This window comes from Barbus barbus (genome assembly GCF_936440315.1).
Source record: "Barbus barbus genome assembly, chromosome: 47".
Classification (NCBI taxonomy): domain Eukaryota; kingdom Metazoa; phylum Chordata; class Actinopteri; order Cypriniformes; family Cyprinidae; genus Barbus; species Barbus barbus.
The window spans coordinates 13,619,696-13,763,874 of record NC_136725.1 but is presented as its reverse complement, the minus strand read 5'-3'; the positions used below and the strand labels follow the sequence as shown (position 1 = coordinate 13,763,874).

The 144,179-nt window shown below is 38.5% G+C and overlaps 1 protein-coding gene across 1 annotated transcript; it reads right to left on the bottom strand.

Annotated features, from left to right (window-relative positions):
• Positions 1 to 37,597: 37,597 nt before the first annotated feature.
• On the bottom strand, positions 37,598 to 115,199 carry pcdh1a (protocadherin 1a; the record flags this gene model as incomplete). Its single annotated transcript, XM_079410772.1, has 4 exons — positions 37,598 to 37,971; positions 63,628 to 63,847; positions 111,583 to 113,769; positions 114,408 to 115,199. 4 exons carry the CDS (start codon positions 115,197 to 115,199, stop codon positions 37,598 to 37,600), a joined length of 3,573 nt encoding a protein of 1,190 aa, XP_079266898.1.
• Between the last annotated feature and the right edge of the window lie 28,980 nt (positions 115,200 to 144,179).

Genomic DNA, 144,179 nt, shown 5'->3' with positions numbered 1-144,179 from the left:
TCGCGTTCTTTCTGGTGCTGTATTTTAATTTTTTTTACTTCTAAAGGGCACATGAACTATCTGGTGTTGATTACTTAACAGGCTTCATAGAATTAATGAGATAAACTACTCAATAGAAATATTGCATTTGCAAAATATTCAGGAGGAACTCTTGTGTTAAAATGGATATTTTACCCACAAAATACATTTGTTATCATTTACTCATTCTCAAGTCGTTCCAAACCTGTATTTTCGTTCTTTTGTGGAACACCAAAGAAGATATTCTGAAGAATGTGTGTAACCGAACAGTTGACGGTAGCCATTGACTGCCATAGTACACCCCCCCCCCCCCCCAAAAAAACTGTGCAATTCAATGGATACCGTCAATTGCATGGTTACCATCCTTTAAAAAAAAAAAAATGTATTCCACTAAGAAAAAAAGCCCATATAGGTTTGTAACAACTTGTAAATGATGACAGATTTTCTTTTTTTATTAACCACCAGCATTTTTTTAATTTTACCAGCCAACTCTGTAATTTTTTATCATTTTCACAAACGTTCATGGCCCCCAGAATATTTTGTTGTATGATTATCTGAACATGCAATATGTCAAAAGAAAGAATAGATCCTCTGCTTTAAAAATAAAATTTGATCTATTCTAGCGTATTCTAGCTTCATGTATTATTTGCATTATTTTTTTTAATCAACATTTGAATGTGGGTTTCATAAAAAAGCAACATTTTGAAAAAGCTGAGAAAATGGTGGTTTGTCAAAGACTACGACTGTATGGGATTCAGAATGATGATCAAAGATGGAGTAGATCGCTTCCATCAAACCCCCCAAAGCTCACAACAGACCTATACCACTTCCTGGTTTGAAATTTCATTCTGTAAAGTTAGGCAGTTTTGCTGAGTTTATGCTGCTGAAAGGGATAGTTCACCCAAGACCTTCATTCATCTTTGGAACACAAATTAAGATATTTTGAATGAAATCCAAGAACTTTCTGACCTTCCATAGACAGCAATGCAGCAACCACATTCAAGGCCCAGAAAGGCAGTAAGGACATCCTATGAATACTTTTTGACCACAAAGAAAAAAATGTCTTCTCTGCCGTGGACATGAGGGTGAGTAATTAATGACAGCAAAATTATTTTTGGGGTAAACTATCCCTTTAATGTTTAATGATCATATTATTTTACATATGTATTTGTTTACATTTGCGAATTTTGTACTGTTTCAGAAAATGTGTAATTGCACCTCCTACCGTGAAAACATGGAAACCCGGAAAATTCTGTTAATGGTTGGGAAATGTTGTCTCATAAATGAAGGAAAATGGGGGGGGTTAAAGTAACATCCTTTTTGTTACTTTTTGTTAAAGTAACAAAAAGAATACATAAACAGTCATGTATAAAAATCAAACAGTGCTCTAACAAGCTTCCCATGTGTTAGCATGATTATTATTTATCTTTCTGGAAAATTGGACTTATTGACAGATCCTGATGAGATGTTAACATTACGGTATGATGGCAATCAGGCTCTTTACAGTGCGTGTTTCAAGTAGAATGCATTTCTGGAGGAGGAATTACGGGATCGATACCAAGCAGCCTCATTCATAAAACCAACGCCATGGAGTGCTATATAGACGGCTGTCCGCTGTCTCTCTGATCCATCTGCAAATGCAATTAGTAATGCACAAAGCAACTAGAGGTCTGCTACAATCAATAGCATACTTCCTTTTGTGAAATACTCCAAGCTACAGCACTCAGAGAAGACGGTGTAAACACAGTCCTGACATTGAAAACGAAAATGGCCTGTAAGAAATGCTACTATAAAGTGTGCTGTGTTCAGCACTTCATGGTTGTGAAATTAATGGCTGAGTGGACCAAACCTTTCTTTATTAGAAACATCTTTACAGTCCTAATGGAGTCAAACATCCTGAAATGTAACAAACAGTATGATGTAATACATACAGTGGTGTGAAAAAGTGTTGGCCCCTTCCTGATTTTTTATTTTTTTGCATGATTGTCACACTTTAATGTTTCAGATCATCAAAATAATTCAAATATTAATAAAAGATAACACAAATAAACACAACATGCAATTTTTAAATGAAGGGTTTTTTTATGAAGGGAAAACAAAATCCAAACCCACATGGCCCTATGTGAAAAAGTGTTTGCCCCCCCCCCCCCCCCCCCCCCCCCCCATTAAAACATAACTGTGGTTCATCACACCTGAGTTCAGTTTCTCTAGCCACACCCAGGCCTGATTACTGTCACACCTGTTCGCAATCAAGAAATCACTTAAATAGGACCTGCCTGACAAAGTGAAGTAGACCAAAAGATCCTCAAAAGCTACACATCATGTTGAGGTCCAAAAAATTCAGGAACAAATGAGAAAGAAAGTAATTGAGATCTATCAGTCTGGAAAAGGTTATAAAGCCATTTCTAAAGCTTTGGGACTTCAGTGAACCACAGTGAGAGCCTTTATCCACAAATGGCGAAAACATGGAACAGCGGTGAACCTTCCCAGGAGTGGCCGGTCGACCAAAATTACCCCAAGAGCACAGCGACGACTCATCCAAGAGGTCACAAAAGATCCCACAACAACATCTAAAGAACTGCAGGCCTCACTTGCCTCAGTTAAGGTCAGTGTTGATGACTCCACCATAAGAAAGAGACTAGGCAAAAATGGCCTGCATGGCAGAGTTCCAAGACTAAAACCGCTGCAGAGCAAAAAGAACATAAAGGCTCATCTCAGATTTGCCAGAAAACATTTTGATGATCCCCAAGACTTTTGGAAAAATTATCTGTGGACTGACGAGACAAAAGTTTAACATTTTGGAAGGTGTGTGTCCCATTACATCTGGCATAAAAGTAACACAGCATTTCAGAAAAATAACATCATACTAACAGTCAAATATGATGGTGGCAGTGTGATGGTCTGGGGCTGTTTGGCTGCTTCAGGACCTGGAAGACTTGCTGTGATAAATGGAACCATGAATTCAGTTGACTACCAAAAAATCCTGAAGGACAATGTCCGGCCATCTGTTCGTGACCTCAAGCTGAAGCGAACTTGGGTTCTGCAGCAGGACAATGATCCAAAACACACCAGCAAATCCACCTCTGAATGGCTGAAGAAAAACAAAATGAAGACTTTGGAGTGGTCTAGTCAAAGTCCTGACCTGAATCCTATTGAGATGCTGTGGCATGACCTTAAAAAGGCGGTTCATGCTCGAAAACCCTCCAATGTGGCTGAATTACAACAATTCTGCCAGAATTACAACAATTCTGACAAATTTTTTTTGTCAGAAAAAAAAAAAATCCTCCACAGTGCTGTAACAGACTCATTGCAAGTTATCGCAAACGCTTGATTGCAGTTGTTGCTGCTAAGGGTGGCCCAACCAGTTATTAGGTTTAGGGGGCAAGCACTTTTTCACATAGGGCCATGTGGGTTTGGATTTTGTTTTCCTTTCATAATACAAAACTTAATTCAAAAACTGCATGTTGTGTTTACTTGTGTTATCTTTGATTACTATTTAAATTTGTTTGATGATCTGAAACATTAAAGTGTGACAAACATGCAAAAAAAAAAAAAAAAAAATCAGGAAGGGGGGCCAACACTTTTTCACACCACTGTATACTACCCCAAAAGTGATTTTTTTTAAAAATTATTTTCCCCTTCTTAGTTAATCATATCTATATTACAATATGCCTTCTGACTGCCACCCATCTGACTGTCTATCTGTTTTACCTGTCGTGTCTATCCATAGATCTATCTATATCTCTCTCTCTCCCTATTTATCTATCTCACCTGTCTGTCTTTCTGACCATTCTTCTATCTGCTTGTCAATCTGGCTCTCTATGTATTTTACCTGTCTACATACATCTATCTACCTGTCTGTCTATATACCCGTCTCTGGTTTTCTGTCCATCCATAAATCTCTCTGCCAATCCATTTATTCATCCATCCATCTGTTTTTGTCTGTCTTTCTAAACTGTCCATCCATCCATTTTTCTATCTATCCACCAATCTACCTGTTTTTCTTTTCTTTCTAAACTATCCATCCATCCATCCATCCATCCTTTCATCAACTTGTTTTTCTTTTCTTTCTAATCTATCCATCCATCCATTTGTCTTTTCTGACTGTCTAAACCATCCATCCATCCATTTTTCTATCTATCCACCAATTTATCTGTTTTTCTTTTCTGTCTATCTTTCTAAACTGTCCATCCATCCATCCATCCATCCATCCATCCATCCATCCATCCATCCATCCATCCATCCATCCATCCATCCATCCATCCATCCATCCATCCATCCATCCATCCATCCATCCATCCATCCATCCATCCATCCATCCATCCATCCATCCATCCATCCATCCATCCATCCATCCTTTATCTTGCCTGTCTAACTATCCATCTATCATCTGTCTGTCTACCTTCCTAGCTACATATTCTTCAGTCTGAACTGCATGTCTGTCTGTCTATCTATTTTTTTTATTTATTTGTCTATCCATGCATTCACCTGTATGCTCATCCACTCACTCACTCACTGTAGAAATAAACCAAAGATAACTTACAAAAGTCTTCAGTTCAACAAAGTTCAACAAAACTCTGGAAAAAAAAGCCCCATGAATCATTTGAACTGGGGCAAAAATAACTGCATAAAATGTATGAAAACATAAAAAGCACATTCTTGAGGAAAGATTGAAATGTGGTTGTGTGGTGTGTGTGTGAGGGCCAGATGAATATTTCAAGTGCAAATGCTTTAGTTATGCTGCTGTTCTGCGAGTGCTAGAGAGTTCAAACATGCAGAGTGCTGGTCCAGCGGGGACTGGCCTGAGAGCAGTGAGCAGCTCTGAGCACTTCGGCTGTGGTGTGGTGGTGCTGGGTGATCAAGAGGAAAGGAGTGGCTCGGGTCCAGCTGAGATAATGGAATTGGTGTGTTCTCCCAGGGCGGTGCTCCCAGGTGGAGTTAATTTTGTTAATAGCAACCGACTCTAGCATCTCCCTTTGGTCCCCTCTCTTTGGCAGAGGCTGCATGCGGGGGGTACTGGAGAGCGTGGTGTAAACGGCCAGCTGTGGATGTATAATGAATGAAGCGAGGCTGAAGGCTACAGCTTATAATTGCTCTTTGTGCTGCTAATGTGTCATCACAAAAGAATCGCACCCGCACACTTCACTCTTAATGGTCAGCCATTGAAAGCAAATCAGAGGGGCACGGTGACCAGCATCACCTTACCCAGCAACCTGCCACTTCAAAATCACCATGTCACCATGCTGACATTTATTCGCTTGACTTGCCCTGGTTTTATTGTAAGCAATATGTAATTTAAAAACATTTGCTTTAGTACATGTTCACAGAGCCTCAGAACGAAAAAAAAAAAAAAAAGACTTGCGGGCCATTGGCTCCTAAAATGAATAATTTAATGCTTAAACGCTACTGATCAGATTTTTTTTATTGTTTATTTTCTGTTTACATTTTTTTTATTTTTTTTATTATAGTAATAATAATAATAATAATTTGTTACATTTATATAGCGCTTTTCTAGGCACTCAAAGCGCTTTACATAGTAAGGGGGGTATCTCCTCGTCCACCACCAATGTGCAGCATCCACCTGGATGATGCGACGGCAGCCATAGTGCGCCAGAACGCCCACCACACACCAGCTTATTGGTGGAGAGGAGACAGTGATGAAGCCAATCAGTAGATATGGGGATGGTTAGGAGACCATGATGGTCAGAGGCCAATGGGCAAATTTGGTATAGTAATATTAGTAATACCTATTGTGATTATGTATCTTTAATTATGCATTGACATATGAACAATCAGCCAGTAATAAGAATGATGTAAGTGTTACTAAAGTATATGTAAATAACAATACTGGCTCACAGTTTTTATTTAATCACTTGTGAACTCAGTAACACTGAATGATTTACTGACTGACACTGAGTCTGATTTTTGTGAATTTTTTGGAGTGACTGATGGAAAAAAATGTATTCACGATTCAGACATCACGGCTCGCTCTGTGTTTATTGCTATGTGCAGGAAATTACATCTTACAAATACACATATCAAATAACTATTAAACTACTGAAACTAATGAACTAGAACATTAAACCATTAACAAACATTTGTAGTTTTTGTCGCATTCATGAGCATTTTCATTACTGTACTCCAAACTTTTACATCCTTGCTAAACTTGAACAACCGAATCCACAATTCGACAGGCAAAGAAAAGGATCAGGACACAGGCAGAACACGATGATCTTGGCTGATTTACACTCTGTCAGCTCTGTGAATTGAACTGACAATCCTCAGGCCAGCGGCACCCATGAATAGGCAGAGAGAAGTTATAAAGAATGATGAGATTAAGGATCATTATGGACTATATTCTAGTCAACAGGGATTGAAGCATGATAGAGACTTGAGTGGAAAATAAAATTACATTTGTTACCAGCAATAACGAGATCGTCTCCATTTTTATAGGCATCCAAGTTCATATTTCCCCGCTTTAGAAGAAAATGAATAAACACATTTATTATGAAAAATGACAGAAGCCGTGTCCCACAGTGCTGTCGCCCTAGAGGAAGGAAGCTGCACTTTGGAACAATGACACTACACATATCGTAGGACAAGTCACCTCTGGGATGAATCTTCCACTCAGTTTATAAGAACAAAAAGAGGATTTTCTCCTTTTCACCCCCGACCCCCCCACCAACAAAGTTTCAATAAAATATGTGTTTATGGCAGAGTGTTGCTGGTATTCAGTAACCAACCGTTGGATCTCCTCTGCTCCTGAAGAACTGCGCGTCTCGTGGGAAAACAGCAGGCTCACTCTGCGACCGCCTCTCTGTGCATTCTGTTCCTCTGGACATCATCACAGACCAGCCGCCCTGCTTTCTCATGGCACTCTGGGGGATAATTTGTGCCTGCAGTATTTCTTGCCACACGTCTATGCTTTACTGTTTTAAAATCAGTTCAATACGGCACGATTGCTTGAGCAATAACTGCAGATGACCGAAGGGAATATTATTCTGGCTCTGCAGGCAGCATGTGGGGGAGCTCTTGAGCTTTGCAGCACTTCTGCAACGGCAGCCTCGCTGGGAGCAAGTTTCACCACGCTCATCTCCTCTACCTCCAACCTGTTGCTGGTAATTAAATGATAAATGTCTGCCATAGAAATAGAAATCATATTGTTCCTGCCTCCAATGCGTACAAATGGGGATGCCAAGCTGATGGCTGCTACGCTGCAAATATTGACAGGAAATGCCAGCTGGATAGATTAGTATGCGCTCCTGTCTCTGGTCAATCCCATTCTTCTTCAGAGTGGGAAGATGCTATAAATGCAGCTCATTGTTTCTGCAGCTTAGTGCAGCGTTTGAATTCTGTGTGATTCACTCGTCAAAGAATCAGCCGTAATCTTCACCCCCAGTTAATTAAAAAGCCACCAAACAGAATGTTCCAGAAAACAGACTGAGGCTTTATACTAGCTGTGTACTGAGGGATCAGTAAGCTGGAGTCCCTTCTCAGTTCAATTGATTTCAAATGTAAACAATCTTTTCCACACAACAGGCATTTTGCTCCGTAATCAGATTTGTCCTGTCTTTCATACGATCCTACTGGAAGCATATGCATCTGCAAATGACATCCATTACTTCTACTGAAGATCTAATAAGCTCCCTCTCGCTCTCCAGCTTGAGCGCTTTACAAGTTTGCTAGGCTTATTTTGCATTATTGGCAAAGTGGCCTTAATGTTTTCACTGCATATTTCATCAAAGCAGCAAATCAAGGATGATAAACTCCTGTCTGAGTTTATAACCCACACTATTTTGAGTCATTAACATTAACTGTACCAGCTTACATCCAGCTTATTTGTATTAGGTAAATCAGCATGAAAGGCAAGTCGAAATAATCTTTTCTTCCATATTGTAATGCGTATCTGAGTGAAACGACTTGATTTTGTCCATTGGGAATTGAATGGATCATTGTCCTTTGCTAACTGCTGTGTGTGAGAGAGAGAAGCAATTATTCTCCTGATTATTGTCTCATCAGAAAATGTTTTTTGGTGAAGCATTATAAGGGCATATGAATAAAAATAAATAATGATATATAAATAATTTATTTTAAACACTGCAATATTCCATTAAAAACAACAACATAAAACATCATACTTTCCTTTCAGTTTGGTGACGGAATTGATTTTAGCAGAGGAGCAAAAATAAAGGCGAGGATTCTGCATCGAGTCCTCAGTCAGGCCGTTCTTTCCCCGCATTAGTTTTAGAGCTATTGCCATCAGCATTTCCGTGAGGCTAAATGCGACTCTCGGGTCCATCTCCGCATCATCCGTAAAGGTTCAGGGCTGCAGGAGCTCATTGGATTGGCAGACTGTAATAGAGCAAACAGGATACATTAAACGGTACTGCCAGTGACACCCCGCAGCAAGAGTCTGGCGATCACTGCAGTCATTACTCTTTAAAACTGCTGACCAAAGCCATCACAGCACCCGGGATGTCAGACAATACACAACTCCTACCTGCCAGGAACAGACAGGCAGCGGGAAACTGAAAGATAAAAAGAAAGAGAAATCAAATGAGGTGTGTAACAGGAACCATGGCATAGAGGAGCTCAATCATGATTCTAGTTCAAGGAGAAAAAATGAAGGAGAATGAATGAGATTAACAGGAGCGATGCATGAAATTGCAATTTTATGGGGCCAGGTTCTGTTTTTATGAACACAACCATGACAGATTCAGGTTAATTTCACAGAACTTAGTTAACAGAGTGCCATTTGCCCTTGGGGGGCAGTTAGTTCACCTTTCGGGACACTAATAAAAAAAAAATGTTTTTTTATTGTTTCACCCCATTAACATTTCATGCAAATTATACCCATAATGCACATTAATACTTTAAGAATGGTAGCTTAGAGTGCCATCAAATAGACTGCATTGTATTTTTAATGTCCGTCATAATTCATTTGGCAATTGCACCCGACAGAGGTCCGACTTTTATTTTAAATATTGCAAATAATACAAATAACAATCAACTTGAATCATTATATATGTATTTTTTTAATTAAATACATCTGATTCTTACTGGATGCAGGAAATCCATTAAAGCCCCATCTTTCTATCACACCCCTCTCTTATGTCATCCTGGGGACACATTCAGAAAAGCATCCATAATTAATTAATATTCATAAAAGTCATTAAATATGAATGCAGACAGTTGCTTTCAAAAGTGGCTCCGATGACCCAAAGTTAAACCTCAGCAATATTTTGGATATGGCACTATCTTTTTTAAAGGCAAACTGTTCGTAAGGCGTCAGAAAACACAAGCAGAAGCCAAGTGCAAATGATGAAGCTTTATCCTGCTTGTTTCTAAATCGCATAAAGATTTATTATGTACATGCTCATCATGCGCCGTCAGTATCTCCACAGTATTAGTGCAGCTTGCGTTCATTAGGCAGCTATCCCAAAATGATGAATGCTATTTGACACAAACAGCTCATTAATTTGACCCTGTCAAACATAAGTTTTGCATAAAGTCACAAGGAGACCGTTTTGAAATGCTTTTTTGCACTGCATATATTAATAGGTCCCACACAACACATTGTAACGGTCTCCTTAGCATCCTGCACCCTCACCTAGAGAAAAAAGGTGTATTGGTGTCGAAACACCTTTGTTAACTTAGTTGTTTTTGTGTGTTTATGTGAGAGGGGGGTTGATGCTTATTTTTGTCATGTGGCGGATCAGCAGTTGACTGATGTACAATCAAAGGAAAATGCCTTTCATTTGCTGCACTTGAGCTGCAATGTTGAGTAATATTTTGACCTACTCTATTCTGTGCGTGGAGAGAAAATGTATTATTTTAACTTCACCTCTACAATAGTGAAATGGCTGGACTGAAGTAAAGACCATGGCAAACACAGGTGCAATCAACCGTTTGAAGTGAATTTTACACATTATGAAAAATTTTGTTTTTGTCAAGAATGAAATGGTCCACACTCCCATAGGATAAAGACTGTGACTGTACTCATAAAAGTTTTCTATAAGAGTGTTTAAAAAGTGTTTTAGTCATGTATGGTGTGTGCTCTGCATTTAACCCATCCAATTGTACACACACAGCAGTGAGCAGTGAACGAACAAGCAAACACACACACACACACACACACACACACACAGAGCAGCCATTAATGCTGCGGCACCCGGGGAGCAGTTGGGGGTTTGGTGCCTTGCTCAAGTGTCTCACCTCAGTCATGATATTGAGGGTGGACAGCGCTGGACATTGACTCCCCCCACCTACAATACCTACAGGACCTGAGACTCAAACCCGCGACCTTTGGGTTATACAGTTTTTTACAACCATTTTTGCACTAATAACAGAACCTTCATGACATTTTTCAAAACTCTAGACACAAAACTCAAAACAGTCATTATTTGTAACACAGGCTGTCCAATGTTCAAAACTTTGCATATCGCCTTCATATCTTTAAAGAAGCCCTGAATTTGCAGAAGCATTGCTTCAAAATATTCATTTATTATGAAATATCATAGGAATATTACTTTAGATCACCTACACACAAGATACCCATAGTTTCACTGTTTAGTTGTTAGTACAATCATTAAATATAGTTGTTCAAAACATATGATGCAGCTTTACATATATCATTGTAATAGACTAGAGAGAAATGCACAGACACTGGAATCATTGAACAACATTTGAAAATTATTCATAAAATAATCAACTCGCAAGAGGTTTAAAAAAAAGAAAAAAAAGAAAAAAAAAAACTACATTAGGCCTACAGTAAAATGTCAGCTGGAGTGTTCCTCACTGCACTTCTATGTTTTTATCAACCCCGTCTTGTGGATTATTGGATGTTTTCATTTGCTAAAGATCTTGGAAAAAATCTTCTGGTATGGCAAAAACAGGCCTGACATTGGTCTCCTTCTGTCATTACACACATCATCTATGGCCTGGAGAAGTGTGACTTGTTTGTGAGGGGGTCTATTGAAAACCTTCCACCTCCATGTGGAGAAAAACTCTTCAGTCGGGTAACAGTAAGAAAAGGAGAGTATATGGGGGTAAATACAAGGTGATAAACTGTGGATGAGCCTGAAACCATGATTGCACTCAGTTCTGTTGCTAGGAATTCTGGGCCCATTGCACTGATTTTGCTATGGGACCCCTCAAAATCACATTCAATGGAGGAGTGGTCAGGCCCCCAAGAGAACATTGTTCTGGGCCCCACTTTCATAATGTTGTTCAAAATTTTCATTAAACTATGCTTTAAGAGCAATGCAACAGTTACGTAGTATTTTGAGCAGTTGTATCAATTGATAGTTAGATCATTGTAATGAAATGAATAGACACTGAATTCAGATGTAATGCGTGAGTTGCATTTTGAAATAGCAATACTTTGATGTTAAGTTCTGTCATTTTGAACCAGTAATTTCAGATCAATGAACAAAAGATCTTTAGCTCATGTGTATTGTATCCAAGCATTTGGAAAAAGTGTTAAGTGTTTCGCATTTTGATCTTTAGTTGTGAATTATGTGTCTAGAGTTTTAAAAAATGACATGAAGGTTCTGATATTAGTGCAAAAATGATTGTAAAAAACTGTAAGTCCGACTCTCTATCCATTAGGCCACGACTGCCCCCCGTGAAAGAATTCTTGCAGTCATTGGCTGCCGCCTCTGTAGATGTGCTAGTAGCATAATATTGTCTAGTGATGTGAAGATGAAAATGAGATGAAAATTAGAATCCCATTTTATCGTATATTTTATATTTTATCTATTGATTAAGACAATGGAAGAATCAATACCTGTATGGTTGAAGAAGCAGAAAAGGTCTGTTGACAGAAGAAAGAGGACAAAAAACAAGTGTATCAGTACAGCAAAGACAAGGTGGAAAGATTTATTGACAAAAAATCCTGATTAGGGATTCCCAAATTGCTACTTTAAGATAATTATTGTGTAATTTATGTGAAAACTCAAGAGACAATATTTGCTGAACCATGTCAATAGATGGCAGTGCAGCATCTAACACCACTATGGTATCGGCACTCAAAGTACACAAGGAACAGTGATGCTAAAGCTAGCTAAAGGACTATTAAAATATGCACAAACCATCAACAACATCAACTAGTTGATGTGTACAATGAACATATACATCATGTTGAGTTAATTGTTCTCAATGGAAGATTCCAGATACTGATTCAATGACTATTGATTTGCTCTCTTTGTGAAGCACGGACATTGAGACAACAGTCTTTCTGATGGATGGATCGATGGACTAGTTAGTTAGATGGATCGATGAAAAGATGGTTGACTGATAGACCTATTAAAGACATTACAAGACAAGGATTCGTTAGGTCAGTAATGAAAATTCTGTGATTATCCTCATGTTGTCCCGAACCTGCACTTACAGTACTTTTTTCCTTCCAACACAAAATGAGACCTTTTTTTTCCATCCAATTACAATGAATAGTGACTGGACCTTTCAAACTGAAAATACCTCCCCACAAAAGCATAAAAGAATAAATAAAGCAAACCAAATGACTCATACATTATATTCCAAGTCATACAGTTTTGTATCATAAACAGAGCAATTTTGAAGTTGTTAGTCACTTATAATCTTTCCCATCAGTGAGCTGTTAACCGCTGTGATTAGATTAACAGATTCATTTGAACTAATCATTGAGTCATTTGAGTGAACTGAATTTGAAAACCCAATCAATCTGATTTACGAACAAATCATTCAGATCATTTGTTTTTTTTTTTGGGAACTGGATAACTGATTCAGAATTCAAGAATTGGACCTCATTACTTTGCACCAAAGAGAGCTAGTCAAGATTTTGTCAATATTTTTTTGTTAATAATGACTTGAAAGCCTGATCCTTACAAAAAAATGTCTATATTTCCCACTTTTTGTTCATTTTTCTTTATTCACTTTCATTATATTCAAAAGAGTGACCAGAATATATTTTTTAAAATTAACTTTTTTGTGTTCCACTGAAAAAACAGTCATGCAGGTTTGGAACAATATATGATATAGTTTCGTATTTGGGTGAACTTGCTGTAGGTTCACCGGTCAAACTAAACTTATTTGTTTCTAAAAAAAATAAAATAATAAAAACTGCAGGATTGACAGTCAGTCAGTCAGTCACTGAAAAGAAGTCCAGTAAAGTCAAGTTTTATTTGTACACACTTCACAATACATTTTGTTTCAAATCACCTTTACTGAAAATAGGACCTTACAAATTCCCCATTGAGCAAACCAAGGGCAACTGTGGCAAGGGGAAAAAAAAATTCTGAAAGAAATGTACTACTTCATGTTCTCTGGCACAGACAGGCCTTTACTTTTTTCCTCTACTAGAAGAATAGTGAATTTGTGGTCCCATCTTCCAGTCAAGAGCATTTCTGTGTGCAGAGACGTGTCCTGTGACAAACTGTCTGATGTGCGAGCACTGGCTGCCCGTAAGTTCCATCACTCTCCTTCCGTCTTTGCCTCAGTGCACACTGGGAAATATTTCATGAGCTCTAAGTGACTGAAATAGTGTGTAAGCATTTTTATCAGCTGGCCATTTTAATTAAATAAGGTTGGGAGAGTTTGGAGTTTTAAAGAGGGCCTTTTAGCACTGCGCTTAGGCATTTATAATGTACGTCTTCATGTCCATTTAGGTCTTATCAGCACTGACCCATTACAGCTCTGTCACTGTGGTCATAAATAAAGGATCTTTAAATATGTTATCAGCACTGACCCAGACTTGATCATGGACAGGAGGGAATTTGCAGACTGTATTTCTGCTTTCCCGCAGTGGTACAAGAGTATGGATGTAAACACACACACAAAACCAGCTCAGCTAGGTGATGGACCTCTCTGTGTCCATTTCGTGATCAATCTTGAGACAGTTCAGCTGTCCCATTTTCCACTGGAGATTTGTGTAAGCAGGACTCATCGATTTCCCTCCCAAAAGAGACACCTTGTGTGCTTATTCTACCACATATTAACAGAATAACTTCTTGCTCTCTGCCCCCGGCAGCAGGGTGTGACTGCATAAGGAGATGTCGTGCACCAAAAGATGAGTCATTGCAGACTGAAGATCGGCACAGATCCACTTCACACTTCCTCTTATCCGGTACAGGAAAGAATCATGAAATGGCTTTCTCATGGAGCTCATATACTGTATGTACCTCATGAAGGATAGTCTGAAGGTAAAAGGGCCCACAAATGAGGTTCTTTGAGGGCCTCAGAGAGTCTTCTCTCCTCCGTTGGGAGCTGTCACCTCCGTCTTTTTGGCACTTCAATTACCAGGAACTCATAGCCCACAAGAATGAATCATGTATGGAAACAGGCGTGCTGAATGTTAGCGCGATGATAAGATGTTATCTGAGAGTAACATTTGCACCTGCACAATCTTGCACTTCTTTAATTGGTGAACGACGGAAGCTCTTTGTTTTTGCAGATTCATTAGAACAGCTCGCTAGTTTTATTCAATCGAGAGAACTGTGATGGTTGAGGATCCTCAGCAAAGTAAACTTGCTGTAGGCGCATGCATTATTTAGAGGTACAGTGGCCCTAAAAAGTATCTGGATGCTTAAGCTGCACTTAAAAATGCATGAATGTCATTGCATTATATAACGAAATATCAAACCAAGATGCATTCATTTTAAAGAAAGATAAGACAAGAACACTTTACAACAGGGCTGCACAATTAATTGAAATTGGGTGAAATCACTATTAAATTGTCTGGTTTAGTGCAGTTATGAAATCTGTTTGGGATTAGCTGTTATGCACAGCTTGTCAGTGAAGTACAGCTCTGTGATCAGTGGTAAATGCTGCTCCATCTGAAAGCACGGCTAGTTTGAGTCGCTTATAACATGCATTTGAAAAAGCAACACGCGTCAAGCATCTTTCCAAACATGAGAAGCATTCATGAACCACTTGTCCAACAAAAGACAACATTTAATAACATGTTTTTACTCCAAATTCACTTCATAACATCAGTTGAGTGTTTGAAATAAAATCTTTCTGTGAGAGGATGTGGTTTCTTATACAGAATAAGGCATACAATGTATTATTTAATAGTTTGTGATACAGTGATGAAAGCTATGTCAATTAGCATTGCATTAAAAATATACTTTATTATAATGCAGGGCATATTTGGAGTTTTAGCGCGAGAGCGCCCTCTGGCTTTCGGATGGAGCAGTATTTACTTCTGATTACAGAACCGTGCTCCACTGACAAGCTGCATTTGAGGAAATCATCACAGACTTCACATTATCCAGCATGACCCGTTTGGTGGTGGGTCAGTAATGGACCGGGGAGAAAAATCTTTGGAGGGTTTCAAAGCCAACGGTACCTTTGCTGCTATTAGGTACTGGGATGAAATCCTCTAAGCCATTGTCAGAACTTACATTGGTGCAGTGGGCCCTGGGTTCCTCCTGGTGCATGATAAAGCCCAGCCTCATGTGGCCAGAGGGTGTAGACAGTTTCTGGATAATGAAGGCACTGATGCCAATGACTGGCCCTCACGTTCCCCAAACCTGAATCCGATTGAGAACTTCTGGGATGTTATCAAGTTTATTTGTATAGCGCTTTTTACAATACAAATCGTTGCAAAGCAGCTCTACAGGAAATTAAGTTTCCACAATATATTTATATATTGCAGAACCTTATATGTTATGTATGGAAGCATCTGAAGCCATCAAGTAACACCAGACTATCCAGGAGCTCACTGATACCACGATCCAAGTCTGGCAGGAGATCCCTCAGGACACCATCTGCGATCTCATCAGAAGCATGCCTAGATGTGTTCAGGAGTGCACACAGACATGTGGGGGCTACACACTACTGATTTATGAGATGCTTTAATAAGCAAGTTGGATTAGCCTGTAATCTGATTTTCAGGGTGGTGATTTTTGGTTTTCATTGACCATTTCACACCACATTTTGTTCGCAATGAATTACACAATGTAATTCATTGAGAGATGAAGTTGTAACAAAGTTGTAACAAAAAAAAACTGTGAGACTGTGAGAAAAAAAGCCTCTTTGTGACGCGATTATGTGGCCGTGAGATATAAAGCAGCAACTGCACAATAAAATGATATAATGTGAGATCTAAAAATCACACTGTGAGATCTAATGTCACCATGTGAAATAAAAAGTTACATAGAGATACAATAACAAATAGAAGATAAAAAGTTGCATTTATCAGAATTGAAGTTACAATTTCTTTCTTTTTTTGTTTGTTTGTGAAAATCTATTTAGATGTTTCTGGTTATTAAACATGTCAGTTAATGTGATCTTGGGACCAGCTGTTTAAAGTAATTGGCCCAGAAATATTATAGTTCTGGAAAATGTCTGGCACAATTTGTTTGCAGATGCCACTTGGTTTGACATTTTGTTAACTTATGTAATGAAATTCATGCATTTTACACAAGACTTAACTGTCCAAATACAGGCCACTGCTATATTCATGCTATGAGAACATGAAGCAACACAAACACTTGCAAACCAATTAAGTATTATTTTTATATTCATCCTTCTGCTTCATCCAAAAATATTTATATAATCAGGAGAACTATCCAAAAAACTCTGCAAATGTAGCCAATAATCTATGAAATTATCATAGGAAGGTTCTGTAAACTGGAACAGTTTTCAAACCTGCTCCTGGAGGACCACCAACACATGTTGGATCTCTCTCTTATCTAACACCTGATTCTTCTCATTAGCTGAAGAGTCTCAGTTACCTCAATAGCAGAACATCCAAAATGTCCGGGAACACTGAACTATGAAAGTGAGAAAAAAAGCTTCTAAGCGGTGAGAAGAATCCTTTCAGTCATGCACATCTGTTACTATGGTGACAGAGGGCCTGCTGTGCTCTTCAATACATGCAACATGTGTTTGACACACTGACATGAGCACAATAAACTAAATTTACATGCAGAGATGCTTAGTTGAAATGGGTATAGTTTATGTGAATGTATTTATTTGTGTTCATGCAAATATCTATCCACTGTCCAATCAAAAAAAAAAAAAGTGTATATATATATATATATATATATATATATATATATATATATGTATGTGTGTGTGTGTGTGTGTGTGTGTGTGTATATACATACACACACACACACACACACACACAGTGGTGGCCAACGCTATTAGAACACTTGGCATATTTAAGAGGTTTCCGTTGTTTTTGGCTATTACAATACCCATAAAACAAACTATTGCCGGAACTACTTGGGATGGAAGGAATCTGCTGGAGCACTGAAAATTATGGACTGGCACCCTCAAAGTCCGGACCAGCATATTTGGGGCAACTTAGAATATAAACTGTATCTAAAAAGAAAATGAACTAAAGAACTATTGTACATTGAAAAAAAAGCCTTTGGTGTGAGTTGCAGAAGGCATGTGATAACATTAGTGTTGAAGTTTTCATGAAATATATTGACAATATGCCAGAGAAATGTGCTGCTGTAATTGCTGCAAAAGGTGGACATTCCAAATATTAAAGTTAAAAGTGGATAAAAACAGTATGATATATATATATTCGGTTACACTTTACTTGGTGTGCATAAGACTGACATGACACCTTCATAATCATGCCATGTGTCAATATGAAGTTTTTTATGCATGTTTATGACAACTTTCATTAAGTGTCATTCGCTCAGTTATGTAATTTTGAATGCAAAGATGACATGTTAGAGATGTCTTTGTTATGGGCTAGGGTTAGGGGTAAGGGTAGCGGTAGGGTTAGGTCAAATAATGTCATCTTTGCATTAAAAATTACATAACTGAGCGAATGACACTTAATGACAGTTGTCATAAACATGCATAAAACCTCCTTCATACTCATGATTATGAAGGTGTCATGTCAGTCATGCACATCCCTTCAAGTAAAGTGTTACCATATATTCTAGTGATCTAGAAATCAAAACTAAGTACTATGCTCTCAATAATGTTCTCATAAACTCATATTAATGTTCATAGTAATGTAACATTCTAAGCAATTTAATGGACCTAGTTACTGTACCATCAAGAAAATGTAAAATACAAGAAATATAGTTGTTGTTGTTGTTATTATTACTAATAAATATTAATAAGTAGTGAGGCATTTAAAAAAAAAAATAGTAAAAGTTTATAAAATTGTCAAAAATGGTGAAACTACTATATATTATAAATTATAAAAACAATATTACATGTGCATTAATAACAGTAATGGCATGATCTTTATTATATAATATACTGTTATATAATTCTATTATTATAAGTATTTTATTGTTATACAATAATTATGCCCCACAAAAACGTCTCAAAATTAATTTTAATTCAAAAATTAAAACGTGATAAGCATAATAGAAGTGTATTCATTATCATAATCATTAAAAAGTATGATAATATTAATAATGATCTACCTGTTGTGATTTGATTTCAGTTACTACACATGTATTTGTGCAAACTCAAGTTTGTGTGCCTGAATGCATTGCTGAATACAGAAGTGTGTGTGTGTGTGTGTGTTGCGGCAGAAGTGGCTTTGACGTGCTCATCCATCAGCACAGCGAGCTGAGGTCTCCGTCAGAGCGGCAGGGATACAGTGGGCCGCAGGGAGGGGAGGTGTCACTCTTAAACAGGATATATGGCCTCTCACTGAGACACAAATTACAGAGTAAATACATTATGGTGCTGCAGGACTTCCCCACTGCAACGTCTCTTTACTAGCTGAGGCCCGGCGAATGCAAGCAGTCCTGCATTAGATGGCTTCACACCGCATACACAATCATATTAGAACGGCCTGCCAACACACCATACAGTCACATTACACAGCGTTGGGAACTGTCACGCAATCACCGGCGGCATAAAATGAACTTGCTGGATCTAAATGTTGATCGACCCACCACACAGAGAGCAAATTTAAGCACCGCATTCAGCTCCCACAGCATACCAGATTCAAGATAGTCTCCAACTAGAATATACCCCAATGATGGCGTTTCAAGGATACAGCCTGATCCATCATAAGCCACCCGGCCTGTGCACTTTGAGAGAAAATTGCTGCTGTCTTTTCCTCCTTCCAACATCCACCCCCCCCCCCCCCCCCCCCCCCCGCCAAATTAAGCTCAGTTGACAGTACTTGTGGCATAATTCTGATTAACTAATACAATTTCCATTTACTTAAGAAAAGTAAAAATCTGTTATTATACGCTGCAGCACTTAAATTAGAAGTGAATTGGGAAAATCCAAAATATTCTGTTTCAGAAGTCACAGGACATAAACAGTATGTGTTAACTTGACTTAGTGTGAAAAAAATCACTCGCCAAGATACTTTTCTGTATCTTGTTTCTCAACACTGTTGCCATGACAACTCCGGCCTCCTCTTCCTCAGATTCGAGGCTCATGCAGGTTGCCAGATTGAGGACACGCAACGGGAATATCCATGTAAAATGATGCATTTATCCATGTTTTACTATACCACTGGTCATAGAGATTTTAAAAGGATGCAGAGGCTTTTTAGTTTGGTTGAATCTGCAATTTTTGATGCAGTTTGTTTGCTGGGTTCCATGGGTGCAGTACGCTGTGTTTTCTGACAACTGGCAACCCGGAGTGTCAAAGTACTACTGAGTAAATTGGCAGTAGGCAGAATCACACAAACAAAAACAAACATTCCAACACGGAACACACATTTCAAAGTAGAATAACTGGCTGTAGCATTGTTTTTCAGAGAAAAAGGTATGTTTCCTCAATATCTGCAAACATATTATGGCATTTTTATGCTTTAGTACAGTCAAAAAATTACATATAGCACCTTTAAACAACAACAAAAATGGAAAATTATCAGTCTGCTGGCCACCAACGTAAATGAACCACCAAGGCGGTCAGTGCATCCATGGATGAAAAGCCCACAAGTGCTTCATGGTTTCACCATCTATGTCCCACATGAGGCTCTGGATCCTTAAAAGCAAAAAAGAAAATGGTATCTCTACCATATCATTTGCTGATTTTCAAAACAGAGCATCTTCCTCAACAATCAGTATACAATTCTCCATCTATAAATTATGATTTTTTAACATAGGTGGCAGTTTGACATGAATTATGCCCCGTTTGTTTGAAGCACAACTATAATTTTCATAACTACACCCACTGATAATAAAGTGCCACGGGTGGCTGTCTGTCACCTTGCCGGCATTCTGTGACAGATGACATCCTGCTTGGTTTATTCCCAACTCTCTGCTCTCGTCTCATGCCCTCAGCGAATCACAGCAGTGTCCCGCAAAAGCACAAACATGCTCGACGTGAAATTAAGCTTTTTTTTTGCCGGCGCTGTCAGATAATGCGGCAAGGATGACGGTGACTTGTTTTACGACCTCATTTCTCGTTTTCAAACCTGCAGCTTCACTCTGTATTTTCCTTCCTTCCTTTGTGACTTCGCCTATGAGAACAGACAGGGCAGGGTGTGCAGAACTTAGACAAATAGCCTCTCACTTTCATGTTTATAGCTAGCGGAGAGAAACAAAAATGACCAATGAGCAAGAGGGGAATAGGTCAAACCAAATCTTTAATTTGAGAAGCAAAGGTATTAATTTAAACTAGCACAAACAATCATCATATATTATTTGGAATTACCACCGACAGGCCACTGTTTTATGCGCAGGTTTCTCTGAGGCAAGGAGCACAGTCCAGGGTGAGAGGACAATTAGATCCACATAGGCTGATCTGTGCAGAGTTTTCCTCCAATTATCTCTGGTGTAAACCACAAGGAGGGGGTGGGATGAACCTAGCCCTTAGCGAATAATCATGTACAAATGAGTGGAGGCAGAGGAGGGGGTAGAAATGAGCGAAGAGTCTACGGCAGCTCCGTGTGAGGCCTGTGGGAACCGTCTGTATAGGAAGGAAAAGAACTCTTCCATCTCAACGGTTTCTCATAGACAGTTACACATTAAATAGAGAACAAATGGAGACTTTTGCTGACATGCCTCTGATGTGTTTTCAGAGAGATATAGAGAAATATAGAGAGAAAACCCCTCAACAAACTGTGTTCAGATTTGCCAAGATACAAAAATCACAGATATCCATATGAACTCAAAGATTTCTCTTTAAAAATGTACCTGGCATAGTTATTGAAATAAAACTGACGACTACATACTTTTCAAAAGTTGTCAAAAGGAAATTATGATTTTTAAACGTTTTAATGAAGCCTCTTATTATACTCACCAAGGATGCATTTATTTGATCAAAAATACAGTTAAAATTACAGTGGCCGAGAGAGCTCAACGTGCTGCAAATAGAAAAAAAACACCTGCAAATTAAGAAAACAACTTCGTTGTTTTCATGATTTGCTGGTGCTTTTTCTATTTGCATGTGTTTTCTGAAGTTGCAGCACATTGAGCTCTCTCAGCCACCTTATAAAACAACAATATTATGAAATATTTGTACAATTTGAAAAACCCATTTTCTATTTGAATCTTTAATTTATTGCTGTGATGCAAAGCTGAATTTCCAGCACCATTACTCCCATTATAGCTACTCTCGTCTTCGTGAAACATAATCCTTCTTAATCTTGATCACGTGGCACGCCTTTCTCAAAATTACTTTGATATATAATTCAATATATACCTTATAATGAAATAAATGCTAATATTTAATGTAAAAATGGCAAAACGGCAGGTTTTCGTGTAGTGTTTTGACACTGTTGGATGTTTTCCTGAGGCATGTCGTTCGATGCAGAACTTCTTTTTCCTTCAATGCTGAACTATAGGACACACTGGTTTCAATGAGTTGTAGTATAAATATCCACTTAATGCGCTTCATAAGAGAATAGTTCTGCTTTCATGTCATTTCAAATATAAAAGCTTCTCAAAGTCAAATTTCAAATTAAATATTTTGTATTCACATATTTCTCACACGACCAACCCCAAGTGTGTTTGTTTCAAATTGGGAAACCTTTCCAAATGATCCAGCGCATACTGTCTGGTTCATTCAGACAGAATCACGAACCGATTTGACCGATTCGCTAGAGATTCATAAGAGAACCGACTCTATCAAGGTATTCATTCGCGAATTAGGCTGGTTCTGAGCCCAAACGCCTGACAGTCAGACAAGGAGACATGTGGTTGTTGAAATATTGTGAAGGATGTTTCTCAGATTGGTTTCTTAGGTCCTCTCACTTTCTGAGGAATTAATAGCCTAAGTTTATTTTTTCTTAATAGTTTGCCAACCGTGACTAAATTGAAAGAAGAAGAATACAGTCTGCTTGATGGAAGACGTGAGCATTTAAAAGTCGTCTTTGATTATTGTTAATGTATCTTTGGAACTGATTTTTTTTTTTTTTCAAAAAAAAATGAAAGAACAATGTCTTATAATATCAAAAGAAATTATGGACATAATTAACAGAACTATATGCATTTTCATTCATACATGGCTGCAACACAATTATTTAGATATAATTATTTAAAACGGTTCATTAACTTTTTCTTCAACGTTCAGCTGTTATACTTTCAAATGACATGCCTTGTTAATGTTTCATCTTAAAATCCTTTTAAAAATCGTGTCTTATTGATAAACTGATTTAAAATATGTAGCATGTTTCCTGGTCATTTAAACATCCTCAACTGCACTGAAGTGGAAAGATGGCGCCCTAGACGACAGGCCTGGATTTATGTTTGCTTAAACTAGCTTTTTTAGCAACAACAGGTTAAATGTTTAGATAAGAATGCTTTATTATATCAATGTAGAACTTATTTTCTTTTTTAAAATTATATTTCGTAAAAGAATCATGGACATATATTAAAATGATGGTCATTGGGTGATTGAAGTTTGGTATATGCAGTATGGAGAGTAATAGACTCCGTTCATAATTCATTTTTAGGTTTGAATTTTATGGGTGAAAATAGATGAAGCAGGTTATCTCACAGAAAGCCTTTCATTTATGCAGGCCTATAAAATGATGAATTCATCTCATCCCCAAACCTGAAGCTTAAGTGGTTTTTTTTCCCTCAAGATCACCTCTTTGTAAAGCCGCTGGGAGAGGCTTAGCATTGGACCATTTTCTCTCTGCGCTGTAAGGTAAGAGAGTGTTCGTTCATGATATGAATCTCATTTGAAGCAGCCGGAAACATTGCTTTGCATGAGTGGTCCTATCGCACGACTGACGCAAGGAACGCAACGATTTGTCACCCGCTTTCCGCGCTTCTGCAATGAGCTCGCGAGTAAACGCTCCGTAACCGCCACAAAATAGCCCAAACCACAACAGGCCATTAAAGTTACCTCACCATGAAGAGAGATTACACCACCTTCTGAGGGAAAAAAGGTGAGAAAGACTTCTGGCTTACAAAACTGAAACCTTTCAGTAATATGGCCTTATTCAGGGCAGACACCATATTTAATCATTTTCTACTGTCTCAAGGTACTGTGTTATATATCTCATTCTTACAACATGGATTTTTCACACATTGTGTCAACTGAATGATCAAGATTTGTTGTACTTGCTCGGTCAGGCAGACATTAAGTGTTCTTTACAAATAAAATCTGCAATAATAGCTGGAAATGATTCAGTTATTATAATTACACTCTGGCTAGCAGGTCATCCTTATTGCTAAGCCCTGAGACAACCTGAAATAAAATTAGGTATGTTAATTTTCCCACTGTCTCAATTCTGAATGTCTAGAGAACAACGTAAGTGAAAATGGGCTTATTTTACTCAACTCTCTCTACTTAAAATGATCTGGACAGCCTACTTTTTGTAAGATGCATAGAGTCTGTAACCTTTTTGACAGCTAGAGCAGTGGCGTTTGGTTTTGTAGTCAATGCTTTCAAGAGGCTTGGTGAAATCATTTGTGGTCACACAAGTACAGGGCAATAATGTCACCGGAATAGAATTATTCATAATTCTGCATTGCCGAACACAATTCTTGCATATGGTCACTTATTGTTTACAATACAAATTTGGTTTGGACAATAGGCCAGTGCCCAACTCAACCTTCATCCTGGTTCTTTTTTATAGCAAGTCCAACCCTGATTGACATGAACAGACTGTACATCTATCCTTCATGGTATCGTTTTCATTTGGTCAAATGAAATATGATGTCTCTCCTTAATAAGGTACATTGCTACTCATGTATTGTCTTGTTCTCTGTCAAAGCCTCTGATTTTTTCTTACAGAATTATACCAACGCAAACAACAGATCTGGAATAATTGACTTGGATATATCTGCTTTATTCATTTTAATTTTCTGACTATGTCTGAGAAACCTGACCACACTCGTCAGTTCTACTTCAGACACATTCAATGAGAAAGAGAGAGAGTAGAGCTCCGCTGGCATCCTCCATCTCACAAGAACAAAAAGGAAATACAAGTTTAGTCAAGTGTGAAGGGAGTACTCATTATAAAAGTGAAACATGTCAGTTTTGGTGTAAGAAATACATTTAAAATGCATTTGACTTCCTGTGTCTCTCCTACAATAGAGCACTTTTACATTACATGATTAGTGTTGTTCGGAAAAAAGGGCTCATTTTCACACTTTAAAACTCTTTATGAAGGCAACACATCCTCTGGAGAATATTCTCCATTCCATCATGAAATCTTTGAGAGTTCAGCCGAGAGGTTATCAAGTCTCACTTTTCCCCCATTTTCCTCCCCAGAACAAAAGACTTTCTGTCTCCTGGCAACAAAAGAACAAATTTATAGAGAGTGGAAGAGAAGAAATGTGACAGCATGTGGCACCCAAAACATATGCTTTATTTTTTTTTACTGAGACTATTCAAAGTCCATCAACCGTTTCTTCAAAAACACATCATGCGCTGAATAATGGCTTTGAGACTCGCCATTATCTTGAATTCAATGTATTGTTGTTTTGAGGCACAATCTGCACTATCGTAATTGGACAGCCAGGCCTGGTGAGTGTAGTTCTTGTCTGAAAACACAGTAAGTCAGGTCTGCAAGTTAGTGAACTGGGAGAGATATTTCTCCTGGGAGATACGGGTCCGGTGCCGAGGGCAGTGGAAGAAAATAGCTGAAAAAAGTGACTCTGCACTCTGGGTTCAAGATGGAACCTCCAATTACACATGGTTTTAGAAGATCCAGTTTGGGAAGCAACAAAGTGGATGGGCTGAAACTGGCTGGATGCCGAGGGAGAGAGGTGTATTGTTAGAGAGGCTACGGCGAAGCCTCGCTGCCTGAGGAGGGAGACAATGATCTTCAATTACCAACAACTCTCAGTCCAATTTACTGCGGACATGAGAGGAGGAACGACGAAAGAATTGTCTTCAGAGGAGAGCTTCGGGTTGTAGAGGCTGAAACTTTCCAGAGCGATCTGCGAACAGAGAAAAAGGTGAGTTTTTTTATGTGAAGCGGATCGACATATAGAAAAGTGAATGGGAGCCTTTTAATTAGATGACGGACGCAAAGAAAGGGTGGTTTTAATTAGAAGGGAATCGATTCCGAAAGGAAGAAAGTTTTATTCACAAGGGAGAGGGCTAGGAAAAAATGTGATCTTTAATGAGACTACAAGATCAGAGTTTTAGCAAAAGGTAGGCACTTTCTTTTTTTTCTTTTTTTATTCGAGGTAGATGGCAAGCCACACTGGGAAGTGCCTGTTATTCATGGCTGTGCCTGTCATTAAAGCCGGAATGTATTTTACTTCTCTTTCACTATAGGCCAAAGCGCACATGCCTACCATGAGTTGTGGCGTATCGGAGAAAAAAAAAGAGTGTGCTTCACAAACAAAACTTTTCAAGGCTACATCGGTGGAGTAGATCAAAAACGTTTTGCATTATTCACCGAAACGCACTTGCTTTTCTCCCTAATCACGTGCATCCAACCTCAGCCATCGGCAAACAGGTGAGACCGTTCCCCAATGCCTAAGATATAACTGCAGACTTAGTCCAACAGCATGGCAATTATACTTTGATACAGAAGAATTGAAAGAGCAGAAATTGAGCGTGTGGGGTTGATCAGAGTCTCCCACAGCTGAGATCAGCTGATGCCACTCAGCCGCCCAGGTGTGTGCTTAATCAGGAGTGCTTCTCCTTTAGATTTCGCGTTGGACAGAAGGAGCAGGTCCGCCGGGAGACCGCCTGTCAGTATTCATCTTCTAAATGAGAGCCCCCTTCCCTACTCCATCATGTAGCCTGTCTCTTCTTCTCTGGGAACTGCCAGTTCTGCTCTCCCCAGCAGCTACAACATTTCTCAACAAAACGTTGTGCTTTCCAACTGTACCCTGACTGTCTTTACAAAGCCATCAAGCAAGTGCAGGAGAGCCGCCTCTGCACCCTTAGAGGCAGAGGAAGTACTATAGCTCACCATGCCTGTAGGGTTCATTCAGGTGCGTAACAATATCCGACAAACCTCTAGAATAAATACAAACAATGTTGCTACACAAAACGGCATCGAAATAATCCGGCCCTACTCGCACAAGATAAATATGTAAAAGCAGCTCTGATTAGGCTCTCGACTGATCTCCCTCCAAAATAAACTGCTTCTCTCCACCATTAGCGGCAGCGTGTTTTGTAGTAACTCCGTAAGGCCTTCAATAAAATCGTTCAGAGCAGCTGTACACATGATGTTTAATTGCACCCCCTGTGTTTACAACAAAAGATGCATCTTTCCTTGCTCTCTATTTTCTTGCCTTTACACTCTACCTCTTGAGCATCTGCTTCTATCCACTTTGTCTAGGGTTGCTAAGTGAGTTTCTCATGGGAGAATGTTCTCGTTGAGTTATTGAATCTTCTCTTGATTTAAGAAGTTTTTATTTTCTCTAACTTTCCTTTTAAGCTTCTGTTGCATACTGAAAAAAATAAACTTTTTTGCCTGACTGGACCTCTTTTCCCATAGGACTGGAAAAAAAATACAGCCGCTGCCCTCAAGTGTAGATGTAACCGAAGAGTCACTGATGGAACAATACATGTGTTAGTAGAACTGAAAGGTATTATCAAATACAAAATATTGATTTCTTAAATAAAAGGATGCATCCTTTGAGATTGGAGTTTGTTGCCTTATCCTTTGGATTACAAACTGTAAAAGAATCTCAAACAAAAAAAGGAATATTCAACAAAAATGGCTAAAATAGAGGAGGGTAATGATGTAAGAAGATAACTGATAAATTGAAAAAAAAAAAAAAAAAAACAGTTTGCAAAGAAGACAAAGGTGTCCATTTTGATCCATTAATTAACATTAACATCTGTAAGCAAAGAACAACCTTATTTTTTTGCTCCGCTTAATGTGATGTGTCACAACATGTGTGATGCATTTAACATTAACAGAAAACAGCTATCACATTTGCTAACCTGTATAAATGGCAAGATAATTAAAATGTGCTTATTTGCATAGTACAGTGTGCTTTTACAGCATGCCATGGTTTTTAAACACTAACCAGACCTATGAGAACAAAACAAGCATCATACTACTACATTATGGTCTAAATCATGATGAGGGCTGGAGTGGAATAATTAGTATTGGCTACATTGTGAGGTGATTGAAAGTGCCATGATATTTTTCAGGGTGCTTAATGGAGAAAAACGCAGCCTCATTGTGTAATTACAACATCTACCAGCAGGGGTTAATGAGCCATGCTAACCAGCCAACCCTTGACCCTTTAGTAAAATACCTCATTTCCAAAAGATTGTTGGATATCTGGGCTTGCGTAGATTTCCATTATTATCGGTAAATCAAGACGAGAACAGAATTTGACACAGATTATAGTAGTTCACAGACTCAGACATCATACCTTCCATTGACCCCTTTGCCCCCAGCTGGTGTCAGTAGATTTGAATCTCTTTGAGGCTCATAATGCCTGAAGATAATCCCAGTGACAAATACATTACCAGTACCCAGTCTCATCCAAGTCTCTGACATTATTTACTCACCCTCATGTCGTTCCAAACCCGTACGACCATTCATCTTTGGAACACAAATTAAGATATTTTTTTTATGAAATCTGAGAGCGTTCTGACCCTCAATAGACAGCAATGGAACTGCTTCATTCAAGGCCTAGAAAGGTGGTAAGGGCATCGTTAAAATAGTCAATGTGACATCAGTTGATCAACTTTAATTTTATGAAGCTACGAGAATAATTTTGTGCCCATAGAAAACAAAAATCATGACTTTATTCAACAATATCTTCTCTTTCATGTCAGTCTTCAAGGCACATTCACTGACGCAGGAGTCAGCAGTCTGACATAGAACACTGATGCGTTGCACCTTGTTTACAAGCAGAAGACTGCGCAGGCATGCATCGTGGTACTCTTGCGAATGCATATCGAAGACTGACATGAAAAAGAAGAAATTGTTGAATTAATTTTTGTTCAAAAATTTGTTCAGTCATTTTTGTTCAAGAAATTGTTCAAAGTAATTTTTGTTTTCCCTGTGCAGAAAAAGTATTTAAAATTTAAATTACTGAATAATGTAAAAACTAATCTTGTCACTTTATAATAATGTTCATTATCAGTAACAAACATATAATGCGTTTTAAAAGGTACCTGTTCTGTAATGTCATGATAATTTCAAATGAGAATTTGCAAGGTGAAAAATTAGAGTTTGATAAGTGTAATTTTTTAAGACATCCGTAACTTTGAACAAAGACCTAGATAATACATACATATAAATCCAAACCTTAAAGGAATAGATCACCCAAAATTAAAATTGTATAATTTACTCATGTTGTTCCAAACCTGTATGAATTTTTTTATTTTGAAAAATGCTGGTCACGGTGTGTCTGTGCAGGTAGCACACAGGAGGCACAAAATAGCTCAACCCAAAACCCTGACATTACCCCCCATTCCGAAAGGCGCATCCCGCGCTGTAACATATCCACTGGGGAGGGGGGGTGGGCCCTCTGTAGGCTGGTACCAGACGGAGACATGGGAGGCCTCCAGGGTGGATCAGGGAGCTATGGCGGGACAGGCAGTCCAAGTAGCCATGGCGCAGCTGGAAGCTCGGGAGGCCATGGCGGAGCAGGGAGTTCGGGAGGCCATAGCGGAGCAGAAAGTTCTGTCTGCCATGGTGGAACGAGCAGTCCAGGAGGCCATGGCAGAGCAGTCTTCATGGCCGTGGCCTCGGCCTCTATGACCGGAGCCCTATAACTCCCCCCAAAAAAATCCTTGGGGGAAATTACGGGCTTTGAGGCACCCTCTGGGCTTGATGTGGGGATAGAGGCCCACTCGGGGACTGGAGCCCTCTCTGGGCTTAACTGGGGATCAGGAGCCCTCCCTGGGCTTAGCGCGAAAACAGGATGACACTCTGGAGGAGCGGACACTTGAGGGTACTCTGGGGCTGGAGAGGACACTGGATGGCGCTCTGGGGCTGGAGCCGACGCTGGAGCAGGCTCTGGGGCTGGAGCCGACATTGGAGTGAACTCTGGGGCTGGTTTGATCAAAGATCTGATTTGTTACGAGCATTAGTGACAGAATCATCAGCCAATCAAATTTTGACTTTCAATGACAGCCCGCACTCTGGGTCCAGCTATGTGCCCAGTGCTACCCCTAGCGTTAGACCGCCCCTTTAATCAGGGATTTCTAAGGTACGAACATAAAAGTAAATGAAAAGAAAATGACAGCTGCAGTCATCGGCGCCTACACCAGATCTTGTTACCGATCTACTAAAATCGTCCTTTTCAAGGTGCTCTTTTGCAGACAAAAGAGAATAACTGAGAAAGGAAGACCTACATCCAAAGTGAATTCGCTAACAAAGGCCAGCGAAGGTTTTATGCGCCATTTCAACGATTGCAACTATGAGTTACAGCTAGCACCGAGCACAAGTTATTTTGGTGGCTGTGTTTACTTTTAAATCCGAGTAAAGTGGCATGGAAAGACAGACCCATGGACTTTACAAGTGACAGGTGAGTGCTTTATTATTTGATGAGTATTGTATCATGCACATTGTTATGGAGGTGTAGGTGGTGTGTTGATAATACTGTGGTGTGGTGTGTGGATGTCCAGAGTTTGTACAGGTTGCTGCTTTGGGCGTGTTGTCATTTTAGAGTGACATTAATGTGCATAGTGACCCGTGTATTGGCGGATTACTTTTACTGACCATGTAGGGAAATTTACTTTGCATTTAACCCACCCCAATCTAGCCTACTATTAAAATAGTTGATCAGCCGTCATTGTTTGTTAAGAGCCTGTGTGCAGCATAATATGTGCATTATATGCATATAGCTGCGTTAGCTGTAACAGAGATGTGTAAGATGTTTACAGTTGAAGTTGAAGTTGAGCTTTATTGTCATTCCGCTATATGTGGGGACATACAGTGGAATGAAATGTCGTGCCTCGCAGGACCATGGTGCTACATAAATACAGACATACAACAACGAAGTAAAAAAAAAACTATAAACCTATACACTATAAACCTTGCTTACGGAAGGCCCTGACTAAAACCCCACGGTATGCCACTGCTACTAGGTACTTATACTATATTGACTGGGTTAAATAGAATTACTAAAAAGAGACTAAAATGCAATTTCCATTGACTAAAACTAGACTAAATGTCATCAGTTTTTGTCGACTAAAACTAGACGAAAATAGTCATGGATAATTCTGACTAAAATAAGACTAAAATGCTCAGACTTTTAGTTGACTGAAACTTGACTAGACTAAAAAGAGTATGAACGTGACTAAAACTAATAAAAACTAAAATGACAGCTTCACACAAAGACTAGACTAAAACTAAAATTAAAACAGGCCGCCAAAAACAACACTAGTCTCTTGAGCCGCAGCCGGTGGGCTTGACATCGGAGTGGCCAGCGAACTTGAGTGGGCAGCAGCCGGTGGGCTTGAGTGATGAATGATGGCCAGCTGATTTGACTTAGAAGCAGCCTGCATTTCTGGACTGAGGACGATTGTGGAGCTTTGGAGGATTCGGGGGTGTTTGGGCCGTTGGTGTGGTATGTGGGGGTTCCTGGTGTGGGGTGAGCTGGAGAAACGCGGCATGCCTCAGCGGGACTAGACAACGAGACTGAAACTTTTCCTTTAATTCTTCAACTTCATAATTTGAATCGTTCAAATAAAGAACAAGATTAATCAGCTCGATCAGCCTGCCGCAAACCCCAGAGCTCAGCTCTGTCCTCAGCTGTCATCTTATATTCTGGTCGGGTCTTCTGTCACGATGTGTCTGTGCAGGTAACACGCAGGAGGCACGAAATAGCTCAAACAGTCTTTAATGACAAAACACAGGGGATAATCCAACATAGGAAATGAACAAACACAACGAGATAGCAACAAGTAGACCCGACAAAGGAAGACAGAACAAACAGGAACTTAAATGCAAGGGATAATGATTAAACTAAACGATGAATATTCAATTAACTTAACAAGAAAAGGAACATGACCAAATAAGGAAACAGGAACAGAAACAGGGGCAAAACAAGGTAAAACGGGTCCAAAACCCTGACACAAACAGTTGATGGTTCCCATTGATTTCCATAGTATTTATTTCTCTACTATGCAAGTCAGTGTGGACCAACAGCTGTTTGGTTCTTCAAAATATATATTTTTTGTGTTCAACATAAGAAAGAAATGTATACATGTTTGGAACTAGATGCGGGTGAATCAATTTTCATTTTTGGGTAAACTATTCCTTTAAGGTACAGAATATAAATATTCACATATAAATACATACAGCAGGTGACTCAGACATGGCTGAATGCATGTACACCAGTGGTTTGAAAAGCTATTTTAATTCCATTTGGACAGAGACTTGCAGTAAATTAGATTAATGTTAAAGTGTCATGTTTCTAGGATTAGAAGATGAATTCAAAAGAGTCTCTAGGTATGTGATGGTGCTCAGCAGGTGGGAAGGGAAGTGATGAGCTACCTCTCTCTTTAAGGCAACATTGATTCGGAGCTCTCTGCCATGTCTGCAATTTCAATAATCCCGTTTTAACAACTCGACAAACACACACAGTGCGGGTCAATAAAATATGACTTTTAATAGTACTTTCTGTTATAGTGTACTATAAGAGTCACATCTGTGGAGTACTCTAACTCTCTCTTTCTGCCAGTCATGAGCTATCGGCCATTTTTATCGAGCAGAATGCCACAGACGAGGCAGTGAACGAATGTGAAAAGGACAAGTAGTTATTCAAAAAGTGATTTTCCACTTGAACATACAGGAGAAGCCTCCCGAGGCCTAAGCGACTGTGGAAAGGGGGGTGTTTATGCCCAATGAACGGGTGAGGAGGCACTACCGTGAGGTGTGGCGTATGGCTGCTGTGTTTGTTAGGGCTGATGGATGACTCTAGGCTGTTTCGGGATCATAGATGATTGGAAGACTGAGTTCAGGTGGGACGTAATTGGGTGTTAAATGAGACAAAGAGACGTTTTATTGACACTATTGGGTAGTGGAGGAGTGTATACACAGTACCTAGCTGGCGTGAAAAAAAAAATTGACGTGATTGCACATACAGTGTGACCCAAAATGAGTTTTCATGTGCGATGTTGCATGTGCCTGTGGTTCCGAACCTTCTCCGCTGTGCTTATTGACTTTGCACATAAACCTTTTTAATGATGATGCTGTTTAAATTGCGCCATTGATTTTAATGCACCAATTACGTCTATAGTGTATGAGAGTCGATATGTAGGACAGCGGTACAAATAGCTGAATATGAGAGGGCTTTAGTCCAGCAATTTTCTATGAGTCTTAAGTGCCCACGATCTGTGAAACACCTCACTTTCTTGAAAAATGTGCAATCAATACTGTGGAGAAAACCTTTTTAGGGCTTGCAGCTACATGCATTTTCTGCTGAATGAAAGAATAATCAAGTTTTTAACGCCTTGTGACTACAGGAAAAGCATGCCGCCTTTAGTATCATTACAGATTCTGCCGGAAAAGGTTGCAATTCGTGCACGCATCGATCTCTGTGTCTGTTTGTTTAGGTGCGGTTTTAACTATCCTTCTTTTAGAGGCACAAATGTGTCGTGTAATAGGAGGGGACGGCGGGAGGTGGCGGTTTTGAGATACGCCATTATTTGACAGTGTTTAATTGGAGAGTACATTTGAGAGGCAGCCGTCCCCGCCGCTGGCTTTGCTTCTAATTGCCAGCAGCACCACGCTTAACGAAGCGAGCGAGAAGGAGCGTGGGTGAGGGAGGAACAGAAAGAGAGAGGGGCCAGGTTTCTATGGCGACAGCACATCAACAGTAGGCAGTAGCTGAGGGGGTAGTTTCATCTTGAAGAAAAGACCCTCTCTGCTGAGGCTCTCTCCGAAACAAGAAACAAATGCCCTAGCCGCACGTAAACAAAACACCAGCGAAATGGCTCTTTTTAAAGCTCAGCCTGCAGAGTGCGAGGTGAAGTGAAAACCTATCCATTAGAAGGAGATTAATGAAAAAAACTCAGTGGGTCCTCCCATAGCAGCCTCGGTTAAATAAGCCGCTACAAGCATCCCTGTCTGCGAAATGTGCTTCTATGTGGTCCAGAAACCACTATCATCCTGATCTCAATTATTATTCATGCAGCTTCACTCGTTTCATCCGCCGTCCTCGGGAACACGTACGCTGTGGGTGATGTCAACAACAAACTGAAGAACACCAGCAAAAAGGGAGGCTATCTGATTCATTAATCCTGACTGTTGAGTATCAGGTATTAACGCTAATCCTTTGCCTTTTTGGGGAGTTATAGTTCTCCTGACGACCGTTAGAGGGCAGTTTGGCCTTCTAAACTTTCTATTCATGCTCTTGACAGCGTAATGTGCATTTCTCACACTCGTCTGTTTACTCACATACTTGCTCCAAGTATTTACCTCACTTTCCATCTTGTACGTTTGATATTCTTTTTAACTTGTTTATGGCTCTCGCTTTTCACAGCGTTTGTTCGCTAGCTCACATCCATTTATTTTTATCTGTGAAAGCTATCATTTCAGAGGTACGCGAATTATGTTGTGGCATATCTATAAAGACAGCACACCAAATGAAAGCTGGATTGATTTATTGTCTTTCATCTCGGCGTTATCATCTTTATGGCTTCATCTTTATTGTGCCGTCGAGTACTGGGAGGTCTTGGGTGTAATGGTTTAACTCCTTGTAGAGAAGAGAATTAGATTTCTGAGACTGAGAAAATTCGGCGGTCTTGTGTTTTTTGATCATTAATATTGATGGACAGCTTTTGTGAAGTGCGAGCTTCACATTACTAGATCTCACATTTGCTATTCTGTTCTATTAAGTTCCTGTCAGTCTGGCGAAACCGTAACCTTTTCCTCTTTCTCTGTTTACACTGGCAAAGAGACCCAGAATGGGAGAGAGAGAGAAAAAAATTGAGTCTTAACTCTTTGTCAGATCAATTTGCTTTATTAATGAAAAAGCTTTATGGAGAGATCACAGTCCCTAGATTCATTCTTAAACAATGACTCACCAAGCAAATGCATTTCTTTGTTTTTTTTTCTTCACTCATTTTATTACAAACTTTGCAAGGACTTATTACAAGGGGTTTGTTTTCAACATGCGGAAACGGAACAAAACAAAACACATGGGAATCAAACAAACAAGTCGGATCGGACAATCCACTGTTCACAATAAACATAAAATCTGATAAAGCCCTCGGTGACAGGAGCCAGTGAATGACTACGGTGCAGGCATACGACGGCCACATTCACACTGACTCGGCAAAAAAGATCAATCCATCCAAGGCAAGATGTGCACATCTCAATAAACACTTTACGATTTTTATATGCCATCGGCTTTTGTTGTAAGATTTAAAAAGCTTCACTTGCATGTACATAAAACTGTACAAAAACAGATCATCACAAGCATTTTTAGTCCTATATAAATATAACCAACAATTAAGGATAACAAGTTTTGAACTCTCCTGCAAAAGACATACTTTCAAGGCAGCTGTCTTCAGTTTGGGGTGAACGGTGAAGATGAGTTTTGTGCAGTGAACGTTGCTTTTGTTCTCGAAAAGGTTTCTGAACCGGCACTAACATTTCAGCAAGAACAGTAAACGGTTTCTACCAATTATCTTTGGAATTCATGCTCAACTTGTCGTCTGCTTGACACCACGCACGGGGAATGTGGAGAGCTATGTACAGAACACTTTTTAAGAGATGTTTACCACAAACACCAGTTTTTGTTAGTCTATGAAGAAAAGTCTCGCTCTAAGGACGAAGAAAAGACTCCCTCGTTCGTTACGGTCGTCTCATCACATCCAAACATCTAACAGCGAAAGAGCACACATCTAAACACCAGTTTAAAAAACAACCACGAGAAGTGGACACTCCTCCATCCATCCTCCAGCATTTTGGGCCGAAGGACTCTAGGAGTCTAGCTTTAGAATTACTAGGAATAAAACAGCCGAGATGAAGCCAGAGGAGTCAAAACCTGCAATTCAGACTATCTAACTCAGGCCGGCATCAGAGTGGAGGAAGGTCAGAACCTGCTTCACTCAGAGTTTGAATAGATGGAAGCCTTTAAGTGGTGGTAGAGTTTTGTGGTCATCTCTATCTTTTAGCCGTGTTAAGTCCAGGTCAGCGATCTCACACGCTCGCCTGGGAAGAGCGCCACTGCAGCACGAAGGAGGAAAAGCGAGCTGGGCTAATTACGCTGGATCATGACTCTCGCTGGATTTTTATTTTTTTCCCTATCAGAGTCACTAAATGGCTTTGAAAACAGCATAATGTGCTTTCTTTCTTTAGGGCGGGATAATCATTCGCCTTATTTAATCATGGCTATGTCCAGTAATTTCCATACGTTTCAGCCTTAATTATTTGGCGAGAGGTGCTGAAGGCAGTAGCGATGAGGTAAGTGCAGTGAAAAATGCGACTCACTAAACAATTGAAGCTTTTGGACTGGGATCTTTTTCTGTGATCTGTGCTTCCTTTGGGGGCTGGAGTGTTCGCATATGCCAACTGCACCACACTCATTACTCACCCTAATTAAGGAAATGCCCATCGTCAGCCCCCTTGCAGACAAAGCACGCTCGCCCAAGCGCCAGGATCTGGGCAGGTACTGTGCTGCAGTAGGTGCAGAAAAAGTAGAGATATTGAGGCGATGCACCGTGATGCAATATTAATGATAATTTCCATCAGATATATGGTTCTTAAGCACACTAGATAGTCATTGTCAAAATGGCCCCCCAGAGATTTTCTGAAACTTGAAGGGAGACACAGCTTTAGAGCAGGTTAGTCAGCACAGTGTCAAAGAAAAAAAAACTAACCCGAAGAAATACCCAACTGATGGAGGACAGAACATTTATGTAAAAAAGAAGTGTCTGAAAATAGGCAAATGGTGATGTGATAATTTGTAACATTTGTCATTTTTCGATTGTGGAAAAAAAAACATGCACAATTGACATGCAAAAGACAAGACAGGATTATCAGTCTAATTTGTCCATTGTGATTGTTATATACAACTGTTTTAAGGCATTAATACATTTGTTCTTCAAACAAAGTCTAAATAGGACACAAAGATTTCATTTCAAACTGTAAAAACTATGTAAACAACTAAAACAGGACTGTGGATATGACTGTGGCAAAAATGGACCCATTTGATGGAGACTTGGTGTGTTTGTGGACTTAATACACCGTCAAGTTAACAAAAGCCTACTGTTAATTTGAGGGAAGGCAGGTGGTCTCCTCCTCACTGAGGCTGTGCTGTGTGAGCCGTAGGCGTCTTTGTGAGTGCCAGGCAGCGTTTGTACTACATCGTGGGAGTTCAAGAGAGATTCACAGTGCCAAAAAACACAAGTTCTGCCGCATGACACAAAAGTATGCATGCACATTCTCATCTGTTGAATAGCGTGTTAATGTGCCAGAAGCCACGTGTTACTTTTCGTGACAGTAGGTCCCCTGACACACGAACGCACACACCGGCATATGTTAAGGTCTGTCATAGTGAGTTAATCGCCGTTAAACCCACTGCCCGCCCTCATTGAACACACAACTATACACCGTGTTGCAGCGTGCATATGGACATACAGCACAGCAGGTGAGGATGTGGGTCCTAGATGGGCACAATGAGGGTCATGGAGCACCATCAGGACGTTTTTCCCTCCACCCCAGCTCATCTATTCATGTTCCCGTAAGGCCATTGCAAACGTTCAGACCATCGAAAGCAGTGGTACCGACACACACTTCAGGTGTTCAGGCTGATTTAGATGTAACATTTGTCACTATTTTTCAACTTGAGCCTGATAGTAATATTCATATATACACCATACAAATGTATTTACAGCGTTTTACATTTATAAAGACAGCTTTCCTCTGAGGACAGGATGAAGTTAAGAGTGTTAGACACTCTGGATGTGGCTCAAGACCCTTTTACAGCAGTATCTCCTGTCCACTTCAGCACTTGGTAATCTAGTTGAAGAAACCATGAACATTCTGTACGCTAGTGAAGCTAAAAGTCAGTTAGTCATGTAAAAGTATGCATTGGTTGTTTTTGATGGTATGCAAAAACAGTACAAACAGTTGAAAGGAACAGTAAAACATGTTAAAAGTGATAATAAATAGATAAATGAATGAATGAATAAATAAATAAATAAAATCAATCTACTCGGACATTATGACAATAGCGTGTTTTTCCACTATCCAATTGATATCCTGTCGCAAAATTTGATGTTCTATTTTTGCAACCGTGTCTCTGTAATTTTTTCTGATGTGCGTCAATCAAAGATGGTGGGTGTGGTTATCTCACAGGTATATCTCTCTTTTCGAGGCGTGATTGGAGGCGGGGTTGGTAGGCGGGAACTCTGATGTCACGCTCAGAGGTACCTCCTCCAGTGGGGCGTGGTCACTGGGGGTGTGGTCACTACTGGAGTAGGCACTACGGGAAGGTGGGAGGCGTGGCCTGTTCTCCTCTCCTCCCAGCCTCACGCTCCCATTGGCCAGGCGTCCCAGGCTCCCCCTCTCCTGATAAGGCACAAACGTGGACAGTTTAGGGGGGTTGCGGGTCTTGCGGACCGGCGAAGGCTGACCAGGCATCCAACAGGCATCTGAGTGACCCAGCTCGCTGCACTCCTGACTGCAGTTTCCCGTCATGGCAACATCAGGCAGTGAGCGAATATCTGCGAGAAGAAGGCACACAAAAAAGCAGTCTTTAATGATGAGTAAATTATATCAAAGAACAGCAAATCAAAACTTGTTTTGATACGCTCGAGTTCATTTCTACCGGGTGAGTCACAGAGACACTGCAGTTCACCTAGCGTCAAATGCAAGCAACTAACAGCGAATACACAAAGAGCTGCCAGTGGTTGCTATGCACTGTGGTGTGGTTGCTATATGAGAGGCAGTTGTTGCTATGCACAGTGCTGTTGTTGTGCACTGCATACTGGGATTTCTTCAGTGGCTACTGTGGGTCAGATTGTTCTGGTTTGATTCCTTCAAGTCATTTGAATTGAAACGCTTTCTTCATAGTGTAGATATGTAACTGACGGTTGCAAGGTGCATTCGAATGTCTGCATGCACAGATACATACTGGACGTTTGGTGGCAAAAGGGCGAAAGTGCAATTCACTTTTCACTGCATTTGTCCCTTGGGCTGCAATCCCTCGATGTACATGTCTTGAATATTTATGTACATATACATATACAGGCACGCTCGCATTCAGTATCCTACATTCAACACTAAATGAGACCCACCAAGGCCCCTGAAGGAAAATTCAGCGCTAAGGCTTATTGATTGGCAGGTCTGAAATTAGTGAGCCTCTGATTGCTATCCATTTTCCATTCCACTGTTCCCTAATTAATTAAATAGGGCCGAGACCCAGTGACCTCATTCTGAAAGAGCCACACAGAGAGCTACATTAACACACACTCCCTGTAATCCGCCAACCACATGCACTCTTTCTCAGGATCTGTTCCACTCTGTGGACCACATTCCTCACTCTTGTGCATTCACACCAGAGGTTTTCAACCTCTCGGTCACAAACCTATGTGGGGTTACTGGAAATGCGGAAGGGGTTGTGGTCTTTTTATTCATCATATTTTTTAGCAGAATCTTTATAGTTATAGGTAGACAGAGCCTTGAAAAAATCAATAAAAAACAGTAAAATAACAAAATGACTTAATTCTATGACAAGGATAAGAATTTCAAGTAGTTTTGCGAATTGAGGACCAAATGAAGGCATGTGCATACACTGGTATTTATGACGCAATGTGATGCTGTTGTGATCAGTGCGCCAAGAGTGTGCACATCAATAATAACAGACTCTCGCATGGCTAATATATCACTGCTTTTAAGTCATTATAATCGTCTTCACCTTGATTACAAATGTCATCCATCAAAACTTTACTAGTGTGACACTGGTTTGCTTTATCCAGCTGAGAGAATAGTTTGTGTATCCTATGCTCATGGGTGTTTTGAGCTGCTGTTCAGTCCATATTTCACAGTGAGAAAGGGCTTGGGCAGCTCTGAAACAATCACAGAAAACAAGAGAGGTTGTGGTTTGAAGCCATGTACATGCTGAAATTAATAATTTACTGAAATCCGTACGCAGATATATTCATTCCACCATCTCATATTTTATCAGCCAGGTTTTCACAGCATTTGCGCTGTTTTCAACTGACTGCTTAAAAGCATTTGCCTATGCATTTTTGGACTTTTTGTTCTCCATTAGTTTGCTGGTTTAAAATGATCTGATGGCAAACTTTATATATATATATATATATATATATATATATATATATATATATATATATATATATATATATATATATATAAAATTGTAATGTATTGAATGGAAGAGTTAATCATGAATTAATAATTTTTTTCTGACCACTCTGCAAGCCTACTTTGATATGCTCTGGTGCCCCTGTGGAGGCTTGTACCACACTTTGAAAACCCCTGTTTTAATATGATGGTTTCATTATAAGTGTGATGATTATTATAAGCTGAACACCCAAATTAATAAATGATTTGAATCTAACCATGTCATCTCAACAAATAAAAAAAAAAGTCAGTTATTTATTATCATGCTAATTACTGTGCATTTAGACCCAACAGCAAAGGTGCTTTTTATGCCAAATATCATACTTTTACATATTTTCTAGTTATTGAAAAACAACAAGGTTATCCTAGAAGTAAGTGAATTGTGAAACAGTGTGTGTCCATGATAAAAATGGTGACATAGGTCAATTATTGAATTGCATTAATCACCTCCAAAAATGAAAAATCATTTAAGTCTGTATTCATCATTGAAATTAGCTCATCATTTGGCAAATAGTTTTTCTTCAAATATGTATTGTTTAAGGAACCAGAATCCTTAAGAGCAATTTGAATCCCTAAATTATTTATGATTCCCATCTCTAGTCAGAAGTATTTTTGATCCTAAGGAATGGTTTGCGGACCACAGAACGTTAAGAACCTCTGATCTGCACACTCTGCCTGGCATGATACCTTTCTCTCCACTTTTGATTCTTGCCACAGTTCCAAACTACTTCATCTTCCAGAGACAGAGAAAATGAAGAGAAAAGTAGTGGAGACCCTTAAATGTGCAAGAGATCTACAGATGGCAGCCCTGAGGCAGATGCCGGGGCCCAGGGGACATACCTCCACTGGCCTTGAACATCCATGCAGCTTTAATGCACTCATTAAAAAGAGCTCTGTGAGGCTCCACCGGCACAACATAACTGACAGTTCTCTCCACACGAAAACACCACACTGACCCCACCGCACAAACGTACGTATGCTTCAAAAAAATCCCAATAAGCAGGAGCCGACATGGTCAATACATCAAAGAGGTCTGGAATAGCGTAAAAGGGGGCGTTTACTGGAGGAGGAAAGAGGCTTTATATCTCACCAAGCGGAATAGATCAACTCGCCCCTCTGGAACAAACACATTAGAGTTCTACAGTCCTGTTTGTGTGTGTGAGAGAGCGAGGGCTAGAATGTGTGGGAGATAAAAGTGTGTGGTGAACTTGGAATATAATTAAGTGTGTGCGTTAGAGGCGCAACCTATGTGTGCATGTGTGAGGGATAGGGTGTGCGTAGGAAAAGGAGCATGTGTGTTAGATGACGCTACAGTCTATGTGTTTGTGAAGTAATAGTGTGTGCACACGTGTTTCTGCAAGAATGATGTGTGCTACAGATGGTGTTTGAACGGTAAGGTGTTGGAAGTGCAGAAAAGTGTGTGTTTGTGATATTCTTGTGGCTCTATGTAGGCAGGTGTGAAAACAGTTTCTTACATTTATTATCCATTACTGGATCTCATTTCTTCCACTATATTTTATTTAAACTGTAGAATAATAGCCAATCAAATGCAGATCTATTTACAGGGATTTTGAAGTTGGTTTAGGTGAACTGAAAGAAAGCATGTACTGTATTTAGATGCGAGTAAAGAAAAAATGGAATCAAAACCCTACTTTCCTAAATGTATCTAATCATGCATGATTGACAAGTACGCAGTAGGCCTATTTACAAAAAAATAAAAAAATAAAAATCTCATAGTATTTCATGAAAACAACATAACAGTTTTGTCCTGACGGAATGGCTGACGGAACCAAAGGGTACATGTAGGCAGGGAAAAATAACCAATTAGTATTACAGTCTAAAATGTCATGATCTAATCATACTCAAATATATAAAAGTCCAGTCTCTCTTGGTTTCATTTGGAAAATGCCATAATAAAGAAGTAGTGTTTATAAAACAGTTACTGTAATTCTGATACGGTGTGCCACATTTGAAATAACTTTAAAATGCTTCTATGCAACCAACAGTTCAGGTACAATTTTATTAAAAAACAAACTATTTTTTCACTATTGGTGTCTTTTATCATATTTCAGTTGCTTACCATACATCTTATCTTTGATACAATCTGTAAGTGTGTTAACATGCAGCTTCACAAGTTTTTTTTTTCAATTTTATTCAGTTCATCTTTTTAAAATGTCAAGTACACTGTTACACATAGTTAATAAACTAAAGATAACTGGAGCACGTTCTACAAGAAAAAAACTTAATTATTTCTGCCTCAAAATTTCATGTTTAATTCAAAGTGTTACTTGTCATTTCTTTGTAAATATTTTCTTAGTGAAAATGCTTTCAAAGCACTGAATTAATTTTTTGTGAAGTCTAACACACAGACCCAGATAATGCGACTGTAGCTCGGCTTTGTCCAGCATAGACATTAATTGGTTGTAGAAGACTGTAGCTTGATTATAACTGCCCTTCAAAGCTTTGAGTAGCTTACTGCATTCATAAATATCATTTCACATATTAAAGGTGTTTTGGCATTTACTGTGATTGCCATTGAGTATGGGGTTTGGACTACACTTTGGTGTTTTCTCTGTACAACAAAAGCTTGAAACCATCTAGGTTTACAGCCTTAATCACAGCACACAACCTGGTAGAGACCAAAGGGACGTCAGAAAAAGGAAAGATGAAAGAGCACAAAAAAAGGTAAACTGCACGCTACAAGCGTTTTGCCGTGACCATCTTAGCATGCAAAACTTGCCCGTCCTTCATTTTAAGACACATGTAAGGGTGGGTTTGCAGTGTTCTTGCATCAGGGAACCAGTGGGATGACTGGTCTCGTGGATCTGTGGCAGGTTTCCTTTCTGTCTGATCTCCAGCCGAGGGGTAGTGGGGAGGGGAAATGGGCATGTTACTCTTCCTGAGATTTCACAGAACACCTCCTGTTTGATCCGGCGTGCACACTTTCTAACGTACCCTCAGCCTTTTGCCCTCTCTCTGTCTCTCTGATCCTCTTTTTTAAGGTGCTTTTTCCGAATGACTCACTCTACCTTGCTTTTCTGCTTTTGTCCCCCCCCCCCCCCCCCCCTCTTTTACTTTCTCTCCAATCTGCCACTTTTTCTCTCCCTTCGTTACCCTCCTCCATCTCTTTCTTTCTACCTGCTGCTTCTGAGTGCGCCGCTGTGCTCTAATCAGCTGGAAATTACAGTCCAGTTCACGGAAAAGCACACCAGATGAAAAGAATCTGTCTGACTCCACAATTGTCCACAGTTTTAATCAAATTTGCAAAATGCTCATGTAATTATAAAAATCTATTATCAAAATTCAGGTGCCCTGTGGTTAACCACGAAAAAACAATGATGTCTATATTTCAGTAATAATTTGTGGCAGCCGTCTTCTTGCGGAGGGAAAATGACACAGCTTGGTTTTGCCTGACATGCTGAGGTTATTATCAGACTCAGAAGCTCCTCTAACAAGCTGGCACTGCTGAGTACATCATGTTCCTCTCTAGAGCAACCAGGAAAGACAAAGAAAATGAGAGAAATCAGCTGAGAAAATAACACAAAATAAGACAGATCTATCCTTCACATAATGGTAATATTTAAGAAGTTTTCAGGTGCTGAAGAATTGTGGACATCTATTATGCCGTGTTGTTTCTATGACAAGGAAATTTCTGGAAGCAGGTAATTTCTCGGTTACAAAACTCTTCATATTTGGAGTGAGAGCGGCCTTTGAGGGTACAACAAGTAGCATTTAAACCAACTGATCATGTCTACCCATCCTACAATCTCTACCAACTTTTGTTAAGATAATCTCAGCCTCTAAATTTTTCACTCCAGAAAGTGCAAAAAAGGTTTCAAGGAAGATTTGATTCATTATTGAACACAGTACTACTCTATTTTTGTACTTGTGAGAGTGTTGATTGCAGCTTGGAGCATTTGGGTTGCTGCAGTTGTCTTTGGTCTCCATTTTCCTCCTCCAGTGTTTGGCGTGCTGTGCCATGCCTTTCCATTTGAGAACGAACAAAATTGATGAGAAGCTTCTTCTAGAAGATCTAAAGATCCTCCAAGTATAGGTCTGCACGGGATTGATTTTTCAGCCTCATTTCTACAAGATTATGTCCCTTTGGAAAATATCCAACCCTGCACTTGTAAACATTTTCTACCTTAAAACAAATTTTAGTAATTTTTATTTTTAGATATTTATATTCTGTGTGAGTCCCACAAGTGACTTCTTTCTCCTGCTTCCTGCACACACATCATTATCTTCCCTCTTGCACTCAGAGATTCAGAACTTTTCCCATGCTGCACTCAGTTGCGTCAAATGCAGACCTCTACCTTCAAAAGAGGAGAGGGAGAGAGGTTGGGAGGTGGTACGGCCATTTTCATGAACTGATTAGCCACTCACTTCTGCCAGGTCCTCCTGATGGGCAGCGATTTTTGGGCTAGGGATCATTTTCCTCTTGGCGCCAGAGTGGTGCTGCTTGGCTGTAGCATGTCCTGGGTTTTATTATGGTGATTGCTGGCGCTTGTATGGTCGAATCTGGCTTTGATGCAACACACTTTGGCACTATCTGTTTGCTGTTGGATTATGGGGCAACAATTAAAATCTGGCTTTCTGGTGTGTGACTGTATAATCACAAAGCATTAGAGCATGGAGCGAATGGGCAATGGTGTGTATGGCCACATCAATACGTGCGAGGGAACGTGACTGTGTTGTGTCTGCAGATTTACAGCGTATGTTTGACTACACGGACCGTGTTGCCTTTGGCTTGCTAGTGAAGATGGAGAGTGGCCGCAGTGGACTTGCTCTTCTTAGCACTGCTGAAAATAAGGAAGCACATGTCAGAGCCACACAGCTCAGCTCCCTCTAGTGCCATCCATCATGGCAGGCCAGTTCAGTAGTTAGAGAGCGCTTCGCTGGCTCTCCATGTATGCGTGTGTGTGTGAGATGGAGGTATGAGCCCCAGGGCATTTCTTTGCTTGTATGAGCAGCCCAACTGGGGTGGAAGTGGATTTGGCTGCAAGCCAGTACCCTCTCAAAAGTGCCCTTTGCTCTACCTTCTCTAAGAGAGCTTTTCTGGGCAAGTCATTGCAGTGCAGAGGTGGCGTACAGATTTTGGTTGCGCATAACCCCTCCTTGATCATCTGATGGACCTTTTCACATTTCCAGGGTTTTCAGAGGCAGAAATCATCAAATTTGGGTAATTTTGTGAATGTGAAAATAGTGAATGGAAACTATGATAAATAAAATGTATCTTCCTATTTGTGTCAACAAGCAAAATAAAAATAAAATTCACAATAGCATTTCTGACTTTACATTGGTCAGAAAAGAGAAAGATTTCAAATTTGCCATCAGTCCCTCCCTCCTCCCGCCATTGAATGAGAAAAAAACACTCAAAAATTACCCAAAAATCTGTCATCATTTACTCAACCTCATTTTGTTCAAAACCCCTACACTGTAAAAAAATTATTTTGAAAAATTGTGGAAACTGACAAATAAATATTGTCTCAAAAACTTGCTTCCCAATAATTGCCCCCAAACAAAAAAAAAACATTGTAGTAATTTTAGCTGAAGGTCTGAAGTTAAAATAAAAAAAATTACATTCACCAAACATATTAAATTGAGCCAATCTATCAAGCAGAAGTGAAAAATCTGTGTTGGCTTTGTAGCAAAAAATGCGTGTACACATGTGCCTGAGAGAAACCGTTGCTGTAGTGAATTCAAATTCCTGTGCGCGGGAGAGCGAGAGAGCGGAGCCGATGCTGAAGGACGACAGAACATAATTTACAGATGGATTTTCTATCATTAAAGTTATGGTGTTCCACATTAAAGTCCAAGTGGATGCTGCACACTGGTGGTGGTTGAGGAGAGACCCCCACATAATTGTAAAGCGCTTTGGGTGTACGGCAATACACAATAAAAGCGCTATATAAATGCATCATTCATTCATAGTGAGTATACTGAGTGTTGTATTTATTAAGTCATGTTTCACGTACTACATTGTATTTTGCAGAATAACATTGGTGTTGGTGTTGGTGTTGGCGTTTATAACCTAGTTTAGCCCGTACTGGTAGGACTCGGTAGGGGTGTGTGATATATATCGTCTGTGATGATATTTTAATTGTTGTTTTAACGATGTGGGATTTGACATTATCATGTATATCGCAAAAACCAAACAAAACACGCCTAACTTACAGAGTGCACAAATACATTAATGTTACGTGATGAAGATTAGACTAGTGCGCGTGCGCATTTACAGTGCATTTTCTCTGCATTATTCAGTCTTTAACGGTTATATAAATAAGTTAATATTAAAGGGACTTGTGTTTTAGACACATTATAGCCGGTTTTGCTCTATATCGCCAACAAAATCATTCATATCAAAAACTTTAGGAGCCGGCTGTCCACGGTAGTCCTTAAGATACCAGCAGAATGACACACTCAGCAAAATATTGTCCAATTATCATTATCGATAAAATCCCAGAAAATATTAAGATAATTTTCGTCAATATCGCACACCCCTGTCTCTCAGTTACCTAAAGTTATTTAACTAAATTATTTTTATCTCACTTTATGATGAATATATGAAATGTATGAAACACAAGGAATACGTTTGTGCTATAACTTTATTTTTTTGTTCCCATTAGTGTAACCCACCATGCTAGGTCTGAGCTCACGAGGCACCATTTGTTGTAGAAAAGGAACCACTACGGAATTTCACTGTGATTATTTAACAGTAGGTCTTATTGGATATATGTTTATTCCATATTAGTGTCAAATACAATTAGCTCTTTGATGTAATTTGTGAGAAGTTGCTTTATTGAGAGCTGCCATCGAGACATGGCTTGGTGTAATGTAGGCTGCTAATTCTAATGTAGACTTAGTGCTGACTTTGCTAGTTTATCCTTTTTTTTTTTTTTTTTTTTACAGAGTACAGAGCCATTGGAGAACCACACAACTATAATGAAAATGGGAATTCTTGAAATAGTAAGCAGCAGCAGTCGCACTTCAAGGGCCCGGTCAAGTGTGCTGAATGTCTCTGCTGTCCTGGAAGGGGAGCTGGTGCTTGACAATTTTAAGCACATTTATTGTACTTTTTTGGATTTTATTGTATGCACTCATCCTGGAGCACAACAAGGACTTAACAGGATAGTTTACCCAAAAATTAAAATTCTGTCATTAACTACTTACTCTCATGTCGTTCCAAACCCGTAAGACCTTTGTTCATTTTCAGAAGACAAATTAAGATATTTTTGATGAAAATAGTTTGATGAAATATTTGATGATACAACAGTCTTATTGATGTGGAACGACGTGAGGGTAATTAATGACAGAATATTAACCTCAAAGTACCTCTTATGAGTTTTTTTTTGGCAAACATTTGAAGTGTAAGATGCAGTTTTATGAGCTCAAAGTACCTCTTGTGAGAATGGTAGAGTTCATGTGAAATTACTCTAAACACTGGGTGAAGTAACCTCCCCATTACTTAAATTTGATGGTGTTTTTGACATTTTTAATATGTGAATGTATTTTGATGTTTAATGTTTAAATAGTTAAGATGCAGTTTCATGACCTCAGAGTACCTTTTGTGAGAATGGTAATATTCAGTGACATTAACCTAAACACTGGTTGAAGTAACCAGTTTATGGTGTTTGATATTTTTTGCATGTTTATGAATGTATCGATGTATAAGGTGCAATTCATCAGCTTTGTATATCTTATGAGAATTAAAATACATGATTTTGTAAGGTATACGTGTAGAAAATTTCAATGTATTTATAATTTTAAGGTATTTTCTCAATATTGTTGTATATTCCATTAAAAGTATTAAAATGTGGCAGTGTTTCATGTGTATCATCATTTAATATTTTTTTTCCTTTTCTTTTGGGACAACAGGGAATAAACAATTCAGTAAGGTTGCTTTAGCACCATACATTTACCAATATACATTTTTAAATTAGGTAAAACAAAAAATATATGCTACTACTATTTAAAATATTTAATTGGGCCAATAACATGGTTTGGTAGACTTCTTTTTTCCCAGTTGGCTCAACATATTATTTCTAATTGAGCCAATGTTAACAGACTGTTGCCACAATTGATGAAATTCAGTTAGCAGAAATCCAATTGGACCAATGGAAAAATTTAGAATTTGTCACTAGAAAATTTTTGGGGAGTTGGGGAGGTCTGAAATTTTTTACAATGCAAGACTTAGAAGTTTGGGCTTTTAAGGAGGAGCGTAAACGTACCGCTTCAAAGGGGCGAAATTTGGCATAATAATCATTTTATCTCAAATCGAAACTCAATTTCAATTAATCACATAGCCCTAATGAAAATGTAGTATAACATTTATGATGTTCATAATTGTGAAAACGTGTCATTACAGTCACAATTCAACAGGCCAAACATGGTCCATTGGCATGTGGTGTGTCTAATTTGCTCAGGAACCCCCTTACAGAGACTGTGAAGCTCCAGCTTGAGCTCAGATGTTGTTCTTTCCTCTTTGTTTTGAGCTAATCCTAACTCTGTCCGGCTTCGCCTCATCACATCCCATCAGCCACTGTTCTGCAACGTCAGTCCGCAGCAACCATGCATACAAACACCGTGGAGTATTTTTATGTACTTTTTAAAATGATCCCCCACGTCTCTATAATGTCTAACTGTTCCCCTAATACTCTTCTAACTTAAGTCTATAATGTCAACTTCCCCAACTTTGCGAGTTATTTATTGGGTTATGTTGTGCTATGTGTATTGTAATGTTCTCCATCTGTCAGACAATCAAAGGTGTTTATTGTGTGAGCAATCCACATGGCAGTATAAAAGGGTTTGCTTCTGATTAGCATACAGGCACGCACACTCACGGAAAGCATGCTCAAATTGACTGCTCACAAAAAGAATACTGAATCTATTGAAAAAAAGCTTTAAAAAAAAGCTTTACTGGTGTTTATGAATTAACTAATATCTCATGCCCATTAAATTAATAATAATGGAATGATATATTATTAACTTTCACACTGGATTAACTGACTTCAGGTTGGACCAGATGAGCAGATCGGGATGAAACTTGGATCAGAGATTAATTATATGGGGCACGAAGATGAGAAATCTCACTGCAGCAAAGGCATGCTATAGTTCAATATACAGCATCCATCCAGAATTGTCAGTCCACATGATGTAACTTAAAGACAACTGGGCGTTATTTGCTGGAAAATGAGCGAGGAGCAGGAGAGAGGTTTGAAAGGGATTATTTGTGCTATATTGTAATGTGACATGATGAGGATATAATCAGTTTCATTGAGGCACAAATCGAAAGCTGATGTTGACGTTCCGCAGAGGCGATAATCATCTAATTTTTATCGATGATCAGCTCACATTGCCGAGACCCCATCAAGCCCTGAACCCACTGCTGTATTTTGAGTGATCCACTTTGTCCTAATGACAGATGTTATCTCCATCACTTGGGCCAGTTCGTCTCGCGGTCATTACAGACAATCCTGGGTAAACATCAGAGTGATACGTGAAGCGAGAGCTGAAAATGGGCAATTGGAGAAAAGGTGCACCTGCACTCACAAAGACACACAACAAAAAATATCATATCCTTACTGTTTATTTTAGAAAATAAAGAGCTAAATAATATAAAAAAAATAAAATAAATGACTTTGCTGAGGTCATTTATAGTGCCGCTCACTGATATTGGCACCCTTGGTAAATATGAGCAAAGGTGGCTGTGAAAATAATAATTACAAAAATTTATAACCTTTCATTAAAGTAAATCAATGGAAAGTAGGAGGAAATTCCCATTATGAAATAAATTATTGGGGGGTTATTTGCACCCAATTATTGCAATGTCCTTTTCCTAAGATAACAGTTCTGAGTTCTTCTTCAGGAACTCGAGCTGCGTCCACTAAGACGCTTTGGGGAACGTCTCCAGCGTGAGCGGCTATGAATCGTGTGTAATCAGTCCAAATGATGGGCGATACGTCACAGGCAGGGTGATGTAATGACCAGCTGGTATAAAAGCACGTGCGATGCAGCCGGCATCAGCTTTTTGTCATTCAGCAAAAGCGCTCTGTGTGTGTTGTCCATTGTTTGTGAGTCTTATTTAGTGTTGTCTGTCCTGCCACTTTATAAGCTCCACATAAGGTCGATTTTATCTTTTTGCATACACAAAAAGAAAGCAGTATGTCAAAGAGATATTTAATCGATTGCACTAAGAAAGAGGGCAAGAGAAGCTCACGTTTTAGATCATGTGTTCCTCCTTGTGGACGCTACATGGTCCCAGGTGATACACATGATTTGTGCGTGGTCTGCTTGGGAGCGGTGCATGCATGGTCAGTTCTCGAGGGAGCCGACTGTGTGCATTGTGAGCTTCTACCGATGCATTTGCTCTGCTCCCGGAAGGCTCTTTTTGACACCGAAGGAGCCTTCACCAGCGTTTGCCGTGGAGCTGGTCGAAGGAATGAGACGCTGCGTCTCGGTGCCTCACCTCTGGCATCCCTGCCAGCGTTTTTGCTTCATTCCTTGAAGCTGATGCCGGCTGCATCGCACGTGCTTTTATACCAGCTGGTCATTACGTCACCCTGCCCGTGACATCTCGCCCATCATTTGGACTGATTACACACGATATTCAGAGCTGCTCACGCTGGAGACGTTCCCCAATCTCGTTCTAGAATTAGCATCTCGTTCCCTCGAGGAACCAGGGTTACATATGTAACCTGAGGTGTTTTCTCCTATAATGCCTGATGAGTTTGGAGAACACCTGACAAGAGATCAGAGGCCATTCCTTCATCCAGAATCTCTCCAGATCCTTCAGATTCACAGCTCCATGTTGATGCTGCTTCTCTTCAGTTCACCCTACTCTTTTTCTACAGAGTTCAGGTCAGAGGACTGGGACGGCCATGGCAGAAGCTTCATTTGGTGCTCAGTGAACCATTTTTGTGTTGATTTTGATGTTTGTTTTGGATTATTGTCCTGATGGAAGCTTTGCACCAAACACATCTGGTGGGTTTGCTGCCTAAAAGCTCTTTTTTTCAGTTTCACCTGACCATAGAAACCAGTGCCATTTATAGTTCCAGTCCTGTCTGACAACTGAATATGCTGGAGTTTATTTCTGGATGAGCCAGGAGTTTTTTTCTTGAAACCCATTTGAACAACATGTGGCAAAGTGGGGGCTGTTTGATATATATATATATATATATATATATATATATATATATATATATATATATATATATATATATATATATATACAGTACATATATTTATTTAGGCTTTCTGACTGCTTTCTGACTGCTAATCTGCTGTGATCCTCGGGAGAGTCTTTGGCCACTCAAACTCTCCTCCTCAACATGCATTCAGGCAGATTTGTAAGATCTTTAGTTGATTGGAGCCTCTTAAGTATTGCCCTGATGGTGGAAATGGGGATTTTCAATGCTTTAGCTATTATCTTACAGCCACTTTCTATTTTGTGAAGCTCAACAATCTTGTTCTGTACATCAGAACTATATTCTTTGGTTTTACTCCTTGTGATGGACGATTAAGGGAATTTGGCCTTTGTCTTCCTCATATTTATAGTCCAGTGGAATAAGAAGTCATGGCTAGACAATTTCATGTTCATAATCACCCTGGTGTGCTAAAAAAATGTAAATATGAATAGGAATATACTTCAGAGATATTTTTCTCATAAGAATTTCTAGGGGTGCCAATAAAGGTAGCCAACATGCATTGGAGAAAAACATTTATTTCATAATGCGAGTTTCCCCCCACTTTCAATTGTTTTACTTCAATGAAAATTTAGAATTTTGTGGATGAAATAATTTTTGAATGAAAGATCAAAAAGATAAATGATGCAGCTTTATTTTCACAGCAAGCTGATAATTTTCAACTTGATGCAGAAATTCGCATTACACATTGGCGTACAATCCAATCAGCGAAGATAGGGCTGCACAATTAATCGAATTTCTAATCGCAATTACAATTACGAATGTCACAATTACGTAATTGTTCAAAGCAGCAATTAATTATTCAGTTAAGTTTTTCAGTTAGAGTGTTTTCAGCTTGTTTATTTTCATCTAAAAATATGGCATGCAGTTACTGCAAACAATGGTATAAACATCATTTTTGTCATAATCGTGCATCCCTAAACAAAGAGATTATTGACATGTCCGATTTGACACAGTCCAGGTGCAATTCCTGGAGAAGACGGTCAAATTCACCAAGTTGTGTGCACCTCTGGATGGTGCTGTGAACCCAGACATGTTTGTGTTTAGTTTTCTGGTGTATTTAGGACTTCCACAACAGGTACAGAACAGCAGTTATCGCCAACATAGATGATGACGGAAAAAATGGCAGAATGAAATGTTGTTGTGGTTTTTGATTATGTGCGTGAAGACACTCCTCATGGTGCAATGTTTTTATTTGCGCGAATGATGCAAAAACATCCCTAATCTAAAGCGAGTAACACGATGTGAATATTCGCTTTGCGTGGTTGAGCTGGAAGATGCATTTTTATTTTTTAATGCATTGAGCTTTCAGAATAAAGCTTTTAAGAAAAGGAAAACTGATTAAATGAAGCAAACACTTCAAAATGTTACTATAGTTAGCATTATTGTTGAGAACTGGCATTTAGTGCAAGGATACTATAAAAAAACGACACAATCTTATATAAAAAAATAACCATATCTGGTTAGAACTATCCCAAATTGTTTTTTTTTTGTTTTTTTCATTTGTCCATTCTTCTTGTTCATAGCCTCATTCACTTTCATTATATGTGCCTTAAAAATAAATATGGGACAGCTGAAATTATTTTCTGAACCAGAACACTCTTTTAGACCAGGCTGTGACCCACTCTCTCGATGTCTTCGCACTCTGCAACACAGATACATCTGAGCCCTAGTTGGTTATTTTTTCCTGCCACTGCACTGTAACTGTAAACGGTGCAGTACAGAACAATAAAGGCAGTAAAAAAATGAACGATAGAACAATGAGCACAATAGCTGTCCTGGCATTAAGGCCAGAGAGCCACTGACAGATCACCTCTTGAGGGTAAACAGAACCAGGACACATTGTTTCACTCCTCCTCCCTCCACCTGAAACAACCACCAGGGGAAAAAAATACTGTCCGAAAAATCCAGAGCATCACATGCGCCTCTCTCTTGTGGGGAAGGTTGAGCAGAGAGCAGAGAGCAGAGAGGCTGGCTCGGGCTTCTGCAATCAATTCTACTAACAGGCAGGGACTCTGACAAGGCCCAACGCCATCTGTCTGAACAGAACCGTGCCCCGCGTCGTCACGCCACGCTGGCACCCGGGCAACAGCCCAAGCTGGCACCCACAAGACAAACAAGCCCCCTCAGACTAACACTCTGTTCTTCAGTCTGTCCCTCTCACTTCCTCTCTTTCAACACATGCATTGTCACATACAGAACAAACAAAGGCACGTCATCTTTGCTTCACCCAACAAACTAATGAACGATCACACACAAACACGAATCACTCAGAAAAATAATACTGACTGCCAAAGCGGCACAATTTCTGAACGTGTGTGATTGAACAAGCTCGGGATACAATGTATTAACACCCAGAGCTTGAAACTAAGAGAGAAGCTGTCAACAGAGGAAGTGCTACAAAAATGTATTTTTTAAATTTTTAAATAAAACAAAGATTAATATAGTACATTTTACAGAAAAATACTATTTCAGTCTTTATACTTCACACTTACTTCAATGTGTTACTTGCTGTTGTAATTATTTGTGAAATTTACTAGTAATTTCTGAGTGAAAATTCAAATGAGAATGATTTAAAATTCAAAGAGACAAGATATACATGACGTTTACGTTTCTATGGCAATCAGTCACTCAGTTTGTGACGTCACGACATGCCCAGGCTCGCGCCCGCGGTCCCGTGCTGTATCCATCATTCATTAGAGGTTGAGATGAGTTCAAAGCGGCAAGAAACTCTTCACTCCTTTTTTACGAAGAAGTCAAGCAGCGTAAGTTGTCATGTGGGATCCGAATAGTGTTGCACAATGTTGAGTGACTCTGCCTATTGCTCTTGTTGAATAATTAGCAAGTTTTGATGTTCATTATATGGAGAAAAAAACTCCAAACATGCATGGACAAACATGCACTTATTTATTTTCAGTCTATTTTTCCGTAACTCTTTTGTGACGTCTTTTATTTTAACACGTATGTATGTTATCAGAACCCTTCAAATAAGAATAAGGATCATGTTGAACTGAGATTTTACAGCGTTTGCAGCATTGTGACATGATATATTTCAATCAAGTATGCAAGCACTGACGATCTTAATTTAGGGGTGCTCTGTCATTATTGCACTAATTTGACGTGTTTATGTGTTGTCAAGAATGACCAAGAAACAGTCAGCCTAGGTTTTTTAGAGCAGAATCAGGACGAGACACAAGAAAAACACACTTCACGGCTGAGAAGAACTGATAGAGTGGCTTTTAACACCTGGCTGTTTTTACAGATTATTAGCTTGCATATTGGTTGTTTATTAGTACTTAAGCACATATTAATTCTGTATTCTTCATGACCATATTCTGCATCCCATAATCCTAAACTTAACAACTACAACGACTACCTTACAAGCTATTAATAAGCACTAAATGAAGAGTTTATTGAAGTAAAAGTCATAGTTAATAGTGAATATGTGTTTATCATTCTAAAGTGTTAAAAAATAATTTAGGATACAAATGATTGGTAATTGTCCAGCAGTGTATTTAATGTGTTATTTTCTTTTGTATGTCACTATTCCCTGTATGTAGATGTTTCAAACACTGCTTTATTTGCTGTAGACAGAGGCAGAAGTGAATTCAGAGTTGAGAGTGAATGAGTTTCAGTGAGGCTTCAGAGGTAAAGATTATTTACAGCATTGTCTATGATAAGATATGTCTTTTAACATACACTAATCAGACTAATGTATAATAGAACAGAACAGAATAAAGTAGTATAGAATGTGCAAGTATCCATTACTGTGTGCCATGTACTGTACATACAACACTCACAAAATACAATCTGAAATATGTAAATAATAGTACCCTTATAAAGACATCTTTGTAACTTATACTCAAAAAGGTGCACATATAGAGTACCAATATGTACCGTAATGTACAACTATGAAACTTTTTGGGGTAAATAAGGTACAAAGATGTCCTTTTAATGGTACTGTCCCAGTGACAAGCTGTTGTATTTCTTTCTTTCTTTTTCTTTTTCTTTTTCTCTCTTTCTTTCCTTCTGTTTTATAATCATATATAATAATATAATCATAAAGCATATTAATCAAAAAGGTATGATTAAAAATAAAACCTGTCAATTAGACAAGGGTTAACTGAAAAAAAAAAACAGGTATAACACTAGACATTCCGTCCCCCCCACTTTTGAGATGATGGCTACGCCCCTGAACCAAAGTATAGTGAGATTTGAACGTTTGAAACTAAAAGAAAAGCTGTCAGCATAAAGACATGCTACAAATAAAAAAAAAGATTGTACTTGAAACAAATATTATTGTAGTACATAGTACTATTCCAGTCTTTCCAAAATTTCACCTTTAATTTGTATTACTTACTGTTTCTTTGTTGCTATTAAAATATTACAAAAATATTACTATCAATTTCTGAGTGAAAATCCTTCAAAGTAAATCCTAAACCAGTGTACTCTCAAGTGACTCTTTAAAATGTTAAAAGTACACTTGTTTACAACGCACTTCTGGATATATACCAGTTTTGAAGTTCTTTTGCATCGCCATACACGTACGCATTGTCAGACACTCAACTTTGGTACGCCCAAAAACTAGCAAACTATCACACGCAAACACAAACAACTCACAAACAAGACCAATCACTAAAGCAGCATGAGATCTGAATGCGACGTGTGACTGAACAAGCTCAGGACATAATGAAAAATTATTTCATTAAATCCCAGAGCTTGAAACTAAGAGAGAAGCTGTCAGCAGAGTTCAAAAGACATGCTACATTATTAGGACTTCATAAGGCACCCGAAACATCACAGGAACGAAGAAGAAAGAAAGAAAAAAAAAAATCACACGGCATTACTAAAGTTCTTCATCATTATGCAAATGCCATTTTATTCCATTTTATCTCTGTCTCTTTTTCCACTCTGGCCATATGTGCAGTGGCTCATGTTGGGGCTTCAAAAGGAGGCTCAGCCAGGCCACATGCAAATACCCCCATCTGGGGATCAAACAGCCCAAGCTGATCACCACACACAGGACACGCTGCGGCTACCGAGATGTGGTCAAACGTCACCGCTGACCTGTGTAAAACTCCCAGCGAGCTCTCAGGGAGGAATCCTGTGCACTTGCCTCTCCCTGTGGGACAGGCAAGTGCCTGTCTTAAAGAGTACAAAAGCAATCTAACACAAGTAGGACCCAATATCGGTGCCTTAGAGACCAAGCGTTTCGACAGTCGTGTCTAATGAGCCTTTAAAAGCGTTTCTGAGAGTGAAATTATTCCAGACGCACGCAAGACTGGATTGTCGTTAGAAAACTGAGATGTTCGATACAAAAAAACATGCTTGATAGTTCCTTCATAAATCAAAATTAGCAGCCCTAATCAGAGTCAAACAACCACTTATCAGGAAGGAATGATTCATCAGCGTCAATCCCTCCTCTTTTTCCTTCTCTCTCGAGTGGAGGAAGCCGCAATAAAGAGAAAATCAGCATTTGCGAGCATGTCATTGTTCGCTGGCTGTCACTCAGATTGCCTACATAAATGAGTTCTGTACACCTGGCTCGTCCAATCAAACGAGTCCAATTAAGAGAGAAGATTAAAACTCCGAACCTGTTATGGCAGACATTCTCACCGCTAGCACTGCCTGTCTTAAAAAATCATAATCAAAACCAGGTGCGCCTGTACGCATTAGTACAGAAATCTCTATTTTGGGTGGCCACTGTGTTGCCGTAATTTTAATACAAAACAGCACCTAGAGTGAAGCGCAAGCTGTTGTAGTACACTGAAATTGTGTTGTCTCAACTGTAGCAATGTTTCTATCTACAGGCAGGTTCATTTGTAATACATTTACTGTAACTCAAGCAGATGGGGCCACATACGAACACACTAACCACTCAAAACAATCACTGATGAGATCAGCGAAATAAGTACTGTACACTTGATTTCATGTTCATTTTTCATCGTAATGCTAATATGATACTAATAAGCATTAGCCAGCACTTAAACTAATGATGCTCATCAATTCTAATAATGTCCACGATGATGACAGATTTATTGAAAGATTGCATTCAATACAGCTAAAAAGATTGACAATCATTCAGTCCATGGGAAGCGATTACTTTTTCCTGTTTATTAACTATAGAGTCTAAAATGATTTCTAATTAACATTAATCTAATTATTATACAGTAACTGTATCATTTATCTGCCTACATATGGTGATATAGTGATGCGAATTACTTATCACTGCATAAATATGTATGGCTGCTTGGGCAAATGTTCATTTAACAAAATCAATGATTTTCTACAAAGTTGATTTATGGGAAGTCTTTAGCCAAGCTGTGAACCAGGGGGATGGAGAAGAAGAAGAGAAAAAAACTAAAAAACATGGAAGCTTTTTTAGCATCCAATTCACTGACTAGAGGAATTATGCAAATATAAAATGGCTGAAAATTTTTCCACTGCATTTCATTATTTTCTTGATTGTGGAGGATACAGCGGACTACTGTAATTTGGCATGTTTTACTGGAACCATAAAGTAGGTTTTGCTTTCTACTTCAAAATTGAATGCTTAATTCAATGTTTTACCTGCCATTTCTTTGTGAAATTTACAAGCAATTTCCGAGTGAAAAAAAGTCCTACATCAAAGTTTTCTCAGTATATTGTACTTCACTTCAAGTCTTGAAAGTGCACTTCTGTATATATGACGGTTATACTGTTACACTCTTCTCCGTAATTTGATGTACAAACTGTTTCAGTGATCAATTTTAAATATATGCAAACATCTCATGTAGTTTTATAAATAAGGCGTAATCTATAGTAACACTTTATTTTAAAGTGTCACATGTTGTTACATGGAGGGCGCTGTGATCTGAGCTGTTTTTGTTGTGTATTGTGGGTTTCGTGACAACGGAGAAGGAATGTAAATTCACAATTTACATGATTGAAAGAACATGGAAATTTGACAATATCCTATGACAACTTGCAGTGTTACATATCATTGAGGCTCAGAAAAGAACACAACGTTGTAGACAACAGGTACATGCCTTTATTGCTGTTTTCCATGTTCGTGGAGTAAATCTTTTTAAATGGCTTTTTAAAAATACCAGGTAGTCAGTGTTTCATATGCTTTTGGCCAATCAGTGTACACATATATTTCACTGGTAGTTCCTATAGTACAGTTTTAGACCCTACTCTGAAGTAAGAGCTAATTTACTTGCCAGAACTAAAACAGTTCCTAGTTCCTGCAGTGCGAACATGCCAAAAAGAAGGTACTTCCACCAATAGTTCTAGAAAATATGAAAAGGCTCCTTGGGTGTGAAAGCCCCTATACATTTACTATAGTAATAACATTAAATCAACCCTAAACTAAACACCAATTCCTGCCATATACACTAAAAAATTGCAGGATTTACATTGAAACAATTTTCACTCACAAATTGCTAGTAAAATTAAAATAATTACATTAATGAAATAATTAAACATTTTTACATTTTAAGGTAGAACTTCACTTTCTTGTAAAACATACATCAATAATCTTCAATTTACAACTTTAAAAAAAATAATTTTACAGTTTAGTAAGTACGTTCTTGTTCTTAAATGTATAATTACACTGTAACAAGGATACCTTAAAATAGCGCGCAATCTAATCTATAATGAGCCTCATTTACAATAGAAAAGAGGTGTGTTTGCATTGAAAACAGTCAATTACTTCATTTAAATACAACACAATGCTACTTAAATGCATTTTCACCTAGTTAAACTGGACTGCAAGTAAATGCAGGTTTTTGCTCTTACATTTGTCCCACAGTACTTAAACATACAGAGGAAGATCAGGGAAACATAGTACAGAACAAAAACCAAGAGCAAACCAAAAACCAGAGCTAATGTTAAGGCCAAAATGAGAACTGTAGAAATCAATAGCAACAGATCATGTTACATGAAAATCAAATTGTGTATCACAGATCTCAGGAAGCCCGTCTGAGCCTTTTCTCTAAGGAGAAAAGCCTTGAGCAAGAGAGAAAGAGAGAGAGACAGATTGAAAGAGAAGAGAGACAAAAACGAGACTGACAACAAGGGGAAGACAGAGCTATAGAGAGAGAGAGAGAGAGACAGAAAGGAATACAAAGACTCAGAGAGACATGTAGACAGACAGAAAGAAGTGGGGGAGAGGGGGAGAAAGAAAGCACAAAACAGAAAACATTTTCCTTCCACTAAATCATTGAATCCTAGAATTTAAGACCACCGCCCCTTCTCTCCCCCACCATATACCACCAAATTACATCATACACTTCAATCTGATCCAGGATCAAAGGGGAATCTCGCAGGTGCCATGGAAACGCACTTCAAAGACTTCCTCTTCCAGCATCCAGTGTAAACCTCTGCAACTGACTGGTGTTCGCGCAGAGGAGATGCCGGGGTTTTGTTGACTTCTTAAGAATAAGAATATGTCTGACAACTGCCTGAGCTTCAATTTGATATTTACTGATGGAACGATATAACACTGCTGCAAACAGCAAAATGAGAGATGTCAAAGTGTAAATTTTTACAATTACATTGATGTTAGAGACAAATGTGTTTTCTGCAGCACAAAATAAGACTTAATTCAAATGGACGTCACAGTTAGAAATCACAGAAATGCTGGTTGTGATATCACAAAACAGCACAGACATTTCTCATAAATATTAATGCATAATTAATGAATTATTAATTATGCACAAACAATTTTACATGATCTTGTACATGTTTAATCTGATCTACTAATCATTCCTGGGATCTTGCAGGTCAGCAATTGAACAATAAGTGTGTCTTGATGGTCATTATTAGAATATTACATTATTATAATAACATTATTACTTTGAATGCAAGAAGTTCCAGGTTCTAATCCTGGTTTATATAATTAATAAACCAACTGTACATTGGTGGATGCATATTTGGACTGGGGTGACATTTGTTTGCAATTTGTTTTGTGAATTCACTAGAACGGATAGCAAGCTGCTGAAAAGCAATAGATTAGAGTTCAAGTCTGAGAGGTGCGAGCTGCAGAGAAAATGCCACTGTTGCTTTCCACAACTGATAATAACCGCAACAAACATGCAGAGGTAAAAATAACAAATTCCAGCACCGTATACCCGGTCCATTACAACACACACTAACCAAACAAATCCATGCTGAAGAAACTTTCAAAAAGTTGTAGAGACAAAAATTGGGCATTGCTAGAAAAGTGGAAAACACAAAACAAAATGCAAAGAGCATAAATTCTAGCTACTGGATTATTAAACCTTTTTTGGATACTGCATTAAAGGAATGTTATGGTCTAAATAGTTCATCTCTATCATACAGTTAATAGTTCATAAAAACAATTAAATAAAAAATTACTTTTTAAAATATTTAATTTCAGTTCATTGTAAGGCAGTAGTCAAGGCAAATTTTTTCACTAAAATAAATAAACTAAAATGTAATAAAAACTATACAGACAAAATTGTATAATAGTATATCAATGATACTAAAATAACACTGTTTCACATTTGCTGAATAATGTTGTTTATTCTGAATAATTTCCTATTTGCAATGGGACATAATTTAAACATTTTAATAGTTTTTATTAATAATAACATTGAAATATAATTATGTTATTATCATTTCAAGTATTACCACATACATACTGGCCACTCCACTCTTGGAAAAAAATAACATATCTGTTGACCAATGTCAAACGGTGTGATTGACAGTTTGTGGCTGTTGTGGTGAATGCAATGCACTGTATATGCATAATATAAATCACTAGACTCTGCTCTGTGCTGTGCAACTCTGCCAAGATGACACCAATCAATCATTAATCGATTGACAAACGAGTGGTGTAGTGACAGGCTGAAACATTAGCGGAGCTCTTGCTACGTCAGTTTGTGGTCTTATGGATGGATTAGAGGTATCATGTATATTGCACTCTGTATTGATAGCAGCTAACAATGGTTGTTGTGTCAAATATCCCGTGAAGGGCATGTGAAATATTACATCTGCCATTTGCTCAGCCTGAGAGATGGACGATATTCGACACGTTGTCCCGGGTTGCAGAAATGATTGGTTTAGAGTTGCAGCCCGTCACTGAATCAGTCACAGGCTGCAGGTGTTCACTGTATATCTAAAATAGGCAAGAGAACAATGCGTCGTGTTCCAGCACTGTCAATGAGAACTGGGAATCAAGTGGGCTGGTAATAAAGGTCAGAGCAAATCATAAAACACAATCGTTTCGTGCACGAAGGGGCCAATGTTGGCAACAGAAAAAAGGAGACTTTTCATAACAGTGTCATTTCGGCTGTGGGACACAGACGCACAGGAATGTGTGTGTGAAGTTCACATATTGCTTTTCATCCAGCTTAAACGGAGTGACACCCCCCCCCCCCCCCCCCCCCCCCCCCCAGACACACACCACCTGTCAATCATCGCAACGGCAGCGAACAAAACCCTCCACCGGCCCCTGCTTGTCACCCTGTCACTCAAATCCCACCACAAAAATAAATAGGGGGCAGGAAGCAGCACTGTACGGTAGATGGCTTGAGGGGGTGGGGGAGTGGGAACAACTGCCTTTTTAAAATCATTTTCTCCTCCATTTCTCAATGAGGGATTTCTTTATAATCTCCCTGAGGTGAGAATCATATTTTAATTAGGCCTACCTCTGGTTAACAGTTCCCCTCCCTGCCTGATCAGTGTACGTGCCCACCCGGCGGTGCTAGCAGCGCTGTCAGACTCACTCACTTTCAGATCAAACTGGATCAAATCAAAGATGCCAACAATCCTCAGTCTTCTCACTCTCGCGACACCCCCCAAAAAACGTGTGCCATGCTAGTCTTTAAAGAAGTTCACCAAAACAAACATTTAGCAATTTTTTTATACACCCTCGTTGTTTTTTCCCTAGTAAATACCAAAAGAATATTTGTAGACATCAACAGGACAAAAAAACACTAAAAACTATTTTGGTCATTTTTGAGCGAGATGCTAATGGTCTAATCCGATTCAATGATTTATGCTAAGCTAAGCTAAAAGTGCTACCGCCAGACCCGGAAATCGGCTGAATGGATTCAAAACGGTAAAACTCAACTGTTTAACTCTAGGGGAGTTGTAAAATGAGCCTATTTTCAAAAAAAGTGGAGTGTTCCTTTAAAGCGTGGCACTATGTTTATTTACACGCAAGTGATCACGTTGTTCACTTGCGTGAGCAAGTGAGCAATCTGTGTTTTCAGTGTCTCGGAGCAGTAAATGCTATTTCACAGGACTCCATCTTTGCAAGTGCTGTGAGTTTGGGTCGCTTATAATCTGCTTTTTAAAACTCAAGAAGTCCCAACTGTCTTCCCAAGTTTGTAATGAGAATTGTTTATAAAAACTGCTGTCAACAACAAAAAAAGCTTTATGGTCTCCCTGTGGTTTTCTGCCAAAAATAAAATAAAATTTGGAAGCAAAGAAATTGAGACACAGATGAAAATGAGTATTGTAATTTTACAGTTAATATTGTTTTAAATAAAATTATTATTATTATTATTTTAAAGCAAGTAGTATTGTCATTGTAAGTATTGTCATCGTTTAAATTTTATAATATAATTGAATAAAAATATTTTATTTTTTGTTATTATTGTAGTTATTATATGGGTTCTATAAAATACAACAGTGTGAATATTGCTTGTCAAACGTAAATTACTGTTCATCATAGAGAGGGTTGACCTGGGTCCTATAAAAAAAAAATCTATGTGGAGGTATTTTAAGTTTTGTTTTATTCCATGATGAAGTTAAAATAATATTATTAGTCCCTCTTTTCATGGCTTTCTGAAGATATTAGCTAAAGAACATGCAAAATCATGCATAACACATCAGACTAAGGTGAGACACACAAGGCAATGTACAAACAGAAGGTTATGTAGGATTTTATCACATGCAATCACATGCAGTGCTGACATTTCACTTCCTAAACGGATCCCCTGGAATGCGATGCATGTCTGTGGGGCTGGCAGACACACCTCACATGCGGCGCAGGTTCCCAGTGTGAAATCAACAGGACGTTGTGTTTCACGGAGCATGTTAAAACACTGACGTGAGAAGACTAAGGTATATTTCACAGCTAAAATGTTAACCTGAGTTCACTGAGACATCCATAGGGATATCAGCATGGTAATTAAGCACAACAGCACTAATAGAGCAAAAATCTGAAGAAGATATGTGCGAAAAAGTGATATTATGGAACGGTTGCTGTGGTAATAGATCTTAAATTGAACAGAGACAAATTCGCAAGTGCAATGTTTAAAGTGGCAGCTGCTGGGAGGAAGTTTCTAGTTATGAGAGCGACAATATAAATGAATTACAGGAAGAATGTCTAGTATGTCTCCGGCGGAATTTAGTAATGGCTAAATGAAATTGACATTAGACTATCCTGCTTAGTCCTTGCATTTTCGTTTTTGGATTCGTTTTCTGTCTCATTGTTTTATGACCCCAGCAGCTGCTGTGAGAGCAGTTTGGCTTGAGCAAAGAAGCTGTTTACGATCAGCACACTGTTGTCTGGGCAGACGTCAAAGTGCATATTTATTCAGAGACCAAAAGCTCCATTAGTCAGAGTTTTTAATTAGCACACTTGTGTGAGAGGGTCATTAAGAATGATTTGCTGTTGTGATTGAGGGCTTGCTGATGGGCAAGACACAGACCCTGCTGAGTCTGCTTCTGACCCCAAACTCATAGATCTAGCTTCGGCCAAAACAAAGCAGTGTTGACAAAATTTGGGCAACTTTTCACTGGATCCAGTGTTACCCTGCCAAATGAGATGTAAGAGAAGTCTAAATTGCCTACCGGTTTCTGGGTGTTCCATCTCTCCGATGCTGCCATCAGGGGTGGTCCGTTCATAGTGGTCCTCGGGCAGAGCGAGGGGGCCGATACGTGGTCCTGAAGAGCTCTTGCTGCTGGGGGTCTCAGACTCCTCCAGACCACTGTCGTAGTAACTCTGCTGAGAGGAGTCCTGCTGATCTTGCACGGGATTGGCTGTGGAGAATGTCACTCTGCGATGCGGGAGCTGTGTTCGAGAGGAAAGAGGGGCCTTCAGTCACACAACAATATAATTATAACTTTAGGCCCCAAAACTAGGCTAATTGACCACTAAATTTGTAATATCACACTTCAGCAGACGGGCATTTTCAATATGTAATTTCCAGAGGGGTGGCTAATGAGGAAACGTTTTGTTCAAATTGAGGGGAAATGGTAAAGAGGGAATCACTTATTAGAGTATCTCTCGGCAGAGGGGAGAGAGCAATATAACTCTCCCTTGATATCACTGCTTAGGTGACCGCATTGTTTTTCACAAGGCCAATGAGGGCAAACACTCATGCTGAAATACAGAGGCGCAGAGCTCATAAAACAGTGGAAATCACAGAATCCTGCAAAAAAGCCTCCATTCCCAATTCTGTGTGAGCTCACAGCTAGCTGACTGCAGGAAGGGATCAATAGTGCCAGGCTGCACACACACGTACAAACACACACAGACTGGCAAACAGAACCATTTTAGAGTAGGAATTAGGGCCATTAAGAGAGCAATTTCAGTTCATATAAAAAGCCCATTAACACGGCCATTTAAAACATATAGAAAGGCCATTAACACTACGTACTTCACCATCCCAAAGTCATAAGGCTTTCTTTCTTCCCCTCTAATTCAGGATGTTTATTTATAAGCTCATTCATCAGTTATTTTCTTGGCTTTCTTCCCACCACAAAGATGATTTCTCCTGAAATTTAATTTCCAATTTTTTCAGAAATGCAGTGCACACACAAATATTGCTAATCTGTACATTTGCGTAGCTAGTCATGCAACATATTGCTCATTTACATACATGCTGGAGTTTTAGAAGAAGAAAATGATAGCATACTCTCCAGACGGTGTCATAGATGTGCACTCCAATTACAGACAGCTTTGTTAATTATAATGAAAGTATTAGTTTGACATGTTTCACTCTACTGCATGCATCCGGCGTAAGAACGGTGTACAGTGTGATTGTAGATTGTTAATGGCTGTCCTGCAACTTGCAGTACTATAGAATTCAATTGAAGTGTGATCGCAACTATGCATACATAAATGGCTGATGGAAATCAAACCCCATAATGTTTTATATATTAAATAACGATGTATTAATGTCATAATATGTACTATATATACTGGGTATATACATGTAGGCGTTCGATTTCCAGCAACATTAACTATATTGTGATATATACTGTTACCATGATATTAAATTACTTGCACCGTGATATAAGATCTTGGTCATTCTGCCCACCCTAAATCTATTTACTTACTTGCATCCCCTCATTGCTCGTATGCTGTGCATACACATCCACTGAACATTTGTACTTTGTGCTCAATCTTTACTCTGTCACATTCATGAGTTGTAGGCCTGTTCTTCGTGTGCTCCCTTGTGCCCTGGTATTTACGGCTAGTGAGGCACTGAAGTGCGTAGACGAACATTCTCACTGCACAGTAATTACATCGACTTCCTTAGCAAACTCAGACATGGACTCACAGCATGAGTCCCTCTGTAGTCAAGAGCTTTCATACAATGAGTGTGTATGTGTGTGGAAGAGAGAAAGAGATACAGGGCAGAACCATGGGGTGTTTTGTCTTGGGGCGGTAATTTTTTATATATTTCCTTTTTAAATTTTCTTATTAATTTGTAGTCTTTGATGTGCAAGGGACCGCATGCACACCATTCTTCGGGTGGCGCACGTTTTAGTCATTGTTTTATCTATTGTAAAAGGTGCTTATCATGCTTTGTAGAAAATGCAAATGGCACCGCTTGATCACTGTAAAGGGTAATGTAGTGATTACAAGGCCACATGTAGTATGCAAATTGTAGTGTTTGATCTGCAGTAAGGGATTTTGAAAAGAACAATCCTCAAGTGCAGTTTTATTAGGGAAAGTGCGTTATTACGGTTATGATATTTTAATTGCTAATATCGTTGCCATCCCAGGTATCATCCTGGAATAATGGCATTCTCAGCAACTAGAATTTCACTTCAGATACGTTGCTATTTAAACCTTAGAGAGGCATTTAGTTATTTAAATATGGATTCCTGCTTAAACTGCTCCTACAGGCATTGCTCGAGAGTCAGCACATTTATCCCCCCTTAGCTGGAAGCTGCAGTTCTGCAGATGGGGTAGAGTCTCAGCACATGATCCAGTCTCTCTCTCTCCCTCCAGGGGGAGCACTGCAGAGCTGGGATGGGTGGGGGGGGTGGGCAGTTGTAGCGGGGGTAGCAGTGAAGCAGGACCAAGATAAAGGAACAGGGCCTTGGCTCTGGATGTAAGAGGGCCAGTCACCATTCTGGCTGGCTTGAGTTCTGCACTGAATATTCTGTTCTGCCTGGAATAAAGTGATCCCTGATTAGAATCGACCTGCATGGATTTTCATGACTTGGGTAACTGGAGTTGGGCACTTTGGAGGCAGAGGGTCTCGTAATAGAGTCTTGGATTGGAAGAAGAGTCTGAGAGAGAATCTTAAGATTGTAGAGTGGACAGAGTCTTGGATTGGAGAGTGTCTTGTACTGGGCAGAAAATCTTGGACAGGTCAGAGAGTCTTGGATTGGAGAAAGAGAATTAGACACGGCTGAGAGTCTTGCTTTGGAGAGACAGCCTAGAACTAGGCAGGGAGTCCAGGATTGGAAAGGGTCTCGGATAGCACAGAGAGATTTGGACCAGGCAGAAAGTCTTACTTTGGAGAAACTAGGCAGGGAGCATTGGATTGGAGAAGGATCTTGGACTGGAGACTGAGACTTAGATTGTAGAGAGACTTGGACTGGAGAGGGTGAGTGCTAATCTGCTGTCTCCAGGACAGAAATTGAGAACTATATTAGGGTTACTGGGACTGGCTGTTAAACTGGATTTGAAGCCAAAGAAAGGTTTGATTATGCACCACAAATTTGACTGGACAAAGTAAAGAGATAGACAACATGGCCCTAAAGGAATTTGAGTAAAACTAGAACAGTGCACATGGAAAAAATGGAATAATACAAACAAGCAATACTGAATATGCAAGAGCATTTCGCTTGATGGAAATAAAACCCAGAGGGAGAAAATGGCGTTTGTTGGGCTGGGGTGTTGTGCCTCTGAGCGGATAATGGAGTGTTGCCTGATATCTGTCTATTCATCATGTAGGAGGTGTGGTTTGAGGTGAAATACTCCACAAATGGATAGCCGATACACGGGGTGGTTTAAGCTACAGGCAGCGCGGTGAGGCTGAGCTTTTCCTACCAGTGATTCATTCAGCCCATTACTCCTGCATGCTGTCATACCAAATGGCGTGAACTATGAGATTTGTCATTAGAAGTGGCAGCTCGATCCCCTGTACTCTGCGTACGGCCAATGCAGGCTTTTACTGTGTCAGCGCTACTGCAGCCTCAAACTCTGTACCAGTTTTAAACATTCTGCTTTAGAAGTGCTGCTTTCTAGACAGGGAGGGAGATCTATTGAGGGAGAAGCTCTCATGTCTCTCAGACACAGAGGGGTTTGTATCTACCGAGCTTTGTTGGTGCAATTAGCCACTGGTGAATGCTAAACAGGTCTGACAATGGCTTTCTCCTGCCCTCTCTCATTTCAATCACCAGCCACTCTTCTTCTTCTTCTTGTTTCATGTCTTCACTTTTTCCTGTTTTCGTGACCACCCCCTCCATTCTGTTTAATTCTCTAACACATTTCCAGAGTGCCCCTCCCCAACTCCCCATTTCTCCCTCCCTGTGTCTCTTTGAGAAGTCTGGACTCTTTGAAGACCCTAGTGTCACACTTCTTGTCTCCAAGCTATTGCACCTACAAAAAAAGGAGAAACCCAACTCTGGAAGATGGAAGAGGAAAAAGCCGAGGAGGTGAGAGTCGGCTGGAAAATAAGAACAGATCCGTATGTGCCTACCCCCCCCCCCCCCCTCTTTTTCTCAGCTCTCTGTGATTTTATGCTGGCTGCATCTCTTCCGAGGTGCACTCCTTCATTGTCATGTTTGTTTGCGCAGCTCATTTTTCCTCTGCTCTACATGCCTTCTGAAGCAGCGGCTCATTGATCCTCGCACACGCCTGCAGCCCTGCAGCCTGAATGCTCGCTCAGATCCCCTTTAACTAACGCACGGCGGCAAGAGTTCACCCACCGACTTTAACCAAGCGAGAGCACAGAGGTTCACACTACATCTCCTACTCAGAGTGTGGGTGCACAAGGGCAGGAAAGATCTCTAAATTAACCATAGGACAGCAGCTGAGAAAACAACCTTCAATTTCCAACACATAATATACTGTAGAGGCCTAACAGCAGACAGCACAACAGATCTTTCAAGACATGTCAATGAATCACCTGTACAAAAAGTTGGTTTTAATGCCTTGAAAAAATTACAAAATGCTAAAAGTCAAATAAAAAACATCTATACTTCACTTTATTGGTCTAGGGCCAAGGTTTTAAACAAGGGACCACTGGGGATCTGTGAAGAGATGCTGTATAAAATATAGAACATAGGGAGTGAATTCACTTAACGATAAACAAAATAATGTTACTTTTGTTCGCAGCAATTTTTTTTTCAATATAACATTTAGAGTCTCAACCACTCAAAATCCAAGTTAAATGCAGTTTATAATTCAATGAAAACTCTGTCATCATCTGTAGAACACTAAAGTAGATATTCTGAATAATGTTCAGGTAAATGTGCTGAAATAGCACCGGAATTACCTTAGTGTCATTTCTATGCAAATTAAGCCTTGTTCACAAAACTCAGTGGTATTTGCCTGCCGCAATGAACACTTCTCTATTAACATGCACAAAAAAGCTGGTAGGAATCACAATTTTATGACAAAGAGATGCTTGTTAATCAAATGATGATCAAATTATGGAGAAGAGCACTATAATTGGGCATACATTCTAATGCATGGTGTAGACGAACACACTTTCACATTTGAAAGTGAATCACACCGTTATATAATTTACATAATTCTTTAGTGAATTGGCCACTAAGAAAAGACAGCGTGGGCAATTAAGCAGCACTAAAAGCAGGCAAAATGCTCTCTCAGTGAATTCTCCTAGTGTTAATCTTGTCAACGAAAATACAGAAAGAAATGTTTGTTAAAGATTATATTGACGCTAATGGCAACATGATAATTAAACTATTTCAATAAAAAACACTGATGATAAAAATATAACAAGAATAAAACAGTACATTTATGTATTACCAATGTTTCCGAAGAAGAAAAATCTAGATCGAAAATTATTTTTACAGGATATTTAGGTCAAAAGTAAAACTGACAGCTAAAAAGCTTTTAAACAATCAACTCTAAACTCCCCACAGAATTTAATTTTTATTAACTATTTGAATGAACATTAACTAGAGATCTTGTATACTTTTGATTTTAAAATGTACTGTAGTAATCTTTATGTTCTTATTTTTTTTAAAATTCCTAATAAATTAGTTCTAAATCAAATGAATCTTCCTTTATTATATTGTGGGTTCCTGGGTTGACTGAGTCTTTCTGAGAGATTTGTATTTTAATTTCTGTTGTCTGCAACATCAGATGACACAGCCGTCTAAACTAGAAGAATCTCTGTCTTGACTGGGAAAACACAGGAGCCGAATCTGCAACCCAGCTTTGGCATTTTGTTGTTAGATTGCAATGGCTGCCATTGTTAACCTTGTTGTGAACCCATAACCTTTCAAACTCTTCAGCCTCTTGTCCATCAGCGGGACAAGATGTGAAACAAACACTCTAATCTACACTCTTTCTAACACCTCTCCATCTCACCTTTACTTCCTTCACACCATCTAAATTCAACCTTTCTCTCCTCCCAGTTTCTTCACACCCTCTATATTTTACCTGTCTCTCCTCCCTTTTCTCACCTGGCATCTTTCACTCCCTCAAAATCTCTCCATCTCTCCCCTACCCCACCGTTCTGGAACTGTAGACCGCCATTGGGATTTGGAGGAAATTGAATTGAATTATGAAGGAATTTCTCTGCAGTTCGAATTGGCATCATTTCCCCCCTCACAATAGAACATCATTCTCATATCTCTTCGTGTGAGAGAATGAAAATAGGCCTGGGCGCCATTCTCTCTCATCCTTTTAAATTGAATTTTTCATATCAGAGGGCACCCGAGACATCTGCCAATTCTTTTAAGGCTGGGGAGAAAAACCCATTTCATAACATATGAGTGGTATATACCTGCGATTTTCCAACGTGAAAAATCTGACTTCCTGCGAAAGAGAAGAGTACGGATCCATCACAGCATAACATAAAATAATAACACAAGTCTCTTTTACAACATTAGAAGATGGAGCTGTGTCAGTGGTGCGCAAGTGTCAAGTTTTCTGAATATTACCATTTAATCTGGGTGGATCAAGCAACCGTTTTTCCGCAATAAGTCTTTTATCGTGAGCGATGCACTTGGTCGGCCCCATTGCAAGTGTTTGCATTCAGAGTGGGCAAACACTTGGGCTGGGTGTCCTAAATTGCATTTCATTTTGTGCTGTGTTCTGAAAGTCCTTGTTTTGAAAATATTGAGTGACACTGGGAGAGCCAGTCAGAATATTAAGCCGCAATGTGGAGGTTGAAGGGAAAGGAGAGAGGCACAAAAAAGAGAGAGAAAAGCACTTGAGAAATTAATCCTCAGTATCCACTCCCAAGTGGACACCTTTTTCCTTCTTAAACCTCCATTTCAGAGTTAATATCTCAGTCCCTAAAGCTCCTGGCTGGAAGGCATGCATGGAGCTCAGCCTCAAATTGCTTTAAGGACCTGATATATAATGGGATTGTGGGGAGAGATGACAAAGCTCTCAAGCGTGCGCTAGACTTTAGGAGCTCCCTTTGGAATTGTTTTTGCGCATCACTATTAATAGACTATGATGGAATAGCTTGGAAGATAGTTCACAGTTAAAAATTATACTACTAAAGACAGTTACTGTATCACAGTGGTTCTGGAGAAGTACTGTAAAGGTGGTGTGGGAAACTGCACTAGTTCTCAAATCCTGTATGTTTCACACATTTAAATCTGTCGCAAGCACAGTTTCTCTTATGGTGTTGCTATGGCTTATGTAAACAAGTCAAAGACGTTTTAGCATGGATCATTAATGCTATAAAGCCTGCTGTATCAGGATACTCAAATTATCAATTAAATAATCAACCCAATCAAAACCTGTTGTACACAATGTGCCTTCTGTCATCTGACTGACAGTTCATACTTTTTTTTAGAAAGTGAAGCTATATGTGATATGTTTAGGTATACATGATAAAGCTCCACTGGTGTCTGCACGCACAGCTGGTATCCCCAAATGCACTCACTCCAACTCACCTGTTCCTGAACTAACTCCCTTGTCTGAAGCACTTCCCTTGATGGGGATTGTTTTATGTTGCGTCTGGGCTGCGTACACCACCATAGAACTGCCTGAGTTGGCGTCGTCCACTGTGATGTATCCAGAGGTGGTGGCGCCAGCAATAATTTCTCTCTGTTACCTTATGAGACTACTGTAGAACCTCCAGAGGTGGCTGCATCTGCTGCAGAACCTCCAGATGTGTCAGTGGTGCTCAATTATGAACTCCCAGTGTGTCCTGTCATTGTAAAGGAGACTGTAGCCTGTCCTGTCACAGCCAGAATGGCTGTCCCTGAACTCTCGTCCAGTCCAGAACCAACCATGGAGGCCGATTGTGAATTATTGTCCTGTCCTGATCTAGCCAAAGACGTTGTCTTTGAATTAGCAGCCTTGTCTGTAATTGTCAAAGAGGCCACTAATTAACCGTCTGTTTGTACAGTTACAACCAATCAGACTGAAAATGAACAGTCTGCCAACCCAGTTTCAGCCAAGGAGTTTCCCTTTGAACTATCTGTCTGTCTTGTTCCCACTGAATCTGACTGTTAAATATCTGCTTGTCTAATATCGCTTACTGAAACGTTTGCCAGTCCAGTCTCAACCAGTGCACCTGGGTTTGATCTATCACCCGGTCCCCTGCTTTCATTGGTGTCTAATTCTGAATCATTTGTTTTACCAGTCTCAGTCTGTGAACATAATCCTGAATTTACCGTATGTCCTGTTCCAGTCCATGAGTCTAATATAGAACTGCCTGTTTTACGCCAGGAAACTATAAATGCACCTCATGTCTGTCCCGTTAACCTTGTCACTGCCACAGATACCATTTATGAACTGCCTGCCTATCTGGTTTCAGTTAAAAAAACTGATTCTGAGCCTAGTGTCAGTTCTGATTCAGTCAGTAGGTCTGATGTTCGGTCGTGGTGCTCTCCTGATCCGCCGTGGTGCTCTCCTGTTCCGTCGTGGTGCTCTTCTGTCCCGCCCTGGTGGGCTCCTGCTCTGTCTGCTCTGCCGTGGAGGTCTTCTGCCCTGTCTGCTCCGCACTGGTGGGCTCCTGCTTTGTCTGCTCCGCCGTGGAGTTCTTTTGCCCTGTCTGCTCTGCCCTGGTGGGCTCCTGCTCCGTCTGCTCTGCCGTGGAGGTCTTCTTCCCTGTCTGCTCCACCCTGGTGGGCTCTTGCTCCGTCTGCTCCGCCGTGGAGGTCTTCTGCCCTGTCTGTTCTGCACTGGTGGGCTCCTGCGCCGTCTGCTCCGCCGTGGAGGTCTTCTGCCCTGTCTGCTCCGCACTGGTGGGCCCCTGCTCTGTCTGCTCCGCCGTGGTGGTCTGCTGCTCCATCTGCTCTGTTGTGGTGGTCTTTGGTCCCACCGATACTGCCAGATCTGTCCTGGGATCCTGCTCTGCTGGCTTTGCCTCAGTCCCAAGGTCTTACACCTTTACATGGACCTGGCCTGCCGTCCCTCCCCCTGTTCCGTCTCCGCTCCACCGCCCACCTGGATTGTGTAATGTTTAGAGCATCTGCAAGCCGCTCCTTGGGGGGGTTTACCCTTTGCCTTGCTGTTCGGACTCTGTTTGCACCTCGCTTGGACTATTGCTTGTGTACCTGGATTATCTCTCTGCCTTGCCCTGTTGGATATTGTTCGCCGATCAAAGACCCGCGCTTGCCCTAGGATTACTCTGTGTCTAGCCCATGCAATACCTGTTTGCTGGTGTTTTGACCCTGCCTGTGTTTTGACCACGTCCCTGTTTAATAAAGCTTGCAAATGGATCCGCACATCTTTCGTCTCATTTGCTCTGTTACACCTATAATTTTTGATTATTGGAGTACCTTTAAGAAATTACAATTTCAGTCTTTCTACTTCAAAACCCATTTTTCAATTTTATTTTATTTAATTGTATATTTATTTATTAAACAAATCTTTACTTTCATCTCTTTTATATTAAACTGGTGTATTTTTCTTATTTGTAACTATTTTTGGATAAAATATTTGCTAAAGAAATGCATCAAAAATATGTGAATTACATTTTTTTCCCTACATTTTGTTTTATAGGAGATAGTAGCACCACTACTGTAGCTAGACAGTATTTTTAACTGTATGCTTCCCCTACCTTCTTATTTAAAAGAGATGACTAACCACATTCTGAATTTCCTCAACATATAAAATAAGAGAGACTATATTAAAAAATAATGTTTATTTAGAAGTCGGAGAGCTCTTTCATCTCCTGCTCAGAGCGCTCTGCCATGGCCATGGAACTAGGACAAATTATTTTATTGATCCATTTGAATGAACCCGTGGTTTGGCAGCTGCCTAAGTGTGTTCAACCAGACGTAAAAATGACTCTTAGAATTTTTATTTTTATTTTTTTTTATATCTGCAGTGAGGCCGGCTCGCTCATGTTCTTTCTCCCTTCGCTTCTGAAATCAGAAGGACGTCTTGTCTGGAGTTCTGTTTGCAAATATCAAAGGAATTCAAAGTCTTTTAAAGACCCCAAGCAAATGATGGAGTAGATGATTCTGCTCACATCTCATCTGCCGCCCACTTTAGCTAGTGGGTGAAACAACATGGCATAGAGCTGATGAATTCAAAGCTCTGTCCTCTTAATGAATTAAAAGCTGATTACAGATGGGTGAGTATAGCTCTGGCTACAGCTGGGCCTTGCAAGTGAGCTGAAGGAAGGAGAGAGAGAGTGAGAGAGGTTAGTCTAAAAAAAAAAAAAAAAAAAACAGAGCCGGATAAAACCCACTGCCGTAAACCAGAAACAAACTATCTTGTGAAGCCTGGTAATCAGAAAGCATTGATCCGACATTTCCAATTAAGTGAGGATGCATGTAGAGTTGAGGAGTTTGTGATTACGCATTCATGCGTGTGCGTGCAAGGCAAAGTGTTTGTCTGTGCTTAGTGTGGTGTGATAATGGCTTGAAAGTCAAGGCATTCACTCGCTTCCCCTTCTCTCTCTAACTCTCCCTCTTTCCCCTCTCTCTGTGTGTTTCTGTGCATTATCTGATTACAAACTAAAACAAGCAAAGTTCTACACTGTACCCTGCAATGCATGGAGTCAGTTTGTGGCAGCAGTTAACGTATACAAGAGCAGGCATGTATGGAATGTGCAACCACAGAATTGCCAAAAAAAAAAAAATAATCAAACAAGTAATATATATGTATATAATATTATTTCCATAGATATATTCAAATATATCATCTGTGGTAATATTGTAATTGTTGTTTATAAAATGGTTAGTTCCAGTCCTCAATTCTGATTGGTCCACCTCTTCACAACAACAGTTCAGGGTATCACTGAGCAAAACCCTTAACAACCACCTGTAGCAACATAAACAATCAATAATATAGTGTCAAAACTGTTCCATGTATTATGTATTTCAGCAAAGTGAACTGTTTGTTATTTAATGAAGTATGAGTGACCCCTGCTGGCGTTGTGTTGCGTCATTCATCTTTAATTTGGGACCAAACCCTTCCCCCCTCAAAGAAACTCTTCTTCCATGGGATAAATGCTGATGTGTATGCGTGTCTGTGTGGAAACCCACAGTTTCCGAAGTAAGGAGGGAATATTACTGTATTTATTAGTTTTCTGTTTCAGGTATGATTCTGTATGTCCATCAATTTATGCTGAAATGACACTTACAAACTCGCACTGTGCTACACATCAGTCTAAAAGACGGAAAACAGATGTTTTCTCATGCTGAGAGATAAGCAGATGTACAGTATGTGTGTGAGAAAATAACATATATGGTGGTACAGCAGATGAGAGTTCCTATTCTCTGTTTTTATTTGAGCTACATTGGAATATTCTCTTGCCATTTACTGTTGCTGTCAGGAACTATTTTTTTAGTGGAAGGACAGCATTTAACAAACTTTCAAAAAAGTAATGTATCAATACATACATTTTGGTTTAAATACTTTTTATTGTGTGGTAACCGTTTTACAAAGGCAATAAGTTACTCAATGCATGCTGTATTGTGAATAAGTCATGGCCTCTTGTAACGTATTGCTTACTTAAACGATATGCGAGTATATCAGCACGATTAAACATGTGATATTGATTTGATGAACAGTTCAGTAAACAAGAAGTTAATATTAGTTATTATTAATATTAATATAATTATTAATATAATATTATTATTTACTTACATTTTAGACACAACAGTTCCTGTTTTTCCTGTATTTCAACAAAGAAAAGTGTTCCAAACAAAGAATTGAATGAATGATTCAATGACTCACTCATGCAGTGATTTGTTGCCACCTACTGGTGATTTTAAGTTTGTATTTAAAGTATATTTCCCTATTTTCCCCCGAAATCATTTCAAATATCAACGTTCAACTTTTTTTAAACATCAACACATTATTTATGCATTTTTAACTGCAGGTTAACAGCATTCATGTGCTGCATTAAACAGTCTGTGTAAATGCATCTAAATGCCACTTCAGATGCAGATTCTGTGCTACCTCTGCATTGCAAACACAATGATATGTTGATACTGATTTAATTTGATTGGTAACAACACTATAGTATCTTACTATTTGAATCTATTGTTTAAATGTAAGAATTTATAACATTGTCTACTTATTATCAACAAAATTCCAAAAAATAGAGATATAATTTTTTGTCATTATTGAACACCCCTAATTCAACAACTTTAAATGAATATTTTTATATCTCCATCATTTTTTTATTCAATTATGTCATTTGCAATGGTTCATGAGATTGTAGAGCTTTCCCTTACTAAATAAGTTAAGTACACAGTCTTGTACCTTGCATTATTGTCTGAATGTCTAATACTTTTCTTCACTTCTGATAGAAAATTGTGATGTTGAGATTTTTCTCATAGCTGGTTGGCTTGGTTCATATATACATATATGCAGGAAGTGAGCGGCACTAATTAACTCTCTGAAACAGATTCTCTCCTGACTCACATTCTGACTTTGAATGTGGCTAATCCAATGATATTTTACTATATAATCTGTTATCTGTTACAATACAGTTGAATTCTATATTAAATTGTGGTTACCCTTTATTTTGAGGTGTCCTTGTTACAGCGTAATTATTAAGTACTGAGTGATATTAATTAATTACATGTGTTTACTACATAGTTATTGGTTTAAGGTTAGTAGCATTAAATTTGTAACAAGACCACCATAAAAAAAAAAAATATATATATATATATATATATATATATATATATATATATTACTGAGATTGCTTTAAACAGACAGGCTAACAAACTGGGTTAACTGGTGGAGGGATCGCTTTTAATAAATTTTTCTTTTTTTAAAAATGGGGATGCACAATATATCAGTACCATATCAACATTGGTTTATGAACCAGTATTAGAGATGTTATCAAGAGTGTCCATTCTTATTTATGGAATTTTAATATTGGCCATTTGTTGGTTATCATTACTTATCAGCTTATAATTACCTGGACAGAATTTCAATATCACTGCATCCATAATTATTAATACATTGCCATCAGGGCCCAAAGACAACACGTCTGCTTGCCATCCACTTACACCTAAGAACACCCAATACCTGCGGCAAAGCTTCTATTGGCTTATTAAATCCTTGCATTTTTCTTAATTAAATATTTTGGCTAATTTAAAAATTCTACCATTTCTGCTATCATTTGACTCCTAACTTAATTCTAAATAAATACATTCCACAGATTTTCTTCCATAATCATCTTAAAACATGTGAGAAAAGTAGGCATGTTTTAATCTACATGTAAATTAGCAGATTTCACAACATTTTAACACTTAGTTTGCTGATTAATATGTATAAGCTTGAGGGTCCTGTCACCTGCTCCCAAAACCCAGGATAACACAGGGATTGAAAAGTACCAGCCTTCATAGAAACCGTGTTTTCTTTTGCAGTTCAAGTCAACGGCAAATTGTTTTCCCTCTCTCTCTCTCTCTCTTGGATTTGTTTCAAAGATAGCCCGTCGTTTCTCATGGAAATCAAGAAGTGAGCCAGCTAGTTGGGGATTAGAATAGCAGATGGGAGGGAAAGGAGGTTTCTCCAAGCTGCAAATTTAAATCTGCATTAGTTTTATTGGAGATGTTTTCAGCCAATCAGAATGCTGGGATTTGAGACACTGGCTTTGCTGGGCTTTATAGGTCAGTGGACTAATCGGGAGCCAGAGGTGATGTTCTGCAGCAGACACTGACATCTATTACACTACTGCAGGACATTAGGAGAAACAGATAGTGAGACACAGAGACAGAGATACCCATTAGTCCCATGTTAGAGCAACTCATTTCAGTGCATTTCTGACCACAAACTGAGAGGCAGACTGGGAGCAGAGTCTGGCCTGAGTTTTTATGTAACACGGCACTTCCGTGGCTATAAAGCTCCAGGGACCTTATCAGTGCAGTGATCGTGTCAAATACACAGAGTGCTTTCAACTCTTCTAAAACATCCAGACTCTCACAGTCCAACTGTAACTGGCATAGCCATTCACAATTGGTTTGGAAAGACAAAGAAATTAAACATGTAAACTATTGTTACTGTTGTAAATCAGAAATAATAAAACTAGAAAATACAAATGTATAATATAAATGACAGCGATGAACAGCAGCATTTTGTTAAATACTGGACTAAGACTAAGAAGCTGCAGACTTCTTTTGCCGTTTGAATAATTTATTTGACCATTTTATAAACCATACGAATGAACTGAATGACTAAAATGTGGACCTCCTTGCACAATACCTTTTTTTTAAGTTACATTTTTTTTTAAAGCCAAACTACAACAACTTAAAATACAAACTACAACTACTTAAAATGCTACTAAAATGTAGGTAAATTAGTGCTGCTATTTATAGTTAATTAACCCTGGTGCCAAGTTTGACATCAATAACATCACACAACATCGATCCTTGTGTAACTGTGGTCAAACCAGTCGCAGTGCATCTTGATGCATCTTATTTGAATGTACATAAATACGAACAAGATTTAAAAGCAACAGTAGGTCAAATGGGTAAGCAACATTGGTAACAGTATATCACAATACAGCTAGTTTGATCTAACAACACAAGCCCAGTTTAATTAAAATATAACAATTTTGTACATTTTTTTTCCACCTAAATTTGTGACTTATGGTGACTGAATATGAAATTTAAATATATACTAAAATACATATTATAAACGTATTATACAGTCTGTTTTATAGAGATTGCACTGAAAAAGAACAATATATAGTTGGTTATATATTTAAAAGATAAGCATAGAAATAAACATTTCATTACTTTTACAGGCCTAGAAATCACTGTTTTAGAAAATCCCTGATATGCAGGTTTTCCACAACAGTATGAACCCAGTGTAAATAATTTACAGATGCTAAGACTGACTAACAACATCCATTGAAACGTAGGTTAAACATACTTGTGAAAATAATTATTCAGTGCTAGTTTTCTGGAGACACTGTTAACACCATTTTTTTTTTTTTTTCACATTCACAGTGCTGGTTCCTAAAGAAGGCTCTCTGTGAATCACACATTCACATTGTCTGTTAATCCATTATAATGCATTCAATTTCTGCAGTGGCCATTGCTCTTTTGAACCCCAAACATCAACTAAAGCAATAGGCAGCTCTGGGAACATTCTGAGTTGCCATTAAAACTCAAACCTTTTCAATTATTGAAATTCAGTCTGACTTGTGATGAAGGCACACTCATACTTTTAAAGTGCATAGCAACAAAACAGCCTTTGATTAAACATCTAAGCCAACCTGTAGATAATTCACAGTCTTTTTGCTGGCAACATTCCAGTGTGTTCATGCTCACTGTACGCACATTTGCATACACTAGAGTTGGATCAATACTAACTTTTTGGCTTCATTATGATACTAGCCGTTTCCTCAATACTGATACTAAATAGTTTACGCAATAAATAAACAGCCTTGGGCAAATGATGAAATGAAACAAGGCTATGAATAGATTCAGTCAAATGTAAATAATTCCTGATTAATCTCACATTTTTTGCAGATAACAAAAAGTAAGAAAACAAAATGTCTAAGCAATTAATTTGAATGGCAAACATTACAGAATATTTATATGGCAACAAAATGTACATGAAATGCAAACACAATGCAAAGCTGCTCTAATTAAGTAATATAACAAGTCTTACCAAACTTATGTTAAAAAAGATTGCTGCAGCTGTCTGATGGTCTTATTATTTGTTTTACAAAACTATATTTCATATGAGCATTCTAAACATCCCATCAGGATTTGATTCATAGATAAATTACAGAATGAAACTGTGATAATGTCAAATCAGCTAAGTGCATAAAAAGCACATTTAATGAATCTCATGGGTAAACGCATTAACATACGCTTCACGTTACACTTCCTGCACTGCCAAACTACGTTGAACAGCAGCACATTGTCATCTGCCTCAGGTCCCGAAATTTGCGAAACGATAATATTTTTGGTACTGCAGTTCTTTTTAGTGACAATATTCCATTCAACTCTATGCACGCAAACACATAATCACATCAAAGCCGTCACATTTGAGTGACTTCTGTTTATATTTCTGTGAAAGTGTTTACTCATTGGTCGAAATGAGAGATTGATTGAAACTTGAAGCCATCTAACAAAGAGACACTCAATCAGCCAGAAACATTATTAAAACATCAAACGACTTCAACACTCCTCCCCTCTCATTCAGTGGCACACAAAGGCAAAACACACTTCATTTTCTCTGTTTCTCTCCCACACATACACTCACACATGCTAACACACCCCCACTGCCCCCATCCTCATAGTTTACACATCAAACAGCATTAGCTCACAGTATTGGAAGGCCTCAGACAGACATGTTTCTGACAGACCGTGATCTCTCTGCCTCTCAAACACACAAACACACACATATACGCAATGTGCTGACAGTGTGTAGATTGTATCTGTGTTACTAGGCTTGTGTAATATCAAGCTGAAAGTGATGTGCTGTCTTACCTGCCAGTGTAAACTGCTGTGGAAGTTAAAATAAAATTACAAACATCGAGATCCTTGTGCTCAAACTTTTGAAAGGCTCATATAAATCCATAAGGCTTCATTATCATCACTTATTATCACTGCCCATCAGGGATGGAGAGAAATGCGTCAGCGTTCACACAAGGCCTCATTATCATGCTTTACATATATGGCTAACACATCCATATTCATGAGTGTATCTTTTATTCGTTTGTAATGAAGGTTTGGATTAGAATGCTCCTGAACAAGCTTTATTGGCTCTTAAACCCATAAAGGCCTTTGGCGTCTAATGAAATGACCAGGTGGTCCATTAGATTTCCTTTCAAAAAAGACATTAATTAGTTCACGAGCTGAATAAAACTCCATGTAATTAACACTGATGGACAGAGCTCTCGTCCATTTCCCCTTTTCATGGAAAATAGCGCGTGGTGTCCATCCTCTTTTATTTCATCAGCTCGGTAATTATGCTATTGATATTCATTATTAGTTTTCAAACAAGCCTTTGTAAAAGCAGCAGGGTTGTTAAATCTATGTAGCCAAAAATAAACAAGCTCCATTGTGGACCCGCTTCAACGCTCCGCCCAAGTCTGGCCTCGCTTTTTTATTTTTCACCGTCGATTTGCTATATTCCCCTTCAAATGCAGGAATAAAGGAGGCATTTGCTGTGTTCCGCCTCAGCCGCAGCTCTAAGTAGGCATTAGAAAGGAATACCGGTGCTCTATGAAGTCCTAAATGCGCCCTGACAATCTGAGACCCACTTGTTATGCCAACTTGGTATTAGCACTGACACGCTACTATTTGGAAGCTGAAGTGGTGTTATCTTCAATTACCTGATCATTCTCTGAGTGAGCAGGTAATCCATGGAAAAAGAGTGTTTGGCTTTAAGGATAGAGAATGTCGACAACGTCTCTATTTTTTCACTCTGTTTTCCCCGCCGTCCTCAGTGGACACGTTTCATTAGCCTAAACCAGCTGCGGTAGGAAACTCATTGCGATGACACTTAGTAGATGGATTTCTCGTGTTTGAGAGCCATCCAGAGAGTTCCTCTGGCCTTGGACGTGGGTGGGTTTGCTTGGGAGTGTAAATGGATAAATGCGCCGGTCGTTTCTGGAAAGCAGGGAGCACACAATCACATCACATCACATCACATGACTGCACTCTGGTGTCTCAGGAGCATCTGAAAAAGAAATGAGTGTGGGCTATTATCTTTAACCCTCCAACAGTGCAGACACAACATCTTCTCGGATATAACCCATTGAAGTCCTTCCCCCAAGACCGCGTTCAATAACGCAGCTCCTAACATCAGATTAATGAGGCCTGCCTGGCATGTGCACCAAACTCTCTCTTAATAACAGCACTTTTTTTGTGCTCTGCAGAACAACACAGACCAATTTAGCAGAACTGAAGCAGCCTGATTTCTCCATAAATCTCCTCCGTCATTTGGCCTGCCGCCGCGGTATCTTTATGGGGATGGTGAGGTGTCCCAGTGAATCTCCCTGGACCTATTTGCGATCTACTCGGCTGACTGAAGGTGTCTTGAGGAGCGTGTGCGCGTCTGACGAGGCAGCATGTTCACCTGCCTGTCTCTCCTCATTGCCACCCACGAGAAAATGAGAGGCTTGATTTAATTTCCACTTTGTTTTCGGTGATCTGTGTCATTCCAGTTAAACATGTCACATGTCTGCGGACCCATCTCACCTCCGGCGGCTCGGTGACATTTTCAGAGCTGCTTTCATCAGTGTCTATCTGACAGGCTTTCTTTTCTCTCTGCTCGCCATAAACATATAAGGCAAACATATGAAAAGACACAGCCCCTTGCGCTTTACCAGAGTTCCTATCAAAGAACCTTGCATTAACTTGTCAAGCTAAAAATAAATAATGTATTGAATTTAAATAAAAAGGCAGAGATGCCTTTGGTGGCAGCTAGCGTGGCAGTGCTTTGATCCACTTCATCAAATATAGAGCGTGCCGTTCCCCCTCTTCCACTCTCCCTCACATTCTGTCTATCTATATTGAGCCTGCGCTTTCTGCATTGTTTAAATGACAGTCCTGGAAAAGAAAGGTTTCAAAACCGATAAAAAAGAAATGCTTTTTCCCCGTCCAAATCTGCCTCGCTTATTTTTAATTTGCATGGACTTCTGATGTGGGGATAAGTCACATGAAAGGCGGTGGCATTTTCAGGTGAGGTAGATAATGAAGAGGATGTGAAGAAGGGCTGAAACTGCCAGCATCTTTCCGCTATGAATGGCGGTCTGGTGAATAATGCTTCCATTTCCCTGCTGGCATTTTAGTGGCATTTTGATGTGAGTGCGTGAAGGGTCCCAGGAGAGAGAGGAGGAGAAATCCAATAGAGATAAAACTCCCTCGTCTCTGTGTGCATTTATAGTTATGCCAAACATCAAAGATCAATATCCATGCTTGGACTTCAGTTGGCTGATGAGGGAGAAAGAAGGTAAAAAAAAAAAAAGACTTCACGAAGATCTGATCGATTGTGATGCATAAGGTTCCATTTGCACTCTTTGTGTACCTACCTTAATGCTTTCTGATCGTGTGTGAAAAAATAAAGTGGGGGCTCATCATTCGGTAGGTTCTCTTAGGATGCTCGTCAGGCCTCTGCGAAGGGTTTTTGCTGGGCTTGTTTTCAATGGTTACGTAATGGGGATCGAGCGATGCCGTGTGACTTCAAAAGAGGGAGTGAAAGAGAGAGAGGTTTCCTTCCTCCCCTCTTGCTTTATTTATGAGGGCTGCTGGTGCTCTCATGGCTCTGATTCATGAATGGAAGGGAGAGAGGAGAGGAGAGCAGAAAAGAGGAGTGGAGCACAAGTGTACACCACGAGCCACTCTGGAAAGCACTTCCCAGCTCATCGCTTGCACTCAACTTCCCTTTACTACACATGGCCGATTCAGGGTGTGAGATTTCGCTCACCTGATGATGCTGTGGGGCTTTTGGTGCCGAGTTTCTTTGGTTGGTGTGAAAGTCACTTTCTATATTAAGTAATTGGCATGCAAGTGTGGCTCCTATCTTATTGAATGGGGTAAACCAGAATCTAGCAAGTTTGTCAAGAATATATTTCAAAACAGCTATAAAAGCTAACAACAGCAGTATCAAATATAAATTGTATTGTTATATCAGGCCAGTCCAGTTAATGTGCACACACTCTCTACTGTAAACAAACTCTATAAAAAAGGCAACAGAGTGCAACACTTGGTTTCTGGAAGTAAAAAATGCATTCATTCTCTCCATATAGAACTGATTTTTAACAGTTTTGTGTAAACCTTTCAAGACAAACCCACCATCGGCCTCAAGGTTATATTAATTGTTGGTATAAGCTTTTGTTGAAGCAACAGTCCATTTTATTTTTACAACACTACTCACAAATCCTGAAGAGAACATGCACAGAGAAACACCTGATTAAGAATTAAAGCAAACAAAGAGCTCATCAGCTGACTACTCTATATGTGTGTTTGTGTCGCTCTCTGTTAAAGTAATGTACGATACTGCTCAATAGTTTGGATTTTTTTTCGGAGTGTCTATTTACACTAACTCCACCCACCAACATGTGATTGGGACAGTCAACACTGAAAAAAAGACACTCATTTAACATCAGTTTCAGTGGCGTAGATGGTAAGGGGCATATTTTTTGACACGATCGACACGAGTTCGAACCCGCCTTTTGCCGAACTTTTTTTTCTCGCTTTTCAGGTCTCATATCGCATTGGAAAGGTATTTATTTTCAATTAAAATGAAGGAAATAATAAAAAAGTTGAAAATAAAATATCGGGTAGGGTTAAGGTAGGTCTAGGAAGGGCTTTATTGTCCCAATAAGGTGGCATCCATTTAATAATTTGAATTAAAACTATAATTACACTAAATACGTTATTATTGCGTACTGTTTTATAACGCACTACAATACTGAGGTATAGATAATTGCCACTATTTGCAATTAGTATAATATTGCTATTTTAACAGTGTAAATAGAATCTATAGCTACTTGCACTTAGTGTAAATTGCATATCGTTAAAAAATACTGCTATTTTCACTTGGTGTAAATAGAATCCATTGCTATTTGTACTTAGTGTAAATAGTATATATCGCTAAGAAATATGCTGTTTGCATAGTGTAAATAGCCGTTGCCTTTTTTTATGTTAATGAAAAAGAAAGAAAGTCTCTTTCTGCCCACCAAGGCTGCATTTATTTGATCAAAAATACTGTAAAAAATACTGTGAAATATTATCACAATTTTACAAACAGTTTTCTATTAAAATATATTTTAAAAAGTCATTCCTGTAATGTACAAATGAATATTCAGGAGCCATTTCTTCAGTCTTCAGTGTCACATGAATGTTGAAAACCTTGATACACTATATTTGAGATGCATCAGAAATTGCATTCACATTTGCAGCAGAAATTCAATGTTGGCCATGTTGATATGTTGTCCAAAAAAATAATAATATGAGAGAGAAAGAAAACCAAAAATTAAAATTGAAGGCAACGTATCCCTTCAAATAGGTTACAGTCTTCAACCCGGTCACACCTTGTCGCATATATTTGGAAACATAGGGAAGACAATTAAGAATGAAAGCATTTCTTGCTGATTACCATCTGAAATGTTAAGGACTAAAACAATAAAATTGTGGTTTTAGTTAAACTTCTAAACCAAAACATATATATTATTTACAAAACTAAAAACAGACCATAGACACAATTTGTGTCTTTGTAGCTTCAGTCCTATAATTATGACAAAAGTTCTTTAATGCCTGAGGTGGAGAAAAATATTTTTTTGGAGTTCTGATTTGTGGCTATTACTGCCTAATGATGTGGGGTATTTAGAAAATGAATCATATGTAGTTGAAAAAAAAGGTAAGGATTTTCCAAACTGAACTGTTTCTGAATCATGAATAATAATCTGAATAAGTTATACAGAACCAGATACAGCAGTATGCTTCAGAGTGTTTTGCAGTGTAATAGTAGTTTTAAATTGCTCACTCCTCTCCTTGTCACTGACAATTCCTGCTTGTGACAGCCGTTTTGGATCCATTTTTTTTCTTCGTAATCCAGGGCTCTCTGGTGCTTACTACACAGATGGACTTCTTTGTCATATGGTAAATGGGATGGTTTTCAACGTGGCTGCCGCTGGGGAGGCCGAAGGGACTCTAAGGTGTTTCTTATTTCTCCCTCGGCCTGCTTAGAAAGACAACCCAGACCAAAGCTCACGTTAAGGAGGAAAAATCTGTCCGGGCAACCTTGTGGCTGCGAGCTAGCCAAACACTCTCTTGCCTCATGACATCTTCATCTCAACATCCTCTCAAAGAGAAGAGTGACTTGTCTTTCACTCTCTCTGACTCACTTCCTTCCTCCAAGTCTGTATGCCTCTCTCCTTCTCTCTCTTGGCTCTGCAGCGTGCCTGTCACTCACTGTCGACTGGGTGGAAGCTCATGTCTGACATGCTTCCATTAGTAGGGAGACTGTTCAATTACCTCAGCTCACGATGTTTAAACCCTGCCAATTACTGATACATCTTCCATCTAAATTATGCATACACAGGGCTGGGCTGCTGCGTGTAATGATTTTCCCCTTTTGACACCGTGCTGTGTCGAGACCAGCGCGCCTGCAGTCGGAGGGAAGGTTTATCCAGATGCCCGTGCCTACAGATCCTGGTTTAGTATCTCGCTTTGGTGTATCTTGTGCACATTTGATCTGATGCCTTCACAACGGCAGCTTTCTGCAATCACTGGCACAAAGCTTGCCGTCTTCAAACTGGCACACTATCTCTCTGTATGCGCTCGGCACATCTCTTCTCATCCCGCTGTCTCCTAGCAACCCCGGCCCATGAGGCTCCCTCGTATTTTCACTCGGCATGACTTATCCCCCCTTTATTCTCCCCTCCACCCCCCCTGCTAGTTGACCCCCATTTCGCGTTTGGGATGTGACCCCATCTCTTGCATGAGTACTCCCTCTCTACGATCTCAATCCAAGGCTACTCTAACCTCTCTTTTTAGTTTGCTTGTTTCTTTTTTAGACTGTCTCACTCCATCTCCATCTATTACTCCTTTTAAGGCACCCTGTTGTTAATCTGTGATCTCTGAAACCACCACATGTCTCTGGACCCCAGTATTTCTTTAAAAGACAACATAAAGCGGCATTCAAGATGCATTTAACCCTCTGGGGCCCGCCGTATCGCCGGCGATACGAACTCGGTTTTTTTACGATAAGTGCAAAAGACACTAAAAGTACTCTGTTGATTTTGGTCACACAAATAAGTGTTATACATCAATCGAAACTGTTAAGTGTCTACTTTTTTTTGAGTACACTCACGATTACAACAAAACTTTGCGGTTTTGGAAAAAAAAAGAAAACCAACAGGATGCGCTCTCTGTCTTCTCCGTCTCCGCGATATGTTTATAGTAACGGGTCACTAAAATGAAGTGTAACTCAGCGAATACTCAACACAGAAACATGAGAGTTATATCTATAGAAAGCCTGAAGTGTCTGTTTTCAAATGAAGTAAGTGTTATCGAAAACAAATGTTCTGTGATAAAGTAATCAGTATGAAACCGACACCATGTTCAGTCTGTCCAGTCTAACTCATTATTTCTAATGAGATCCCGCCCCCTCGTGTTCACATGCAAATAACCACGTGACGCGCGCGCGCGCTTGGAGACGCCCAACAACAAACAGTCACGAGACTCTGTTGCTGCTCGTTTCTGGAAGGAGACGCGCTGAGTAAAGGCTGGATTTACCTCAGAAGAAGTGCAAGACTTCATACAGAAGATCGATCTGAGTAAGTAAATGCTTCTTTTTTGCATTAGTTAGCGTGTTATTGTGACAAACTTGAACGCGTTTAGTTAGGTTTTTCCCAACCGACAACATGATGAATGCTACGCATCTAAGAATGAATATTTGAATATTTAATGTTCACAAATAGATTTAATAGCGTGCTAAACAATAACAATTAGTTTCTCAGATATAAAATATCCTTTTTTATGGTACAAAGTACATGCTTTTGTGGTTCACAGCATACTTGAGTCTAGTGCTGCAGAATCATAACAGCTAACGTTACTATAAAATCATGCATACTAGACTATATGACTACAAAATCATAGTTGTTTTTTCCCAAACTGTAATTCCACACTACAGTGTTTGAATATGATGGACAATTTATTGTATTTAAATTTCTTATGGCAGGATGATGTTTTAATGCTCTATATAAAACAATAAAAGTAATATGAGAGTACATTGTAACATGATGAATGCTACGAGTCTAAGTATGTTTACAACATGTTTATTATTAATAGCCTACTCTGTTCAAAATAGATTATAATAGCATGCTAAACAATAATAGTTTCTCCGATATAAAATATAATTTTTTATAGTACAAAGTGCATCCTTTTGTGGTTCACATCACAGCATACTTGAGTCTAATGCTGCAGAATCATAACAGCTGCTATAAAATCATGCATACTAGGCTATATGACTACACAATCATAGTTGTTTTTTCCCCAAACTGTTGTTTTCATGCTCTATATAAAACAATAAAAGTAATATGAGAGTACATTGTAACATGATGAATACTACGAGTCTGTTTAGAACATGTTTATTATTAATTGCCTACTCTGTTCAAAATTAGATTTTAATAACATACTAAACAATAATAATTAGTTTCTCAGATAGTAAATGTCTTTTTTTGTGTATGATAGTACAAAGCATGCATGAGTCTATGCTCACAAATGTTTTTTTTTTTGGTTGTTTGTATTTTTTTGGATCAGGTACCTGAACCACAGATGAATCCTGATGACTTTCTTCAAGATGTTTTCCTCTGAGAGCGCCGTACCAACATCAGATGGTCAACTACACTGATATTCTATGGTAAAACAAGATCCTTGGCTACTGATTGTGTTTTTTTCTTCTTGAATCCATGGAAATAAGTAAATATCAGGTATTTGTTTCACTTGTTGAACAGAATCTGTTACAGGAATGACTCAAAGTCTGTTCACATCTCTGTGGTTAGATCAGTGTGCACAATAATGTGTCTTTGACCTTCATTATGTATGTTTTGATTATACTGTGTTGTAAATAAAATACAAATCATTTAAAAAACCCATTTTTTCAGTCTCCTCACACTCTCTGTCTTACCTGCCTCAGTCACAGTCACACTGATGGGCCATTAGCAGCTTTAGGGGAGGGCCCTTTGTCTCTCAGGTGAGAACCACTTAATATTCAAGACCATTTCCACTCCCTCGCATATTGGCTTTAGATCACAAAACATGTCTTTAAAAATTTAAATCAATATATTGTTTTCTGTGAATGAGTAAGCAGAATGATTTTCACATAATTGTGAAGTAAATATTCTAGCCTACAAGACTGATTACTCAAAAGTCTTATTCAGGACGATTTAGTGTGGCTTTTATGGCCTTATTTCAGCTACATTATTTTCCCCAAAACTTACTAACCACGCATAATGTTTTTTTTCTAAGAAATGCAGACATGTACATCCATCTTGGTCACATATTATTGTAGCACAGTTTGTGCTGAATACAAAAAAAATTACATGTTGGTCAATAGTATGATTTAAGAAGCTGAAATAAGCACAAATATCAGGGCATGTCAACACATCTCAAGGGCCCCAAAATGACCTCAGACCCCAGAGGGTTAACTTCTGCAGCGTAGCATTTTTGAGTAAAATACACTCTTAGAAACAAAGGTTCCAAGAGGGAGTTTTCATAATGATGCCACATAATAATTTTTCTACCCCTAAGAAACTTTTAGAGCATTTGAACAACATTTTAATAATAAAAAACAAAATTTTCTGCTATAAAGGACCTTTTGTGCAGTGGAAAGTTTCCATGGATGATAAAGGTTCACCATAGATGCCAATTAAGAACCTTTATTTTTAAAAGTGTAAAGTAGGGCAGGACTTTTTTGATTGGATTGTGAAAAATGGGGTATACAAACCAGAATTGTGCCAAATCTTAATGGAAATTTGCTAAAACAATGTCTAAATCACCATTTAGCGATTAAATTATCCAGTAGCCCACAGGGTTGAAAAGGAAAGCCGTTTCAGAGTTTGATGAAGGAATTTCATTTTTTTCTTTGGAACAATAACGATGAATTATACACTGTATAACCAGAAATGTTAATTAAGAAAGTCATTTTGTTGACTTTAAACACATGAAATGGCATTTGCACCACATTTACCACTCATAATGTGACATATTTCTGAGTGAAGCACAATTGAAAATGAAGTAATGCAGGGCAGAATTTGTTTTTATCCATCAGGATTTGATTGGACCGTGATCCCAAGGCAATGATATTAATGGTTCATGTAATTTTTCCCACCTGCCCAGCCATAGCTGCATGAGCAGAGTTATTACACTTTTATGAAAGCAAATGATTATGAAAACAAGCATTTTTTTTCTTTTGGAATAGCACAACTTGACGAGTCACGCAACATTTGTTAAGAAAGTAAGGTCAGTTTGATTTCACATCGTTTTTAAACCACCACCGTAGCATTCTGAGAAATTCCTCCACTTTTCTTAAATGCATTTTCAAGCTTGACTGTGAGGCAGGCATTATTACCAGTGAAATCAAGGAGAATAAACTGAATCACTTTCAAATCATCGAAGTTCCGCATAAGTAATTGTTTCTGAGTCAGTGACCATGGGCAGCAGGGGGAAAGGGATGGCCTGCCTGCAACCAAATAAGCCTGCAGCAGTGCTTGTAAGTGCATACTGCCCTATTATGGATAAGCGCACAAAGAGCTCGCATTAAATTACATTAAATTCAGACAGACTTCATCACACAGCATGCTTATACACAGCTAACACAGGCCATATCAAATGAGATCGTAATCACTTTCAAATCAGCACTTTGATTAAATATATTTGCTCTATCCACAAGAAGCCACCTTTAATCTAACACAAATGTTCACGGTGCTGAGGAAGACAGACTTAAAAAAAATCTAAAAAAAACAAACAAACAAAAAAAGAACACCCTCATAATTACAGAACTCAGAAAACTGCCGGAGTTATTATATCAATTCAGGCTGAACTTTAAAACATTTTAAAAACACAAGAGCCAAGAGGAAGCTTTTAAAAATTTTTATTTGAGAAAATGATAAATGAAAATATTTCAAATCTATAGATATTTCAGAAACACAGACTGCATTACTTACACAGTGCATTACTGAACATTTTTGGGTTCATCAACTAACCATCCACCGAAACTGCATTTGGAGATTGAATTTGGTGGGTTAAGGTGGGTTGGTTGGTCCAACGATTGTTTACAGGGGACAGAGAACCAATGGTGTCTGTAGATCAAAATGTAAATAAAAAAATCACGAGATGACTTTTTGCGTGAACTTTTTTCTTACATATATATAACTGCAAAGATGTCCTCTTTGAATACATTTTCATTTTGTGTTATGACTAAATTAGCAAATGTTTCAACTTATTTACCTTAACACATTGACTGGTGCAACAAGATATTGCACATGCTGAAATTCTGTCTAAATATGTTACAATTTAAAAGTAAATGCACATTTAGTTTTAAGGGGAGATTTTTCCCCCATCTTACAGTTAAATATTGAAATAGCAGGTAGTTCAAAGAAGCACAAACTATGAAGCTGGCAGGGGAAAGATTGAAACTGAGTTCAACTGCAATCCAATTATAATATCGTGATGCATTTCAATGTATTGCATTGCAACATACTTATTGCAATGTTTATTATATTATGAAGCAGTCTGCACTACCCAGTCCTAATTCCAACCTTGCCTGTGAATATCAAAACATACCAGTATCACTTTGAAAAAGTATTTCGGTGACGGTAAGAAAAACAACAAATGAAAATAAAGATTTTTTCTCCACGAGAAACGCTTTAAAGATTAAGAAGGGAAGCTCATTTCATATGCTGTGCTTGAGGTTCTCAGTCACAGCCAATTCAGGCGGACTGCCCTAAGACTTATAGAGGCTCAAGCTGTGATGCTCTGGCAGAGGTGGTATAGGGAGCTGCATCCCTGCCCAGCTGTGCTTCCATGGAGATGGGGTATGTAGAACACAGCCAGGGCAGGCTGGTTTGAATCCCAGCTGTGCTGCAACTGCAACAAGCGAATACAGGACAAAAGCGGTTCATACTTCATTTGGACCCCAGCTGGGTAGCCAGGGCGATGCCGGAAAACAGGATGGGCTCAGCACACACCCTTGTGGAACCCCAGCTGTGCTGTGATTGTGATGGAGAAATAAAGCCGAGGGGTGATACAGATGTGGCCCCCAGAGTCTTGTACACCAAGCTGAAATAAAGGGCACAGGATTTCCCTACATTGGAGCCGATCCGTGCCTTCATAATGGTGCCATCTTGAACAACGAAACTTGAACACGGAAAAGTGGGGCAGAGCAGTGTTCTGTCAATATATCACTGATATGCTACTTTTTTCTCTTCCCACAAGCCACAAAAAACAGACACAGACAGGTTTTTAGAAAACACAGCCAACACGACCAACGAGTTGAGGCTAATAATTAGCTTTATCACACAATGACATGGGTCGTCCAGGAGGGCGCATCTCTCTCTTTGGTGAACAATAGAAGACAATATGTTTCAGCTCAGGAGAAAGCTCCAGCGGAGATTGCCTGCTTCATATAATACTTGTCAAATCCCGGTTGACACTTCATATGGACTGCTAATCAGAGACAATCCATCCCTGGTCGAGACCCTGCAGTTTTCACAAATCTTTTTTGTTGTGAGCACAAAAACCCACAGAGCTGCTGCTCGGACTTCACATTTCTGGTCTTTTGTTTACTCTGACATTAATCCAAAAGGGAAACGAGGGGAAACAATATGAATTTGTAAACAGGTATTCAGTGTGAAGAAAGCTAAATGACTGCTGAAAGACTCAGTGATTGCAAACAAAGATAATGAAAGTATGCAAAACTGACAAATAAAACAAATGGAAATAGATGGTCTATTTTCAGGATCAGTGCTCTGGAGACTCGTGCCTCCACACCGCTTTCTCTAGTCTGATATTTTTAGATGGAAATTGGAGTGTGAGTATGACATCGTTTTCCCATACCTAACAATTACGCCTTGGGAAGTTTGCCACCCAGTTAAGGTGCGAGTAGTTCCTCATCTCCTGGTAAGCCTTTAAAAAAAGACAGACTTGGGAAAAAATAAACATGCTTCACAGCAGCAGGAGCAAGACTCCACTTGACATAAATGTTTGTGTGCTGCTGGTCCACAAAATAGAAGTGTTTGTGATATACAGTGTTTTGTAAATATAAATGGGGTAGCGGCTGAAGAATAAGGTAAGGGAAAGAGTTTGATTATAGACTTGTGCTTTTCTCTTGTGATTGGCATCGCAAGCAACCAAAGAGAGTCATCTGCTTTTAGAATGTGATTACATAAGAATAGCAATTCAGACCAATTTTGTTCGAAGTGTTCAAGTATTAGCAAAGTAATGAAAACATCTGCCTCTCCAAGGTCTTTAAATGCTGTAATAAATGCTGAAGAACCATGATAGTCTTACAAACAATCTAACACATAATTGCAAGCCACAGTGAACACTAGATAATTTTAAAAGCTCGCTGAAACCCCTCTCAAAGGGACCGAATCCAATCTCCAAAACTCTCTCATTTCATGCTATACTGCATTATGGTATTGTTAATTATCTTCTATCTATCGTCCTGTTGAAAACAGACAATATTTTTTTTTCCAATCTTGTCAATACCATAGGCTATCTTTACCAACCACACTCTTGGTGAGGTGGTTTTGTTGTAGTAGCCTATGCTATTTTGAGCAGATAGATACTGGTGTGCTGTTAAGCGAAGCGGTTGAGCTGTGTGACGCATTGTCATGTGTTCCTGGTTATGAAGTGTAGAGGCTTTAGCGGACTGGCCCATCGCATTAGCATTACCACAGTGAGCATGGAGAGGGGGAGATAGACAGGCTCAGTGAGCATCAGGGTGGCCCTGCTCTTCTCTTCTTATCAGCCTGCAGTGCTTGGCATCCAAAAAAAGAGGCAAAGTAGGGAGGGAAAAACAGAAAGTGCAAGAGAGAAAAAAAAACAACAAATGCAGATGTAGCCAAGCAATTAATAGTCGCCTTGTCTGGCATTTCAATTCAAAACTCAAGCAGAAATGTCTGTTATAAGGATTGTAATTATAGATAGAAAAAAGCTTCCTCACCCACTGTATTACCCTGAACCTAATATCCCATATGGACTGGACTATATTATTTTAAATACACATTAAGTGACTGCTGGTAATAGAATATGTAATATAATATGTCTCTCTTTCCATTTATGAGTTGGAAGCTGAACTGATGGTATCTTGTATACTGGCTCCACATTTACAGTATATATATATATATTTAAAATGAATTAAACAATATATATAATTAATTTTAAAAATTGACAGATTTTTATCCTCCCAAACATATGCTGAATAAATGCAGACTAAATACGTAATTAAATGCATACATACAAATATATTTCTACAAGTTTTATAATATTATTATATTCTATATATATATATATATTTCTGTAGGTGGCATCTCAAGTATGAACTATAATATTTCAATTCAGAATGACGCATCACCCTGATTCAGACCAATTTCTCAATCAGTCTGGTGCTACTCATGCCACACATTGAGATCTTGCCTTGGGCTGAACACAAAGACATTTCAGAAACACAGACAAAGACAATATAAGCAGGAAACAGAGAGAAAAGAGGAATAGAGGGAGAAGAGAGGGTAAGGGGGGCGCTCACTTGGAGGAGAAAAGGTTATGGTTCATTTGTCACTGTCCGATTGGTTTGCTTTTTCCTCATAACAGCAAGCATGAATCCTTTTCCTAAAACCCCCTTCAAAGTCCCCCCACTGGCATGCACACACACATACTGATATACTAACACTCTCTTAGCCTGAGGAGGAGCTTTATAGGATATCCTCAATCCTGTTCTACAGAGCTTCTCAAGGATCCTTTTGATTGTCTTTATCCGGGCCGAATACTTTATTTATACTCGATAAAAGAGAAGTACAAGTAGCTGAAGTACAAGACTAGGGATGGGCCATGATGATAGTGAGGTTGACTAGTTTGTCTAGATTTTTTTCATATAGGCTTTCCTTCATTGTTAGGCTTTCTTATAGCTCAAACAGTAAAGCAAGACCCTAACAATGTCAAAGTTTTCAATTCCCATGCAGGGAATGCAAGACATGTAAATTGTTAGTGCTTTGTGTTATTTGACCCAAAATGTGGTAATACTGTGACTATTTAAAATGACTGTTTTCTTGTCAGTCCTCTGTCGTGTGTGTCATGTGTTCCCGCCTCATGTTTCCATATTTGGTTTGTTTCCTGTCCTTGTTATATGTAATCATTAGTTGATTCTTGTCCAGCCGTGTTTGTCTAATTGTCTATGATTATCCCTTGTACATTAGTACTGTCTGTTCAGGTAGATGACGTCTGGTCTACTCGTTACTCGTCTAATATGCTGATTTGCAGCTTAACAAAAATGTTTTCTTGTTCTCTTATTCTTATTAAAGTAAAAAAAAATAGTTGTGCTGCTTTATATTTTTTTCAAGATTCTTTGATGAATAGAAAATTTGAAAATTAAATATTTTGTAACACTGTAAATATCAATTTTACTCAATTGAATGTGCCCTTGCTGAATAATTAGTATTAATTTCTTTCACAATAAAATAAAACAATATTTTACCAGTGCAACTTTTGAACTGCAGTGTAAATGTTACTAAGAAATGTGTCTGGTCAGCTTCCAAAAGTTTGATAAGTGAACTAGCCATTCAGACAAAAAAAGGTCAAGATTTAGCTGGTTAGAGTGACCCTATAAGCCCTCTGCTGGTAGATGCCCTAAAAAAAATCATTTTATTATAGTTGAGACTTATTTTTTTCTAGGCTTCTGAAAGTTTGACAATGTTCTTTTTGTCCAGTGTTTGCTGCTTTTCACATCACAGCTTAAGATAGTCACTAGTGAAGGGTTTGGGACTGAGCCCACAAGCATAGATGGTAGGGCTGCACGATTCTTGCTAAAATGTGAATCACGATTTTTCTCCATGGGAATTGAGATCACGATTATCTTACACGATTCTAATTTTTTCAACCAAAATGTATTGCACTCAAGTACAAAAAAAAAAAAAAACCCACAGGACATTTAGTATAATAAAGTGCTGGAGTAACAAAAAATTGTCTCTTTTCTTTATTTTAGACCCCTTAAAGTGAATAAATTTAAAGCTTTAAGTTGTTGAACATAAGAGAACATTAACAATAATAAATAAAAATATTCACATTCACCAAATTTCACATTCATAAGTGTAAATTTACCAATGTAAAGTTTATGGTTTTGTTAACTGAAATATGTATTTATATTGACAGTATCAGAGACTCTGTGAATAAGAAAGCTGTAAGAACTTTGAAAGTTTGTGAATTTTACAATTTATTTATTTGATTTATATATACGTGTATATATGTATTTCTTGTTTAGTTTTTTTTAAGTTTAATACTTTCCTCCCCATGGCGACTTTTTTGTTTGTTGTAATTTGTCTTTCTATCTTTTTCTTTTCCTTTTTTTTATTATTTTGTTTCTTGATAACATGTTGTATGTTATAGTTCTTCGAATAATAAAAAAAAGGGTCCCTAGCGTCACTTCACTGGCATTGCACATGACAGAAGTTGAAAACTTTTCAACTTTTCAAGCGCCGACGCAGGCGTCAGCCAATCAGATCGCCTTATGCAAATACCCTAGCACAGATGCTAACCAATCCCGTTCATGCAGCACCAGAAAAGTATGTGATTGGCTGTTATCACTATGACGGCGCGTCAGCACCAAGCTTCAGACACGCCCTCCGTCAAACGTTGATGCTGACGCCCCGTCGAAGCAGCGCTGCGCAGAATGATCACCGTATGACATCAAAGTACCGCAAGAGCGATTTGAATGCATAGGATCCGACTGCTTTCTTATCGCTCTCGTGGTACTTTGATGTCATACGGTGAACATTCTGCGAACGCGCCTATTGACTCCGTTTAGGTCTGCCGCCTTGTTACACGTCACGTGAGTGGCAGCAGAACGTGGCCAATGAGGGAGAGAAGAAAAGTGATCGAGATTTATGATTGATTGGTGAATTAATAATGTTTTGTTATTGTGTGAGTGTGACTAATAACGCGTGAATGCAGCATGATCTGAATGCAGGGAAATACACGGAAGTGAATCGCCGTCATTTAGAAATGAGATCGCATTTATGTATGAATCGAAATCGTGATTTTTTTTGCGATTAATCGCGCAGCCCTAATAGATGGTAGATTTCAAACTGTGTCTTTCCAGGGGGTCCTGTGCCAGGTGCCACTAAGATAAATAGGAATGCTATTGGATGGCTCTCATCAGGTGTTATAGCCCTCTTTGGTCGAGGCAACCCACCAACTAGTGGATTTTAAAAGAATTTGCAATATACAAGCCTAGGTATTTTTTTTTCATGAAGCAGGGGTAACAAGCAAAATATATATTTTTTTCCTCTCTCTCTCTCTCTCTCTCGCTCTCTCTCTCTCCCTCCCTTCCTCCCTCTTATGTTTTCTCACTATCTTTCTCTACACTGCTGGGACTGATATGACGGTAGGATGTAAGGAAGGCCGCAGCTGAGGTAGCAGTCCAGAATGCACTGCTGGTAGAATTGGATAAACTCGTTTATTGGTATTGTGTGTCCACTCAGAGAGCATCAGTGTGTAATGAATGGCAGAGCACAGCTACTGCAGTAAACTCTCTCTCTCTCTCGGTGTCTTTCAAATTAACAGCTAATGGAGCTTTAATGATGTCACTGTCCAAACTATAATATTGGCAACGCAATGTAGAGCAATTTCTGAATATAACGCAATCCTTTCTTGCTCTCTTTCATGGTGCATCGTCAAGCAGGTGACCCGCTGGCTGCAGGTTCAAACCCCAACTGGGAACGAATAGAGTGTTTTCCAGCAGCTAGATAATTAACCTGAATTCTTCTGTGTATCCAAGCAAATAATGGACAACTGAGAGCCATTTCAGCGACTGCAGATAAGGGCATCTGCTCTGTATTCTGATTACAGTCATAGAAATAACGCTGATAATGATGTGTTATTATCATCAATTATCTTCTCATATTATGGAAACACAAAAACATGAGTTAAAGAGATTGGATGTTTGTCTAATCTGTACTGACAGTGCAGCAATTGTTGAAAGTCTGTGTTGTATCATCGAGGTTCAAGGCTTGAGAAAGTGAGGGCAAGAAAAACCTACACAAAACATGTCTGTCTGTCAGGGTTAGAGATGAAGGAGGTAATGAATGCAACCATCATCCGTGCATCGACTCTGTGGTTTTATCCTATTTTCCAGCTTTTTTTTTAAGCGCTTTAATTGGATTTCATCATCCTGACAAGTGCTTTTGGACAGATAATTATCACTGATGCATTGTCCAGTACTATCTCTGCCTCTCTTCTCAGTGGCCTTTGTGTTTAAACATGCCTTCTATCCAGATAAGAGCATGAGACTGCCATGCAAATAATCATCTCTGAACGTGCTTTAGTGCACTCATCCGAAGAATCTCTTACCACGGGAAATAAAGGATTAGACTGCAGTGGACGCTTTCCCTGCGTGTCTCTTCTCTCGTTTTCTCTCTTGCTCTCTTTCACACCAGTGCGTAGTTATTAGTCAGACAAGGGATTCCAACATGGTGGAAAATATTGGATCTGGATCAAGTGTAGCCATGTTATTGAACACCAGTGACCATTTCTACAGGGGGGCGGGGGAAAAGCTTCCGGAATCAATGTTGTAAGAAATATCATCCATTTAAATAGAAATCAACACCGCATACACAGACCAATATAAAATTGCAAATGTACCATTCCTCGGTCCCAGGTGGATTTGAGCAAGTTACACCACATCGTTGAGTTCAAGAAGTTTATTTCGCATACGGCTAAACCGAAGACTGATTCCACGGGGCACTTGAAGAGTTTGATTTTGTCTGAACGCATTCAGCGCATCTTTCTATTCCTTGTCATCCTTGACTACATTCCGGTTGATGCTGTTGCTTTTAAGACTACTACAATGAGGCGCATCAGAACAATTTACATCGTCAGAAGCTCTTCTTTCTCACCCCATTTTATAGACTTACGCAATTAAGCCTTGTTCTCTTTAGTGGCAACATGAGACAGCGGAGGACATAATTTCTGCCACTGCCAAAAAGCCAGGGAGAGCTCAATATTCATGAAATTTTCAAATATCGTACCTTCCCAGTGGGGTGAAGACAGTGAGAGAAATAATGATCACTGCTCATGTCAGCCAGCAAAAGCAGGAGAGAGAATTATTATGGAACAGCATATCTCTTCAGCACCTTTTTTTTTTTTGGGTGGTTTCTCACTTTTTCCCGGTAAGTGGATTATTCTCCAATCCAGGACACAAGAAAATTAATGTTTTCCATCACAACTACAAATAGTTTTGAAGCCTCGGATATTAAACTAGGCCTTAAACACGCTTGCCGCTGAAGATGTGGGCTGAACAATTTGAACATAATTGGTTTGCTAGTTTCTCCAAAACTGCACTATGTAGCAATTCTCTTCAGGGGTGGAGATAAAGAGTGGAAGATCTTATTAGGACTTGTATTTTGACGGGGTCAGGAGTTGAGCCTGCTCGTTGACATCTCAGTAAGAGCGAGGCCGTCTTGGGGCTGTCGAGGGGCTTGACTGACAAGCCTCTGACGATGAATGCTGGATTTGAAGAATTGATTTAGTTGTATCTTCTTGTTTGTTTGTGCCAGGATGTGATGCATGATTGAGTCACTGACAGCTCAAAACCAGAGAATTAGAGCAAGCACATCATGACTGCAGGACTGTTCCTTCGTTTTCTGCCACCCCTCCTGTACAAAAAAAAGCATGTCCTGTTGATTTCCAATGCAAATTGTGATCGTCATCAGGGTATGCAGGCAGTAAGTGATATTAACAGTAGGTTTATAAAAGCAAAGCTCTAGGAAGTCTGCCCCCAGGCGTCTTTTCTGCGGCGACACACATCATGGTCAAATATGAAACCGTGTTTTCTCTTGGTAGTTTGTAACTTGCATTATGTATGAATGGTGTGTCTGAATAATGAAACTTGATTGTAAGTGTAACAACACACCACTGCAAGGCTGTGAAGGTGTTAGTGCGTGTGTGAATGTATACCTCTCTAATGGAGCTTAATGGATTGCGTTCAGATCTCTACCGCTTTAATGGGGTGAGATGTCTGAGAGGTCTTTGTCCTTATTTCACTCTCTTCAGCTGAAAGTTTCCCACTGACCCACAGAAGAAACTGAGATCAGCGTCCACTAAACCACCTCGGTTGGATTCACAAGCAAAATGGATGCAATTTTTGAGCTGACATGGACTGACATTAGTCTTCAGGTTGGTTTGTGCTGATTTTGTGCTACTCTACCTATTAGTTTGGCTGGTCAAGCTAGTCATGAACCATGGTAGGGAAGTCAACTTCCTGATGGTTTCCTCAACACTTGCTGAAATTGTTAGCGAAATTTCAAAACAAGATCTTCTCAGTCTGTCAAATCTGAAAATTATATTAAGGAAATGAAAATATATGAGGTTCAGGGCATCTTCAGTCTTCGGGAGATTGTTTGCCTTTTTATTTAAAGTGCCTTCAATTTTAATATCATCAATATTTCCAAATAAGCCTCAGCAAGTGCAGAGCTGTTGCTCATTTCTCCATGGCAACACAATGAACAGAGAAAAGTTGTGCTTCACAGTTATCATGCAAAGCCTATGCAAGGCAATTACATCATGCAAAGTTGATTTTTCATCACACTGAGAGAATGAGCCACTTCATTACTGACACCTCAGAAATCTGATTGGCCTTGTTGGCCTTTGAATGAGCAAAATAAGAACTTATATTTGCATACTGAAAGATAAAGCAAGATGAAGGAAGGGTGGAAGAACACAATGGACAGAACTAAAAACTGAAGCACCACTGTAAAAAAGTAAATATATTTTATCTATCATACAAGTCATGCTGATATAAAAAAAAAAAATGACAATGTCTAGTTTGAAACACAATATTCCCTCAAATGTTGTCCCAGCTAACCTAAAGAAGTTACATTTACAAACAGTTTCATATAGTACAGTAGTAATTTATCTTAAAGCAATAATTGAACTAGTTGTCAATGATGCAAATAAATCACTCTTCGGATAAATGATGCATAGATAGCTCTCTGAGAAGATCTATAAATCTATATGTCATTGTACAGCCACAAGGTAATCATTGGTATTTTAGAAGTGTTTTGTGGTACATGCTAGAGCCCTGCACGGGCCTCAAATTTAGGCCCTAGCTCGACCCTGGCCCGAGACGCTCAGGCCCTAGCCCGGCCCATGTCCGACAGCTTATCAGAATTACCGGCCCGAGTCTGACCCGAGCCCGTCTTTTTTTTCCCCCTTCTCCTAAAACAGTTTATACTACTGTTTCGGCTATTAAAATAGTTCAGTTTTGTGTGTAATGGCAAAATTCTTATATTTCGTTAAGTTAATTTAAAAAAACGTTTGGAGCATTTTTGTTCGTTAAATAGCCTATAAGTTTTTGTTTTTTTAAAGTAACGACCAAGCGCCCAGCTAAATTTATCAAACAAATTGTTTGATAAATTTAGCCTTCTCATATCATCACGACTTGTCTAAACTAAAATCTATAGATATACTAAAACAGTTCAAGCATATAACAATGTTTAAATGTTAAACCTGCGCTATAATAATAGCGTGCGCTAGCCTATATCTAAGTTTGTGTGGAGAGTGGAAGCTAAAGCGCGCTCTGCAGGACATGGAGGCACCAGCGCAAACACTTGCATTTTTTTCAGTGGAAACAAATTAAAATAGCCTATGCCGTCATTTTTAAAAAAAAATTTTTATAAAGGTAAGAGCAATACATCATTCGGAACTGTAAAGGGTCTACTTGTATTTGTGTGCACTCACAATACCAACAAAAGGTAGTTCTTTTATAAAACAAAAAACAAACATGATGCACTTTCTGTCTTGAACCGGAGCGCTTCACAAAAATGAACCGAAGCTGAGCGAATACATGCCTCACAGACATGATAAATATATCTATAGAAAGATTTAAATTATTACTTAACAAAATAAAAAAATCGAACACAAAAACTCTTTTATTATAATCTTAATCATAATCAATAAAGATGCATTTCTCTCTAAAGGCGCGTCTAATGAGGAGACGGCGAGTCAGGATCAGCAACTTCATCCTTGCGACACAGACTCAGAAAACATTAGTTTATTAGTAAATCATTCAAATATCTCCTTACTATTTCTCGCAGACACATTCATGGTTATGTTTGCTGTGGATTTATGCATCATCTGAAAGCTGAATAAATAAGCTTTCCATTGATGTATGGTTTGTTAGGATCGGATAATATTTGGCCGAGATACACCTATTTGAATATCTGGAATCTGAGGGTGCAAAAAAAAAAAAAAATATTGAGAAAATCCCCTTTAAAGTTGTCCAAATGAAGTTCTTAGCAATGCATATTACTAATCAAAAATGAAGTTTTCATATATTTACGGTAAGAAATTTACTAAATATCTTCATGGAACATGAGCTTTACTTAATATCCTAATGATTTTTGGCATAAAAGAAAAATGCATATTTTGACCCATGCAATGTATTTTTGGCTATTGCTACAAATATACCCCATCGACTTAAGACTGGTTTTGTGGTCCAGGGTCACATTTAGCATTACAAAAAATGCATATAATCAGTTAATACATACAGTTTATGGCCTCTGAAATTCAAGTGATCATAGTAGAAAATTATAATTCAATTATTCTTTAGTTTATTAATTGCTAGTTATGTTGTATTATTGGCTAAATTAGACATTTGATCAATTAATGAACAAATTTAAATTGGTTAAAGTATTGTTAAAAGTAGAGATCGACCGATATATCGATTTACCGATATTTTTCCCGATATTTAAGCATTTTTCCATAATCGAATATCGGTTTTGTAATATCGGATTCCCCGATAAACACCGCCATCTTGTGGACGTTTTCAGAATTGCGCGCAGGATCGCAATTGCAGCGCATCTGAGGGGAGACGAGACAGCAACGGCGTGCAGGTACTTGATTTGCTGTAGTTAGTAAACTATTTAATATTACAGGCATTAATGCACAAATTAGATGTATTACATAAATGCCTGATATATAGTTTAAATGCAACTTGGCTCTAAGAAATATGATAAATAAGATACTCTGTCAAGCCCTGTCCCTATAAAGATAGGCTATAACTTTGCCTGAAATAACACAGCCATGAATTAGCACATGGTGGAAATAAAAGCGCTGAATTTAATTCTCTCTGTGGTCTATTAGTCTCGTGAAGTCGGAGTCAGATAATCCGTCGAGTCCTCTCCCAATAAAGACGTAACTTTGCATGAATTAAATAATACAGCCGTGAATGATTGCATGTTGGAAAGAAAAGCATTGAATGTAATTCTCTCTCTGTTGTCTATATGCTCATCATTAGTCTCGTGAAGCCGCTTTCATATTGCAGTTCACTCAGCGGGTTGATGCTCAAGAAATGCTCAGCACGGACACCGCATGTAACTTTTAACAAGATTCACTTTTTTTGAAGCACCCTAAATTGTATTAACACTTACTATATAACCATTATTTCGTTTATAAACATCTAAATTAATACAACTCTATGGAAATAAATTATTTATTATCTCCGCGATCGATCGCAGTTTGAGTAGCCTATAGTTCTGTGTAAAGGCATAGATAAACCGCGCTGTCAGCAGCATAATTTAGAGCATGCCAGTTGAGAAATACAATGCTTGTTATATTCCAATATTCCAGAGAATATTGTTCCGTGAATTAAAATTATCCAGTGAATTATTCTTCACTCTTTATCCTATTAAACAGCTTATAAACCTACTAAAACTGTAGTTAAAAATGAAGTTGATATGACTCCTTTCCTTTATTTTCTCCATTTGAAAACATTAGACTTTCTATGTTCATTTTGCTTACTGCTAATATTAGTGTTGCTGCTAAAGCTTTTTATAAATAAAATGTTTTTTTATTGTTGTAATACGAAGATTAAATTGAACATGACAGGGCTCTAGACTGCGACCAAAATGGTAATTGTTTGCGAGTTAAAATTTGACGTGGTCGCATTTGTACGAGTGCCAGGTCTGCGCTACTCCAAAGCGTCTGCTTCATACAGCGCGCGCTGCCAGCCGCAGCACATTATAGCAGGAGTCAGATTTCACTGATCACGTGAAGAGAGGTGCTTTCAGCCGAGCGCTTAGTGGGTAGAGCCTGGTTTATACTCGCCGCGTCAGCACGAGCGTGAAGGTGCGCGTCGCGGATGGAGCGCAACGGATGGATTTGTTTTCAAACTAAAGTAAAAGACCGCTTCTTAAACCAGAGAAGGTGAACGTGGTGGTATTCTTGTAGAAAAAAACTCCTGTCAGCTACAGCCAGTTTAGTTTTACTTTTCTTTTTGTTTTCGTTTTGAGAAGCTTGTTATCTTTGCTGTTTACCTCAGGTTATGCTATGGAGGCTTTCCTTAAAAAAAAATATATATTAATATTTATTTGCTTCCTCAGAGTTTGCTAAACATTCTGTAATATACTAGGTATATAGTACAGCATGTGGTGTGTCCTATGCCATGCCTCGTCTTATTCGTTTTTGTTGATAAATGTTATGTAAGAGTTTTTCATTGTCAACGTACTGTTTTATTGTTGTTGCGCTTTTTAATTAAGAATAACAATGAATCCATCTTTTGTTTTAGTCTTAAAAAGTTAAAGGTGTATAGATATAAGCAAAACAGACAATGATCTTTTCTTGTAAAATGTGACACCAAGATCGCAAATTTGAAAGTAAAAAGCGCACGAAAAAGGAATTCCTGTTCACAAAATTTAAATCACAAATAATACAGATGAAAAAGAACTAGTTGAATGTTGAAAACTTTCGTTACCATATAACTATAAACTATGATAAAAGTTCATCAGCATGCATTGATTAATCAAATGTTGTAGCAAAAACAAAAAACAAATTGCAACCAAATTATGTGCTCGTGCGCAAAAGTGAGATCAGTGGGAAGAATGAGTCTAGAGCCCTGCGTGAAAGACTGCTAATTCTCAAAACATTTTTTGTTAAGATGACTGAAAGGAGGAAAAACCAAAGTGAAGTATGGACTTACTTCACGCAGTCATTTATTTACTTTATAACAGTAAATAAATATCGGTTCTGCATATCGGTTATCGGCCACATAGACATGCAAATAATTGGTATCGGTATCGGTTATAAAAAATCAATATCGGTTGATCACTAGTTAAAAGGGACAACTTAAGACAGATGTGAGAACCTCAGGGGAAATGCATTATGCTGAAAAAAAAACTTTTCCACCCATTCCTTTTTCATAGTGTACATCTACCACTGTAAAGGAAAACAAGTAAAACCACTCAGATGGGATAGAGGAAGGCTGAAAGAAAGAGAAGCATCTAGGAGTTACAGCAGCAGGAGAGAAATGGCATAGCACATTATTGAGAGAAGCATTGGTGCTAAGGTGCTTATTGATAAAAGCACTAATCTGCCTGGATGAAGGTAAAGGAGCCTGGAATGAGTAATGATAAAATATTTGAGCTAAAGGCAATGCCATAAGGGAGCTGAGCCTCTACATAGCTTTCCCTAAAGGAGCTTCTCATTTTTTATTAAGTGCAACTCTGACCATCGGTGACTCAAAGAACGTGAGACAGGGGCACAGAATACAACTGCCACTGCCTTTCATCTGCGCAGGCAAACATCTACAGATATGGAGAATTTCACTCTCTATAGGCTTGTCACAGTCATTAGAAAATCACCTGATTGATCTGATTGTAATTATCAAGCACTTTAAATTCCAATCTCAAATTACCATCCACAGTCTAAGCCAATGTGGAAATTCCATGAAATGTCTTTATACTGTACATCAATATATCACTATAATATAATATCCAGGTTGGCTGAGTTTCAAAAAGCTGCGCTGTTAATGGAAAGTGAACTAATGATCGCTATTATTTGTATGACAATTATTCATAATTGTGTCAGCCCAACCTATCTACATTCATCCTTATCATAGCTTTCTCTTCTCATATCATAAGCAAGAATGTAATATGATGAAATCAGAGATGCTCTGCCTCTGGCTCAATAAAAAAAATGACAGCGCTTCGTAAACACCCATGTAGAAAAATGCTTCCAAGACAATTTATTCGCATAAATCAAGCTCCTTGTGCATGTGTGCAGAAATATATTTGGGAGGAAATGAATCTGACTGTGAACACTTGCATATTACCATAATCATTATCATTATTGTCATCCTTGTCTTCGACGACACTATCATTAGTCGCACATCTGTGTGCTACTGTGGTGCGCTGCGCTTCGCTGTTGAACAGCTCAACAGCCTCAGCCATCTCCTTCGGTGACAGAGAAACCGTCTCCTGCCAGTAAAGCACCTCCTGGGTAGGGGCTGTAATCCCTCTTAACAGGTAATCATTGGGATGTTAGATCGAAATCGCCAACAGGGATCGTACAGGGACCGGACCAGAGGCGTGAAGATTTACGCAAGGCCTTTCCACTACTCGAAACTCTAAGTTTCTGAAAGAATTTGTGTCCTTTTGAGATGAAGGGAGAAGGAGAGAGAGGCAGAGAGAGATGATCCAATTCTACTGTGTCAGTTCTGCAGGACCCATCCCAGCGTGCTTGTCAAGATCATGAGAATCGATTAGCCCAGACTGAAAATGTCATGTTGGTCTCATTTATTTGAAGTAGAGATCCAACAGAGTGGTGATATCTAGTGAATCATTTTGGCAGAAGAACCGGGTGGAACATACTAAAATGGGTTGGTGGCCAAAATATGGTTTGACTACAAAATGGCTAAGAAAGAACTGTAAACCGTCCTTCGTGGCCGTCTTATCGCTACTGGACAAGATTACTCATTTGGAATATGTCTGCCCGGTGCACTAAATCCCTGAGCACTTGTCCAGGTCAATCGATTCTGAAGTGTCAGCCAAGACCAGTCAGTCCTAAGTGCCTGCAGAGACTTGTTAGTCCCAGTGAGACCCTCCTGCGAGACTCCAAGAGCAAACAAGAATGCATATCTGACCCACCCTGTTGTCTTCACGACATCTGCCACATTGACACAATAATACTGGCTGTGGGTGCAATGGAATTTCTTCTTGTTGTGCTAATTTCCCTCAGTGTGAGTGATCTCTGTAGAATATAATTGCAAAGTATTTCTTGATAATTGCTTAGTTGCTCACTCCCGCAGGCTGGAGGCAGAGAGGGTGCCTAGAACTCTTGAATCCCTGTAAGTGCAGCAGTTGTCTTCACACTGAGCATGAGCCTGTGAGGGCTTCGCACCTGACAGTAGATTGGTCCACCGAGAGGGAGCTGAGTGCCGGCAGTATTGTGCTCTAATGAGGAGCAGTCTGAGAGTATTATGGGCTGTATTCACTGAGGGGAGATCTGAGAGGGTGGGCGCCAGGTTTGAGGTTTACGGTTGCATTCTGCTATGGATATTAGCCAGAGCTGGGTTGAGCAGATGCTAAAAATGTGGAAGGGAAGGGCCTTGAGGCAGCCTCCATAAAGGCAAGGCTGCTTCACATAGAGAATATGTGAGTAGGAGATGAACCATACAAAGAGTAGGGAGCTCTAAAAGTACTGAATATTTACTCTTTTAGCTTCTCTTGGTGCCGGGGCTGATTTATTGTCCATACTGGATTTGTTATATAGGGTGCATAATTTAGTAAAGTGAAAAAGAAAAATCGTCGAGGAAAAGGAAGAACGCTCTGTAGAAAGGCAACATATTGATGGCAGATCCTCTTATCTTAAAGCTTTGCTTGCCAGAGAATATGAGGCGTGTATGGTAGATATGAAGATAGAGAGATGGAGTGGAGATAGCAGGGAAGGGCTTGGAGCTATTTTTCAGCTACAATGCTTTGCTAGCCTGCACATCAGTACTTTTACTTAGTTTTGCCGTGCTCTTGATGGTCAAAGCAGTCTGATTGAGTGAGGGTGAACTAAATCTTATAAATCGTATATCAGGTTACGAGAAATTTTATACCACGTTTTCCGTAGTGTATGACTGTATCACAATAACTATTTGTCCTGGAAAATTAACTAAAATGGTTTAGTGAGTTAAAGGTAAAGTGTGACATTTCTGCACCATTAGCTGCATTACATGGAATTGCAATCTGTTTGTTTGAGGGACCCAACCGTGGTCTGGATATATAATTAATGGCTGAACCAATGGTGTTATTTTGGGACAGAAGTACCTGTTTGTCCAGCCAATTTTTTAAATGTGTTGGGGCAAACATTATTTTTGCAATTGTGTTTAATAGCATTAGTGGCACAGAAATCACAAACTTCACCTGTAAATTCTTGCAAAACCAACAACAACAACAACAAAAAGAATAAGTTCTTAACATTTACATTACGTAACAACATTGCATTCAAAAGTAACATTAAAAAACCAATAGATCCAATGTTAAATTCCAGTTGGCCAAACCACATTTGAAGCCATAATGAAATAATAATAATTAATAATGAAGCCAATATTGTAGACACATCTGTGACCAGCGTTAATGTTAAAGGGATAGTTCACCCAAAAATAAGAAAACAAAAATAATGACTTTATTCAACAATTACTGATATTGACGTCCACACCAGTGGGCTGTAACGGTGCTATACAGGAAGCGGGAATACAACGAAAGTAATTTTAATGATGAAGCGCAATGTCAGAGAACATTTCCAAACAAAGGTTGCAATTACTTAATGTTACTTTCAAGACAGGACAAAGACTACAACAAAATTGAATGCTTATAAAGAACAGGAAACAAAGGAGTAAACGAAATGATTAATAAACAGGTGAATTAAATGATGATTATAAAAATGAACTAATGGGAACCGGAACAAAACCAAATAAGGGCAAACAGGAAACTAGAAGGGCAAACATGTAACATGGGCGATTTCGTCAGTTTTTTCTAAGTGCATGTGCTTAAACTGAAAATAAACTGTGGCATGTGGTGTATGCCATGCCTCATCTTATTCGTTTTTATCAATAAACGTTACGCAAGCTAGTTTGTCACTGTAGCCTACTGTTTTATTGTTGTTGTGCTTTTAATTAAGAATAGCAATGAATCCATCTTTTGTTTTAGTCTTAAAAAGTGAAAGGTGTATAGATATGAGCAAAACAAACAATTATCTTCCTATTCCCATTCACACAATACTGATGAAAAAGAACTGGCTAAAAGTCGAACACTTTGGTTTCCATATAACTATAACCTTTGATAAAAGTTCATTAGCATGCATTGATTAATCCCATGTTGTAGCAAAAAAAATAAAAATTGTGACCAAATTTTGTGCTCGTGCGACCAACTGAGAAAGTTAGTCGCAAAACAGCGACCAGTGGGAATAATGAGTCTAGAGCCATGTGGAAGGAAGAAAATAAAAAAGAGGGGTACTCTTGGACACGGAAGAATATAAATTGTTAAAAAAGTCATTATTTTTGTTTCTTTGCAAACAAAAAGTATCCTTGTAGCTTCATAAAATTAAGGTTGAACCACAGATGTCACATAAACTATTTTAATGATGCCCTTTCTGATCCTTGGTAGTTGCGTTGCTGCCTATGTAGGGTCAGAAAGCTCTCGGATTTCATCAAAATGTCTTAATTTGTGTTCCTAAGATGAACAAAGGTCTTTGCAACGATATGAGGGTGTGTAATTGTTGATAGAATTTAGATTTTTGTGTGAACTATCTCTTTAAGGAAATTACTAACAAAAGCGTTTTTTATAACAAAGGCAAAAAATATGCAACATAATAATAAACAATTTCAATTAAAACATACGACACGATCATTAACAACACACAATGTTTTTAAAGAATAAAATCTATAAACAATATAAATAAGAATGTTTTGAATAATCCATTTACACTCAATAATGCCTGTGAATCCACCACTTCAGCTGTGTGAGCTGAGCAGTAAATGAACATCGTCAAACCCAATAGCATCCTACACATTTTTGAACAATCAGGTGCACACAACATAAATGGAATTTAACAACAAACATCTGGGGAAAAAAATTACTTAAGCATTATCGTTAGCGTCAAGTCAGAAAGTAGGTCACATTGTCACAGACAATAAAAAAAAGCATAAATTCTTCTTTGACTTAAATAATGTTATCGTCAAAAAAGTGAAAAAGGTACAAAAATAGTGAACACAGTCCAACATTGCATATAACTGAATTCTACTGGAAAGTTGTGAAATGTATAGGTAACTTAAACACACGCTGCTTCACACTGCTCCCTTTATAAAATTTCCTCCTCATCAGTAAAAGCAAAGCAGTCATGCATATTAATAAGCACAGATGCAAAATCTTTGCCAGATGAGATATTTTTACCATCTCTCAATATATGCCATAACCTGCCCAGCCCCAAGTGTGTGTGTTGAGTGTTTTATGAGTGTTCTTCCAACACACTGGCTCTTGCAAGGTTAAGAGATGTGTTTCACTAATTAAAGCCCACCCCAAAATCCAACCTGAATCCCTGCCTCCCAATCCTCCTCCCTCCAGTTGGAGATGAAGGGCAGCCCATGGTGAAGAGGGGGCATTTTAATGGTATGGGTTTAATTTAAGCATAGATTTACAGCTTCTCAAGCTCTCATCACGCCCATTTAAAAATAGCTGGGAAGGTCTCTCCCTTGATCCCTGTCTGTGTGCTATGTCTCTCACTCAAGGCTGTTCCGGAGAGAGAGGAACACATACCAAAAAGGTGTTAGATCTTTGCCATGACCAAGCTAATTATCAACATTATACTTGATGAGCCCATGCAGTCCCCTCGGTAACTGACACACAATCTAACACATTTGGAGGTTATAGAGAGAATTTTGGGAAGATCCATGAACTGTGAAAGATACACGCACAAACACAGCACACAGCAACACATTCAAACAAATCTCTGTTCACGGAGTCAGGCCATGCCACTGTGCAGTGAAGCCAGTCATCACGTTCAATTCTCCCTGGCAATAAACGGCAAACAAGGCCACTGTGTTTACACTCATCAGAGCTTAAACTGGGAGAGCTTGAGCCAAGGATGTCACACGTACCTGAGCACATTGCCACGCGCACTGAGTCATCGGTGAGCATATTAACATTCGCGCTGTCACGCTCCACTCTCCACATCTGTCACTCAGTTTGGCTGAGATTTAATTTTTTTATTTTGGTCAATCTGTTAAACCTGATGTGGGTTTGGGATGGGATTGAGGGGGATCCCTCACGAGTTCACATCTGCCAAGAGATGTCACACGAGTCAATATCTGTCCCTTGTTTATACACCTATCAGTCAACTCTCACAGACACAAATATCCGTTTATGTAACGTATGTTATTGAATAAGAATCTGATTGGTTAAGTCGACTTGCTGAAACCAGTCCACATAAAGGAAACTCAGCCCACATTCACACAAACGGATTACATGAGTACATGCAGAGGCCTGGAAGTACACACACATACAAACAATACACACCAATGTAGCACGCTCTCCGTAGCTGGAGTCTATTGTCACTTCCATGCCATATGCTGTCCATCACGGTGTGGGAGCTGCCGTGGGTAACTATTCTCCCCAGTCAGTGAGTCTGCAAGGCCTGTACTCACCCTGACTGTCATCTAGCATCTGCTGGCTTTATCAAACACCAGACTGGTACTGACGGAGTCAGGACCCATGTGCCCTTGCTTTCTGTCTCAAGCCTCTGCCCAGTAAATTTTACTACCACTCTCAGTGGAGATTACACTCAATTTGAAATTTCTTATGTTTCCCCTTGATCCACAAACAAATCATGGCTCCAATTGTTTTACTTTTATTTCTCCTTGGATTCCATCTGAGATTAGCATGCTGAATTGGCATCTAAATGGGTCAGACTGAATTGGCATCAGAGCCAAAGAAAATGACTTTGGACTTACTCAATAGCAGCAGGTCACACAGGCCCCTCTCACTGAGTAGATCAGATTCCATGAGAAATCTGAGAAAACATGAGCTCTAGCAAATATGCCCATTTAGCACTCTACCCACACTACAAAAATCTACAAAAACCTTTGCAATTGTCTGATCACAAAATATATTGAAGTGTATTTTCAGACAGTGAAATGTTGGCCAGAGAATATATAAAAGGGTACACAAGAGCCTTTTTTGACACCTTTTAAACAGACAGATTATTGCATGGCAAGATGGTCTTTACATGTCATACACTGAATTAACCCACAACAAACAAAATTAGTAGAATAATATTTAGCATATAGCAAAATATCCATTTATCAACACCCAGTACTTTAGCACAAGTGCCACTCTGAACAAAATTACCCATATCAGCAATTGTTAGCAAAACCAATTTTTTCCATCACAGCATTACACATACAAAATCAGAAATAAAGATTGGTACCGTTTTTGTGCTGTATTTTGGTTGATTGGTCTTGTAGCTGTAATCCGAGTACTGGTCTGAGCCGGTGGAGTTGTCATCCCCGCCTGTTCCCACAAAGGTGTTGGCAGCAGGGAGCTCCTGGACAGCCTGATGCTTTTGGGAGGCAGATGGGGACTGGGCCTGAAGCTGGATGGAGGGCAATGGGGAATTGGAACGGTAGTGCCTGCCTAGGTCAGGGCTTCCAGGCGGATATGTCAGAGGCAAATGGATCCTGGGGCTGTCGTTGACCCCATCAAGGTTAAATTTAAGACTCTTTTGAAGGCTGACTTCCTCATCCTCTCCAAGAGGTTTAGGTGACTTTGGTGGCTTACCTTTTTTACCCTTTCTCCCCTTGCCACTTTTTGGCCCTTGCTTGGGGGCATACAAATCTTTGGTCTCCTTCTTGCCAGCCTGATAACCACTCTTAGCTTCTCTTTGAAGGCGATGTCTGATGAAGACCACTACAACAATCACAGTGACCACTCCTGCCACTCCAGCTAAACTGCCATATACAATGTTGCTTCTTTGGGCAGCCAAACCATAATCTGGGTCTCCTGCAATGTCCATGTCCAGTGGGGTGTACAAGCTATGCCCCACAAGTGCCTCCACGTGACTTACGTTGGCAATGGTTTCATTTACGTAAATGTGTACCAAGGCAATGGCATGACGGGAAGGTTTGCCCCTATCGCTCACTTTTATCACCAGTCGATGTAGACCACTGTGTTTCCGAGTTAGTTCCTTAGTTAATGTGATCTCGCCATTAGATGGAGAGATGTAAAAAAGGTCATGTGGATTCCCCCCAGCAATGCTGTATACTAGCTCAGCATTGGAACTGGAATCAATGTCCTCTGCTTCGACCACTTCCACAACACTGTCTGGAGCAGCCATGGGAGATAGACGTATGAAGGATGAGTTGGATGGTTTGGTGACAACAGGTGCATTGTCATTTTCATCAAGCACATTGATGGTCACGCCGACATAGGATGATCTTGGTGGATCCCCTCCATCTACAGCTTTCAAGCGGAATGTGTAACTGCTCTCCTTCTCTCTGTCAAATGAGATACTGGACAGAATAGTGCCAGTACCATTCTGGATCACAAATTTGCCTACATCAGGTTCCACAGAAAGTTGCACTTGAGCATTCTCACCCTCATCCATGTCCTGTACTGTTACCATGCCAACAGGGCTAAGGGGTGGCATGTTCTCCAAGACTGAGAAGCTGTATCCACTCAGCATGAACTTGGGATCATTGTCATTCCGATCAAGTACCTTGATTACAACTGTGGCAGTACCCCTGTGACTGGGAACCCCTTTATCTGCTGCAGTAACACGGAACTCGTAGCGCTCCTTGTGCTCACGATCAAGAGGGCTCCGAGCACGTACTTCACCTGAGTTAGGGTCAATCTCAAAAAGTCCCCTTGTTGAAGAGTCTGCAATAATACTGTAGATCAGCTCTGCATTAGTGCCACTGTCTGCATCTGAGGCAACTACATCTACCACCTTTTCTCCTGGTTGGTTCTCCTCAGCAAACTCTACTTCAAACAGAGTCGGTGAGAAAATGGGAGAATTGTCATTTGTGTCAGTCACTTGGACTTTTAGCGAGTTAGTGCTGGACAGAGCCGGGTTGCCTGAATCCACTGCCACTATCTCCACCCGGTAGTCCCTAACCCTTTCATAGTCCAGAGGTGTTGTGGTCTGCAGAAAATACTTCCTCTTGTTGTCAACTGATGAATCACTGGCTGGCCGAAGCTGGAAAGGAACATCACCAGCAACCACACAGGTCACCACGGCATTCTCTCCCTCATCCTTATCTGAAACCTGTACCAATGCCACTGCAGTGCCTACAGGCATATCCTCTGAAATGTTTGCTACTCCATCACTATGGGTCACAAGACCAATGCCTCGAATCTCCACTGCTGGTGCATTGTCATTCTGGTCGGTCACATCAATAGAAACATATGTTTTAGAACTTTTGGGTGAGGGGCCTTTGTCTCGTGCAACAACGTAAAACTTCAAATTGTTGATCTCCTCACGATCTAATGGGCCTTTGACATATATGATACCTGATGAGCGGTCTATTCGGAGAAGTTTTGGCACAGGATCAATGGCCTGATGTAACGTGTATTCAATCTCACCATTAGGACCCAAGTCTGAATCATTAGCCTTCACCTGCAATAGAAAATATAGTTATTAAAAATTGACTTGGACTGAAATCAATTTAAATGTAAAGTACTAACAGCAAACAGCAAACTGGATTTTACACATACTCAAGACAATGTACAAAAAATACTGCAGGATAAGACTGCAAAACAACATTCATTAGACACTGGGCATTACATATTAGGCATTTAAACAGAGTGAATCTATTTATGGCTCAAAACTAGGAACATAGTCAAAGCATTGCATAACAGGATTTCTAGAGCATAAGCTATCTAAAGAGAGTGAGATTCCTTAGACTACTCAAATCATTTCAGATTCAACTTTAATAGTTTTAGTGATTTACTTATTTAACCAAATGCACATGTATTTTATTTAACCAAATTAATGTGTATTTTTTTTTACTTATTTACTTTAACTAGATGAACATGTAAGTGATGATGAGACTGGATTATTGTAATAATTAAGGAAAATGAATTTGGTAAGTCAGGCCCTGCTCCACTGATGTAAGGCATCAAAGTAAAGAACAGACAGCTGGGAGGTTGTAAAAGCAGCGCTCATTAAAATTTCACACTCCAACATGATGCAATAGGCTATTTATCTTGCCTTGTTCGGATCTAAAGGTTGACTTAGCATGTTTGCCATGTTACCTGTAACACAGAGTGTCCAATAGGGCTGTTCTCTGCGACCTCCGCTTCGTAGGAGGACTTTTCAAATTGGGGTGCATTGTCGTTGGCATCAGCAATGACGACCCTCAGCAAGGCACTGCTGTAGCGAGGTGGATTGCCTCCATCCACAGCTTTGATGGTGAGATCGTAGGAGTCTTTCCGTTCTCGGTCAAGGCTTCCCAATACAATGAGTTGAGGCAATTTTTCACCTCGGTCCTCTGCAACTTGCAGACCAAAGAGTGCTACAGCCTCTGGTCCTGCTGTTAGGGTGTAGTCAGCTACTCCATTTCTCTCCGTATCTTTGTCAGTGGCCAGTGGAATTGAGAAGAGCGCCCCCATGTGGGTGTTCTCTGGAACTGAGAGGGTAAGGACAGGTGAGGGAAACTGTGGTGTGTTATCATTGATATCCTGCACTTCGATCCTTCCCTCTATCAGCCGTGGACTCTGATTCTGAATGAGATCTGTGACGGACACCTCAAACTCCAGAAAGCAGGGCTTGCCTTTATTACGACAATCCTTCAGTGTCTCTCTGTCTATGGGGATCTCAGTGGTAAAGATATCTCCAGTTTTTCCATCCACCCGCAGATAGGGAGCGCCCACCTCCAGTTTGTACAGATGTCCAGTGTCTGGTAGGCCCTGGTCAGCTGCCAGACTGCCAATCAGTGTGCTCGGAGGTTGTTCCTCATGCACGCGGTATAGAATGCCTCCCACCGCACCATTCAGCAAGTCCAGGAACAGTCCCCACAGCAGAAACAACACCACAGGGAGATCCATGGGCCCTTGGAGAGGTAACACCTCAGTCTGCAAAACAGTGTGAAAAACATGTTAAATCATAAACAAGTGTGTCATGTAGTACTCTTTTGAACAAACAGAGAAAAACAAACTTCCTTTTTTTCTTTTATTTTAATTTACTTTACCAGTGAGGGACTAGCCAAGGGTGAAACAGAATGAACACAGCACACACTGTTTTGTGTACACATTGTAAGCACTAAATCCAAGGCTAAGAGTTGTAAAAGCTCTCCGGAAAATGCCTCTTCCCCCGACACCACTAAAAGCCTCCTCTCTCATTATCTTACATTATTTATCATCCTCATTTTTGAGCAGATGATTACTTGTATGTAAAGAAAGACAAAGAAGACCTACTGTACAAATGTCGATCAAAAATGTGTTTGAAACCATCAGCCAATAAATTAGTGACATGACTGATGCAAAAATCCTTAATTTCTTAAATCTGGGAGTTAAATCATCTCTATTAATACCAGACAGGAAAATGTTAATTATCACTCTTTTGAGTGCCTGTCCAAGCTAAGCTGCTTTTGAAAATTAATGATTTAGAACACGCAATGAGACACTTCTTAATGGGCTTTTTAATAAGAAGGTATGGGTTACTGTTAGGCTCGAAACAACAGCTCAGCAAGCTTTGTACTATTTACAACATAAATTAAACCATCTTATATGCAGTTTATAATGAACTTTCCTCAACATATGCTTATTCCAGTGCATATTCACAGCCAGTGATGGGGCTATTATTTTGGATGACTTCCCTTTAATGAAGGTTACACTCATTTGATTGGCCCATAACATAAAATAGGCAGTTTCTCAATGCAAAGTGCTGATGAGACAAAAGATATGAAGAAGACTGCTAACACAGCAAAGGAATCATTCAGCATCACAGAATGTAGGCTGAAAGATTCCCCTCAGTGAAACACTGGTATATTAAGACGCTGCACTCCCAGGTCACAGAACACCTGAAGGCCAGCCCTTATCTCTAAGTACAGATTTATTCAAGACAGATGAGAAATATCTGTCTTATCAAGGCTCAGAAGTTTCAGGCTAATTTACACACTGTATTGCTCTCATGTTTGATTTTCAACCTGCTAGGCCTCCTCATTAATCACTATCCTCTATTTTAGCATCTGCTTTGATCTATATTCCCCTGGATCCAGGTTTCTCTCCTTTTTAAGCACCAAATAGTTTTAGAGTTTAATTATTTCCTGACTGAGAAGATGTTGTGTCTTTAAATGACAGTAGACAGTTTATTAAGCTGGGCACTTAATGCTGCGGTCTTTGAAACTCCTGTATGTTTATATGCAAAACATCCATGTAACATCTAGAAGTGAGCATGAGTCAAACCAGAATCGATACAGGCTTTGCAAGCGGCCATGATCCAAAGGAAAGTAAATAAGTGTTATACAAAATAGCTAAACACAAGAATACATAGAAATCCAATCAGAAATCCAATTCCTTCGTATCTGTTCAGATTTGGAGTGCAGCATATTGATGCACTAATTGCCCAGGTATTGATGTGTCCTCTTTTTGCATTTGCAGGGCAGCATTCTGTCGATTTAGCTGTGCTGATAGTGTATAGGGTAAAAACATGATTAGGGACTGTGGCATAAAGCACAGCCTCTAAGGGCCCAGGCAATAACTTGCGCTCATGGCAGTGGGAAGGTGGACCCTAGTAATGCAGTGATACTGGAACACTGGATCTACTACAGATGTGAAAATCCTCATAGCGGTGATTATATGTTGGCCTGTACATTATGCCATAGTAGAGAAAATGCAATTTTGTGGTGTTTTGGTTCATTATGGTTTTTTGTTCTTCTCAGAATTTATAAACCTTAAGGGCTTTAAGTATGCTGCTCCAAGTCATTGACTAGTGCATGTAATGATTTGTGACAAAAAAAAAATGTAGGCAATAAAACTGCCTATGGCAGAGGGAACTTCAAGCCAATTCTACTGAATAACCACTCAATTCAAACTGAATAGAAATTCACTGATGCTGCACTGCCCTACAAAGACAAAAGCACAATAACTACACATTTTGTCAAGAGTGGATTATGACCAAAAGTGGGTCTCTTAGTCTATGATCTGTCCTCTGACAGACAGGTCTAGCTGAACTATCCACAGATTCAGAGAAAAGAGAGTATAAAATCAATCAAAAAACTTTGAAGCTATTTTTCCTCTGTTCTAGCATTGACATAGTTATTGCATTTTGCCTTTGTTGGGGCGGTTCACAGGGAATGAACACATTTTGTTGAAGAAATGTGGAGGGGGGGTGGGGTTCATTTGATTGCTTTTTCATGGCACCATTGACAGGTTGTAGAAGCCTTTATTTTTCACTCCCTTAACAGCCACAATAAAATGACACAGATTCATACATGGATCCAGCAAATCATAATAATAATAATAAAAATGTAAAACACGGAAACACACTTTACATAAGAGATTCTTCAAACAGCCCAAGAGCATCTTCATCTCAACCCGATAAGCGTCTACAAACACTTAAACTATTTAAGTGCTGTTGATTTTTAGCTATTGGGAGTACCTCATGAACAAAAGGTTATTATAATAGCTCTGAACTCAAGTGTAAACGCCAAAAAATATGTTGATGAAAACATTAACTATAGGGTTTGTTTCAAAGACATCATCAATTGGTTACACGCTGTGGAGAGGCAAAGAACAGAGCATATGTTCACTGTCTATTACTTCCCTAGTGAACGCTGGTAAACGCTTAGACAATCTAAACGAACCAGCCACATTTAGCCAGTGTATCAATCTCACACAGTGCTGAGAATATTCAGAGGTCTGTTGAAAACACAGTACATTTCAAGCCTTGCTTACACTGCACAAGATGCCTGCAACAATTTCAAAAATGAACATGCATGAAAGTCACCCTAAACAAGTTCTGAAGTCATTTTCGCTCTGCTCTTGAGACTGATAGTTCATGCGGACATTTTATTTTCCCTGAAGTATTGTGACCTTTTATTTTCCTGCAGTGCTGTAAATCATCTGTTATCACATTCATTCAGGTTCAACAGGTTTAGCATTTCAGCTCAGTCCAATTAAATCAGTTACCCATATTATTAGCCATACCTTTCCCTGTGGACAAACTCTGGGTCATTTTACAGGCAAATTAATTCAGTAATGGCTGTTTAAAACCATGCACTATTTTTATCCTTTGCACAAGCTCATTAGGAGTAGAATCATTTCTTATTTTCTTAGTTCATTATTAGTTTTCTTTTTAGTTATTGATATGTGATCATATATGTAGCAATAATAATAATAATAATAGGCCTAATAATAATTATCATTATTGTTATTTCACTTTCACCCCATAGATGCACGCCATCCTTTTCCTTCGAGCTCAGACAGGGTTGTGGGTGGAGATGGTGGATGGGGGAATCCTGTAATCAGTCTTAGAGGGATTTGACCAAACATTGATCCTGCTGTTGACCCAGCCAACCCAGGTGGGCGCTCCACTGCGATTTCCTTTATATCTGCAGCCCTGTGGAATACAATCCATCCCAGTGCGGCTAGATGGCGAGTTATTAACGATAACAATGTTATACATGACTTCAGTAGCGCACGGCAAACAGCACATTCAACTGGTCGTTCGTCAACTATCTTCATCGCAGACTAGATGTTCGGTACCTTAAAATACGCACCAAAAGATCTGCTAAACGTTTGCTGCACTAATACATACGATTCGTGAATTCGCGTCGCATTAAATAGCCTACTAGTGGCAACAAACAAGTGTCATTTGGTTATTTGTATGTAAACCTGAACAGCTCGATTGATTCTGCAGCACAATAAACCCCGTCTAAATCAAAATGTGGTTCAGAATCTCTAAATAATAAGGGCTGCCACTCAATTCTCTGACATCCATACGTAATCTTTCAAAATCACTATAGTTTCTGCACCGGCATTCAGCCGTGTATCGAATATTTAAATATGACCCATCGACATATCGAGCATTCCCCTCAGCTTTATTCATTTTCTAGTGGCGTCAATAAAGTTCGCTGCCTACCTTCGTCGATCACTTTTTCCTGCCGAGACCGAGGCTTCTCGTCTGAGGATCAACTACAGCTGACGTTTCCTTCGTGGTTACACGGACCCCTAAACACCTGCTTTACACAATCCAGACATCAAGAAAACATACAATCCTTTCGTTGGAAACCAATCCATAAGTGGCCGCGTTATTTTTTCCTCGCCATTCCCAGGACTCCGCGTCAGTTTGATAACGTCGGCACTTATTTAACGTTAAGTGTTATTGAATTAGAAATCACGGCTGATGGGTGTTGAAATGTCTTTTCTGTTGTTTCTCAACACAGGAACAGTTCTAATGCCAGCAACTTCCCCCGTTTCAGTCCATAAATCCTCAAACACTCATTTCAGGAGAGAACAGGTTCTCTCAAAATTGATCACACTCGTTATTCGTTACGGAATGATAGCGTTATCTACCGGAAATAATGTAAAAATGTAACAATACATGGCAGAACGCGTGGAGTCGGGTTTTCCCCCTTCGGTCTCCTCAGAAGTAGACTATCAACGCAGTTTTGGCACAGGGATCTTCTCCGCACAGGGTTAATCCTGCATTTCTATGCATGTGAAAGAGTGAGTGAAGAGATTTCTCAGCACCGCGCGCTGTTCTCCTCTAGAAGCACGCGCAGGCGGAGGAGGTGGGGCTCTCGCGCGCCACAGGCTATTTGATGAAAAAGGCACAATTAGGTTAGGAAAATAGTATAATTGTTAATAGCCTAATATATATGGCCCATATCCTTTTTCTTATCGTGTTTCGTTGCTTCCTATTAGCAAATCAGATTCGTGAACAAATCGGGTCAGACTTTTTCAATGAATTATTTGCACAAAACCAGAATTTGACCGAATCGGTTCACGAGTCATACATCTGATGGTGCACACGTCTGATGGTAAGAGCCTTTGGACTGAACTGAGGATTTGACTGATGGACCGAGTTACTTAAATTGCCGAAAATCAGTTAGGTATACATACGAAAATTTCCAAATGTTGCAAATGTTTCTATAATTTAATGAGCGGTTGGCTAGGAAACTGGACTGGTAGGCATAACAGCAAACATGCCTGTAAATAATAATAATAATAATTCATTCCATTTATATAGCGCTTTTCTGCTTTTCTAAGCACTCAAAGCGCTCTACATTGTGAGGGGTGGTGTCTCCTCGTCCACCACCACCAAATCAAATGTAATCAAAAGTGTCCTTTTTCAGCGGCATATTGGACCACGTGATGGCCTTATTAAAATAATCGCTCAGTTTTTGAAACTGTTCGGGAGAAAACTATTCGCGTATAGTCGCATCCATCATCATTTCTTTTAGCAAACGTCTTTATCTGTTTTTCATTTAATGAGCTGTTAGTTTTAAAAAGGTGGTTTCAAAGTCTTTAAACATCACACGGAGCTCTGCTCGCTGTGCCATTATTTGCTCGTGCATGGATCATAATACTGAGCAATTGGGTCGTAAAATGTGATGAGTATTGATGAAGTTGGAATTGCATCCAATGAACAAATACATTTTGATGCATTCAACAGTTATGAGCTGAGCGCTCTTTGCTCTTTTGGCGCCACCCATGGGCTTTTGGATGTACACACGGCTGGCAAAGCATGTTCACGTTTGCTCTAATCTACCCCATAAATCCACTCCCCATCGCCCACGCGCGCACGCACACAGACAGAGCGGCTGTTGTTCTCATGCCGAGGAAAGGATGCTAGATTGTGTAACAGTTGGTGTGAAGAGAAGGCTAGACATCATCCCTGAACATACTGTATATGTGCAATGAGCACATATAGGAATGAATGGAGGTGTGTGATTAAGCTTTGAATGAAAACACTTAACAACAACAACAGAAAAGAAACATCTACTTCTGCATCTGTTATATAGCCTATGTTTATTTTCTTGTTTAAATTAGGGGCAGGTGTGGGCTCATGCCATAATTACATCAATGATATCATAATGAAATCCAAAAAACACTGTCTTGTGTCACAGTAGCCATGTTTACATGCAACCAAATAATCTGATAGTAATCCGATTGATGGCTTAATCTGATTGAAAAGCCTTCATTTAAACACCTCAATTGATCAGACTGAGCTCAATCTGAATGCAGAAGGGGTATCAAATGATGAAACCTGAAATAATCTGATCAATAGATAAAAAAAGGTAAAAAATAAGCTTGTAAAGGCTTGAATCTGATTGAAAATCAAAATAACCCAACTGCAGTTTGATTGAGGTTAATTGGAATGCACAATGAAAAAACTTGATTTTGGAATTTGTTAAAAACTGAGTTATCTCTTTTTGCAAATTAACTCTTCATATGTCAAATTGTTTTAGATATGTCATTAAAGCAAAAATGACAATTGCACTCACAGTAGCTCCAGTGACTTCATTGCGGTGACGTTTTTTTCATAATACATACTGTACAGTGCATATTTAAATGAATATGTGAATTGGACTGTAAAGTTAAGGATTCGTAAACAGCGGACTGGATTCGTTCCGATGAATCCATGGCAAATTGGTGCATTGCTGACATTTAGTTCTCTCATCTTGGAGTTCTAAATTAAATTTTGGGAGAAATATATTCATCTAATCTTGTCAATCACCCTAACTCCACCTCTATTTCTACTAATTTCTATTCTATATTCAGTATTTAGCTAGACAAAAAGACAGTTCAGAGCTTGAATCGTGTTTCATTCTCAAGCCCTCCATTACAGACAGCAAGCCAGGAAGTTTACCTTCATTTCATTTAAACATTAAGTTAACATGTGAACCCTCATTCATCCTTCATTCAATGATATCATCTACCTGAAATGAAGATTTACACACCCTTATGCCTTTTGAAAACTGTGTAATTTGAAAAATGGTGTAAAGTGAGAAATGACTGAAGCGGTCAAGCAAGATTTTACACAAAGATTTTGACAGCCCCTGGTGCCCATCCACTTTCATTGTAGAGAAAACATCTTTTCTTGTGTTTTGGAAGTTTAGAACAACACGAGGGTAAGTAAACGATTATAGAATTTCCAATTTTGCCATAACTATCGCTTTAAGTACCTTAAAAACAGTCTGCCAAGACCTTTATTGATTGTCGTGAGACCAGCGGAGCAGAAAGTAGAACCTGCTATGCTTAATTCAGTGTTTACATTGCAAAATTGAGGATTCAACTCAATATTTTTAGCCCTGTATGTATTCAACACGGTAGATGTTTCTTACACTGGGTGTACCAGCATGCCACCTGATGCTGTCTGTTAAAATCATGCAGCTCCCACCAGCCGAGAAGAGGTCTGTATAAAAGAAAGACAGCAGGCAGTTTGTTGTTCGGAAAGAGTGCAACAGACGTTTACGCTTTTTTGGGGGGGTTGAAAACTACACGTTTAATTATTTCCACCATGCTGTGGGGGGTTTATAAAAGCTCAGAGAGAAAGAACAATTGAAGTAGGATTCTGTATAGATGAAACTGAGCCAATCCACCGCGCATCATTACCAAAATCACATGATCTAAATCCTAAAAATGGTTCATCTTTTTATATCGTCATCTTTTATGAAAGATCAATACAAACTTGTTAAACCTAATTATCACAGACACAGCAAAGCTTTGACGAGCCACATCTCCCTGGTCTCTGTGCAAACATCAAATCCGATCTGTGGTGAACAGCGGTGGCAGAACCCAGGAGCCTCCAGAGCAGTTCACTGTAGCAGGCCCCCGAGCACGGCCCTCAGGGAGAGGTAGGACTTCTTCTTTTCTGCCAGGCGCTCTGAAGGCAGCCTCTTTCAAAGAGTTCCAGTGTGTGAGCCTTTCTCTCTGCTCTACCAGTCTCTCATTAGCAGAAAACAAACAGCTGTCGGGTTACCTCTCCAGGGCTCTCATTAAGTGCTGTCAATCATTCACGAGCCTGCTGCCAGCCAATCAAAGTGAGGCTTCCACCCACGCTGTGCCCGCCTACATGCAACAGGGAGGAGGTCAGAGGTCAGCTACATATGGGACGGCATTTTTTCACAATTTTTTTGTGTCTCACAAGTAGGGCTGCACGATTAAGCGAAATAAGAGCAAGATTGCGATTATCAACTCACTATGGCTGCGACTTAATTAAATAAATATGTGTGCTGTGTTTTTCAGAGTGAAGCATGGCACTGTGTTCTTACACACCAGCAGCTCATTATCTGAGGTGTCTGCAGTGTCTCAGAGCAGCTCGGTTTGCAGTAAATGCTGTTCCACACAAACATTCATCTCTGCATCTGCTCTGAGTTTGAGTCGCTTTAATGTGTATTTGGCAACCACATTCCCATATTTGTAATAAGAAGCACAAAACGGAAGCTTTAAGGGCTCCCTGCGGTTTTCCATCCAAACAAAAGTTGGTTTAACATGTAAAAATTAGAGAAAAGAAACTAAGACAGCCATAAATATTAGCATTGTAAGTTTACAATTGTAGTGTAAAATATATTTTTTTTAATACAACAATAATATTTTCTTATTTGTTTTTTAGTCATTTTTATACTTTACTTAAAGGAATCCTTCACTTATAAATGAAAGTTTACTCACCCTCGGGCTATCCTAGATATAGATGAGTTTGTATACTTCATTGAAGCAGATTTGGATAAATTTTGCATTACATTAGTTGATCACCAGTGAATGGGTGCCGTCAGAATTAGAGTCCAGACAAATTATAAAAACGCCCCAATAATCTACAGGTAATTCGCACTACTCTAGTCACTCAATGGATGTGAAAAGCAACAAAAGGGGTAGGCAAATGTTCAATGATAAATAAATAATAATAATAATAATAATAATAATAATAATAATTAGTAGAAGTAGTATATAGCCATATTGATATACAATATAAGCGCACATTTTGTGCCAAATTATATAGCCTACAAACACATATATATATATATATATATATATATATATATATATTTTATTTTCCCAAATTGTGCAGCCCTACTCACAAACATTACAGCCCCAACAAGGTAACAAAAAAGGCACTTGCCATTAAATTGCTTTTATTTTGCCCCTTGTTTAAGTGGTGTTAGAAACCCAAACAGTAGTAAAGACATCTTTTACAGAATTCTGTTAAATACTCCAGACAGAAGCAACTTGTCTCACAAAAGAAAGTCTATGTCCAGGTTTTGTATAACCTGACTTGTTCTAATGAAAGGTGAAATACTTTAAAATCACCCTTCTTTTGTTCTTTGATTGTGTAATAGTAGTGACTCATTCTTCACACAGTTTGAGATAATGACACCCCCCACTGTCAATCAGTATATTCAGAAATATTCAAAGGGGATAAAACTGCATAATGGCATAGCAAACTCAGAGGGGGGTGCAGAGGAGTTGCTTTGGTTAGTGCTCTATTTCACAAGCAAAGCAATTTGATTATTCTTCTCTTTAGAGCATGAGATGGTTTTGACATTTCCTCACAGTCACTTCACAGAATATGCATTCGGATGACATACGCATTGTTCTTTTGCAGCTGAAACTCACTCTTTTCCCCTCTTTTTCTATCTCTGATGATTTTAGTAATGAATGGAAAGGCATAATGTGTGTGGGCATTTTTTGTTTCCACAAACTGGCATTTACACATTAAAACGACTCTGTTTCAGAGAAACTAGTGTGAATTAATGCCTCAGCTCCAAGGCTGATTCACGTGACAAGACCGCAGGGAACAATTAACTGGGCTTAGGAACACAACCAGGCAGGAACCTTTTCTACACATTTCAGGGTCAACAGCTTTATGACAGCATAGAGCCAGTGCATGAAGAACAAGACAAGAAAAATTATAAAATTGCACCTTTCAAACGAAGCGGTGGATCCAGCCTTGAACACAGTACAGAAGAGTAATGTTAAGAGAAGGCCAAACATTTTTAGCTAGTAGCGCTGCATGGATCTCTGAATTTAAGGGCACATTGGTATTCAGATGGTTTGTTGACCTTATGTAAAAGCTATATTTTAGTTGACCCACCACTTTTAGCTCTGCCTACCCCTAAAAAAACACCACTTAATGCCCCATTCACACTAACATAGATATTTGTTGACCTTTGATATTTGTTGGAGGTCATCGGGTCACTATACTGTTGATCACTAGTTTCTACTTCTTGATGCACTAACATTATTGGCAGGCTATGTAACTAAAAAAAAATCCATCTATCTATCTATCTATCTATCTATCTATCTATCTATCTATCTATCTATCTATCTATCTATCTATCTATCTATCTATCTATCTATCTATCTATCCATCTATCCATCTATCCATCTATCCATCTATCCATCTATCTGTCTGTCTGTCTGTCTGTCTGTCTGTCTGTCTGTTTGTCCAAATGAGATGTTTGCTGGTAAAAATAAGCTTTCATTCTATTTTACATAATCTGTTTTCTTCCTGCTCAAAATTCATTCTGGAGGCTAAAGTGTTGGTATAAAAATTACAGTAGTGCATAATTCATCATGTCACGAACAAGATGAACAATTATCAATGCATGAATCAAACTCAAAACTGACAATTTCTAACATAGTTTTCATGCATAATTATATTGCACCATGTGAGCGCTCACAAATCATATAGAGCAATGAAATCACTCTCTATTGATGGATCACATGAACTCCATTGTTTTCATTCATACTGGTAGCTGCTGCATCAAGTTGCTGTTAATTTGCCTAAAGTTAAACTTTTATCACCTTTGTGCCATTGCTGAACACGCCCACAACTGGCACTGTCATTCGCATTGCCAGAAATCACAAACTCTCATAGAAAATGAATGACTTCGTCTCTGCAAATCACTGTCAGCATGAAGGCCTCTTTACTGACGGCAGATGCTGTGCTACAATAATAAATAATAAACTCTCTGCAGAATACATATACTCTGTAATGTTTTATTAGACTTCTACAGAACACATAGTGAGTTGTCATGACTGCCAAACCTCTGATCTTCACCTGAAAGCTTTGAATAAAACAGAGCAGATATAATGGTTGAAAAATCAGCGAGTTTGCTTTTCAAGCCGACTGACTTTATGGAAGGAAGCTTCACATTCTACAGATAACAATTCCTACAATCCCATCAAATACCCTATCATCTGAAGCCTTGAAAGTATAGAGATCATATAATGTTAGAAAAATCACTGACATTGGCTGTTTCTCTGCGAGGGCTTGTTGCCTTCGCTGTGTCAAGAGTGCTGAATGGTTTTATTCCACATACAGTTCACTAACAGAAATGCAAAAACACTATAAACCTATGAACAATTTTATTTTAAATTTGAAAACCTTGTGAGCTGCACACTGACTACATAGGAAGCGCCCTTCTAAGACATCATTCTAACTAAAATGAAACCTCATAAATGACTAATTTAGGCAGCAACAGTGAACACAACACACAACTCAAAACACAATTGATTTAAATTCACACGGCATGAAAGGAATGACTTTAATTAGCATAAATATGCATATCATAAAGGACATTTGTGTTAAAAAGTCAGGTTTAAAACTATTTATACTTTTCAGTATTGAAAGAAGTAAAAATTCCTTATAATCAACTTTGTTTCTTTGTTCATTTCAGTGCATTCTGGGATTACTTTCTCCGTGAAGGATACATACGATGTTGCCTTTCAATTTGGGCAAAAGATGGTGTCTTAGGAGCCAGCATAATTAAGTTTAAGTTTAATAAATTACACTTGGGAACAGTCTTCATGTCGAGAGTGTGCCTAAGATGCTTTAAAATGCTGCCTATACAGAAGCAACTCACTAGGTTTTGGAACAGAGCTGATGCCTTGGCTACCTCAGTGGAGGACTAATTTTCACAGTAGCTCAAATTGCTGAAGCAATGCTTGAAAATGTAAATTAAATAAATAGTAATGATGCTGATAAACCTTTAGCTTTGTTAAATGCAAAGACAAGGATTAATGTGCGTGGCGGCATTCATCGAAAGGAACATTTGTCAGAACAATGTAAAATTGCACATTCTCTCTTAGAGAACAAGCTAAAATAATTATTTTTCATTAGAGTGCTTCAACCAATGCTGCTTTGAAAAGAAACTGCGCTGGCATTATGCTTCTACTGTTAGTTAGCATTGTTAGCAATCAAATATTGGTGTTGTCTGTGTCTCTCCTTTCCTTAGTGGCTCATGCCTTATCATAATGACTGCATGTGATGCACTTTCCTCATTCTAGACACACAATGCCATTTCCTATTTCTAATAATTTTTTTCAGTCTTAAAAAAATAAAGGTTCCGAAAGGGGGGTTTTGCAGAAAGTCCACAGAACTATCATGGTTGGGTTCCCAAAATATCCTTTTGGTAGGGACCAGTGTTGGGGCAAGTTACTTTTAAAAGTAATGCATTACAATATTGCGTTATTTCCTAAAAAAGGAACTAATTACATTACTTAGCTACTTTTTATGGAAAGTAATGCGTTACGTTCCTTTTGCATTACGTTTGCATTACTTTTTAAATCTAATTATAGCAAAAAGTGTAATGACTAAACCTCAGGCTGAAGGAAAAGTAAATTCACGTCTGTAAAGTAGAACGCAGGAGAAGAAGGTTCAACACTCTTCAGCAAAAAACAAAACAAAACAATGAAGCACAATTGTTAGTTTATCTTAAGTCATTTTTGCTTATTAGTATGGTTGAACTGGAACATCAAATGCCATCAGCAAAGACATTGGTTAATAAAATGGGATTAGATACATTTGTGTTTTTTAACATATGTAATTATTGCAGGTTTGTGTCAAATTCATTTTAATTAATTTTGATGAATACTAAATCTGTTTTTTGCGAGTGGGATGAATTAATGCACATTCACATTTAGTATAGGACTACAGTAACAGCATGTTCACACAGTGCACTGTCAGTCAATAAATGGGAAAAAAGTAACTTAAAGTAATGTAAATTAAAAAGTAATGTGTTACTTTACTAGTTACTTGAAAAAAGTAATATTATTACGTAACTCGCATTACTTGTAATGTGTTACCCCCAACATTGGTAGGGACATAAAAAAAAGAAAAGAAAAACCTTTTAAAATGTTTTCATTATCATTAAGAGCCACTTGTTAGAACACAAAAAAAAATATGGAAGCCTGTTCCTGCTACTGTATTTAAAAAAAAAGGTAATTGCGAGATAAAAACATGTGAGATAAAAGTCAGAATTGTAAGATATAAACTCGCAATTCTGAGAAATGAAGTTAGAATTATGAGATATAAACTCGGAATTGCGAGCTATAAAGCTATAAAGACTTGACTGATTATGAGATATAAACTCGGAATTGCGAGCTATAAAGTCATAATTGCGAGATACAACCTCACAATTCTGAGAAAATATCAGTCACCCCCCCCCCCCCCCCCCCCAGAATTGGACTTTATAACTCGCAAGAACAATTCAGAATTGCGAGATACAAACATGCAATTCTGAGAAAAAAGGTCAGAATTGTCAGTTTATATCTCACAATTCTGACTTTGTAACTCTCAATAGTGTGTTTACTGTATATCTCACATTTCTGAAAAGAAAAAAAAAGCCGGAATGGAGAGTTTGTATCATGTAATTCTGAGAAAAAAGAATTGTGAGATACAAAAAGTCGTAATTACCTTTTTTGTTTTTTTTATTCAGTGGCAGAAATAGACTTCCATAAAAAATAAATAAATAAATAATAATGGTAACTGTAATAACTGTAATTGTAATTGTAACTTATTTTTCTCCTGGCACAAGCTATTTTGGGTTTGGTGAGACCATTGTGCTAGCCCAAGCTGGTCAAAATTATAGACAATTCCTTCTACTTTTCCCACATTAACTGAAGATTGAATCAGCTTCAGGGTTTGGATTGAATATGATCATACTGTATATGTAATACATTTTTATGTAACAGTTTGGAAGTCTCCATATTCTCCAATGATAAGTGTGCCATTTTAACTCGCCAATTTCGCCAGAAGCCAGTATTTGTCCTCACTTAAACTGAGCATTGTCCAATATGAGTCCTGGCACCACGAACAGGTGGCCTCGACTCTACGTTGTTGAGATCTAACCAGCACTTTCCTGTGATCTATCCCAGCGAGACAAAGAAATTCCAAAAGCAAACACTAAAACCGTATGTGGCCATCGAATGGGCTTGAAGACTCCATAATGCCTCAGTCTCTCTAATGAGAGGTCTCTTAACGTGATCCCCCGCAGGTCTCTTTCAGCTCAAACTGACCAGCCACTGCACAAACAGGTCTAAATGAAGTCCTTCATCAAAGGTCTGTCACACCTCAATGCTCTGAGGTGGAATATGCCCCCACAGATTGTGACAGAGGTTGATGGCAGGAAGGCCTTTTATCGTATTATAGGGTTCAGTATGGTATAATAACCCCCATATATCACAGAGTAATTATAACTGACTATGTCTATTGTATATCAGTGAGCTCCAATCTGTAATGAGAACGATTAGAAATTTCACAGTAACAATGGTGTACTGCAGACAAATGATTATGTGTCTATTCTTGTAGCGAAAATACCAGAAGAGAAATTGATGGAACAACATGCATTATTGTCATCTTTGTCTTTGTTTCGGTCACAACGGGATCTTGAAAACAGAAGAGCACATTTGCATCCAAAGTGTTGCTCATTGCAACTAAAGTGTTTTATAGTTGATATATCCAAACAATAGGATTGAATGTTGGAAACTTACCAAGACCATGCAAGGACAAATCAGATAATGTATTTTTATTGTGTTGTCATGCTTTCAGATGTATTCTTGACAACTACATACAGTAAGGTTTTGTGGGTAGTTACCAAGGCATTGCTACATGGTTGCAAAGTGTTCTTTATGGCTGTTAAGATGTTACCAGACAATTCGATGCATTGGTCATGATGTCTGTACCACAAATTGTGCTAAAATTTAATGCCTATGAGCATTAGTATTTAAAATGTCACTATGTGAAAAGATACAGTGTTGATATTACACCAAAGTTTAATAGAGTTCTCCGGTGATGACATATGTTTGTAAGCCAACCGGAAGTTTGCAACGCCCTAGTTCCTTCAACAAAAACCCAATTTGGATTTTTTTCCATTGGCTTTTGGATTTTTGCAGAAATTAAGGTCTGTGACCAACAAGAGTTTATAATTCTTACATGATTTGTTCATCATAATTACAAATTAACACAACTTTCATGAATTTTGATGCCTAAATACAATCGGCAGAAGTAAAAAGCTGGACTTAGGCTATAGACGAACTACTGTTGCATGACGTTAATGTCACCACCTTCCAACAACTCTTAAAAAAAAACCCCTGAAAGTTTGAGTTAGAATAGTCTGCAAGAGCATGGTTATAAAGGATGTGAAAGCAGACTAGTGAGATGAGTTTTTCTGTTTGGTGTTATTTGGTGATAATGTTTAATATCCTCGAAACCTCTGTAGTCCCATTTAGCCACTTGTTAGCAACGGCCTTTTTTAAGGCAAGTAAAAGCTTTAAAAATGCACAAGGGGATATTGCATGTGTAATTAACATATCTTGAGTTAATTAAGTGATTTCAAAAACCCTTTCAAAAAACGCACTGACTTTGGGACGATGGAATCAGAACTCATTTTCACAATATCATTGGGAGAAATAAAATATAAAATGTGCAATCGAAGAAACAAGAACAAGGTTAAACAGGGAGTTGTAAGGGGGAAAAGACACTCAATATCCTGAAAAAAGTGAAATGTGTGCACACAATAGACTTCAATAAGAGAAGTACATTAGTTGTTCTAATGAGGCAGAGAAATGTCACGCTATTGTCTGTCGATCTTGCTTAAGTATGACAAAACATGCAATTTAATCAGGCATAAAACAAAAACACAATGTAAGAAAATTAAAGCTACTCATATCCATAGAGATGTAATAAATAAGTATAGAGACAGTGACATAAACATTTATAATGTGCATAATTAACTCTGCATTTATAAGACTGACCAGAGGTCCTTTAACTCTAATTTGAGTAAGTTTCCTTTTTTTTTCTTTACTTATCTCTCATTTTACAGGTCAAATGATAACTTCAGAATGTAAACAACTTATCTAAAACTTGTTTCCATCTGAGGTAAGAAAATGCAATTTGATTGCAGCTCCTTCTACATCGTTGTGGTATTTGATTTATGTAATATAATTGCTTTCTGCTGGTCAGTCTCCATTGACATCTATTAGATAGCTGCTCATGTGATTCTGTCAGTTCGTATTGTATTTGTTTCCGTGTTGTTGATAATTGTGTTTGGCCTTTACGTCTCAGAGCAGCAAAACTAAAAACGGTGTGTAATTGATTTTCTTCCTGTTTGAGAGACATCAGCATCTTATTTGCTTTGAGATGCTATTTCCACATCGATGGGGCTATTAGCTATCCAATCTGACATCTCTGATAGATTTGAGAAAGAAGGAGGGGTGTGTGTGTGTGTGTGTGTGTAAACCTGACTGACAGCTCAAAGAGTCTGGTGTTTTGGCTCAGATATGGTGTTATCAACTGATGTCAACCCCCTTATCACAAATAGCCCCTACATCTTCACCACCCTTCTTCTTCCCTCACACACATACCGCATACACATTTGATTCAAAGCCATCAAACATCTGCATCTGGTCACTTTTTTATGCTTTTTACTTTTTTTTTTTTAAGTTTGTAAAACGAACATTAGCTGTTTTAGATCAAATTTAAACACCTCTTAATTTATGTTATGGGTCATTCCTGTTATACAGTGACTTTTCTGTCTCTATGATTTACTTACTCATATTTTCTCTAAAATAGTCACATATTTATAAGAAATTGCTTAAATGATACAAATTAGGTCTACTTTATCACTTAAAAAGAGATAATAGACATATATTATTATATACATATATTAAATAAATATTATTTAGTTTTTTACACACTTTTTTATTGATACATGCGTTCAGTTTTATCATGTCCTCAGTGCAAAGTAATCAACTTCCACTAGAAATATAAACCATGAAATTATTAAAAACCTCAAAATATTTTTAAATTATCTCATGGACTAGGCTAAACTTCATCTAATCATACATATAAATCATGTAAATATATATATATATATATATATATATATATTTTTTTTTTTTTTTTATTTTTTTTTTTACAATTGTCTTCACTTACCGTGTCCCTAAAGTCATCTTCCACCCTGTTAGTATGTACTCCCTCGCTTTCCAAAATAGACTACAATTCCACTGAGATCCTGCAGGAAGTGATATTGTTTATTTTTTTCCGCTGGAATTCAACTGTACAAATGGAGGTAAGTGTCAACTCTCACTCCTACCTTTATTTTAAAGTTTTTGAAATGTTCTCCTGCTTGTCACACTCTTAAAGTTCCACCCTGTTAGGCTATATTATGTTTGTCTGATAAAAAACCCCCAAAAAACATATCTGACATAGTTATAAAAGTTATGTTCATCTGTAGAAGGTTAAAGACCTAAATGTTGATCACTCAAAAAACTACAGCTAATTTAGCACACAATTTTCCACCCTGTTAGGTCTATAAACCTATGGGTGGAAATTCTAATATAATAAATAGCATTTATTGTATGCTGCAAATTAATCTACCTCCATAAAACTTTTGAATGGTAATGTATGTCAATACAATTGTATATATGAACACTACCGCTCAAAAGTTTTAGGTCAGCAAAAATTTTAATGTTTTTAAAAGAAGTATCTTCTGCTCATAAAGGCTTAATTTATTTGATCAAAAATACAGCAAAAACAGTAATACTGCGACATATTTTACAGTTTAAAATAGCTGTTTTCTATACATTTTAAAGTGCAATTTATTTCTGGGTTGGCAAACCTGAATTTTCAGCATCACTACTACAGTCTTCTGTGTTACATGATCCTTCAGAAATCATTCTAATATACTGATTTGTTGATATCAATGTTGAAAACAGTTGTGTACAATTTAGTTTTTCAGGATTATTCGATGAATAGAAAGTTCAAAAGAAAAGCATTTATCTGAAATAGAAAGCTTTTGCAACATTATAAATGTCTACTGTCACTTTTGATCACTTTAATGCATCCTTGCTGAATAAAAGTATTAAGTTCTTAATACTTTTAGACAGAAATTTGACATTTTTACTGACCCCAAAACTTTTAAATGGTAGGGGCAGTGTTACAAAAGCTTTCTATTTCAGATAAATGCTGGTCTTTTGAACTTTATATTCATCAAATAATCCTGATAAATATGTACAAAACTGTTTTCAACATTAATAATAATAATAATAATAATAATACATTTTTCTTGAGCAGCAAATCAGCATATTAGAATGATTTCTGAAGGATCATGTGACACTGAAGACTGGAGTAATGATGCTGAAAATTCAGATTTGTCAACAGAAATAAATTGCATTTTAAAATGTATTCAAATAGAAAATAGTTATTTTAAATTGTAATTTTTTTTTTTCACAATATTACTGCTTTTGCTGTATTTTTGATCAAATAAACGAAGCCTTGTAACTGTAAAAGCCGCATCATTTCTGGTTTTCTGTAGCTCAAGACAGATTGTCAACATACTCTTAACAGGTAAATTATTTATTTCTTAAAATCTTTTATTAGATAAAAAATTATGTAACTATGAATGCCTATAATTAATGATTGATTGTGATAAGGAACCACAGAGCTATTTTTTTGTGTCCCTCCCCCAAAGGAAATCTGGATTTCATTTTTTGTATTGTTTTGAAACAATATTATGTAGGTGCAGTTCCACACATTACATATGGCAAACCATGCAGGACAATGACAGAAAGCTCATTTGCTGTTAGAATCTGTTAACACTGATGTTCCACCCTGTTATGCTCCATTCCACCCTGTTAGACAAGTAATTTTAAATAAAAATTTGAAAGAAACATTAAATGTTTGGCATACCTTTGTCTTATTTTGTGAGGTGAGGAGCATTACCAGCATATATATGTTTTTGAGCAAAATGTTTATATTATTTACCATCCTGTTGGCAAAAATGGGCACAAAAAAGTACCTGTTCTTAATAATCAAGACATATTCTATTCATTAATAATTGTTTTGTTTTTGTTTCAAGAATAAAAAATACCATTATGGCATAATGGACATATACTATCTTATTATTGCTCATTATTGTTTAACATTTGCATTATTAAAATGTTGTGATAACTATGTATATGTCCCAAACAGGGTGGAATACATTCACAGCGAGTGTCTGAATCCCATAATTATTATTTTTTACCAGTATGTGTTCCATATAGTTAAACATGTCACTATTTTGGTAGAATGCTAAAAACATGAAAAACATGTAACTTTTTCCCCCAGAAATTATGAAGTCAAAATGTTACCGGATACCAGGAATAACCCTTATATGAAGTTGTGGTGTATATACACACTTAAAAGTGCTGGGTTATTTCTGTAAACACATTGTTGGGTTATTTGTGCTGGGTGATAATTCTGGGTTGTTTGAGGTACTGTAAACACACAGTTGGGTTGTTCATGCTGGGTCAAATGGACTGCAAGGGGTTCTTTCACCACTGAACACCTGTGTTGGGTTATTTTGACCCAACCGGTTTGTTTATTTTTCCTATTCATCGAATTTTCTGGATTCTTCACTCGTCTCGTAGTCAGACGGTGAAGCAACTCGCAGCAAGCAGGATTCTAAGATAAATTAATATGATGATATGATTATTTACCTCTATTTTTAATAAGCTGTGGTAAGAGTACACTGATTTCACAGTTAATGTGATATTTGATCTGTGGCTGTGCGGGTTAATGTTAGCTTTAGGCTATTCTGTGAATGAAGTAGCCGCCTACATTATTTTGTTGACAAAAAAGGGCTCTTTATCGTTATATAAAAGTTATATATATATATATATATATATATATATATATATATACACAATATATAAAACTTTGCATGTGCGTCATGGAAAAGGTATGAACTATCGTGAGGTCAGAAATACAGGGGTAAGTTCAATTAACTTACTGTCTGTGTAATGTTTCTGTATGGCTTTGTAATGTTTTGTCATAATTAGATCAAATAAATGTCTGCTACGTGCCGAATCCAACAATAACTTATTTTCGCGCTCTTTTTTCCTCAGGTAACGTTAGCTGTATTAGCTACCCTTAATGTTAAACCACGATATTACAGGTATGTCATATTATTCTTAAATGGTATATAATATTATTCTTAAATATTGTTACTTAAATGTAATGTTGTCTACAGTATGTAAGTTAGACTTAATCTCTCATGGTGTTTGAGGTCTTTTTTAGGGAATGCTTGTGTTGCTTTAATCAGGACACAAGAGGTTTATCCAGGTTAACAGTAAGTTAGTCTCAGCCTCAGATGTCACGCCCATGGAACGTTGGCTAAACGTTTGATGCATATGACACACTTTTCTGGAAACACTTCAGGAATGTCGAAGTCCTAATCTGACTGGTTGAGTCTGACTGGTGTCTTTTCACGGGCATAGTTATCCATGATCATTTGCATTCAGCCGCAAACATGGTGCCAGCGGTCGCGGGAATGGCGCATTTAAATAACTGGGATGGTGCCCCCCTGGGAGTTGGTGCCCTACATAAACTGCATACTCTGCGTATAGGGAGCGGCGGTACTGATATAGTGTATTGACGATAGTCAGAGATATCGATGAGAGCTGATGTCTTTGTTGATAGTCAAGGTGATATTACAGGAGCTACCCCACATCTTTAAAATTTGAGCACATTGTATTCTGTGAGTGTACACAACAGCAGCACCTCTGCCAGAATGTCACTAACATCTAAATATTCCTAATAAATTACATTATATTTGTCTTAGGAATCATTAATGTAGGGTGACTAAGTCACACTTCAGCCATGCCATTGTCACTTGGTCTGTCTGTGTCATTTGTTTCTGATCCAATCTATTTAAATCCAATCCAATCAGATCCAAGCTATTTAAAGGAATGAAGACATTTTCACAGGAAAAGTGTTTCAATGTGTCATTTTGATTGTGAGATCAGTTTCACAGCACTGTATTATTCTTATGGTTTAGATGCTAAATGGGAGAGTGCTTTCAAAGTCCTGCCCACTCTGCTTCCCCAATCAATATACAAGAACGGAGGAAAGGTCTTCAGACCCACAACCACAAAATCCTGGAAGTCATTCATTTGATGTACAACCTGTAAGTTTTTTTGTTATTATTTAATTTAATTATTTTTTATTTTTCTACTTTTTCTACTCTATACACAGTACTGTGCAAAAGATTTAGGCCACTAGTATTTTCAACAGTTAAAAATGGTTTTAAGTCATCTTTTTGTTGTAGTGTGTTAGTAGGAAATATCAGTTTACATTTCCAAACATTCATTTTGCCATTAATTGTAATAATCCAGTGAATGTCAGACAACAGCCAGTGCTCCACACAGAGATCTGATCTGATCATGAATGGCATGAAGAAACTGAGACAGACTAAATCCAAAAGAACTCTGGCAACGTCTCCAAGATGCTTCAAGAAACCTACCTGCAAAGCTACAGTACTGTTAAAAGTTTTAGACACTTGTGAAAAAATGCTGTAAAATGAGGATGCTGTCAAAAATAATGTCATAAATAGATTTTCTTTATCAATTAACTTCTATTAACTAAATTAAATCAACATTTGGTGTGAGCATCCTTTAAATTTAAAGCAGCTTTAGCCCTAGGTGCACTTGAGCAGAGTTTCTCAGGAGCTTTGCAGGGAGGTTTCTTGAAGCATCTTGGAGACGTTGCCACAGTTCTTCTGGATTTAGTCTGTCTCAGTTTGTTCTGTTTCTTCATGTCATTCCAGACAGACTGGATGATGATCAGATCAGATCTCTGTGTGGAGGACTGGCTGTTGTCAGACAAAAATCTAACTGGATTATTACAATTAATGGCAAAATGAATGTTTGGAAATGTAAACTGACATTTCCTACAGACACATTGCAGCAAAAGATCGAAATAACTGACTTAAAACCATTTTTTAAATTTAGCTGGCTAAAATACTAGTGGGCTAAAACTTTTGCACAGTACTGTAATACACACACACACACACACACACACATATATATATATATATATATATATATATATATATATATATTGGGGGCTTTAAATACCCCATAATTTATGCCATGTTGGTTGGATGAAATTTAGGTAGACAACCAAGAAGTGCCAGTAAGCAGAAAGAAACCTAAATCAGTAACACAATAAATATTTTGTTTGAGCAACCTTTACCAGACCCAGTTCACAGGAAAACCCTGATGGTGTGGCTGATTTCCATAAAATACACTTAAACGTTATTTAAGTCAACTTAAATGTTACAACTTGTAAAAATGTAAGTTATGTTGCAAGACTAAGTGCCGTGTAATTAACAGGTGGTGACGAGACAATGACATCCCACACCTTCGCCATTGTTTCGGGCCATGCCATTGAAACAGACTTGTTGCTTGAGGCTGTTTATCTTTTTGAAGTCCGTTTTTACACTAACATCTTCCTTCCTGGGAGTTTCTCCAGCATGCGGTATATCATATTGATGGACAAGAGTCTTCATGTGTGAAGTATTTGAGGGCAACAGTTTTTTTCTGGCCACTTTTAATGTTTAAATTTTTCATCACATGTATTGTCTGTTGTAGGTCTCTTTGTTTGGCTTAGTTTTAATGGTACAATGTTTGGACTGATTCTCATGTGGCAATAATCCATTTCTTAGTGTTATGATGCTGCAATGTTGACAAAGAATAGGAATCTACAGTACCTAGTTTACAAAGCTTTGTGTTTTAAAGAATCTGATCTATAAAGACCATTGTTTTATTTGTGTCTGTTGGGGTTGGATGTAATGTGTAACAGTAGCACCCATTCAAAAATTGTTTTAAAAAGAAATGTGAAAACTCATTAAATTGATATTTACAGTTGCATTATTTTGTGTTGTGTAATTATATTACAGAAAAAATATAATTGTACAGTCCTTTGTGATTGTTATTTATTATTATTGGTAATATTGGTAAATATAAAGGTAGCAAGGCAATGAGACAACAAATAACCCAATGTTTAGGTAATGTTTAACCCAGCAACACAGTTAACCTGACCCACTGGTTGGGCCAAATAAACAACCCAGCATTCTGGGTCAAATGGTTAAACTCAGCACTTGGGTCAAAACAACCCAGCGCGTGTTCTGTCCCATAGTTACCCAGCGGCTGGGTTAAGGGTGGGTTATTTTTTAACCCAGCATTTTTAGAGTGTAATATTATGTTTATAGACTCTATTAAAATATTATTATTGCATGCTTCTAAACTAAGAGAGGGGAGGGGGAAAGCATATACTTGTGTGTGTGTGTGTGTGTGTGTGTGTGTATACAGGTGTATATATATGTATACATATACACGTAGAGAGAGACCAGTGATTATTTCTCAGTTGTTGTGGTATTTGTTTTTCTAAAACCAACCATTTGTCCCCAATAAAGTTTTTTCATAAGTTAGAGTTCTTGGTTACCATGGAAACACAATTGTCAGTGGACAGGCTGCTTGAAATGAAATATGAGATATGTAATGTGTGAAGAAAGCAAAGGGAAATCAAGGAAGATTTCACATTTTTATTCATTTCCAATCAAGCTGCAATTGTCAAATCATGCCAAAAATATAAAAAGCATTATGTGTATATTGTGTGTATTTCAGATATTTAATATGCTAGCTGTGAAATTAGCCTAAGACAAAGGAGGCATCCATTTTGTTCCAAAAAACACTGAACATCCTTTCTGCTATTGCCATTTCCATCTCAGACTGATATTAAACAAGGCATATTTTGAGACATAATGGAAATGTTCCATTATGATCTTCAGAAAAAAAAAAATAATAATACAAGACAATATCTGCTTTACTTGACAAGTTACTGTTTTTCATTTGTTTTTTATGGGCTAAATATTAATTTGGTCAAAAACGATGAAGAATGGTTTGGCCTTGTATTGTGAATTTAGCCTTAGGGGAAGACAAAGCAGGTGATCATTAGTGCTTCATTCTGTTTTGTACACACACAGTTCAGTAATTTACAACTGACAACTGCATTCTACAATGATTTGACTCCTGAAAATTTCAACGACAACCGCATTTACAAAAATTCTGTTTTGGACCGAAATGAACAACTAGCTATTAATGACTAATTTAAATGCGTATTTAAGAGTTGTGTCTCTTCTATATGTGCAGTGCAAGAAATCATAGGGTACGTTTTTGACTCATTAATGTTGCCAGATTTTGCTAGAAAAAAAATCAAAATGTGTTATATTGGAAATAAGCCACATATCAAAATATAGTGACCTGCACCTGCCTGCTTTATTAACTTCATAAACTGTATTGCTTTATGAACCCAAGCACCAAGCACAAAGACGCTTAATAAGCATCACTTATAATAAGGGTACATGGCGCAGTCTGTCAAGTAGCCTTCCAAACATAAACAAAACGCGACAGCTCGGTGGACAATGGTTTATTTAAAATTTCCGAATTTAACAAGTCTTTGGTCGCTGTAATATTACTTTGATTAAAAATATTGAATACCAATCACTCAAAACACCAAAACGTCATTCCTGCCGTCATCATTTCCGTCTCAGATCCACATTAAACACAATACAGGATTTCAAATGTGCTGGAAATATTCTTGGTTTTCAGAAAACATAACAGAATTCTCCTGCGATGTATGAATATATACACTGTTGAACTTTGTTATTGGACAAGCTAAACTAAAATAGTGTGAAAAGTTTGTTTTAAGCGGGCCAAAGTGCCCACAGCTGAAATAACACCTTTCCCCATAATAGATGAAATCTCTATATTTTCCTCCTCCTTGACTGCGGTTAAATATACTGTGCTGTCCTTGTCAGTATCATGCACATTGAACTTATATACTCTCTCTATTCTAGTGTCCAGAGGAAGCATCTGCCCGGGAAGTCAAGCTCGAGGCAGCTGTGTGTAGGCGATGCTGAAGGTAGCTGGGGAGGAGAGGTGATGAAAGCTTTAAAGAAAAATGCAGCATGCCGAGATGGCTAAAAGAGGAAAGGTACTGTAGGGAAAGAAACATGGGCGGCCTTTAAGAAATAGCTTGTGTGAGCAGAGTAGTGCAGAACTTTCTCACTTTGCTTTGTAATATCTATTAAGTAGGTTTCCTCTGGCTGCTGGTGAAGCCACTACAGCAAGCTGACTACTCTAGCCATTTGTCTTGTTGAGTAACGCCATGCCAGCCCTGCCAGATGAGCTTTTAAATGACTGTCACTTCACCCTCTATTTCAAACAGCCTCATGTTATGGCATCCTATAGCAATTTACTTTATTTACGCTTCCTGCCTCTGGGTGCCTTCGTTTATGGGCCGGATATAAGTTTGGTCAAAAACAGTGAAGAAAGGTTTGGCCTTGTATTTTCTCAGGCGGTGTACAGTGGTTATTTAACTCACAGAAGAGGGGAAAAAAGCCCATAAGAAAGAAAAATCACAAATGGGATCTTAATATCTCAATTGCCTCTCGTAGACAACGATATAATTCAATGGAAAGGAAAGAGACTTTCACTTAAAGGAATATTCTGGGAATATCATTTATAGACAGCATTTCTGACATAATATTGATTGGCAGCTAGAGAAATTATTTCTCACTTGTACCTTCTTTCGTAAATAAAATAACAAAAATCTGTTACAGTGAAGGACTTACAATGGAAGTGAATGGGGCCAATCCATATAAAATACTCTGCAGCAATAACATAGCCACAAGATAAATACACAAAAAAATTGTGTATTAACGTCATTTTTTTAAGTGAAAAATGATTACTAACCTTTTCTAGCTTTGTTGCCATGACAACATAACAACATAAATGCCAATAATTTACACATCTTTACAGTTATACACTATAAATCCTACTATATCGTATTTGATACTCAAATATTTATCAAATGTACTAAAATACTAATCACAACATTGCTATAAAACCTGCTCTAAACATGCCTTATCTCATCTGATTGATAGTTTATACTTTTATAGAATCTTTTTAAATATCTGCCTTCAGGTTGTGGTTCACATGTTATTTTGCTGTGAATTATTTTGTGATTTTATAGCAATATTTCACTATATCACTAGTAATAAAACACTTGCTGAAGCGACTTCGGATTACTTGATTATTCAAACATTATTTTGTAGGAAAAATAAAACTTGTTTTAGTCTTGTTTTTTTTCCATCATATTTTCTCCATGCTTCATGGACTATGAGCCATAAATGTCTGATGATCAAATATGATATATATAAAAAAAAGGTTAAATAATATTCAAGTTTAAATTATTGCAAGTGCTTTTATAAAATTACGAGCGGCACATTTCTCTCTCCTGTCAAATGAACTTAACTTGTAAATTTAAAATGCACATTAGCTCAACCAGTTGTGTAATATGGGACGGGCTGTCTGTTTATCCAGCCAATAGAAGATGCAAGTGTTTGTATTTCTCATTGGAATTGCAGGAGAAACATCAATGTTGCTACTCATATGAAATGCATCTTTAAAGTCTCCTGTGCTATAAAAGACCCTTTGAGCAGTACAGTTTTCCTCTGGGAGGAGAAAATCATCTCCACAGATCTATTCCAGAGGTGATGAGCTGATTAAAACCACATTATAGTTTAATGAGCATGAGGAATAAAGTAAAAGGGAGGGGTTTCTGCTACGAGGGGGAGGGGCCAGGTAGGTTTAAAATGGAGTGGATTAATTTGGAGAAAAAGAGAGATGACTTAATTTAGAAAGAAGAAAGAATGAGCCTTTTTTGGTGACAATTACCGACTCTGGTGCAACATGAGCCGTCATCCCCTCCGGAGCACAGCGGGTCAAACAGAACATCCTGTGAGTTAATTAAAGAAGAGCTAGTCTAGATGTAAGCTGGGTAGTCGGCGCATAGATGCCCTGTAAAGGTTGGTAAGACATGTCAGTAAAGACAGAGGGCAATGGGAAAACAGGCAGAGGGAGATTCTTTTTTTTTTTTTTTTCAAACATCTATTCTGACATTTCAGCTTAAACTTCAAGCGCTGTGAATGAAATTCAAATTCCATCCATTTTATATTATTTATGTTCTGCTTTGTAAAATATGCATTAAACCTCTGTGGGTTTTTTGGACTTCAGCTGTACTGCTTTGATGCTTGGGGTGTCAAGCAGAAGCCTGACCCTCCTCCGGCCAGATTCAGGACATGACCCCACTTCAGTTCCCCTCTGGAAGAGCTAACAGGGCAGAAACTGTTTGTAGGTTATGAATTCTGTATGTCGTGGCTTTGTGCTTTAGGCATCGGGCAACTTTGAGAACAGCTTGAGTACAGACAGAATAACCTCAGTTACACTGTGTCCTCAATGTCCAGTGTTGGAAAATGTTGTTTTTGAGGGAAAAACATCACATTATCCTTCAACAGTATAGTTTTATATTTGGCTTGCAAGTGATTGCTATTCAAATCTGAAGTGGTATTTATTTATTTATTTATTTATTTATTATTATTGATTGATTGATTGAATATTAATTTTGATTTCTACGTATACTAATTCATTTTAACCTAAGTTGTATTAAATGATATAAATAACTACTAAATGTACAAACTTACAACTAGATTAATATATATATATTTTTGTATTTCATAATCCACAAATGCACAGATTTATGATTGTCAGTAAAATGCTTTATTATTAGTATTAAAAGTCTAAAGTGATATTTATTTATTTATTAAATATTATTTTTCAATTCCATGCATACTAATACTTATACTGTATACTAAATTTCTATTTATAAAAAATAAGTAAAATCTGTGTATAGCTGATGCTTCTCATTTCAAATCTGGTAAAATGCTGAAAACTTATGTTCACAAAAATCTTCGAAATTATACAAATGTGCAAATAAAGAGATCCCGAGGCATGACCCATTTCCCAATGCACTTTATAAGTGACACTGAAACCATCAGATCATGAACTGCTTGTGTGTAAATGAACACAGTGCCGCTCTTCGGTCTGAAACATCTGCCAAATGTCTGCAATTTGTTAATTGTGCGAAGCCATAATCACAATTTCATTTTATTTTGATTCATTATGCAGTCTTCTTTATTTAATTGAACATTCTCATGATTTTATTAATTAGTTTTAGTCATGAACCCTCTATACAGTTCCCTTACGGAGTTTGTGAATCCCCATTTGGGGAACTTACTAGAAAACATCTAATAAGCCATTCAAAGAGGAATTATGCTTTTTTTATCATTGGCCTAGGTAAATATACTAAACAGATGTTTCAACTTTTTTGACACATATTACTCTTTTGTCAACTTCCCTGTGATTTTCCTTGCATCTGTTTGATTTCATAAGAGCGCTTCCTGTGGACAGCTCAAACTATTTGTTATACCTGTTCCATTGAAATCGAACCCGTGACATTGGTATTTGTGCTAGCTGAGCTAGCATGAGTGATTTTACCTCGACCCTGCAGTCCTGCACATCACACACTGTCATCCACAGCAATTACCACCGAGAAAACAAGACAAATATGACATGTCCTAACATGTCTTAACTTGCATATCAAAGTGGTTGGTGCTTGAATTAGTCATCTCTCTCTCTGTGTGTCTCTTCTCACTTTCTCAGAGATATGTTTAATGTCTGTGTACATGCTCCCAGCCACGTTTCACCTCTTTCCCTGCCGTGCTGTTTACTTCTCCAGCAGATGCTTGTTTTCTACCTTCTAGGCTATCTGCCATTGGGTTGTTTAGTGGGATTACATCTGTGTAGATCTGCGGTGGGGCTCTCATCAAACCGACATGGCCAACAGTGATAGAGCTCTGCTTTAATGTCTATCATGCTCATTTTTTTACCCACGCACCAAACGTAGAGAAGAAAGCCAGCAAGGAAGCAGCATATTAAGCCTCTTAACGATACAGTGGTCTAATGAAACGGTTTGTCATAAAGAAGAGAAAAGGAAAAGAAGAGAAAAATGCTTTTGAATCAATATCACAGATTTAGTGGATTAGCGCAAACACTGTCTATTTGCACATTTCTCTA